The sequence below is a fragment of the Bos javanicus genome, chromosome 14 (genome assembly GCF_032452875.1).
Source record: "Bos javanicus breed banteng chromosome 14, ARS-OSU_banteng_1.0, whole genome shotgun sequence".
NCBI classification, from domain to species: domain Eukaryota; kingdom Metazoa; phylum Chordata; class Mammalia; order Artiodactyla; family Bovidae; genus Bos; species Bos javanicus.
This window is the reverse complement of record NC_083881.1, coordinates 39,834,221-39,978,399: the sequence shown is the minus strand read 5'-3', so window position 1 is coordinate 39,978,399 and position 144,179 is coordinate 39,834,221. Positions and strand designations below refer to the sequence as shown.

Here is a 144,179-nt window from a genome sequence, read left to right as displayed (position 1 = left end):
TTGCACTTCCTTCATTGACAGGCAGATTCCTTCCCACTAGTGCCACCTGGAAAGCCCATTTCAAATATTCTTGCCTGTAAATTAGGAAATTTGGCCTTGTACACCATTCAGTAACCTGTTATACCCCTCTGGACCCATAAGGGACTGAATTCACACATAAAAATGGAGAGGCTTCGACTGGAATGATCAATAAAATCCTTTTCAGTTCTAAACTTCTACAAGGTCTAGAATATTTGGCATACATAGCATTATTCAATGAACTAGATATTTATTTAGACACTTTACTTTTCTTAATGGCTTATATCAAAAAGGCCAAATCTATTGAGATTTCAACTTAATTTTAATGCATTTTTGAATGTCTACTCTAAACAGGTCATGGGAAGTAGTAAAAATAATGATTAAGAAGATAAGCTTAAGATTTAGATGCTTGAGTTCAAATCCTCGGTTCTTCCTCTCATCCACTGAGTGACATTGGGCAAAATATTTAATCTCTCCTCATTGATAACATGAAATGATAATACTACCTAACTTATAATATTGTCACCTCACAAATATTAATTATTATACTTCATAATATTAGCTGTTATAGATTTTATTATAATTACAATATGATGTGTCATTCATGTTAGGCAAGGAAAATAAATGCCAGGTGAATAATAAAGTTTGTCTGCCTTGAAGGAATGCACAGAAATGGTCCTTTATTGAAATATTTTCTATTCTAGGTAGAATTTTGCTGTTACATAGTTGCTAAGTCCTGTCCAACTCTTTGCAACCCCATGGACTGTAGCCCACCAAGCTCCTCTGTCCGTGAGTTTCTCAGTCTGGAGGAAATTGGAGTGGGTTGCTATTTCCTTCTCCAAGGGGATCTTCCTGACCCAGGGATCGAACCTGTGTCTCCCGCATTGGCAGGTGGATTCTTTACCACTGAGCCACCAGGAAGCCCTGGTAGGAAATGTCATGATAAAAATATTTTATTTCCCTTGAGATTTATCAGAAAATAGTTAAAATTCTTGTTTAATATGTTAAGTATGACTATATTAATAATTGAGTAATATCTGTTGGATTTTATCCAACCTTCTCAGAAAGAATTAACTAGGGCAAGATTTTTTTTAGTATAAAAATACTATCTGCATTATGAAATGTTCATTTTGATTCCATATATTCTGTTCTTTTGTGAGCAAGTTTCTAGGTACAACACTTCATGGTTATTAATAAATGGGCCATACATAAATTATGCATTAAGAAAAAGTGAAAGGCAAAAGCACTGAGCATCCCTTTTGCTAGTTAGGGGAAACAGTTTTACTATCTGACATTGAAGACAAGACAGTCAGTGTAATTTATTAGAATTACAAGCAGCCAGATTCATACCCCACCTCATCTTTCAAATTCTCTTTTGTTCTCTACACAGAAAAATCACATGGAGTGAGAAATAACCATGAAGGGATAGCTATTTTGATCTGCAAGAGAATCCTTAACTACACACATTTTCTGAAAGTATTTTTATCACCTGGTCTTGGGTTTTCAGTCTTTGAACTTCTCCTATGACATAGGGACAAACTCAAAAGACCAAAAACTGCAATTCAGATACTTAAAAACTCCAGTGAAAGTGAACATCTTTGCTATTTCATGAACACATTATATGAATGGAATGAAGCAAGGCAAATATTGATGTGTTTTATGGATATGTGGATGCCTTTTGAGGGAATTGACTAATGAGGGATGGTTAAAAGGCAGAGCTACTGATAAATCGCTCTTTACTTTTTTTTCTTTTGGCCATATAGCACAGCCTGTGAGATCCTAGTTCCCCAAGCAGAAACTGGACTGGACCAAGGACTGAACTCTCGCCCTCTGCAGTGAAAGTGCATAGTCTTGACTACTGGACTGCCAGGGAATTCCCTTTGTTTGTTTTAACTATAAGGAGAGATCAAAGGAGTTGAGAAGAGAAATCCTAGCGAATAGCTGCATTCTCAGTTGGTAAAAGTCATGCCAAGTCTTTTTGCATATGATCCACAATCTGAAATTGTCTTTTTTCTTTATTTCCTTCTTTGTTTTATCTCCCTATTTAGAATATTGGATCCATGATGGCTAGGATCTTGTATGTTCTTTTCATCACTTGAATCCATTTCCTACAACTGTGTAAGACCATGGTAGATACTCAATAAAAACTTGCTCAATGAATGCATGAGGAATCGATATTTGGATTCTAGTTTTCCGTGCAACAAAGTGGTTGAGAGGCCTTACGATGATCATTTACCTCTTGCAGGATCAATTTCTTTACCTTTAAAATGATGAAGTAGACTGGATGGCTAATGTTTCTTGTGGCACTAATGGTCACTGATGGCATGCATGTTCAAGGGTTTGTATGAAAACCAAGTCATATTTTTACAGGAAACTTCACTTATGTAACAGATTGCATTTGACAGATCTTTTTTTTTTAATTCTGAAACTTGAATCCAAGATGAAATTATTTATGTGTTAGTTATCTGTGCTTTCATTAATGTCTGCTTTTTTTTCCTGATTAAGCAAGGTTATTTTGGTCTGATAAATCCATTTTTTGTCATTTGGATACCCAAATAGAGTTAAAAAAAAAAAAAAGATTCTTACAGCTTACAGTGAGGGTTCTCTTAAAAACTTTTTAATGTTAATGCTTTAAATGGTGAATTTCTAGAAAATTCTAAATCCAGATAGATCTATTTGAGGAGGAAAGAGAGAGTTTAGAGATATCTAGTTGTTTCCAGATTTTATAGTGCTATGAACATTTTGAATAAGTGGACATTAAGAAATCTTCATTTGTCTCTTTTATTTTGTATGGCAAATATAAATTTAATATTATACTAAAGTCTTTTGAGTGGGTTTGCTAGCTGATCATAACTTCACCACGTTGTCAGGAGATTGAATCCATAATCGTGTAAAGATATTGCTTGAAAAGAACATTTAGGTTCCTTTTGCTGCTCATGAGGATGCTTTTTAATTGTCCATGTGTTTCTTTTTCATCAGTACCTAAGTGTGTTAAATAATTTAATAAGAATAATATATAAAATTCCAAATACATTTCATTTCAAATATGAACTTACATGTAGTAATACAAAGATACTTAATTTCACATTTATTAAACTGAAATTACTTTAAAAATTTTGATTTTGCTATTGTAATGTGAAAATGTGAAATGAATGTGAAAAATGAATAAGTGCTAGTGGATAAATAATCCTACAGTATTCATGTTCAAAGAATACTATTATATTCCTGTCTGAAAGCTATGTTCTTTATTTAGAGAAATTTACTTGCTAATTGAAACTCAAATGCTATTGAAGCATTGTTTGCAGATTTCTAACTTCTGGCTTAATGCAGAGAAAATGTGGTCTTATAAAACTTGGAAAACATTTATGTTAATCATTTTTATTGACATGTCTTCCCTCTAGACCGTTAGAAAGTAAAGGTAGTCAAAACTGAAGTTCCGAAGAGGAAAAATGAAACTAGTAAACTCTATTGACATCTCACTTCCTAAGAATTTCAGCATACAGTTTGCCCATACAAGTTCCATTAAAGTTAATGGGAGTCGTGTGACTAATTCTCTCTGTAGGGTACTAAAAATGTACCCTGCAGTATTAAAAAGTCTGAACCTAATTTTTACTTTCTCTTAACCTTGATCATGTTACACTAAAGATAGATATTTTCATTATCACACACATATATTGTAATCTTTGTATAAAGATTTGAAAATAATCTGTTTGGTGGAGAAGCTGAATTTATGTGGGTCAGAGCCGAATTTTAATTAGTATTGCAAATATGAGTACTGGTTTCATTACAATGATAAAACAAGCCTAAGTATCTGTAATTTACCCTCTAGCAATACAAATGAGAACTTAAACCTCAATGAATTCAATAAATGAAACATTTTCAGAACACTTACTTAAAATCAGGTCTACTTTTTAATCAGTCATGTTTTAAGTGAATGCTTATTAATAGAGTATTAATAAAACATGCTTATGGAATGAGATTTCAAGAAAGCGGTGAAATGAATAAAAGACAAAGAAAGTGAAAAGAGCTAATGCATAATTTTTAACTTTCAAAAAACAACTTAGTTTTAGTTACATATTTATTTCAAATTAAACAGTAGATTTTAAATCTTTTTTTACAGTTATATATAAAGAAAAAACACTACAAGATAATATTGCCTGTGAATTCATGACCCTTTTACACGGCCCAAGTTCCCTCTGCTTTTGACATTCAAACTAAAATATTAATCTCATTTTTTTCCTTTAAATAATTTCTGCCTGACTTCTATCACTACCTAGGGGGATGAAGCTATAAGGTTTTATTTTTAAAGAATGCAAAAAGGAAAGGAAAACTCTGTGTGTGAATAAATACCTCACTATCCATTTTTCACTGAAACCAGCAGCTATGCTGCAAAAAAGAGACATACACAAAATATTTCCTAAGCACAAAGGACACTAGGAAATGGCAGGTAAAATTACAGAGCAATAAATACAGGAGAACACTCTCCAAGGGTCCAGAATTTGGTTTGGATAACCTTCGGGAAGTCAGAATTCTTACCCAACACCGACATAAACTTCAATTAGCATGGATCATTTCATGTTATATATTTATTTTCTTTTCTGGATTTTTATTTCAGTATTCTCTGTGTCTAAATTCCAGTAGAATCCCATGAGTGTGGGTGGGGCTGAGGAGCATAGTCACTATTCAAGTCAATTCACAGTTTCCAATTTCTCGAACTTGATGTCAGATATTTAGCTATTGAATTTGGTCAGATTTCTAGAGCACCCCCGGCTCAAGATCCCATTACTCAGAATTCCCTTTGAAGCTTGAAGTCTTCACTTTTTGCTGCAACTTGCTTTCTTGATCTGTAGGCTTACCACTGAAAAGCTGTAAGCATCCAAATCGTGAGGAACTCTTTGGACCCACTGGGTTCTGGTTTTCCAAGCTGATGTGTGGCATTGACCCCAAAGTGGCAAGACGAAGAAGACTTTGCTTAACCTTCATTGCTCAGTTGCTCAGTTGTGTCTGACTCTTTTGGGGCCATGGATTGTAGCCTGCCAGGCTCCTCAATTTTCCAGGCAAGAACACTGGAGTGGGTTACCATTTCCCACTCCATTAACCTTCATGCTTACAAGTTTATTCTTTGAAAGACATTAAAAAACATTAATGCAGCTCCTTGGGAGTGTGCCAGGTGGCGCTAGTGGTAAAGAACCCACCTGCAATGCAGGAGACATAAGAGATGTGGGTTCAATCTCTGGGTTGGGAAGATCCCCTGGAGAAGAGCATGGCAATCCACTCTAGTATTCTTGCTTGAAGAATCCTCATGGACAGAGGAGCCTGGTGGGCTACAGTCCATAGGTCGCAAAAAGTCGGACATAACCAAAGCAACTTAGCACCTATGCATGCTTCCTAGTCTGGGCTATAGAGTAACCAAGCCACATGGCTCTCATAGGTTTAGCACAATTCTAACCTGAATTGTTCTGATCCTTGGGCTATCTTGAGAGGGCACCACTCTGCCTTCCCTTTGAAAGACATAATAGGGTATTCTTGGATTATTAATAATTTTCCCATACAAATACCTGATTTTTTAATTTTGAAAAGAATGAAAATCGTATTTAAGATTTTGCAATGCCCTTTGAGATATTAGAAATACCCTAGCATTTCTAGAATATTTCTGGAATGATTCGTTACTACTTAAAAAAAAAAAAGTACTATTGGTATACTTTGTGACTTGATAAGAAAAAGAGCAAGAGGAGTTGCAAAGACTGCAGCTCAGACTCTGAGTTAAGTACAAGGTACCAAGAATATGTGGAGAAGGAAATGGCAACCCACTCCAGCATACTTGCCTGAGAAATCCCGTGGACAGAGGAGCCTGATGGGCTGCAGTCCAGTAGAGATGCAAAGAGTCAGACATGACTGAGTGACTGAACAACCACCAAGAATATGCAGCAGATGAAATGTTACAGAAAACAGCATGTGTGTTGGTGTTTAGCAGAAGGACAAATTCTCTCTCATTCGGAAGAACAGTGTGTCTACTGTAGAGTCTGGGTCTGATACTCTTCCTTTCATCACTTGAAATCTGTGACTCCACTTCTGTCTCTCACTTTGATGCACATCCATATAAGCCCATCTTGATTCATGATTATCTGGCCCTTCCTTCATTTGTATCAGGCTGGAAAAGTGCTCTTCTGTTTCTCCTGAAGCACTCCAATTATACTAAAATTATTTTAAGAGCCTGTCTTTTTCCTTAAAATATAAGTACCCTAAGGACGGGGACCATATTTTGCCAAACGATTACAGTCTGTCTTACAATGGCTGCTCAGATTTTACTAAGTGGAATAGTACGGGATACACGCTTTCAAAAGTACTCAGTCTTTCTATCTATAATTGCTACATATTGAAAGTAAAAAAAAAACTTATTTTGTATTGGGGTATAGCTGATTAACAATGTTATGGTAGTTTCAGGTGAACAGGGAAGGAACTCAGCCATATATACGCATGTATCCGTTCTCCCCCAAACTCCCCTCCCATCCAGTCTGCCACATGACATTGGGCAGAGTTCCATGTGCTACAGAGTAGGTCCTTGTTGGTTATCCATTTCAAATATAGCAGTTACACATCGACTTTTTAAATAGAGAGACCTAATTTGCATGACAAAGCCTCTATCAAGGCTATTTCTTTCACTTTAGCTCTTTCTGCCCCAATTTGCTCTTCCTTCATTATGCACTAGGTTTAAAGGTTAGGTTCCTTTTATGCCCCTGTTACATGGAAAGGTGCTCTGCTAAAAAGGCTTCTGCACAACATGTCCTACAAGATGCCAGCTGATGGTGATCAGCACTGGATTCCCCTACCTTTGATGTATGGTCCAAACATGTTATGGGAGTGGAAGCCAGACCCTGGCACAAAGGACTGCCTTTACAGCCTTCCCTGTGGCAGGGACGGCTAGGTCTGCATCACCATGTGTTATGTGATGATTCACTTCACCCCAATTTGCCCTTTGGGAGCTGCTGTGAAAACTTCTTTTGTACAGTAAATCATGACAGCATTTGGCCTTCATTTGGGGGTGAATGCATGGTTTATATATTAAAGTCATTTCTTTTTTTCCCTTTAGAAATACCATGTGGCATCAATTTGTTTGTAAGCACAAATCAAATGGCAGTTTGGGATACTCCAGATGATGTAGAATATGCTGTTCTAAGTTTTTAAAGGTTATCCGAGGAACAAAAACCTAACCTAACTGAGAAAAATTAAGAGACGACTTGCATCTCCAAGAATACCTTCCTGTAACCACAGATTTCCTCAGATGCTTGGAGAAAATCTGCTTTGAAACTTTAAAATTAGGGCATTAATAATATAAGTCACAAATTAATATCCTATTTAAAAATATGTACATTTTCTGTGTGTGTGTGTGTGTATCTGCAGGACTGAAGTCTACTTTTTCAACCCAACAAAGGTATATTTTGATTGATTGATTTGACTGCATTGGATCTTAGTTGTGGCACATGAGATCTTTGCTGTGTCATGAGGGATTTTTCGTTGGGGCACACAGATTCTCTGGGTACACGGACTCAGTGGTTGTGGAGCACAGGCTTAGTTGCTTCATGGCATGTGGGATCTTAGCTCCCCCACCAGGGATTGAACCCATGTCGCCTGCTTTGCAAGGTGGATTCTTAACCACTGGATCTCCAGGGAAATTCCTATACTACTGTACTGATCTTCAACCGCAGGTGAGATTAGGGTATAAAACAAGAAACAGTGTCATTATTATAACTTCAACTTTTCAGATGTGTCAGAAATCGACAAATATGGTGATTCTCTGAGTAACAGTTCACTGATCTGCCTCCAGCCCCCCAGGGAAATCCCACTATGGGTTTCGAAATTCATCCATCCAGCCATACTTGTGGGGCTTGTAGTTGGTCTGTGGCCTGAAGCTTAACTTGCCCAGCAGTTCTATCTCCCAAAATAGGCTCGGGAAGTTTGTGACCATGTTTGTTTTATTCCAAAGGGGCTGCCATATATTTAATGAGGTTGTGAACATACATTAAGATTTGTATATGGCTCATCAAATAAAATACATCTTCCACCCTCTTTTCACTTCAGTACGTGGTTTGGAGTGGGCTGTTTTACAAGCACATGTGTTTATCATATGACTTTACTTGGGGACAAACATGACTTGTTACATTTAGGATTCAGTTTCTGAGTAGCTGAATGCTCTGTCTCCTTCCTCTCCATTCAAGAAAAAAAATGTTAAGCTGGATAGTCCTTTCCTCTTACTCTTGGCAGCTTTCTTTGGATGTGGAGGTGTTTTAATTAATTCAAACATGCCCTTCTTGCATGGTAGGGGAAGAAAAAAAGCCCTGTGGCTTAAAGTCCCTTTTCACCCAAAAAGGTGTATAATGAACGTCTGCCTATGTGCAAGTGGGAATAGGGAATCTCATCAATTACATGCATTGATGAGAGCAATGTGTTTCCCTGGTTTGTGTGCCAGACTAGGAGCTAGAGACCTTGATCTCCCTCTGCTGCTCAACCTCCCTAGGACATTAGGCAAATCATTTACCTTCTAGGTCACTAGCTTCTTGTATTTTTCTACAAAATATCTGTCCCTCGCATAATAAAAGAAAGAATTGTGACTAATATTGATAATGGCTAAAAGTGCATTTTGCTTTTTCTGAGTCTCTGTGATAACATATAGAGTAACAGAGGTGGTCCTGTACTAAATGAACCTTGACAAGTGGTTAAATGACTCACCCAGCATCTTCCGGTTTACTATATAATGTAATAAACCACATTCTATGAATAAGCCAAATAGATAAAACATCCTTCGTTTGATGATTCAGACCCAATCCAATAAAGGAGAATATTTCACAGAGTTTATTTCCTGTAATTGCAGGAGGTAAAATTGATTTCCCCATTTTCCCCCTCACTTTTTTTTTTCTCCAAGTGTTTGCTACAGTTACTGATTATGAAAGACTTGAAATAGAATTTGTAAAAAATGAAATTTAAAACTTCACAAGCCTGACGGTGCTTCCTTTGGAAAAAAATGTAGAGTTGTTAATCTATATGAAATTATGATGGGGTCTCTCCTTTAGAAATTTACAAGAAAAGGGGAAATGTGTGAAAAGGAGATTGCACAATCCTGTCTTGAAGCAGAAGACTCATCTGGAAGCTCCTGGCATTCCTCAGGAAAATTCAAATGATATTGACAAGTTAATGTGGTCCCTTTGGCTCTTCCTGCGCTCAGGGGGTGGGGCCGAGGATTTGGCTGGTGTTGCTGGTGGGGTGGGCAGGTAATTTATAGGAGCAAGGAAGTGTGCTGAGGACAATGAGAGCCAGGTACTATTCTTGATACTTTTTTTGTAAAATTGTATGTATTTCAAAATGAAAAGTAAAATAAATTTAATGTGATTAAGTATCTTAGTTTTACTAGAACAGCTTCCCTTGCATTTATCTCATGTAGAACATTGTATATATGTGTGTGTATGTTTGTGTGTGTACGTATATAATATATGTGTGTGTGCGTACTATGTCACTTCAGTCTTGTCTGACTCTTTTTCGGCTCCATGGACTGTAGGCTGCTAGGCTCCTCTGTCCATAGGATTTTCCCAGGAAAGAATACGGGAGCAGGTTGCCATTTCCCTCTCCAGAGGATCTTCCCAACCCAGGGATCGAACCTGCATCTCCTGTGTTTCCTGCATTTGAGGCAGATTCTTCACCATTGAAGAAGCCCGACGCCGAGCTTCCCTGGTGGCTCAGAGGTTAAAGCGTCTACCTGCAATGTGGGAGACCTGGGTTCGATCCCTGGGTTGGGAAGATCCCCTGGCAAAAGAAATGGCAACCCACTCCAGTATTCCTGCCTGGAGAATCCCATGGATGGAGGAGCCTGGTGGGCTACAGTCCACGGGGTCGCAAAGAGTCAGACACGACTGAGCGACTTAACTAACTTAACTTCACCAATGAACCACCGGGGAAGCCTATATATATACACACACATGTCCGTACATATATATGCTCTGTATTTCCTTCATGTATTTTAGATGTGCAAACATTCATAAGAATATTCTTATTGTTCCAATTATTCTAAGATTCTGATACATTTCAGAACAAAAGAAAATACAAAGAACTTCAGCAAGACAATAAAAAGAAAGACTTGGATGTGTAAAAGATTTATTTCAAGTCTTAATAATTATATTTTATTGAAATGAACTATCAAGATGGATCTGAGTACTAAATTAGGATTAAGTGAAAAGAGAAATACATTTAAGTTTGTTCTGATTTTTGAAATATCATTCAATTAAACCTTTCTCTAATAAATATGCATTATATGCGTCTGCCTAAGAAAACGTCTGATTTGTTTCCTGGCTGTTAATGAATGCTTTATGTGACTATTTGCTCTTCTATGAAATAAAAATAGGCATTCGCCCAGAAACCCCACCTGTAGATGTTGATACTTTTCTCTTGTTTTCCTGACTGAGGGTTTAATGCACACTCTATTTTTCTCTTTTAAGTGATTAGAAACAGATTTTGGAAACTTTGTAGGGAATATATTTTGGTTCACATTTTCCCCTCAAATTGATTTCATCTATTTAGAAACATAGCTAAAGTACTGCATCTAAGCTAGTTTTCCTTCTTAAAATTCAATTTTAAATAAACAAAGTGGTACCTAACAGGTTTCTCACGTGGTTCATGATACATGATGCTCTTCACTTGGATTTAAAATAAAGTATTGCTGCCATTGGCTTGAAGCTTCTATTTTGAGAAGGAGGAAGGATGTTCTATTTTTTTTTAAATAGATAGAATGATCCTTAAAAACAGCACAACCTGTTTTTTTTGCGAGATGTAAGCTCTGAACTGGAGCATCGCCTGAACACCGTGCTTAGCAGTCAGCAAAGATGCTACCGCTCTGCAAAACAGATAAAACCCTTCCATATAAGGAAGTTGAAAGAGTTTTTAAGGTACAGTTGTTTAAAGGGTTGTTTTTCTCCGATGGCAAATTAATGACACGGTGAAAGCAGTGTTAGTATGAGGTATACACTCCAAAATATTCACGTTGGCATGGCATTGTGTGCAAAAGCAACTCTTAAGGAAAAAACACCTTTTGAAAACCCACTCTACGCCTTCCAACCTCATCTTCAATGACAATGTGGTTACTACAAAATAAAGGACTGTTATCTTCTCTTCATTCAGACCTATATAGCCTCTGAACACCCAGCCCCATAAGCCCATCAAAGCCTAAAGTAGTTAGTAGATTCAGTGGGAGGGAAGGTAACAGGAGTGGCATAAAGCTAACTGGAAACATTTTATCAGACTACCCAGAAATATATTTTAAATCTGAAGACCAACTGAATTCTTTAGTTTGGATGTCAGACTAATTTATTTGTGCTTTTATAGTTTGAATAAAATAGGAATAGCTTTATTTCCCGTATTACCTACTTACTTTGTCCTTTTTAAAATCTTACTATGGCTACTATCAAAAACCCTAAAAATAACAAATTTTGGAGAGGATGTGGAGAAAAGGGAGCCCTTCTTACACGGTTAGTGGGAATGTAAATTGGGACAACCACTCTGGAGAACAGTATGGAATTTTCTCAAGAAACTAAGAGGAGAACTACCAATGACCCAGAAATTCCACTCCTGAAAAAAATGAAAACACTAATGTGAAAGGATACATGCATCCCAGTGTTCATAGCAGCACTATGTACAATAGCCAAGATATGAAAGTGTCTGTCAAGAGATGAAAGGATAAAGATATGATATACAATAGAATATTTCCTCAGCCATAAAACAGAAAATGAACTTCTACCATTTGCAGCAATGGGGAAGGACCTAGAGATTATTATGCCTAGTGAAATAAGTCCGATAAAGACAAATATTATATGATACCACTTAAACGTGAAATCTAAAAAACGCAAACAGATGTGCACGCAAAATAGAAATAGACTCACAGACATAGAAAATAAATGTGGCTACCAATGCGGAGAGGGAACAGGGGAGGGGTGAGATGGGGGTATGGGATTAAGAGACACAAACTGTTATGTATCAAATAGATAAACAACAAGGACATATTGAACACCACAGGGAATGATAGCATTATCTTTGTGATAACTTTGAATGGAGTATAATCTGTAAAATACATAATCATTGTGCTGTACACCTAAAACTAATATGATATTATAAATCAACTATACTTAAGTAAAAATCTGCTCAATGGCAAAAAAATTGAATAACAAAATTTTTGGTTTCAGAGCTATTAGAAAATTTCTTTTGCAGGGTAGTCTCTCTATAATAGTTCTATGTAAAAAAAGACACACACATATGAATATAGTTCTCTATGTGTATATATAAAACAATATAAATTATAATACTCTGTAATGCAAATAAAAATATGACCAGTTTATTATGAACTACTCTAATAGCAAGGAGTGATCTAATGATCTCTACGCTAAATGTGCTCCCATATACTATTTTGTCAGTAGGTTTGTTATTGTTACTATATACACGACTCTTATTTTGTAAGTATTTATTGAATGTAACTCAAGGGATTTTATTTATTTTTTTTGAAGACTAAGAGCTTTCGTGCAGGATCTTTATACACGTCCAAGGTCAGGAGTGGCAGCCGTGAGGAGATACCCCATGTCCAAGGTAAGGAGCAGCGGCTGTGCTTTGCTGGAGCAGCCATGAAGAGATCACCCATGTCCAGGGTAAGAGAAACCCAAGTAAGACAGTAGGTGCCGAGAGAGGGCATCAGAGGGCAGACAGACTGAAACCACAATCACAGAAGACTAGCCAATCTGATCACATGGACCCAGCCTTGTCTAACTCAGTGAAACTAGGCCATGCCGTGTGGGGCCACCCAAGATGGATGGGTCATGATGGGGAGGTCTGACAGAATGTGGTCCACTGGAGAAGGGAATGGCAAACCACTTCAGTATTCTTGCCTTGAGAACCCCATGAACAGTATGAAAAGGCAAAAAGATAGGACACCGAACTGAACTGAAGAGTTTTCATGCAGGGTCTTTATAAAGCTATTCTTTAAGTCTCCCTCAAGGGATTAAGGGATTATTTCAGGTCACTCAAATGCCTAGTGAGATCAGGCCACAGCATGATTTTTGTAGAAAATTCCACTCAATCGATCACCTACTTAGGAATTTCTGGAAAGGAATCCCATAGGATTTCTGTCAGGTTAGATTCCCTTACACAAAACATGGTCTTCCAATGGAGAACTCGGCAGGGCAGCTGGGCCTTCCAGTCTGGAGAATGGAAAAGGATGAGGAGCAAAATGGCGTTGATTTTCTTCATGGTAATAATGGCTTCTGCTGGCTTGACTCAGAGCCAAAGAGCCACACAGATACAGTAAGTCCCCTATGTACGAATAAGTTCCATTCCGAGAGGGTGTTTGTAAGTCCATTTTTTCCTAAGTCCAACAACTTTAACCTAAGTACCCAGCTAACACAATGAGCTATGTAGTACCATACAGTAACAGGTTTATAATACTTTTCACACAAATAATACACAAAAAATGAACACACAAAAAAATAAACATTTTTAATCTTACAGTACAGACCTTAAAATGTATAGTAATACCAACTACATCACCACTGCTTTTACACTTGCTTCTGGACATCCTGGGCTTGAAGTAAAGATACTGCAGTTCTGTACTCCATACAATGTGTGTATGCTCAGCCACTCAGTCATGTCTGACTCTTTGATACCCCATTGATTATAGCCCACTAACTTTCAAGTCCATGAAATTTTCCGGGCAAGAATACCAGAGTGGGTTGCCATTTCCTCCTCCAAGGGATTTTCCTGACCCAGGGATCAAACCCACATCTCTTGTGTCTCCTGCACTGGCAGGCAGATTCTTTATCACTGATCAACCTAGGAAGCCCCACTTTGTGAGTAGTGTCTAGTAAAGTACACAGGAGCACAACCCCTTGTAGAAGATGAACACATGTGACAATGTAAAGAGTTGTGTCTGACTCATTTTTGACCCCATGGACTGTAGCCAGTCAGGCTCCTCTGTCCATGGAATTCTCCAGGCAAAAATATTGGAGTGGGTTGCCATTCCCTTGTCCAGGGGATCTTCCCAAATCAGGGATTGAACCCAGGTCTCCCACATTGCAGGTGGATTCTTTACCATCTGAACCACCAGGGAAGCCCAGGAACACTGGAGTGGGTAGCCTATCCCTTCTCCAGGGGATCTTCCAGGCCCAGGAATGGAATCAGGGTCTTCTGCATTGCCAGCAGATTCTTTACCAGCTGAGATACCAGGGAAGCCCCACTCTATACAGTAGTGTACAGTCAAGTACACAGGAACACAACCCCTTGTAGAGGATGTGTGCATCTGACAGTGTACACAAGACATATGAGCTAACTTATGTGATTGGACATGCAAACGTATGTTCCTGTCTTTAAATACCCACAGCTTGAAGGTTTGTATGTAAGAGACTTACTGTATTCAAAGGAGTTGTGAACAATAGCAGAGGTCCTATATTTAGAGGAATCTCATTAAGATGGGAGAGAAGCATGTGAGAAGCAGGTGGCTCAGTCAACACTCTAAGTATGTAAGCCAGGGTGGTGTATAAAGATAAAATCCCCAAGGTCATATCAGTCCAGGTGGCATGCTGCCAAATGATATGAAGGCAACTGGAACCAATCACTTTCCTTGATGAACCTGTGTGCAAATAATGTGTCATCAAGGCAGTAAAAACTAAGCAAGCAGATAATAATTACAAGCAACAAGAGAAAAACTTTTAAAGAAAGGTGGTGAATGTGGATGTTGGGCATTTGGTCAAGTGTATGTATGTATGTGTTAGTCACTCAGTTGTGTCCGACTCTTTGCGACCCTGTGGACTATAGCCCCTCAGGCTCCTCCATCCATGGGATTTTCCAGGCAAGAATATTGGAGTGGGTTGCCATTTCTTTCTCCAGGGGATCTTCCAGAGATCCTGGATCTTCGAGACCCAGGGATTGAATCTGGGCTCCTGCATTGTAGGCAGACTCTTTACTAAGTGAACCACCAGGGAAACCTATTTGGTTAAGCAGATATTAGGAAAGCTGCAGAGCTGCTATTGGGCTTCCCTGGTTGCTCAGAGGTAAAGAATCCGCCTGCAATGCAGGAAATGTGGGTTTGTTTCTTGGGTTGAGAAGATCCTCTGGAGAAGGAAATGACGACCTCTCCAGTATTCTTGTCTGGAAAACCCAATGGACAGAGAAGCCTGGTGGACTATAGTTCATGGGGTCGTAAAAAGTTGGACACTACTTAACGACTAAACAGCAACAACACAGCTGCTATTGAGATTTATCATGCACATTAATATATTAATGAAATTGAGAATGCTCTTTCAATTTGCCCTGCATATTCCAAACTTCTTTTACCACATAACCTTTTCTTTTTATATGAAGAGGAGTACCCAATAGGACCATAATATATTAGGCAACACTGATATAAAATCATACAAAAAGCACTATATAACAAATACTAGGTGAATCCATAAAGCCTGAAGGGATAAAGTCTGAAGTAAGCAAATAATAAGAATGGCCTAAATTCTAATTTTTTGATTATATACTGTGTGTCAGGCATGCTGAATATTTTTGTAAATAATAAGTAACATATATTGAGCACTTACTATATGTCAGACATTGTTATAAGCAATTCATATTCATTATTTGATTCATATATATTAATCCCTATGAGGTGAGGGCCATTAATATCTCCACATTCTGTATAAGAAAGCGAAACTTAAAGAGGATAAATAAGAAAATGAAGCTTAAGGAAGATAAATAGCATACCCTTAGTGAAAAAATAGCAACTTGATCCCAATGTATCAACCATATTTATAACTAACAATTATACAAGGTGTTAAGACCAATAATAATATTATGAACAAAGATGAAAAAAGTGAAGTTTTTCATTTAACTAATGGGAGGATTGTGTTACAGAGTTAACAGCTATAATTATACACAATGGAGAAAGGATGACAGAAATACCATCATATCTTCTGGAAGCAATTCATGGGAGAATTTGGGAAGGTTGCTTCCTTATTCATTTGGGAAGATTGCTATTATTCTTCAACTTGTAAGACAAACAAAACTAAACTAAACAGCTTTTGCTGTTATCATCTGAAAAAAATAGACTATATTCAAAGTAACTATTGCCCGAACATGTCAAAATGATTGCATGCTTTTTTCAAATGTTGGCTCCTAATACAAAGATTGTAAGGATTCAGTCCATTGGATGAGATGTTGTTTTTAGAAATGATCTGCCTCCTCTGTTCATTCATATCCAATTCGAGGAGGAAATTATTCTGGAATCTTTTTTCTCATTATGGTCTTGATGTGAAACTCATTTCGTGGTTGCTAAGCATCTTGAAAATACAGTGGATGGTTGCAACTACATATTCTTCTCCGATGGCTTCACTACAACTGCTCAAATAACAAATGATAAAATGTTTTAGATTGCCTGTTATTTATTTTGCTCATCCTAATATTGAATTTATTTAGAGTTTCCAGCAGAAATTGTGTTTTTTAGAGTATAAAAATAGTATTCTAAGATATTATAAAATGTGGCTAATTCAGAAATAAAACATAATCTATTAAATTTATAAACATGGCTTGAATGTATAATAATAAAAATACATAAACATTATTTTTATAATATCTTTCTCCTCTATTTAATCTTTTCTGTCTCTATTAAATAACATACCTTGAGGTAGGTAGAAATAAATTAACTATGTTTAGGTTACAATTTTAAAGAGGCCAGGATATAGTAGAAAATAATATTTGAGCAGGAAATAGAACTGTGACTTCCAGATTTCCATTTTGAGGCCTTAGAGGCTAGGAAGTAGCTAAAATTAATGATTAGAATAACAGTGATAAATCAAATCCATTCCAAAGAGAAGTTGATTTTTTTTTTTCTGATTTAAGCAGCATTTCTTCCGAAGTTTAAAGGGTTTTAAAAGCTACTTTACCTGGAAAAATATTATTATTAGATGGCAACAATTTTACTCATAATTTTATAGCTTTCCATATCCAAATTGTGATTCGTCTTAAAGCAGAATTTAAAAGATAGGTCTTAGGGCATTATTTTCATTTTTATTGATATAAGAACATTTCTAGAATAATTTACTTCAGGCCTGTCTAGCATTAGCTTGGGTCTAGAGATCAGAGGTAAGATGGATGAGATGCTCCAGGTAAAGCTAGTCCTAAAAAACAATGGATCCTGAAATATTTCTCACTAGTTTTCAATTAAAACACTAAAGTACACGGTCCTGGGTAAATATATGCACTTTCAAACTCATGGTAAGCTAATTGCTCCTCATACAGAAAATGTAACAATATTAGCAGCTGCCTGATAATGCAGTGACTTGCATTCCCACAGAAAAGAAGATTTTGGCAATATTGGGCTGGAACATCATGGTGTATGCAAATTCTCCTGGCAAGGTTTCAAGCTGCAGACTGCCCAGCCCTCACTTTATCATCGTCTAGTCTGTTCAACACAAACAGTGAAGGTGTGACTTTCCGATTTACAGATGACCCCAGACTGAGAGACACGAAGATAAAGACGGAGGGAAGGAGAATGAGAGTGCACATGGTAATGCTGTTGGAAAGCCGAATGAGGACTAAGAATTATCACAACTATTTTCTGAGTTAAATATAAAGGCTTGAGTGGAAGTTTGAAAAGGAAGTGTACATTAGAAGGATGTAGGAAATTTACATAGAAGAGCATCACGGTAGAATGAATGAGGGGTTTTGTTGGCAGCAAATTCAATAAACCAGCAATAAAACGAGGGGATCCAGTTGCTTGTTTTTTCTGTTGCTGTTAATGTTTCATTTGTTTTGTTAATGCTGTTAATATCAATAGGAGTAGCATGCCAAGAGGAAAGAAGATGATGATCTCTTGGGAAAACACATTTAGTGTGTGGTATGTGGTTCTTGTCAGCACATGTTTATAGCAAGAAGTACACACTGGAGTCTATCAGGGAGAGATTACTGGCTTGGGGGAGGGTTCTAGAATCAATATTCTGTCAGTTTAAAAAGGCCAGATTTTGTTTAAGAAAGTGAAAACTGGGACTTCCGTAGCAGTCCAGCAGTTAAAAGACCGCCTTCCAGTGCAGGAGTTGCGGGTTCAATTTCTGGTCAGGGAACTAAGATCCTACATGCGTCCCAGCCCAAAAAAACCCAAATGGAAACAATATTGTAACATATACAATAAAGACTTTAAATGGCCCATATAAAATAATTTTTGATACATAAATAAAACTGAAAAAGCAAAAACTGTGGATGTAATTGTCTCCAAATATATAAAAAAGATTCTTCCTAGAGACGAGGGTAAGCACATTTCTTATAGTGCTTTAAAAATCAGTAGGAATAATAGCCAACATTATAGAGAAGGACATTTCACACACTCCCTAGTTTTTTCCCTAATTATCATTGCTAGTCATCAACGGAAGAGTTTGCCTTACAAGAAGGATATAGACTTTGTATTACTAGACATATTCAATATAAACTTTACAATTTTGTTCCATTGCTTAAAAACTGAACTCCTTTCTAAGATGATGTAGTTTGAAAGTGGCTCCCCAGGTGACTCACTGGTAAAGTATCCACCTGCCAATGCAGGAGACGCAAGAGATGTAGATTTGATCCCTGAGTCAGGAGGATCCCCTGGAGTAGGAAATGACATTCCACTCCAGTATTCTTGGAAAATCCCATGGACAGAGGACCCTGGCAGGCTACAGTCCATAGGGTTGCAAAGAGTCAGACACGACTGAGCATACACACACTCATGCACACAGTTTGAAAGTAGAGAGCCACATATAACATAACTGAAGTAGGGCTAAAGAGAGGCAGGCTACAGTGTTGCTCTGCTTTTCATTATGTGGATATAACGACAGTCTTGAGAGGAGAGGAAAGATACAACAGTCTAGTCTCAGGGAGGTTCTGCATGATGAAATGCCTGAAGTTGGATTCTCTGCTTTGGTTACATAAAGTAAGATTTAATAAATCTTAATCATCTGGGAGGCTGCCCCTGTTATCATAAACTAGGGAAGGCTATGTATCTCACTCTCTAGGTAGAACTTTCTGTTAAAAGTATCTGACATGGAAACTCTCTCAAACATCATTATTGGCTGTATTTTTAAAATTTATTTTTGTTCTATTTTATAAAGTCTGTGGTCTTACTTTTAGTGAAAAAGCAGCTTTTGAAGGGGTTATCAGGAATATCTTATATTTACAGCATTCCAAGGCCATTATTGTCACTGGATTTTCATACTCATTGATTATTGCCTCTTCCTTCATTTCATATTAGCTTGATGACTGTATTCTAAGTCTTCACAGCGATGTAAATTTTAGCAGTAAATGCAATGTCTTATCTTACTGGATTCCACTAATGTTAGGTTGAAAAACCCTGGGAATTTTGTTTCAATCGTGTCATGTCTAATGATGACCTACTCAGCCTTTGAAAACATCATTCAATTACTCATTGCAGCATTGATTTTTCTCGTGTTTCTCCTCATGGCATTTAAATGGCTCTCACATCTTTTCTTTTACTACTGCAGAGGAGTATTGTATGATGGCAGAAATGTTTTGCTTCCCAGATTCATAATGCTACACTCTGCTTTAAATCCTTTTGGAAACAAATTAGGGTATCCGTATATAAATGATGCCACATTTATTATTAATGGAAATTACTGTCTTCATAAAATTAGTATATGAAAAGAATTTTTGTTGAAAAATATTTCAAATACCTTTGTACAATAAAAAAAGATTACCAATGCTCTGATTCAAGAATACAATGTTCCTCAAACAACTTTTCTGCAGAAGTATAATGATTAATGGGAGAATAATAAATCCAAGTCATCTCAATATCTAACCTTAAAAATAAAAATGATGTATCAGTTTCTTAAGACTAAATTTTATTCATGCACACTGTATGTATTAAAGCCATTTTGGAATAAAAATTCTTTGTAACTAAGAGCAAATTCATTTACTCACAACAACTACATATTTTTCACCTGAATGTTGTATTATACTCTTCTAAAATCTGGTTTTTCTTCACTTAAGTAGAGGCAAATCTGTTTTTTTCCCAGAGCATTATCAATTTTCTCCTACCCCTCTTTAGCACACCTCCATTTTACATGAGACATGCACATAAATATTTTCTGTTCTGCATTACAAAAACTTCCAGAAAGGGCATTTAAAAAATTATACTGGCCCATTTAACTTCATTTCCACCAATTGTAAGAAATTACACAAAAAGCTATAGCTGTTCCCCTGGAAAAAGGTGAAACACTTAACTCACTAGATCTGGTTTCATAAATATTAAAAACTTTTAAAAACACTTTAAAAAATACTTTTAAAAACATTGCTAGAACATTTATTCCATCTCCTTTGTAATATATTTTTTTCTCCCTTTCTAAACTAGGTTTTATATCATTTTTAATGTCTCAGTTGAAGGAGCTTTCATAAGACTTTAAAAGACATCCTGATTTGAATTACTCTTGCCCAGAAAATTATTTCTGATGTTTAACTTATATTCTCTTTTATTCAATTGTAGCTCTTCAGACTATTTTAGAAAATTAATTTTTCTCATAATTCCCCCCTTAAATCATTCTAGGTAATCTCAATATATCATCTTTCTTAACATCACACAGTGCTCTTTAAATTTGCAGACTATCTGAAGGTGACTATGATTTCCTTTAATTTTTCATTTTTGATGAAATGATGCAGATGTTCTCATTTAACTTATATCTTAATCTCATAAAAAGGAAAGAAGAATCGCTTAGGACCTTTAGAATTTGTAAATTTCCTTGATTATTTAATGTTTCTATTTGGTGTCTAAAACATCTTAGAATATTGTGCTTAAAACCAAGTGGTGGAGCTTCTCTAAGCTTGATCCAAAAATAGAAAATCCAACAACACCCTTTAACCTTCCCCTTTTCTCCGCCACCTCACACTCTCATTCTCACATGAATCCTGGTGTTTGTAACTCCAAAATGTAATCTGAATCCACTCATATCTTTTCATCTTGACTGACACCACTGGTGCAGGCCACTGCTGTTTCTTGTTTGAATTTTCACATTAGTTTCCTATCTGGTCTCATTGTTTTCGTTCTCACACTCTTTCTAATTTATTTTTGTAACTCATGAATCAGGTTATGTCACTACCCATGTTAAATCACCCCAAGACCTTCCCTTTGCACCTAGAATAAAACCTAAATTGCTTGGTTTACCAGCTCATGCCTATCTCTCCAACCTCATTCAACATCACACTCACATTCTCCCCGGCATCCCCTTGCCCACAACTCATCCACCAAGAACAGTGTATAGTGTTCTTCTCCAGCCAAACACTTTCCACACCAGTGTCTTTTTCTTTCTGTTCTTCATGCCTAGAATTCTTTCCCTACCATCTTTACACAGCTGACCTTTTCTTCTTCTTTGGGTCTCAGCTTAAAGGTACTTACTAGGGAGTCCTTCCTTATCCACCATAACGAAAGTTAACCTCTCTCTCTTATTATCACACCCTTATTTCATTATAACACCTCTCACAATCTAGAATTATCTAGTGTAATTTCATTATCGCATATCTTTTTGCCACTCTCAGTAGAATATAAGTTTCAGTGTCAAAACCAGCCATTTGTTAAAAATCACTGGCTCCTTTTAGTAGGAAATTAAATTTAGAGACCAAGATCTGTGTGCTGGGTGTGCACATTGTTATTGGAGTATCATCATTTCCAGTCCTTCTCAGGGGCTACAGCCATTGTATATATTCTTTGTTGGACTTTGCTGGTAGCTCAGATGGTAAAGAGTCTGCCTATAATGTGGGAGACCCAGGTTGGATCCCTGTGTCGGGAAGATCCCCTGGAGAAGGAAATGGCAACCCACTCCAGTGTCCTTGTCTGGAAAATCCCATGCACCAAGGAGCCTGGCATGGTACAGTACATGGGTGTCAAACAGTCAGACATGACTGAGCGACTAACACTTTCATTTTCATTTGTTGTTAAAAACCATGGCCAGTATTCTTCAAAAGTGTCAAGATCATCTATGACAAATAATGACTAAGGAAATATTCCAGATTAAAGGAGATGAAAAAGACATCATTTCTAAAGGTAGTGTGTTCTTTTAAAATGGATCCTGTACAAAAGCTTATAGTTTTCATACAAAGGTTTTTTTCCCCCCAGAATTGATACAGAATGTGGACTGTGGATTAGATAACAATGTTGTCAGTCAGTTCAGTTCAGTCACTCAGTCATGTCTGACTCTTTGTGACCGAATGGACTGCAGCATGCCAGGCTTCCCTGTCCTTCACCATCTCCCGGAATTTACTCAAACTCATGTCCATTGAGTCGGTGATGCCATCCAACCATCTCATCCCCTGTCATCCCTTTCTCCTCCCGTCTTCAATCTTTCCCAGCACCAGGGTCTTTTCCAATGAGTCAGTTCTTCGCATCAGGTGGCCAAAGTACTGGAGCTGCAGCTTCAAAATAAGTCCTTCCAATGAATATTCAGGACTGATTTCCTTTAGAATGAACTGGTTGGATCTCCTTGCAGTCCAAGGGACCCTCAAGAGTGTTCTCCAACACCACAGTTCAAAGGCATCAATTCTTTGGCGCTCAGTTTTCTTTATAGTCCAACTCTCAGACCCACACATGACATCCACACAAAACCATAGCTTTGACTACACGGACCTCTGTTGGTATACATGTTAAATATCTTGATTTTGTACCATGGCTATGCATGAGAATGTCCATGTTCTTGGGAAATACACATGGAAACATTAGGGATAAAATATCATCACGTCTGCTTCTCACTCAAAGAAAATGTGCCCACATCTCACTCCTCTTTCTTCCCCCTGCATCTCTCATTTATTAATTGAGAGAATTAGAGAAAGGGAATAAATTACTAACAAATGGGGAAAGTTGTAAATAATTACATTTGAATAAAGGGTATATGAGAGCTCTTGGTTTTACCTCCTTTTCAATAAGTTTATATGAAAATAGAGCTTCCCAGGTGATGCTAGTTGTAAAGAACACACCTGCCAATGTAGGAGACATAAAAGACTTGGGTTCGATTCCTGGGTTGGGCAGATCCCATAGAGGAGGCCATGGTAACCCACTCCAGTATCCTTCTCTGGAGAATCCCATGGACAGAGGAGCCTGGTGGGCTACAGTCCATAGGGGCGCAAAGAGTAGGACATGACCTAAGCAACTTAGCATGTACATGTGAAAATAAAAATTTACAAAAAATTTTTTAAATACTCCATATGGTTGCATATTTTTTATTTTTTCTATTTACATTGCCTGGAATGACTGAGGTTTGAGACTGCATCTTTGTCCTTTATGAAGTAAAAGTTAAATCAGGTAAATAGCAGCATGTACAACATGCAAAAAACTTTTCTCTGAGGACAAGTGAAAATAAGATTTGCTAATGTTATGTTTTAATAATTAAATAGATTTTATGAATGCTTTACTCAACTATTAGTAACTCGTCAGGTACAAAACCACACAGAAGAATACTGATGCTTAGTTTTATTTCTTCTCTTTTACAAAGAGAAAATCTTCCAAACAGCTTAAACTTGCCTAAAGCAATTTCAAGATGACCCAGCTCTCCCCAAGTGACTTCTCAAATTCTTAAGCTATTATCCTTTTGTTCAAACCCCTTTTCTAACTTTTCCCCAATTATAACAGCCATATAATTGCCAAGCTAAGATTCCTATAGACTATCTCTATCAAAGGATCAGGATAGGGAATGATAAACCTCTTAACAAAAACTTAATTCTGATTCTTTCCCCAGATTAAGGTTTCTTAGCAACCCACGAAACATTTTATCTGCTGATTCTATCATTTTGAGCACTTTGTTGAACCCTTGAATTGACCTTATACCTGTGTGTTTCCCCTCTTGTTGGTTTTGTTGGGCCAGGTTACATAAAATGAGGTTGGCAAACAAAAAGCCGTGTGACCACACATGTCTAAATGTATTTAGCCTTTAACACGACAATGGATTGTTTACAAACTTATGAACCAGAATCTTTATTTCTATTCTTTGTCTTCTGGGAATTACAGATGCAGCTCTGCTCAATGGGTGGCAGCGATGAGGAACAGAAGCCTGGTTTTAGCTAAAACAAGGATTTGAGATGAAAGAAGGGTCAAAGATGAATACAGCCTGAGTTGCTCTAGCTGGGGCAGCCTGAGCAGTGAAGCATGCATTTCAGTCTAACTTTCAAGAGAATGTTCCTACGCCAAGATGAGAATGTTACACTATGCCAAGATGGGTGACTAATTCTCAGAGCATCCAACTTCTCTAAACAAATTCAATTCTGGATTTGAGTGCTGGGAATACTGACTGATGGCATCAAAGCAGCACTGCCAATATTAAGAAATTGCTTGTGAAAAAAAAGAAGAAAGAAATTGCTTGTCATACAAACAGCCTCATTCACATTACTTTCTTCCTATTGACTTTTATTTGTGAGCGAGAGTGGGAGTTTTGCATCCTCTTTCTCTCTATCTCTTCTCATTCAAAGTGACTCCATCTACTCCTGTGGTCTTTAAGTAGCCATTCATCCTGTGGGCAGTCTCAGTTTTTTTTGTTGTTATTGTTGTTGTTTTTTCCCCTGTATCCCAGACCTCTCCAGACTTGAATTCCGAACTCTGATGCGGAAAACTTCTCATAGTTTCCAGGTGGATATATGTAAAATACATTCAAAACTCAGTATGTCTAAAACAAACTCCTGATTTTAACTCTGTTTCCTTGCACAGGTTCCCAGCTTTAGTAATGGGTAACTCCACTCTTCCTGTTACCCAGGACAAACTCATTCTTGTCGATTTTCTTTTCCTTACATCCCACATGTAATACCATTGCAAACTGAATTCAACAATACAGTTGTAATTATCCTCCCCTTTGTGTGTTGCTTACCCAAAAGAGTAGGCCTTTAAAAAATCTCTGTCCCTCCTATCCACCTTGTAGAATGTGAACTCAGGATCTTTCTGCTCCATCATCTTGGCCACATCTCCCTAAATTAATTTTTTTTAAATGCTCAACATCTGAAGAAAGTTTTTTGTCAAACCCAATACTCCAAGACTAAATAGAGAGAAGTAAAATAAAATGTAATGATCTGGCAGTAAACAGGTCTTGTTTCATTCTTATTTCAACTTGACTGGCTGTGCCACTTTGAGTAGGTTTCTTAACTTCTCTGATTTTCAATTTTCTTATCTCAAAGTGTGATTAAGAATGTTGTGTTTCTAATGGTGTTGTCTGGGTTAAATTAAAAACACATGTAGAATACTTAGCATACTCCTTGTCACGTCAGTGTTCCATAAGTGTTAACCACCATCACTAATAAAGTTTCCTCATTCAAAAACCTTTTTTCAATTTTAAAAGCTCAATGAAAATTTCAAAGTCCATTGAAAATTTAGCTTGAAAGACTCTGAAGAGTGTACTAAGGATATTTACCACCAATATTTTTTCTTCTGCCTATCATTTGCCAAACTGTCACTAAGATTTCTCAAAAATACACTTCAATGGTTTCTATATTGAAGGCAATTTATTTGACTGGCAGCATGATAGAGGAACTATTAGTAAAATACATTTTACCAATTTTACAACTCTCTCTGGTAGCATGATATCAAGATTTGATACTGTGATCTTAAATAACAGAGCCAACCTTTGGAAAACTGTAAATTAGAAATTGTTTAATTTACTTTCTTTTCACTAAATCCCTATTCCAGCCTTAGACAGAGCTGCAGTCTTCTGGTGTTGGATATGATACCCACTATCACATGTGGCTTATATAGGCTCAAATTAAAATTAAAAAAAATTTTTTTAATTAAAATTCAGTCACTCAGTTGGACTCACCACATTTCAAGTGCTTAAAAGTCATGGGACTTGTGGCTACTGTACTGGAGAATGTGGAAATTAAGCATTCTTATAACTGAAGAATGTTCTATTGGCCAGTGCTGTCCAAAACTCAAATAACTTGTATCCTTCCTTGGACTGGCACCATCAAAACTGCTTCCTATTCAATGTCATCACTCTAATGCCTTTTTTCTCTAGATTTCTCTGTCCTTTGTCTTGTACTATCAGCTAATGGAAAGTCAGGTGCTGAAGTGCTAACAGGGAGAGAACTCTGGGATCATTTCCAGGTTAAGGACCGGCTAACCTTTCATCTTCTGTTTTTCAGAGTGAGGTTCTAGGATAACTGCTGTCATAATTAACTGGGATGACTATTTAAATTTTGTATTCTTGGGCCCCTCGTAAGATCTTCTGAATCTGCCTTTTAATCCAGCTTCCTCATTCTCTATTATGAAATGTTGAAATTTGAGAACTTTTGCTGAGAAGAACAACCACTATTGGTATCCAGTTACCAAGAACCTCATAGCTAGATGGTAATCTGCATAGGTATAGGGAGCAATGGCAAGTTCAAAGTATCAAGAGAGCTATTTTTGAAGAAGGATTGTTTTGTTGCTCTTCAAACCATACAGTAAAAAGCCATCTGCACATAGGCTCATTGTGGACTTATTGACTGACATGACTCAGTGTAATAAAGCCCACTTAACTACTCAGAGAACTTTCAAAACATTGCTCTTGACATGAAACATTTTCTTTATTAATGTTTTGCAATCATGTTTACTTTTTTGCTTTCATTTTATTTTATAATTATTTTATTGTGATATAATTGATAAAATCATAACATTTAAAGTGGACAATGTAGCAATTTGGTATATGTATATATTGTGAAAGGGGAAAACATGTTCACTTTTGTAATTTGGTTTTCTTTTTTTGTTTTATAATTTTGTTTTATAATTTAATTTTAAGTTATTTAAAAATATCCCCTAAGAAGGAGGGATTGCATTTATAAAAGAATTTTTTAAAGTAAAATTAATGAAAATGGAAAAAACTGAGAAAAACAAACAAAAATAGACATTAAATAAAATTGAAAAGTGTTTTATTAACTAGACAAAAAAGTCAAGACCAGAAGCAAAACTAAACAGTGGAAAATCTTCTCTGGCAAGTCTCATCAAAGTAAAAAGAGTGTGTTATTAAATAATACTAAAAATAAGGAGGAAAAATATGTACATGGATACAGACAATATTTAGATGACTAAAAATAAGACAATCTAGTAGGAAAATGAAAGTTTCATTTTATAATTTATGTATAAAAATATTAAGCAGAGTTTTGTTTTACCAATTATGAAACTTATAATGAAGTTATAATGATAAAAGTGCAATCTGCCACAAATAGACTAGAAGAATTGAATAGATAACTTAGAAATAAGCCGTCAAAGATAAGAGAGCTTCCACTAGGACAAAGGTGGTATTGCTAAGCATTGGGCTTCCCTGGTGGCGCAGACGGTAAAGCGTCTGCCTGCAATGCAGGAGACCTGGGTTCGATTCCTGGGTTGGGAAGATCCCCTGGAGAAGGAAATGGCAATCCACTCCAGCACTCTTGCCTGGAAAATCCCATGGATGGAGGAGCCTGATAGGCTACTCGCAAAGAGTCGGACAGGACTGAGCGACTTCACTTTCACTTTCAGGGAAAATATGGTGTGGAAACAGGTGACTATCTACCTGGAAAAATGTAACATGTGATCCCTAACTTGAACTATAATATAATTCCAGATGAATTAAAACCTTAAGTATGAAAAATCAAGTCGGTAAAACAAAAAAGAAACTAGAAGCTGTTAGAAGAACTACTGTATTTTCTCTTCACCAAATCTACCAATCAACTTGTCTACCTCTGAATCCTATATTCTGGCCATGTGGATAAAGTTGTCTTTCTTCAAAGTCCAAGTTAATTGTTCACTGGATCCCCCTCCTCCTGCTACTCAAGTCTGACTCTCCTTTTTCTTTCCTATCACACTAATTTCTCACCACTGTGATGACCCACAACATGCATGTTGCAGTCAATGCGGTCGCAGAGTCGGACGAGACTGAACAGCAAGAAAAAGAAAACTGTCCTAGATCTCCTGCTCCCCTCCAGTTTTTTTTTTTTTTTCTTTAAAGCAAAATCCATCCAGCATTGTCTCCACTTACTCCCCTCCCATTCTCTCCCCAAACTCTCCACTCAGATATTTATTCCCATTTCTTTGGAAGCTGCTCTTGACAAGATCGCCAGAGACTTCCATCTTGTCTAGTTCAAGGGCACTCAGACCGTTTTCTCTGTTCTCTCAGCAGGATTTGACATAAATGGATCACTTTTTACATCGTGTAACACTTCCTCCACCTGGCTCCAGAAGTGGATTTACCTTGGAAGAATAAAGCTTAGACTGTAAAGAACTACGCATTTATAACTGTTTTTTTAAAAAAAGAGTTAAACACACAAGTCAATAGATTTCTGATAATCCATGAGTAAACAATAAGAAAAGGTAATTAAAATAATGAAAAAAAATAAAATACATTGAAAATGCTAAATCTATACGTATTAAAACTGTCGTTGTTGAAAGATAAAAGGAAAAACCCTTAATAAATGAACAGTCATACCCCATTCTTAAAAGGTAAAACATAATAGTGTAGAAATGCTCATTCTTCTGAATGTTATTGCCCCGTAAATTCTAACTAGTGAGTTGAGTCTCAGTTTATCTTGAAAGAAAGTCAAGGAAATTTTGTAATATAATAATAATGAAAAGAAATTTGCTTTGTCAGACATCAAAATATATTCTAAGGTGAAAGAAAGTGAAATCGCTCAGTTGTGTCTGACTCTTTGCGACTCCGTGGACTGTAGCTCACCAGGCTCCTCCACCCATGGGATTCTCCAGACAAGATTACTGGAGTGGGTTGCCATTTCCTTTTCCAGGGGATCTTCCCGACCGAGGGATCAAACCTAAGTCTCCCTCATTGCAGGCAGATGCTTTAACCTCTGAGCCACCAGGGAAGCCCAAACTATATTCTAAGTAACAGTAATTAAAGGCAAAAGAGACCCAGAAACACATGCACTTCTACATGAAAATTCACTATCTAATAAAAGTGGTGCTTTGAATTAGAGGAAGGGAAAAATCTTTGCAAAAATAGTATGATGATAATTAGCTACTTATTTGGGAACAGATAGAATTAGGATATTATGTTACATCACATTTTTTAAAAGTCTGTAAGAAGTAAAATTACAAAAATACTTAAAAATTAGGGAATGAGAACTGTCTGAGTATAATGTGAATGTCAGGAAAGCAGAAGAGAAAACAATATTGACAAATTGTTAAAACTGAAAAGTATCCACTCTGCAAAATATTCTATAAATAAAATATAAAAAGGAAATTACAAAAATTTGTCTTAGATGCATAACTATCCATATATTAATTATTATGTTTATTTAAATATTTAATACACATTTAATTTTAATATTTATAGGTTTGTAAAATAATGAGCTAGATAATATCAATTATAAATTTTAAGTTGATAAAGTATATTGTATATATATTTGATAAATTGAGTTACTATCTCTTATATAGAAATAGCTCCTATCTACAGATTAACAACATATATAAAGATGAGGAAAATAGAAGCAATTCACTACAGAGAGATAGCAAAGGTTGAAAAAACATGAAAAAACCTTTTAAGTCATTAATGACAGATATATCTTAATAAAACAATAGTAAGATAACTTTAATGTACATTAAATTGACAAGAAATTAAAATACTTAAAATATAGAATGTTAAGAATAAAAGCATGTTTAATAATAAAGACCATTAAGAGACTCTCAAAACTACAACCATTTAAAGTACTCAATCCATTGGTATAATAATTTCACTTTTAGAAATCCTACAGGTATAAATACACAATGCAACCATTCCTGCAAAAGCAAAAAATAGAGACAATCTAAATGTTTATCAATAAGGGAATGGATACATAAATAACTGTGGGTTCATCATGAAATACTGTATAACTATGAAAAAGAATATACTATCATGAAAAGTCTCCATAATGGTTGTTTGAAAAACCAATGTATAGAAAAAAAAAAAAAAGGCATGGAGTAATCACATTTCCATTATTAAAACTGAGCATAACAAAATGAAACACATCCCCTCACTCTACTTCAATATTTGGAGATTATCCTAGTGGGCATCTTAGATACACTGGAAATATTCAGTTATTTGTGTCTATTTAAATCAGATTCAAGACCCATCCTATTTGTTTTTATAAAGAATTCAACTGCAGCTGTGTTGATTGAGTCCATTCCATACTCTCTGGTTACTGTTTGATGTTGGGCAGAAGATCTACTCTTCAGTCCATCATCCTCAACACCGACCATCTATTTTCCAACTCAGGAATGAACATTTGAAATCTGATTTCTTCTGCTTACCTGGCACATGTAGAGTAGAGAAATTCTTATAGAATTACAAGCATGGAGTCCTTGTTTAAAGCCCTGCTTTCTTATGAAAGTCATGCAATTAAGTTGAGAAACCTTGGCACTGAGGGTGGTTAATTTGAACACTAATAGTCTCCCTCTTCACTCTCACAAATTCCCTGATTTTCATTCTTTAGTTTGGGGTAAAGTTGTCCTCTCTCCTTTAATGGACCTCAAAATGTCTCCCCTTTCCTCTAGCCTTTTTCAAAGGTATCTAGATAACCTATTTTCTTTCTTTTTTTAGCCACATCTCTGACATGTGGGATCTAATGTTCCCCTACCAGGGATCAAACCATGCCCCCTGCAGAGGAAGTGCAGAGTCTAAACCCCCAGACTGCCAGATAAGTCCCTATGTGTGTATGTGCTGAGTTGCTCAGTCGTGTCCAACTCTTATGTGATCCCATAAGCCCAACAGGCTCCTCTGTCCATGGGATTTTCCAGGCAAGAATACCAGAGCAGGTTGCCATTTCCTTCTCCAGGGGTTATTCCCAACCCAAGGATCAAACCCGTCTTTTGCATCTCCTGCATCGGCAAGTAGATTCTTTACCACCGTGCCACCTGAGAAGCCAGAGAAGTCCCTGTATAACCTTTTATATGACTTAAAATTACTATAAAGGACTGAAGGAAATGGTTTTGGAGCCACTTCTGCTTTTATGTTTGCCCCTTCACGCTCAACAAAAAAGAAATCCTGAACAAAAAGCATGTAACATATGCATCACTCAGTTCAGTCACTCAGTCGTATCCAACTCTTTGCAACCCTATGGACTGCAGCATGCCAGGCTTCCCTGTCTATCACCAACTCCCAGAGCTTGCTCAAACTCATGTCCATCGAGTTGGTGATGCCATCCAACCATCTCATCCTCTGTTGTCTTCTTCTCCTGCATTCAATCTTGCCCAGCATCAGGGTCTTTTCAAATGAGTCAGTTCTTCCCATCACGTGGCCAAAGTATTGAAGTTTCAGCTTCAGCATCAGTCCTTCCAATGAATATTCACGACTGATTTCCTTTAGGATTATCTGGTTGGATCTCCTTGCAGTCCAAGGGACTCTCAAGAGTCTTCTCCAACACCACAGTTAAAAAGGTTCAATTCTTCAGTGCTCAGCTATCTTTATAATCCAACTCTCACATCCATATTTGACCACTGGAAAAACCATAGCCTTAACTAGAAGGACCTTTGTTGGCACAGTAATGTCTCTGCTTTTTAATATGCTGTCTAGGTTTGTCATAACTTTACTTCCAAGGAGCAAGAATCTTTTAATTTCATGACTGCAGTCACCATCTGCAGTGATTTTGGAGACCCCCAAAATAAAGTCTTTCACTGTTTCCATTGTTTCCCCATCTATTTGTCATGAAATAATGGGACCAGATGCCATGATCTTAGTTTTCAAATGTTGAGTTTTAAGCCAGCTTTTTCACTCTCCTCTTTCACTTTCATCAACAGGCTCTTTAGTTCTTCTTCACTTTCTGCCATAAGGGTGGTATCATCTGCATATCTGAGGTTATTGATATTTCTCCCAGCAATCTTGATTCCAGCTTGTGCTTCCTCCAGCCCAGTGTTTCTCATGATGTACTCTGCATATAAATTAAATAAGCAGGGTGACAATATAGAGCCTTGACATACTCCTTTCCCTATTTGGAACCAGTCTGTTGTTCCATGTCCAGTTCTAACTGTTGCTTCCTGACCTGCATACAGATTTCTTGGGAGGCAGATAAGGTGGCCTGGTATTCCCATCTCTTGAAGAATTTTCCACAGTTTGTTGTGATCCACGCAGTCAAAGGCTTTGGTGTAGTCAATAAAGCAGAAGTAGATGTTTTTCCGGAACTCCCTTGCTTTTTCAGTGACCCAGCAGATGTTGGCAATTTGATCTCTGGTTCCTCTGCCTTTTCTAAAACCAGCTTGAACATCTGGAAGTTCACGGTTCATGTACTGTTGAAGTCTGGCTTGGATAATTTTGAGCATTACTTTGCTAGTGTGTCAGATGAGTGCAGTTGTGCAGTAGTTTGAACATTCTTTGGCATCACCTTTCTTTGGGACTGAAATTAAAATTGAACCTTTCCAATCCTGTGGCCACTGCTGGGTTTTCCAAATTTGCTGGCATACTGAGTGCAGCACTTTCACAGCATCATCTTCTAGGATTTGAAATAGCTCAACTGGAATTCCATCACCTCCACTTTGTTCCTAGTGATGTTTCCTAAGGCCCACTTGACTTCACATTCTAGTATGTCTGGCTCTAGGTGAGTGATCACACCATCGTGCTTATCTGGGTCATGCAGATATTTTTTGTACAGTTCTTCTGTGTATTCTTGCCACCTGTTCTTAATATCTTCTCCTTCTGTTAGGTCCATACAATTTCTGTCCTTTATCGTGCCCATCTTTGCATGAAATGTTCCCTTAGAAACATTTAGGAAATTTAGGTATCTCTAATTTTCTTAAAGAGATCACTAGTCTTTCCCATTCTATTGTTTTCTTTTATTTCTTTGCATTGATCACTGAGGAAGGCTTTCTTATCTGTCCTTGCTATTCTTTGGAACTCTGCATTCAAATGGGTACATCTTTCCTTTTCTCCTTTGCCTTTTGCTACTCTTCTTTTCTCAGCTATTTGCAAGGCCTCCTCAGATAACCATTTTGCCTTTTTGCATTCCTTTTCCTTAGGGCTGGTCTTGATCACCACTTTCTGTACAATGTTATGAACTTCCATCCATAGTTCTTCAGGCACTCTGTCTAGCAGATCTAATCCCTTAAATCTATTTGTCACTTCCACTGTATAATTGTTGACCATCTAGTTATGTCCATGTGTAGTCTTCTTTTGTATTGTTGGAAGAGGGTGTTTGCTATGACCAGTGTGTTCTCTTAGCAGAACTCTATTAGCCTTTGCCCTGCTTCATTCTGTACTCCAAGGCCAAATTTGCTTATTACTCCAGGTGTTTCTTGACTTCCAACTTTTGCATTATAGTTCCCTATAATGAAAAGGACATCCTTTTTGGGTGTTAATTCTAGAAGGTCTTGTAGGTCTTCATAGAACTGTTCAACTTTAGCTTCTTCAGCATTACTGGTCGAGGCATAGACTTGGATTACCATGATATTGAATGGTTTGCCTTGGAAACTAACAGAGATCATTCTACATTTTTGAGATTGCATCCAAGTACTGCATTTTGGACTCTTTTGTTGACCATGATGGCTACTCCACTTCTTCTAAGGGATTCCTGCCCACAGTAGTAGATATAATGGTCATCTGAGTTAAATTCACCCAGTTCAGTCCATTTTAGTTCGCTGATTCCTAGAATGTTGATGTCTACTCTTGTTTGACCACTTCCAATTTGCCTTGATTCATGGACCTAACATTCCAGGTTCCTATGCAATATTGCTCTTTACAGCATCAAACATTGCTTCTATCACCAGTCCCATCCACAACTGGGTGTTGTTTTTGCTTTGGCTCCATCCCTTCATTCTTTGTGGAGTTATTTCTCCACTGATCACCAGTAGCATATTGGGCACCTACTGACCTGGGGAGTTCATCTTTAAGTGTCCTATCTTTTTTTCTTTTTCATGCTGTTCATGGGGTTCTCAAGGAAAGAGTGCTGAAGTGGTTTGCCATTCTCTTCTCCAGTGGACCACATTCTGTCAGACCTCTCCATCATGACCCATCTGTCTTGGGTGGCCCCACAAGGCATGGCTTAGTTTCATTGAATTAGACAAGGTTGTGGTCCATGTGATCAGATTGGCTAGTTGTCTGTGATTGTGGTTTCCCTCTGTCGGCCCTCTGATGCTGTCTCTCAGTGCCTACTGTCTTACTTGGATTTCTCTTACCTTGGACGTGGGCTATCTCTTCACGGCTGCTCTAGCAAAGCACAGCCTGCTCCTTATCTTGGACATGGGGTAGCTCCTCCCAGCCACCCGCCCGTGACCTCAGATGTGGGGTAGCTCCTCCGGGCCGCCACCCCTGACCTTGTACATGGGGTAGCTCCTCCTGGCAGCTGCCCCTGACCTTGGACGTGGGGTAGTTCCTCTTGGCCATGCTTTTGCACTGTCCGTCGCAGCCGCCAAGCCAGACATCCTGGAAGTGAAGTCAAGTGGGCCTTAGGAAGAATCATTAGGAACAAAGCTAGTGGAGGTGATGGAATTCCAGTGGAGCTATTTCAAATCTTGAATATGATGCTGTGAAAGTGCTGCACTCAATATGCCAGCAAATTTGGAAAACTCAGCAGTGGCCACAGGACTGGAAAATGTCAGTTTTCATTCCAATCCCAAAGAAAGACAATAACAAAGAATGCTCAAACTTCCACACAATTGCACTCATCTCACATGCTAGTTAAGTAATGCTCAAAATTCTCCAAGCCAGGCTTCAGCAATACATGAACCGTGAACTTCCAAATGTTCAAGCTGGTTTTAGAAAAGGAAGAGGAACCAGAGACCAAATTGCCAACATCTGCTGGATCGTCGAAAAAGCAAGAGAGTTCCAGAAAAACATCTATTTCTGCTTTATTGACTATGCTAAAGCCTTTGACTGTGTGGATCACAATAAACTGTGGAAAATTCTGAAAGAGATGGGAATACCAGACCACCTGACCTGCCTCTTGAGAAACCTGTACACAGGTGAGGAAGCAACAGTTAGAACTGGACATGGAACAACAGACTGGTTCCAAATAGGAAAAGGAGTATGTCAAGGCGGTATATTGTCACCCTGCTTATTTAACTTATATGCAGAGTGCATCATGAGAAATGCTGGGCTGGAGGAAGCACAAACTGGAATCAAGATTGCCGGGAGAAATATCAATAACCTCAGATATGCAGATGATACCACCCATATGGCAGAAAGTGAAGAAGAACTAAAGAGCCTCTTGATGAAAGTGAAAGAGGAGAGTGAAAATTTTGGCTTAAAGCTCAACATTCAGAAAACTAAGATCATGGCATCCTGTCCCATCACTTCATGGCAAATAGATGGGAAAACAGCGGAAACAGTGGCTGACTTTATTTTTCTGGACTCCAAAATCACTGTAGATGGTGATTGCAGCCATGAAATTAAGATACTTGCTCCTTGGAAGTAAAGGTATGACAAACCTAGACAGCTTATTAAAAAGCAGAGACATTACTTTGTCAACAAAGGTCCTTCTAGTTAAGGCTATGGTTTTTCCAGTGGTCATGTATGGATGTGAGAGTTGGACTGTCAAGAAAGCTGAGTGCCAAAGAATTGATGCTTTGAACTGTGGTGTTGGAGAAGACTCTTGAGAGTCCTTTGGACTGCCAGGAGGTCCAACCAGTCCATCCTAAAGGAGATCAGTCCTGGGTGTTCATTGGTAGGACTGATTTTGAAGCTGAAACTCCAATACTTTGGCCACCTGATGCGAAGAGCTGACTCATTTGAAAAGACCCCAATGCTGGGAAAGATTGAGGGCAGGAGGAAAAGGGGATGACAAAGGATGAGATGGTTGGATGGCATCACTGACACAATGAACATGGGTTTGCGTGGGCTCTGGGAGTTGGTGATGGACAGGGAGGCCTGGTGTGCTGCAGTTCATGGGCTCACAAAGAGTCAGATATGACTGAGCAACTGAACTGAACTGTATAATTGTAAGGGATTTGATTTAGGTCACACCTTAATAGTCTAGTGGTTTTCCCTACTTTCTTCAATTTAAGTCTGAATTTGGCAATAAGGAGTTCATGATCTGAGCCACAGTCAGCTCCTGGACTTGTTTTTGCTGACTGTACAGAGCTTCTCCATCTTTGGCTGCAGAGACTATAATCAATCTGATTTCAGTATTGACCATCTGTTGATGTCCATGTGTAGAGTCTTCTCTTGTATTGTTGGAAGAGGGTGTTTGCTATGACCAGTGTGTTCTCTTGGCAAAATTCTGTTAGTCTTTGCCCTGCTTCATTTTTACTCCACGGACAAATTTGCGTGTCACTCTAGGTATCTCTTGACTTCCTACTTTTGCATTCCAGTCTCCTATGATGAAAGGGTCATCATTTTGGGGTTCTAGAAGTTCCTGTAGGTCTTCATAGAACCATTCAAGTTCAGCTTCTTCAGCATTACTGGTCAGGGCATAGACTTGGATTACTGTGATACAGAATGTTTTGCCTTAGAAACAAACAGAGATCATTCTGTTGTTTTTGAGATTGCACCCATAAATTGCATTTTGGACTCTTTTGTTGACTAAGGTGGTTACTCCATATCTTCTAAAGTATTCTTACCTACAGTAGTATATATAATGTTCATCTGAGTTAAATTCACCCATTCCATTCCATTTTAGTTCACTGATTCCCAAAATGTTGGTGTTCACTCTTACCATCTCCTATTTGACTACTTTCAATATACCTTGATTCATGGACCTAACATTCTGGGTACCTATGCAATATTGTTCTTTACAGCATCGGGCTTTACTTCCACCAGTCACATTCACAACTGTGTGTTGTTTTTGCTTTTGCTCTGTCTCTTCATTCTTTCTGGAGTTATTTCTCCACTCTTCTGCAGTAGCATACTGGGCACCTACCGACCTGGGGAGTTCATCTTTCAGTGTCCTATCTTTTTGCCTTTTCATATTGTTCTTGGGTATGCATATGCATAACTGGCTGAATTGGTTGGCAGGGGATAGGAATGGGATATAGGAAGGACAAATAGGAAAGATAAACACATTTGTAATGAACATATCCTTATATTCTGATTATGTGCACAGATAAAGATCTGTAACAATACCAAGTAATTTTTAAAAGAGTTATGTCTGAGCTGTGAGATTGGTGGTGAGGAAAATGTCTCTACTTTTAACCTTATATATAACTGTGAAATATTTACAAGAATTTTCTTTTTTGTTAATTAGAAAAGAAAGATTAATTCAGGAAGCTAAATAGATCGAGCAAGAGCTTATATAAAAATTCAGTTTAGGATACTTAGAGTTATCATTAAGTTAAAGACATTGCCTAAACTTTAAGATACTGTGCTCACTTGGGTGATGGAGATATAGAACAAAAGTTTGGTTGTTTATTTAAAACAAATTTTTTATTATTGTTTGAGCTATTTGAAAACTAAACTCCAGTTATGAAGAAAGAGCAATATAACATATATACTTCCAAAGGGTACATTTTTTGGAGCTTTTGAAGATGTGGGCTAGGGGAAAAAAACTCAGGCAAAGGTCTAGTTTTTCAACAACAACAAGAAATTAACGTGCTTCAAGCTACTGAGAAACATATTGAGCCATCTGCATGCTGATTGTTAGTCTGGAGGCCATTAGAAACACAACCAGGCAGGATTCTGACAAGCCAGTCTTGGTTTAATTTAGAACAATTTCTTCTTGTGTAGTAAAATAACAGACTTAGAAGTTGAGAGCTGGACAAAAGGACACATGTTTGCCTGTGAATCACAGAGTTCTTTGTTCTAGGAAACAGGAGGGGTGAGAACCAAGTAACCAGAGACATTCTCATAGAAAGAGTTGCTCCAGTGGAGGGTAGAGATTTTATAGGTCTTAAACCAAGGAACTGGAACCTCCATGACACTTAGGAACCTGAATCTTAGAGATTTAGTTTGAGGAAAGACATTTTGTCTCTTACCCACAGGCAAGTTCTTGCTATCCAGTTGAACCATAAGAAGATAAAACTAAGAATTGAAACCTTTTTTTAAAAAGGTTAAAAAAAAGGATTCTACTAACAACTGTTAATAGTTGAGCAACTGAGTCACCAGCAGCAACAAAGGAGAAAAGAGGTTCATGACTGTGCCTGCTAAGTCACTTCAGTTATGTCCGACTCTTTGTGACCCCATGGACTGTAGCCCACCAGGTTCCTCTGTCCATGGGATTCTCCAGGCAGAATACTGGAGTGGGTTGCCATGCCCTCCTCCTGGGGATCTTCCCCATCCAAGGACTGAACCTGCATCTCTTATTTCTCCTGCACTGGCAGGCAGATTCTTTACCAATAGCACCATCTAAGTCCATGAGTTAACTCAAGTGAAGTATTGTCATCAAAATTACATCAGAGAATTTTATCATTTTAAAAGAAACAGAATAGTAGGATAGTGTAGTGGTATTAACAAAACTCTATCAGGTTCATGCTTTCCCAAATACCTCATTTGCTCCCTAAACTAAACAAAATAAAATTGTTGGCTCTGGGCTCTGCCTCCCTGTCTGACCACATCCCTGCTGTGACTATATCTTCCCCTTTTGTTCTGTTCAAACCAACTTGTCCTCCATGCTCTTCTTTGAACAAGTCACAATTTACCTATGAAATGTTTCTTACTAAAGCAACATTAAAATTCAAGTGTCACCACGTATTTGGATATTTGCATTTTGAAAATTATTTCATAATTTAAAAAACCCAATTTTCTGCCTCTTCTTGTGAGCATTAACACTAATTGAGCGTGTCACTGTGCTAAGTCCTTTCTCACCCAACATCTCAGAAGGAAGATGCGATTTCTTTTTGATGTTTATCATTTTTGCAGTCTTTATTGAATTTGTTATAATATTGCTTCTGTTGTGTGTTTTGGATTTTTGGCCACAACGTTTGTGGGATCTTAGCTCTCTGACCAGGGATTAAATCCACGACCCTTGCATTGGAAGGTGAATTCTTAACCACTTTACCTCCAGCGAGGTCCCAAGGTGTGATTTTTATCCCTGTAATACAGATGAGAAAACTGAGGAAAACTAGGAGAATGTCAGAGAAAACAGTAAAACTCTGTCTTTTTAACCAACATTTTATACTAATTCCTCTGAGGTAATATAAGACTTGGGCTGATATGTATATTTGTGAAGAACCTTTGAAAATCTTTATAATTAAAAAAAAAACTTTTAGGGTTTTCTTTCAGTGGTTGACATAAGATTTTGCTCATCCTCAATATAGAAGAATTCTTTGTCTATGTACACACACACACACGCACACGCACACACTGGAGTACTATCCATGTTTTCCCCAAAGCTATAAAAAGGTTACTTGATCTAAAAAAAGATATTCAGCTTCACATCTTATGAGATCCTATATAGTTTTAATATCTGTCCTGCCCTGCAGCTATCTCCTAACAATAAACTATACATAGGAATTATAGTGTAAGGAAAAAATAAAGATATATAGTGACACCACTATGTGAAAGCAAACACCTGGAAATTCAGTGAAAATATTAATAAACTCAATGAAAAATTCAGTCAAACTTTTGCCATTATGTAGATAAGAAAGAAATGAAGAGTTAGTTCAATTGAACAGATGTTTTGGTATTATTTGAAAATAAAGTGACTTAAAATGTTTTCTCTCTTGTTTCCAGATTATTCTTTTGTGAGTCTGACCATTTAATTTTAGTCTTAGGTCAGTTCACAAATGCAAGTGAAAGTGTTAGTGGCTCAGTTGTGTCTGACTCTTTGCGACCCCATGGACTGTAGCCTTCCAGGCTCCTCTGTCCATGGGATTATCCAGGCAAGAATACTGGAGTGGGCAGCCATTCCCTACTCCAGAGGATCTTCCTGACCCAGGGATCAAACTCTGGTCTCTTACATCAAACTCTGGTCTCCTGCATTGCAGGTAAATTCTTTACTGTCTGAGCCATAAATAAATGTTGAGGTTTTTGCTCAGTGGATTGTATTCTTCTCAGAGAAACAATCAATTACCTCTGTATTACCAAGGTTTTCATTCAGAGAAGTATATTTTAGAATACTGGTCTGGGAATGATGTAATATTTGTAAGATATTCTTGTAGAGTGGTCAATAACTCCAATCACCTGATTATTTTAAACAAGTAGATTCCTCTCAAGATACTTTCTTCTACTCCTGTAGGTGAAATAGAACCAGCTCAGGAAAATCTGAGCATGTGGGCTCAAGGTAAAGAAGTTGGTCAGAGAACGAAGGAGATCCCAGGGATAGATCCTCAGGATGGAAACTGTGGTGGCCTTGAAAAGAAGCAACTGTGGAGGTTTGTCTGGAGGATCCTGTGGACAGGGTGGCAAGTTCCCACTGAAAGGAAAGAAAAACATGTGCTTCCATTCTTTTTTTGATTTTGGTAAAATACACATAATATAAATGTACTATTTCAACCATTTTTAGATGTTCAATTCAGTGGCATTAAGTATATTCACATTATTGTGCAAACATCACCACTACCAGTCTCCAGAACCTCCTTATCATTTCATATCCAATCCCCATGTCTCAACAGTAATTCCCATTCCTCTCCCCTTAGCCGCTGGTCAACACTATTCTCTTTTCTATGTCTATGAATTTTCCAACGATATGTACCTTATATACTATAGACTGGATTTTTGTGCCCCACCCTGCATTCATATGTTGAGATTCTCATCCCTAATGTGGTAATATTAAGAAGTGGGACTTTAGGTGATTAGGTTATGAGGGCAAAGTCTCATGGATTGGGTTAGTGTCCTCATTAAAATAAAAGACTGTGAGAGATTAGCACTGAAATAGGGCTTCCCTGGTGGCTCAGACGGTAAAGCGTCTGCCTGCAATGCCGGAAACCCGGATAGGACTCCTGGGTCGGGAAAATCCCCTGGAGAAGGAAATGGCAACCCACTCCAGTACTCTTGCCTGCAAAATCCCACGGACGGAGGAGCCTGGTAGGCTGCAGCCCATGAGGTCGCAAAAAATCAGACACGACCGAAAGACTTCACTTTCACTATATACATTGCCAGGTGTAAGTGAGATAGTAGGAAGTTGCCGTATAACACAGGGAGCTCAGACCGGTGCTCTGTGATGACCCAAAGGGGTAGGATAGGGGTGGGTGGGAGAGCGGCTCAAGAAGGAGGGGACATACCTGTACTTATAGCTGATTCACATTGTAGTGTGGCAGAAACCAACACAACATTGTAAGTAATTATCCTGCAATTAATATATATATATGTGTGTATATATATATATATATATATTTTTTTTTTTTTAAGGATGGACTCCAGAGACCTCCCTTGTCCCTTCTGCCATTTGTAGACATAGCAGGAAGAAGACTGTCTTATGAACATCAGACACTGGATCTTCCAGCATTTTGACACTGAACTTCCTAGCCTCTAGAAATGTAAGAAATTAATGCTTGTTGTTTATAAGCCACCAAGTCCATGGAATTTTGTTGTAGAAGTCAGAATTGACTAAAACAAAATAAAAATGGAAACCTACATGTTCTTTTGCATCTGATATTTCACTTAGTGTAACATTTTCAAGTTTCTTCCTTGGTGTAGCATGTATCAGAATGTTATTCCTTTTTAAGGGTGAATAATATTCCCTCCTATGGAAATACCACATTTGTTTTTTCATTAATCTGTTGATGTACATTTAAGTGTTTTCCATCTTTGGTTATTGTGAATAACGCTGATATAAACACAGGCTGTACTAATATCTATTTGAACCCCTGCTTTGAACCCTTTTCAGTATATACCCAGAGTGGTGTTTTTAAATTTTAGAATTTTAATTGAACTACAACAAATAGAATGGCGCAGGAATCATATATGAACAATTTAATAAATTGTCCTTAAGCAAACACACCTGTGAGATAGGAAGGCAGATCAAAACACAAAACCTTACCAGAACCACAAATCTTACCTGTTTCCTGTCCCTCTCCAGGGGTGCCTAACCTCCTGACTTTTAACCCCTTAGATCAGTCTTGTCTGACTTGAACTTTATACAAATGGAATCATACAACATGTACTCACTTTTGTCACTCAACATTATGTTTGTGAGACTATGAATATTATGTTTCTGAAGTTAGCAAGACCTCAAGAAAATCCATATTGCTACAATGTAGTTTTAGTTTGTCCATTCTCACTGATACATCAGTTCAGTTCAGTTCAGTTCAGTTGCTCAGTCGTGTCCGACTCTTTGTGACCCCATGAATCGCAGCACGCCAGGCCTCCCTGTCCATCACCAACTCCTGGAGTTCACTCAGACTCATGTCCATCGAGTCAGTGATGCCATCCAGCCATCTCATCCTCTGTCGTCCCCTTCTCCTCCTGCCCCCAATCCCTCCCAGCATCAGAGTCTTTTCCAATGAGTCAACTCTTCTCATGAGATGGCCAAAGTACTGGAGTTTCAGCTTCAGCATCATTCCCTCCAAAGAAATCCCAGGGCTGATTTCTTTTAGAATGGACTGGTTGGATCTCCTTGCAGTCCAAGGGACTCTCAAGAGTCTTCTCCAACACCACAGTTCAAAAGCATCAATTTTTCGGCGTTCAGCCTTCTTCACAGTCCAACTCTCACATCCATACATGACCACAGGAAAAACCATAGCCTTGACTAGACGGACCTTTGTTGGCAAAGTAATGTCTCTGCTTTTTAATATGCTGTCTAAGTTGGTCACAACTATCCTTCCAAGGAGTAAGTGTCTTTTAATTTCATGGCTACAGTCACCATCTGCAGTGATTTTGAAGCCCCCCAAAAATAAAGTCTGACACTGTTTCCCCATCTATTTCCCATGAAGTGAGGGGACCAGATACCATGATCTTCGTTTTCTGAATGTTGAGCTTTAAGCCAACTTTTTCACTCTCCTCTTTCACTTTCATCAAGAGGCTTTTTAGTTCCTCTTCACTTTCTGCCATAAGGGTGGTGTCATCTGCATATCTGAGGTTATTGATATTTCTCCTGGCAATCTTGATTCCAGCTTGTGCTTCATCCAGCCCAGCGTTTCTCATGATGTACTCTGCATATAAGTTAAATAAGCAGGGTGATAATATACAGCCTTGATGTACTCCTTTTCCTATTTGGAACCAGTCTGTTGTTCCATGTCCAGTTCTAACTGTTGCTTCCTGACCTGCATACAGGTTTCTCAAGAGGCAGGTCAGATGATCTGGTATTCCCATCTCTTTCAGAATTTTCCACAGTTTATTGGAATGTCCACAGTGAATGTCCCATTATGTGAATATTGCACAATCTATATGCTCATCCATGATCAGTGACAATTATGCTTCCATTTAAACCTCTTTGAGTCTCACAGAAAGCATAGGTGGTTGAAAGTCCTTGTACAGGAATCTGCCTGCAATGCAGGAGACCCTGGTTCAATCCTTGGGTCCGGAACATCCCCTGGAGGAGGAAATGGCAACCCATTGCAGTATTCTTGTCTGGAGAATCCCGTGGACAGAGGAGCTCGGTAGGTTACAGTCCATGGGGTGGCAAAGAGTAAGACAAAACTGAGTAGCTAACACACACACACATTCTCACAAAAAGCATAGGTGGTTGAGAGTACCTGTAGAGGAACTCAGGGAGTTGGATGATTCTGCTATCTCTTGTACTGTAAGGGAATAAATTAACAAGGCAACTATGTACTTTGTCTTGGAAAAAAAGCCATCAATTAAACAATTTGACTTTCAATCCATATTTGGGGTTCTCTTTGATCTGTTGGTACTTCATTCAGCTGGGGCTTCCTGATGACAAGAAGAATACTCTTCCCTTTTTTATCCTTTCCTTTATTTTTTCCTTTTCCTTAAAATCCATGGGTGGAGGAGCTTGGTAGGCTGCAGTCCATGGAGTCGCTAAGAGTCGGACACAACTGAGCGACTTCACTTTCACTTTTCACTTTCCTGCATTGGAGAAGGAAATGGCAACCCACTCCAGTGTTCTTGCCTGGAGAATCCCAGGGACGGGGGAGCCTGGTGGGCTGCCGTCTATGGGGTCGCACAGAGTTGGACACGACTGAAGTGACTTAGCAGTAGCAGTAGGGATACTTACCTAGACAATCTGGGAATTGTCCTTTCCCCTCAATATTAAAGGGTGGTCCAACATTAGTCATTCTATATTTTAATGTCAGTATGGTTTAGAGGCCTTGCCCCTGAAGTCATATTCTAAGGAATGGAGATCGGGTGGCAGTAAGATGTAGGAGGAAGAGTGAGCACCCAGCCTGAGTGGGTGTCTCTTGCTCATTCTGTCACAGTCACAGGATCTGCAATTCTTGGAACATTCAGTGTGTTCCTTTTGACTCAACTTTCCCTTCATTCCCTTCAAACCTCCTCTCCATTCTACCAGCACCAGACCAGAACATTCCAGGGTGATTCCCCACTTTTTCCTACACAGTCTCCTCAGAGCTATTCTAGTCTGTTACTCTAGTTTCTGCTGTCCCTTCTTCCTACCCCTACTCCTACCACCATGACTATGTTGAAGAACTGTTTTCAAACTCATGCTCCAGAATGTTTTCAGCCTTAAATTATTTGTCACTTAGAGGTATTCCTTTTAGGTGAGTAGCACATGACATGGGCTTATTGTTTGCTTTGCTAAAAGTTATATTATGGAATATCAAGAAACTCTAGTAGTAGGAGATGGAATAAAGAGATAATGGCTAAAATGCCTCAAGCTTTAGGGCAAACAGGATCCAGATCTTCTTGCCTTTAAGGACTTTAGCAGTGGACTCTGTTCATGTTGGTTCATCTTGTGTTAATGGCAGTGAGACTTAGCACAAAGAACATGAGAGCTATGGACTAAATTGTATCCCCCCCTCAAATTCATTTGTCAATGCCCTATACCCAATGTGACCGTATTTGAAGATAAGACTTTTAGGAGGTAAGTAATAATGCTTCCGTGGTGGTTCAGATGGTAAAGTATCCACCTGCAATGCAGGAGACCTGGGTTCGATCCCTGGGTCAGGAAGATCCCCTGGAGAAGGGAACGGTTACCTACTTCAGTGTTATTGCCTGGAGAATTCCATGGACATAGAAACCTGGCAGGCTATATTCCATGGGGTTGCAAAGAGTCAGATACAGCTGAGTGACTAACACTTTCACTTTCACTAAGGTTAAATAAAATCATAAGATGATAAGAATGGGGCTTTAGTATTGGTGGCTTTATAAAAAGAGGAAGACAGAGATTCTTTTGTCACCACATGAAGGCATAGCCAGAAAGGTAACGATCCACAAGCCAAGAAGAAGGCTGTCACAGGAATCAAATGCAGCAGCGCCTTAATCTTGGACTTCCCAGCCTCCAGAATGGTGACAAGTAAGTTTTTGTGTTTAAGCCACCCAATCTATGTCATTTTGTTTTGGCAGCTGGAAATGACTAATACAATGTGTCTCAAAGCTAAGCTCTGTGCCTTTGAATGAGTCACTTAGGCTCTTTGAGTGGTTTTCTAATTTGTCAATAGACAAATAAACACTTATTCCACACAAGTGGCTGGAGTATCAGTGAGATAGCACACCTAAAGTATGATGAATGTAGAGTGAATTCTTAAAAGGTTACTTCCTTTTCCTCTTTCCATCATTTGTTTCTTATCCCCTGACCACAGCTGTAGATTGTGAAGGGGCCCATAATGCCACCAGTACTTTCAGTCGGACATAATAATAAAAACAGCTAAAAATTATTAAGTGCTTCATATAGATGAGACAGTATACCTGACAGTTGCTCTTGTTCAATCACAAAGTTATATTTGACTCTTTGTGACCCCGTGAACTACAACACGCCAGGCTTCCCCGTCCCTCATTATCTCCTGGAGTTTACTCAAACTCATGTCCATTGAGTCAGTGATGCCATTATCTTATTTAATTGTCTTATTTGCATTCTTCTTATTATTTGCATATTATTACACATGAACAATTTGAAATAAACGTGGTTATTCCTCTTAATGGGTAAGGAAACTGAGGCTTGGAGGAGGCAGGTAAATTCTCAAGACTACATAGTTATTGTACAGTGGAGCTGAGATTCATATCCATGGCTGTCTGAGTCCCTGGGCTGTGTTCTTAATCATTTTCTTATTCCCAAGTATATGATTATTGCTCATTCAACCCGAAGGGCACAGGAGATTCAATCACTGCTCTCATGCACCTCACTATCTAGCAGGAAAGGCAGAAGTGAAAATCAATAATTAGTAAGTAGTGTGATAAATGTTAAATTTGCACAGGATGTTACTCAGTACAGCAGACAGCCAAGTGTCTGAGGAGGCCAAAGAATAGTTCCAGAATCAGTCCGCTGGAGTGACAAGGTTGAGAAGGACATTTCAGGCTGAGGGAATAAAAGCATAAGGGCAAGGCTCTTTGAAGAGCCCCATGGAGTTCTGGGTGCTTGGACACACACTAGGGAAATGCAGTCAATGAAGCAGGAGAGGTTTGTTGAGACCAGATTATGAAGAACATTTAGATGACAAACAAAGGCATTTAAATTCACTGCTGCAGAACATAAGCCATTCTTGAATGTGTTCCCCCTTGAGACAGTGTTTCTTCATAAAAAGGTCTGTGTCCCTTTTGCCTCTGAGTATCCAAAGCCCAGCAGGGGCAGTTACTCAACCAATATCTGTTGAATGAAAAAGTGAATGAATAAGGAAAAGGAAAGCACATCACAATATATACTTTGACTGCAGAGGTACAGGGTTAGCTTTTGCCAAGATGAAGGTAATAGATGACAGTGGAGTTGTGTAGCAAAGGTGTAATGAGGCGGCTATTGAAAAGTCATCCAGGAGAGTGACTGTAATTAAACAATACAGAAAATTTAGTGGGTTAATTGAGGGCAGTGCAACTTGAGGTGGAGGAGGGGAGAAGCAGATTTGAAGAGCATGCAGTTGGGTTTTGGATATGTTGTGCGGGAATGGTTGGAACCTGCCAAGTTAAAATTTCTAGCTGCCACTAGGGTTTGAAAGTTCAAGCTAAGAGGGATTCTGTTAAAACCATGGCAATATCTGTTGACTTTGAGAGACAGTACGTACAGAGAGACTAGAAGGAGTTGTGGAGCAAAACCTTAAGGATGAGCAAGTACTTTCCAGAGATTAATACATGGTATGGAATCTTACTTTGTCATCAGGGATAGAGATAGAGGAGCCTAGAATGTGAGCTTCAGAAGAGTAAGGAATAAGCTGAATCTTGTGGCTTGAAATTAAAGGATAATTCAAAAGGGCATGTATTCAACAGGATTAAATTCTGCAGAGAGAAGTAAATTTAGCACTACTTGCTATGTATTGTTTAGCATTATATTTATTGGGGAAATTATATGCTATCTATGGAATTAATTCTAAAACAATTTTGAGGGTCTGTTTGGTTTGGTTCTATATTTTTTTCATGACTTGGATGTATTTTATATTCAGCAGTAGAAACTGAGCATTTTTAAAAAGTAAATCATACCCACAGATGACATTTTCATGAAAAAAAAAATGAAGGATGTTAATATAGTGTAATACCAGGAGGATACAGTAAACGCAATTGCTTGTTTGCTCAAGACATCATTAAGTAAGCTCTTGGTAGGTGAATAAAATGAAACCCGAGTGGGAATTTCAGGGCAACTAGTATGATAACTTTTCTGGTGGAAAGCACTCTTCAGGATGACAAGGTGAATATAATATCTCTTGAATATGTGGGAATAGTCTGAGAGGCTTTGGACAGAATGATCTTATTACAAATAGAAGCATAACTGAAGATTCAGCATAAAGATTCATTTGCAAAAACACGAATTGTTTTCATGGTTGGGAAAGGAGTTAAGACATTTTGTTGTTCAGTCGCTAAGCCACGTTCGACTCTTTTGGATCCCATGAACTGCAGCGCACCAGGCTTCCCTGTCCTTCATCGTCTCCCAGAGTTTGCTCAAAGTCATGTCCATTGTGTTGATGATGCTATCCAACCGTCTCGTCCTCTGTTAGTCCCTTCTCCTGCCGTCAATCTTTCCCAGCTCAGGGTCTTTCCAATGAGTTTGCTCTTCACATCAGGTGGCCAAAGTACTGGAGTTTCAGCTTCAGCAACAGTCCTTCCAATGAAGATTCAGGGTTGATTTCCTCTAGGATTGACTGGTTTGATCTCCTTTCTGTCCAAGAGACTCTCAAGAGTCTTTTCAAGCACAACAATTCAAAAGCATCAATTCTTTGGCACTCAGCCATTTTTGTCTATCTCTTACATCCATACATGGCTACTGAAAAACCAAAGCTTTGACTGTATGGACCTTTGTCAGCAAAGTGATTTCTGCTTTTTAATGTGCCATCTAGGTTTGTCATAGCTTTTCTTCCAAGGAGCAAATGTCTTTTAATTTTGTGGCTGCAGTCACTGTCTGAAGTGACTTTAGAATCCAAGAAAATAAAATCTGTCACTGTTTCCACTTTGTCCCCAACTATTTGCCGTGAATAGATGGGACCACCTGCCATGATCTTGGTTTTTTGAATGTTGAGTTTTAAGCCAGCTGTTTCACTCTACTCTTTCAACCTCACCAAGAGGCTCTTTAGTTTCTCTTTGCTTTCTGCCATTAGAGTGCTATCATTTGCATATCTGAGGTTGTTGGTACTTCTTCCGACAATCTTAATTACAGCTTATAATTCATCCAGGCCAGCATTTTGCATGATGTATTCTGCATATAAGTTAAATAAGCAGGATGATAATATACAGCCTTGATGAGCTCCTTTTTCAATTTTGAACTAGTCCATTGTTCCACGTCCAGTTCTAACCTTTGCTTTTTGACCTGCATACAGGTTTTTCAGGAGACGGGTGGGTGGGCTGGTATTCCCATCTCTTTAAGAATTTTCAACAGTTTGTTGTGATACACACAGTCAAAGGTTTTAGTGTAGTCAGTGAATCAGAAGCTGTTTTTCTCTTGCTTTCTCTATGATCCAGTGTATATTGGCAATTTAATCTCTGTTTCCTCTGCCTTTTCTAAATCCAGCTTGTATGTCTGGAAGTTCTCAGTTCACAGATGGGGCTTCCTCAAAGACTCAGTCTGTAAAGAATCTGCCTGCAATTCGGGAGATGTGGGTTTGATTCCTGTGTCAGGAAAATCCCCTGGATGAGGGTATGGCAACACACTTCAGTATTCTTGCCTGAAGAATTCCATAGACAGAGGAGCCTGGCAAACTACAGTTCATGGGGTTGCAAAGAGTCAGACATGACAGAGTAACTAACACTTTCACTGAAACTTTTTAGTTTTTAATTATTTATAAATTTATGTTATAATACAGTTTTTAAAATATTTATTAAATCTATAGAATGTGTGCCTAGTCTATGTAAAATATCTGTTCTATGCAAAGGAAAAAGAAATCTATGTATCATTTAAAAATTTTTAACAGAAGCATAATATATATGGATGGAGAAGGCAATGGCACCCCACTCCAGTACTCTTGCCTGACAAATCCCATGGAGAGAGGAGCCTGGTGGGCTGCAGTCCATGGGGTCGCTAGGAGTCGGACACAACTGAGCGACTTCCCTTCAATGTATATGGAAAAAGTGCAGATAAAAGTGTGCAACTCAATTATTATTATTATTATTATTTTTTGGCTGTGTTGAGTCTTCTTTGCTGCCTGGGCTTTTCTCTAGTTGTGGCAAGTGGAGGCTACTCTCGAGTTGCTGTGTGTAGCCTTCTCTGCATTGCAGTGGCTTCTCTTGTTTCCAAGCACAGGCTCTAGGATGAGCAGGCTTTAGACGTGTGGCACTTGGGCTCAGCAGTTGTGGCTCCTGGGCTCTACAGCACAGGCTTGATAGTTGTAACACACAGGCTTACTTGCAGCACAGAAAGTGGGATCTTCCCAGTCCAGGGACTGAACACATGTCTCCTGCATTGGCAGGCAGATTCTTTACCACTGAGCCACCAGCGAAGCCCCAAATGAAGGACTTTTTCATAAACTGAATGCAACTGTGAAATCTATTCCCAGACCAAGAAACATAACATCAGCAACAACCAAGACATTTTCTCTAAGCCCCTCTCTGGTCATCTGCCTTCTACAACATAAAATCTTCAACTTTAAACACTAGATTCCATCAGATTCTCTACCATGTGAACAGATAACAGTTCCTTGAAGGTGAAGCATTTATTGATTCATTTATTTTCTTCTTTATTTTGGCTCTAGACTCATCCATGGCTGACTTTGTTGATGTTTACCTGAAGGCCTCATGTAGGGTTTGGAACATGGTAGGCTTTCAATAATTAGATTGACTAATAAGAATAGAAAGCAATGGAAGCAAAGAAAAAGTGAGGACATGAGCCAGAAATTATTATTTGTGATAAAGGGGTTTGGTCTTGGTGATACTGAAGTACCAACCTACAGCTGAGCCAATTTTCATTCTTAGTATAACTCAGAATAGGGTGGAAAGAGAACAGTAATTCTCTGGGGCTGCTTAGATCTTCTATGATAGGATCTGAGAAAGGAGGGTTGATAACTTCACCATTTCTGATTCTGTTATGACACCAGAATGATTGTCTAATACAGTCTGACAAAATTCTGGCAGAGAATGTGAGCAAATGTTTCTCTTTCATTCCTTGGGGAAGTTAAAATAGTCACTTTCTGGAGACCACAAGGAAGTCACATTTGAAGGAAATGAATTTCACTAGTAGTATTTTATCATTGCTCTTCTTTCTATGTATTAGAATTTTCTTCCAATCTATTTACTGATTAAATATTAGAGACATGTAAATTGACTACAAGAATAGTCAATGATATCTAATGCTGCATTTGGTTGCCTAAATATTGTCAATAACCTTGATTTTCTTAACCTTCCATTATCCAAATGGAATTTAATTCAATGATACTAATAAAAATTAAGATGAAGTGAATGCTTATTACAAACCAGCCCTGTCATTTAAATAAATGAACTCATTAATGCCTCAGTTTTTCACACTTTACATTATATGTTATTCTCATTTTAAGAAAAGGAGGCTTACAGAAGATGATCAGCCACTGGTCAAAGCCACAGATCAAGGGGGTCTTTGATTAGAGGCTCAAATCCAGGACTATCTGGATTCAGAACCTGGGCTTTTACCTGTTCTAAGATTCTTAGTATCTCATCAGTTCTGATACTTTGGGTTTTTAACCCACTATTAGATCCAAAATACTGGCTTCCCAGGTGATTCAGTGGTAAAGAATCTGCCTGCCAATGCAGGAGATCAAAGGTTCGATCCCTGGGTGGGGAAGATCCCCTGGAGGAGGAAATGGCAAACCTACTCCAGTCTTCTTGCCTGGGAAATCCCATGGGCAGAGAAGCCTGGTGGGCTACAGTCCATTGAGCCACAAAAGACTAGGACACAACTTAGCCACTCAACAGCAGCCGTTTACCTAAGGTCTCTTTAAAACTCAATGATCAAGCAGATATTCTTTTAACTAGAAAAAGAATGTGTATGTCTGTGTTTGCTATATTTCCAAAACTACTAAAGTTCCATGAAACATGGTTTCAGCTGCTATAATCTACAACTCTCTTAGGTAACTAACACAATCGGCTGTATAGCAGTGTACTGTAAAAGGTTCATGATACTTATCACAGAAAAATACATACAAAACAAACAGAAGCAAAGAAGATATTTTTAGCCTAATAGTACAGTACCTTGAAAAGTACAGTAGCACAGTGCAGCAGCTGGCATACAGGAGCTGGCATCGAGAGAACAAGCAAGAAGAGCTACTGACTGGAGGAGGGAGTGGTGGTGGGAGATGGTAGAGCTGAAGGGTTGTCAACAGTAAAAGACGGAAAACAGTTTCACTCATGCCTGATGTTGATGGAATACATGTTCACAGCTTTGTAAGTTCACAACTTGAAGGTTTGTATGTAGGGGACTTCCTGTAACTATCCAAGAAGAGAGTTGAGAACTAAGATTAGGCTCTCTTCCATATAAAACCTTTCCAGACTTCCTTTAGGTCAAGTCAACTTCTCTGGCTTGTCACATGGAGCCCTTGATGACCTGTTCTCCAGCTTTGTTTCACACTTTGCTCCCGCTGTGGATTTTCCCACCTCTCTGAACTTCTCAATGTACCTTAGACATTTATTTCTTCAAAGTCCTTGAGAACTATCTTGGAAACCAAAAACATGCATGCATCTATGTTTACTAAATTTCTGAAATTACTAAAGTTCAATGAAACAGGGTTTCAGCTACTGTAGTCTACAACTCTTGTATGTGTAACTTTTAACACAGCAAGACATCACATAGGTGACAAAGAGACAGGTAGCAATAAAAATAAAATAATGTTATTTTTTGTCTTTTAAAAATGAATCACACAAATGAAGAAATAAATCTCTTTAAAACCTTGTAGATTCCTTTAGGCCATGTAAAGAGAGAAATGGAATGTGTCCAATTAAAAATGATTGAGAAATGTTATTCTTTACTTGGAAACAGCCATCACTTTAATTATAATTTTTTATTCTCAGCTCAAGAGTAAAAAGACAAATTTTATATAACTGGATAGCTATTATAAAGCTAACCAGATACCTTTGTCTTTCTTCTTGCTTTTATATTAAGCCCTATAGACTAAGAGCCTGGCTATAAATAAAACTATTGATGTTAAAAGGTCATGGCTGCGACCTTTCACATGTTTCTTTTCCACTGTATCTATATACACTGTATACTTTACCCAGAGAAGAGATTCTTTATTTAAGAGAGCTTAAACTGTTCAAATTTGTAATGTACTGGGGATTTTGGAATGTCTAGGGGACTTAGTGGATAAAGAACTGACCTTTCATCTCTGAACCCAGACACAGCCCAACCTCAGATAAGTGAAAAAGTTTTGTGTCAGTTGCCTGTATGATAAACTGGTACTATCCACTATCTTCCAACCCAATTAAGCATTTACTGGCAGATCTGGCCTCAAGAGGCACATGAAGTACAGAAATGGAATTACTTCTACTCCTAAAGTGGGTGTCTGAACCTTCAAGATAGGATTTCAAGGTTTTAAGTGGAAAGCTTTGACCAAAGTAGTATCTACAGCTGGAAAACCATAGACCCCTGTGAAAACTGCCCCTCCCTCCCACAGTCACATGCAAATTTGAGATACTGGAATACTTTTCAATATTCATACTTTTGTTTGGTATGTCATCAAATACAATTTGTAAGATTTTTAAAATTCTATTTCTTTACAGAAAAAAATAACTTGAATGTAGTAGGGAGTAGCAGTTGTATGAAGTCATTAGGAGCATGCAATACAATTTGCTGTTAATAGAGCCAATTTAACATTCACAGAATCATAGAAGAGTGTGGACTAGAATTTCTAAAATATTAAATAAAATACCCATTTCTGCATTTTATTTCATAGTAGGTGATATGAAGTTTTGACATTTTCATTTTATTTTTTAGATTTTACTTGGTTCCTTGGTATCTCAGATGCTAAAGAGTCTGCCTGCAATGCAGGACACCTGAGTTTAATCCCTGAGTCAGGAAGATCCCCTGGAGAAGGAAATGTCAACCCACTCCAGTATTCTTGCCTGGAAAAATCCCATGGACAGAGGAGCCTGGTGGGTTACAGTCCACGGGATCGCAAAGAGTAGGACATAACTGAGTGACTAATACAATATTAAAATGAATTTTTTTATCAGTGAAATATTGGAAATAATTAAAGGACCACATAAGCTTCTTGAGGATATGATCACTGTTTTTTGCTTCTTTGATTTTTCAAATATACAACCCAATAATGCACAGTAGATGTGCATGCTCTCCTTTACAACGAATGAATGACCAGAGGTGTTATTCCATGTCAGGAAGTCATTGTAAGTTTTTTTTTTTTTTAATGCTAAATGTTTCAGTTTTGCAGAAATAATGACGGCGGGGGGAGGTTGAGCAATTCCTACCAAAATATTCAAATACTTAAAAATTTCAGCAATGAAAAGCATCAGGTTAAACTTGTAAAAGCTTTACTGTAATGGGAGGTAACAGAATGATTAGAGAGAAGACAATGGCCAGTGTCATTTAAGTAAATTTTTATTTACATTCTACTAAGAACTTTGTAACATGCAATTCTACATCAACTATTTTAAAATTAACAAAAGAAAAATAAACAATGTTTTTTCCCCCAGTATATATGCCATATGATAGGGAAAATTAAAGTGGTAAAAACTATTAATTTGATCACTTTTGTTGGATTGCAGGTTATTTTCACTTTTTTATATTTTTCCATATTTTGGCAACTATTAGACAATAAATATATATTATTCTTTTTTACCAGAAAAAATAACCTCTGAAATAAATACCACTCCCTAAATTCAACCTCATTACACCTTTCTCTTTAGTCATCACTCATGTTTGAAAAACTAAGTATAGTACTAACTCTGTAAATGTTGGATGTTACACGGGAGAATACCTGGAAATTTTTCAGTTATGAGTAATTTGACTTGAAAGTTGAGTGAAGGTGAACTCAGTTAAGGTGAAGGACTTACATTTAAGAGCAGAGGTAAGAATGGCTGGAATGGAACAAAAATTTGAAAGTACTTAAAGGGTCTGTGAGCCTGTTTTTGTTTTGTAAATAAGTTCATTTGTATCATTTTTTTAGATTCCACATATAAATGGTATCATATGATATTTGTCTTTCTCTGTCAAAAAGAAATTTATGGTTACCAAAGGGGAAAGGTGGAATATAAAAGTGAAAGTTGCTCAGTTGTGTCTGACTCTTTGGGACCCCATGGAGTATACAGTCCATGGAATTCTCCAGGCCAGAACACTGGAGTGGGTAGCCTTTCCTTTCTCCAGGGGATCTTCCCAACCCAGGGACGGAACCCAGGTCTCCTGCATTGCAGGCAGATTCTCTACCAGCTGAGCCACAAGGGAAGCCCAAAGTGGAGTGTGGCTAGGGATAAATTAGGAGTTTGGGATTAACATACACACACTAGTATATATAAAATAGATAACCAACTGTATAATACAGGGAACTCTACTCAATATTAGTAACCTATATGGGAAAAGACTTTGAAAAATAATAGATATATGTATATGTATAACTGAATCGTTTTGCTTACACTTAAAACTAACACATTGTATAACAATTATATCTCAGTATAAAATAAAAATTAAATTAAAAAATAAAGGGAACTGGGTTGAGTGGTTCAAACAAAAAGCAAGCAAGCCTCTTTTGATCTATGTAGACAGATGATCTGTATACTTTATATTATTGGGTTTCACCAAAGTTAATCAAATAAAACAAATCATTACCTAATTGTACTTTAGTGAAGGCATGAAAAATAAGTAGCAAAAATATTAGCTAAATAAATAGTAACAACATAAAGAAAAGAAGTAAAATCCAGAGGGTAAAAGATTGAAAAGATAGGAAATACCCAATCTATTATCAAATTGAAGGTGAGAAAATGATGCTACACTCTGCCTACAAAGAGTAGATTAGAAATGTGGGTTGAATATCTGAGAAAGATTGGAGTAGATTATTGATGTGTGGAAAAATCAAAAGTTAGAATTCAGGTTTTGTGACTAAGGATTTTTGGCTTGATATTTTAAGATGATCTATTTTCTCCATATGGCTTTTCAAAGGGAGAATGGATGTAATCAGTTAGAACCATTTAGAAATGGCTTATTCTGGAAATAATATCTTCTTTCACTCACTATTTTTCCTACCTAACAGAGAAACTAAATATGAAACCCAGAATTCTGACATCATCACACAAAGATTTCAGCCTTTCCAAATCTTTTGTTTAAAGTTTTTTTGTGTGTTTTTAGAAACTATAGAAATAAAGCTTTCAGTTACTTTGAAGAAAAAGTGAACGTGTTAATCATTCAGTCGTGTCAGGCTCTTTTCAACCCCATGGACTGTAGCTTGCCAGGCTCCTCTGTCCATGGAATTCTTCAAGCAAGAATAGTAGAGTGGGTAGCCATTTCCTGCTCCCGGGGATTTTCCTGACCCAGGGATAGAACACGGGTCTCCTGCATTGCAGGCAGATTCTTTACCACTGAGCCACCAGGGAACCCCTTCAGTTGCATTACTTGGGGTAAATCATTGTATTCTCATGGCCAAGCTATAAAACCACAGATGTCTACAAGCATCACATTCCCACGAATTCCGTATCTCCACCATTCTTTTCTATGCAACGCCTTTGCAGCGTGTGTAACCATTGTAGTTGAAATAGCTACTTGCTTATTAATTTAACATAGGTGTACTTCACTAGACATGAGGACAAAATTATGTCTATTTTTGCACTATTGCATCTGAAGTGCCTGACTGCATGGTACTTAGTAGGTGCTTAGTAACCTTTGAATTGAATCAATGAATAAATAAAGTACTTTTTTGAACTTTCATTTTGATTTAACTCACATGAAAGGAAACAGATGCCTGGAACTAAATGACTTTCTATTGTTCTGGAATGATTTTTTTTCACTATTTTGAAGGAAAAATAATACTTTTAAATTTCATTGATTTGGAAATCAGTGTTTTTCTCAAAAATAAGCAATAAGCGCATATATGATACCAAAAACTCCACAAAATATTTAATGAACAAAATACCAGTTTAACTAAGAAAATGCAAGTCACTGATGATCCTTATGCATTTTTTTCTTTAAAATTTATATTTCTCATCTATAAAGGGTTGTTTACAGAGGTCATAAATTATCATTTAAAACCATGTCCACTTCTTCAAAGTTTGCAAATACTCAATGCATAGTAAAAAGCCAAGAGAAGACCACTTGCTTTAAAGATGATAATACTTTTGGAATGTTAATAGTGTAAAACTCTCTACAGGAAAATTACTTCTTTACTGAACTAGGAAATAGTCAGCTTGGCTTAGTCCATTTTGCACCTTTGTGCTGGGGTATCTCTAGGTTTAAATGACAGCAGCTTCAGTCTTTTCAATCCCTTAATCCTTAAGGAGCATAGGTTTCAGTTCAAGACAGCTTCACACAGAACATAAGAAAAGACCCTGTGAGCCTACCTCACATACGATGATCTGTTTTTCAGCTGTGATTTTTCACTTGCATCCCATAGTAAAAAATGACTTTGAGGCAAACCAGTGTCAAATAATTAATGCATTTTCAATGGAGGGCTGCTTTTTTTTTTTTTTCCACTCTGCTATAATGCAATGCATGGAAAGCCATAAATGCTTTCATGTAAGCCACTGGTACCTGTGGTTTTCATCACTGTTTCACTGGGATCCCTCCCATTAGAGAAACTTTGTGAGGTACCTGAGCTGAAATGGAAAAAAAAAAGCTGGCCTGGGAGGGTTTACATCTGGTAGCCTACCCCATTACTTAAACAGGCTACATCTTAAAAAAGAAAAAGTTATACAGGTTGAATTGGGGCAATTATATTCTGATCTAAGACATATATATTTGTTGATTATTTCCAGGTGTTTTTAAAAAAGCATGTTTTCTTGATCTGTAATTAATATTTTGCTAATAGAGCTCTAGAAAAATGCCGCAAAACCACTCATGATTTCTCCATGCCATAAATGATAAGAACTAATAGCAACCATATTGAGATTCGTAGGTTTTTAAGCATTATCCTAGTTTGTGTCATAACTATTATTTAAAATTATAATATCCAGGTGCTGTATGTGGTACTTGATCAAAGGGAATGGAAATGTAATGAGTTAAAAGTTTTCTCCCTGAGGACTCAAACTGTACATAATGGGAGAGGGTGTGATTTATTTTCTGAGTCATTCTGGAAACAGTTATGAAAACCTTTAGTTAAATGTTGGTAACTGGGGTTATTGAATCTGCTGCTATTTACCACTTATGGGGGACAGTATATGAGTGCATTTTTTTGAGGGGAACCAAACTAAAATGTCTTTTAAAAACTCTATATATCAGTGGGCATTACTATCACCTGCTGATTTTTTAATGAATATTTCCAGACTCCCTATAACATGTCCATAGAATAAAAAAAAAAAAAATCAAGACTTCAAAATTGACCTTTACAGATAACAAAAAATGACACTTGATTTTTTTTTGTGATGGTGATGAATCCATCATCTAAATTACAATGAGCAGGAGAGCTATAATTTTATGGGAACATTTCTAATTTTTCCCACATTAACCTTGTGTTAAGAAATGCTGACAACTTTGAATTACAGGACTAGATCCACTTCCCATTCTTTGCCGTCAGTGAAAATGATCAGTCCTTCCCCTTTAAGTAAATGCAATAAGGAAGCAGCAGTAGAGGGCTGAACACTTTCTTTTTTTTTATTTTTGATCTTCCTCAAATATTGTTTGACCTTAATCACTGTCTTCCAACAAGCTTAATGTGACATCACCTTGAAACAAAAACACACAGCTCTCAAGTCTGGCTCGGGAATGAAAAAGCCCTGATTATTAGTCCTCTGTGTGATCTTTTCAGATTGCACTGATGAGATGAAGTTTAATCTCGTTTCTCCCCTCTCCAGTACCACAAACCACAGGCAGTTTAAGGCAGCCTGAAAATCTCTTACATCTGGAAGAGCAATAATTCATGGGATTTCGCCTGACAGCCATGACAGGCAGCGGGGCAGCCAGAAACAACGTCTCTTATGTTGTGCTATTTGCAAAAAATCAGAAGAGGAGGAGCCGGCACAGGATCACATCCTTTAGCATATGTTCGTGGAGAAAACCCTTTTATTTCCTGCCAGATGCCTCATGAATAGGTCCTAAATATTACATAGACAGTAGCTATCACTTCCAAACAGAATTCCTGGGTGTCTGCTAAGCTGCAAGGCATATGAAGGCCTATTGTCTGGGCAAAGGGTCATGGTTAAATTTGCACAGATTTTTTAAAATAGATATTTCAGATTCTACATGTGATTTATAGGCATTTGCACACCCTGCTGTGCATGAATATGATACCATCTTCTGAGTAGGATTATTTCGTGAAATGTATATGGGATTTAGCTACAGTAACTTTTACTGGGCAGCTTAGAATGGCCAGCCAAAGTACTAGAATTTACTGCGGCACAGCTTGCGCTGTCAGGCTTGGGGTTGGTGTTTATGATTTCTGCAGAAGCAGAAATAAACAACTTCTCCTTAATGGCCTTCTTTATGTGGAGGCAGCAGTGGTCCTACGTGGTCTCACAACAGTAGCTGGTGCAGCCGTCTGTCCTGTTTCGTGTGGAACCAGTGTCTGAAAATTTGCATTTCTGCTTTTGAGTTTTCTGCGACAGTAGCCAGAAATGGGGGAAGAGGGGGAGCCTGCAAACATTTGAATGGGTTAGCATTTCCACTCTACTGTTTTCAGCACTATAAATATATTGTGGATAGAATGACTCAATTTTAAGACTCCGATGGAGAGACGAGAAGGAAATGGCCAGATTTACTTTCAGGTTGTACATTGTCAGTATATCCTGTAAAAATACTCATCAAAGAAAATTTAAATGACTTCTATGAGAGGATTATATTTCCAAAGAATGCTATATAGTTCAATCACCATTCAATATGCATTTCAAGGTATATTTTAGCCATGTTCAGAATTATATGAGGCATAAGTACAAGTGTATGAAGGTGTTAAATATATTTTTTCCTATTTGGACAAAACTTAAAAAAAAGTAATTATCTAAAACTTTCCTGATGTAACAACCGTTTGTAAAGTTCCAGAGAATGTTGACATACGGTGTATATAGGAGCAGGCAGAAAATACATTTTTAAAAAACGAGACAACCGTTTCATGCCAAAGAAAAACAATTCCTTTGCCAAACTACACATTGTTAACTTAAAATGTGTTCCATGTGGAAATAGGAAGACTGATTTTAAGGAAAGGCTAGTGATCTGAAGTCAACTGGCTCTGTGCCTGTCAACTACACATTTTGGCTTCTAGTTTTACAGCTAGAATTGGAAATATTTATTTCCCCTATTTAAGACTAGTTCTTTTCCTTTGCCTAGTAAACCAGTGCATTTGCCTGTAAACATGCATACAGAAAAAAAAAAAAAAAGATTTCCAAGTGATACGCAAGGGAAGAATAATTTAAAATCTCTTGTAGGCAGCATATTATAGCTTGGAAAGACAATTTTTTTCTGCTTTCATTTGGTCCAGCCCTTTTGCCAGCATTTTTGTGTACTCATCACATTTTCTGGAAAGAAATTAAATTACCAAAGCCTTTGGTTCTTGAAAGCTTATGACCACAAGATAGACACATCGTTGGAAGACATATCTCGACTGATGACAATATTTACCTATCACCACTATTTAGAATTACCAACATCAACAAGCCTTCATATAGCCTGTTATTGGTTTCTTTGATTTCTGGTCATAACATCATGGTCTTAGGCAGGTTACAGATGAATTCTGAAAGGCAGCATGAATATACAGTGATGAGCGGTCATTGGAAAGACCTTATAAAGGGAAAGAATCTTGATTTTTTTTAAGCCTAAAATTCATTTGATAGTCATATCAAACTTACATTGGATCACTTAATGTATCATACCTTTTCTAGCATTTGGTCTTTGGAATAAGGAATCTAGGAAAAAATGATGCCTTTCAAAGCATTTTTAGGTTGTTTTATGTAATAGGAAGTAGTGGGAATTGGAACTTCAAAAATATGTGGCATTGTAGCATTGATTTCAGTATCACTCTCTAAAAGACAAATCCAGAGGCTTTTGGCAGTCAGATCTTAGTAAGTCTGAGTGGGCAAGAGCTATTTATTGCAATTCTGAGAGCGTAAAGCTCCTCCTTTTCACATATATCCCTTTGCTGGAATACCCAAGTTTTATTTATGATTTTGGATTTTATTTCACAGCATTCCAGTTTAGCTTAGCATGATGTATTTAATAACCATGTCGACTGTCTTAATTACCCTATAAAGCAGGGTTCCATTGCCATCTGACCCTCCACGGCATTCCAGAGAAACTGCGGGACCATGATAATTACCAACCGCCTGTGAGAAAATTAAACAAAAAGGCCCAACTTTTAAACCACCATTTTAAACGACCTATTACATCTCAGGAATAAATCATTGATGAAATAGCCTGCTTAACAGGAAAATAGCTATTCCATAGCAAAGAATTTCCCCTTGCATGATCATGAAGAGAATCTCAAGTATTCTTCAGCTGCAAAGGTTAGATTTTATGTCTGTCCAATGCCTTTTAATGACACATTTTTGTGTAATTTTACTGTAATCAAAGCCTTTTCCAATAGAGGTTACAGGCTGTGGCTGTTTTGTCAGTCTGAAACATTTTACTATCCATAGAGTATTAAATGCACTTAGATCTGGCCAGAGGAAAAAAAAATCTGTTTATAATTGGAGAGAATTCAAATTAAAAGAAGATCTATGAATAGTTTTATTTCCTTTGATTAGACAGTCATTTGCTATACATTTTGTGAAAAGTGCTAATCAATCACTCTGTGGGATAAGATTGATTTATTAATTGCTGCTGTAGTCCAAAAAATAGTGACCCGCTTTGAAGGTCTAAATGTCTGGATTAATTTGAGAGTGGTGCCAATCTGTCATAACTAATCATGATATATTGTTATGTTTATTTCTATGTAATAGTTCTATCAGTCTGAAGTTCAACAAACATAAAGCTTAAATTCTCTCCTACCCACCCCTTGCTCCCCACGGATAAATATTTGTTTTGAGAAAATTGATATTTTACATACGTTTCCTATTATGGTTCCCAGTGTTAAGTTGGAGATATACTAGATAATTCTTTTCTGATCTCAATATAAGCCAGTGATTAAAATCACCACTTAAAAAATTTATTTTTTGAGTACAGCCCAAGTGAGAACATAGGAAAATTGCAAGCTTTTGTTCTTGCAATAATTTTGACTTTTTTCTTAGCACAAAGCAAGATAAGCACATGTGTTTTGAGGTCACATAAGGTCCATTCCCAGGTTTCTAACACTGGTCTTTTTTTTTTCTATTGGCATATTGCCTGGGGTCCAGGGAAGCTGGCCAATGGGTACTAGAAATAATTGGGTGAACAAGTGTGCTTTTCTGGCAAGACTCTACAAGGGAAAAGACAAGTACTAGATTTGTTATGAGGCATTCCTTACTCACTCTGTTGCTCACCAGCTGTGTGATCTTCAATAAATTACTCGCCTTCTCTGAGTCGCAGTTTTCTCACTTGTAAAATGGAAACAATGGTAGCTGTTTCACAAGGTTTGAGAGAGGATTAAATAAGATAATATATATAAGATGTCTTCCGTAAGGTTTGACTCATAATAGTTTGTGTTGGATTTGATTTTTTGGCTCTGTCTCCAACTGAGTTCACAGTAGTCTGACTAATGCTTTACTAAATGTTTTCTTATTGAAATCCACTCGAAAGCTCCAAGGTTTAACACTGAAAAGAGATCGCCAATTAGCAAGGAGTGGCTGATCAAGGGGCTTTAATCTATTTCCTGAACCACTTATGACACATAAATTATGATGGCTGCCAGTGCCAGTTTCCACTGCCTCATTCCTCACTACTCTTCAAAAGTTTTGTCCCATCATAGATAATTCCCTTGGTAGTTTTTAGCACAGCCGAAGAAGCCTGAAGTCTTAAAATAATTTTAAAATACTCTGAAAGAAAGAAAAGATAAATAGGCAAAAAAATTAAAAATCATTAGCTTCTTGAAGTAGAGATTTTGACTCGTCATAGTTAGTTCTCACCAAGGTCTGCTGGTGCTAGAGGTAAACCTAAGGACTTTTCAAAGTATGGTTTTCTGCAGATGTATGCCCAGGAGTGGGACTGCTGGATCATATGGCAAGTCTGTTTTTAGTTTTTTAAGGAACCTCCAGACTGTTCTCTGTAGTGGCTGTAGCAATTTACATTCCCACTCACAGTGTAAGAGGGTTCCCTTTTCTCCACACCTTCTTCAGTATTTATTGCTTGTAGACATGTTGATGATGATCAGATGGCCATTCTGATCCCTGAGAGGTGATACCTCATTGTACTTTTGATTTGCACTTCTAGATAATTAACGAAGTTGAGCATCTTTTCATGTGCCTTTCGGCCATCTGGATGTCTTCTTTAGAGAAATATCTATTTAGATCTTCTGCCCATTTTTTGAGGTTTTTTTTTTTTTTTTTTAATTTTATATTGAGCTGTATGAGCTGCTTGTATATTTTGGAATTAATCCTTAAATATTTTCTCCCATTCAATAGGTTGCCCTTCGTTTTATTTATGGCTTCTTTTGCCATGAAAAAGAGATTATCATACTAAATGAAGTGAGTCAGACAGAGAAAGACAAATATAAACATGATATCACTTATATGTGGAATCTAAAAAAAAAAAAGGATTCAAATGAACTTATTTCCAAAGCAAAACTCACAGATCTAGAAAACAAATTTATGGTTACCAAAGGGGAAAAGGGGAACAGGGAGGGATAAATTAGGAGTTTGGGACTAAAACATACAGACTGCTGCTGTTGTCGCTAAGTCGCTTCAGTCGTATCCGACTCTGTGTGACCCCAGAGACGGCAGCCCACCAGGCTCCCCCGTCCCTGGGATTCTCCAGGCAAGAACACTGGAGTGGGTTTCCATTTCCTTCTCCGATGTATGAAAGTGAAAAGTGAAAGTGAAGTCGCTCAGTGGTGTCCGACTCTTAGCGACCCCATGGACTGCAGCCTACCAGGCTCCTCCATCCATGGGACTTTACAGGCAAGAGTACTGGAGTGGGGCGCCATTGCCTTCTCCGAAACATACAGACTACTATGTATAAAATAAGCAACCAACAAGGACCTATTGTGCAACACAAGGAACTATACTCAGTATCTTGCAATAACCTATATTGGAAAAGAATCTAAAAAATAATATATATATACATGTGTGTGTGTGTGTGTATTTATAAGTGAATCACTTTGCAGTACACCTGAAACTAACACAACATTATAAATCAACTATATTGCAATAAAAATTTACAGAAATAATCTTATGGACTTTGTTCATGTGTCTCTGGTCTGTGTTTCCATACTCTAGGTTGGCCATTGAAACATGGAGAATGCCTCATCTTCCACTGGAAAATAACTGTTCTTTTTAACACATTAAGTTCTGGTATTCAGGCTTAGTGCTAAACATGAGCCGAGCTACCCACTTAGGAATTTTCAACTCAAATCAAAGTGTAGGTGTGAAAAACAACCTATTCTCAATAGAGTGACATCACAAATTATCTCACTTTTAAGGTGAGACACACAGGGAATAACTAGGTCAGTGAAAGCAACCAGCCCAATGTAATTCCCCAGCTGCAGTTACTATAACATTAGTGAAACTGCATTTCTTATGAGAACAAATCTCAGCATGGGCCCTGGTATAAAATTGTCCAGGTGAAGATGGATAACCCTGATCCAGTAGCTCCTAATATCCCCTCTTAATTAAGCTTCTTTCAAACTATTGCCTCACTCACCCTCTAGTGTGGCAGCTTCAGTGATTCTGAATAGGATTTAGAGGGAGTGATAACTTGGGTGGGAAAATTATCACTTTATTTTCACTAACTCCAAACTCAAATTTTTAATTTTGTTCAAATTTGAATGCATACAATAAATCACATGTAATATTAGCATAATAAATCACAGATATTTTCATATTTATATGAAGTGGTAGTTAGGTCTGTTACTATATATTATTATTTAATGCATTCATAATGAAGCATATATTTTACTTATCATAATTTGTTTTTAAAACATTTCAATAACTGCATTTAAATATCATAGCTTTCTTTTCCTATATGTTAAATTTTCTGGTGTAGATGCACTCTTCTTAGATGGAGTTTTTGGACTTCCCCAGACTTCTAGTGAAGTCTATGACTCAAGAAGTTTGAGAAATGATGCTGTCGACTTCATCATTTCACAGCAAACTGCTCTGCTTCTGATAGTAGACTATGCTTTTAAGAGAGAAAAAAGTGAATCAAGCTCGTCAAAAATTTTGCCCAGATTTTCAGACTAGAAATGACAATAAAATGTCCTTTTTTTAATTTAAAAACATTTCAATTTATTCTTATTTTTGTTGAAGTATAGTTAATTTACAATGTTGGGTTAGTTTTTGTTGTACAACAAAGTGATCCAATTATATATATATATATTTACATACACACACACACATATATATATGTATATACATATATATTCTTTTTCATGTTCTTTTCCATTAAGGTTTATTTCAGGATACTGAATATAGTTCCCTGTGTTATACAATAGAATCTTATTGCTTAATTGTCTTATATGTAGCAGCTTGTATCTGCTAATCCCAAACTCCTAAATTATCCCTCCTCCACCTCCGTTTCCCCTTTGGTAATCCCTTTGGTTTGTTTTCTAGATCTATGAGTTTGTTTCTGTTTTGTAAATAAGTCCATTTGTATCGTATTTTAGATTCCACGTATAAGTGATATCATGACATTTGTCTTTCTCTTACTTCACTTATGATAATTTCCATGTCCATTCATATTGCTACAAATGGCATTATTTCATTCTTTTTTATGACTGAGCAATATTCCATTGTGTATATATGTATATATGTGTGTGTGTGCTGTTGTTGTTCAGTTGCTAAGTTTTGTCTGATTCTTTGTGACCCCCATGGACTGTAACCCACCAAGCTCCTCTGTTCTTGGGATTTCCAGGCAAGAATACTGGAGTGGGTTGCCATTTCCTCCTCCAGGGGATCTTCCCTACCCAGAGATTGAACCCTCATCTTCTACATGGACAGGCAGATTCTTTACCACTGAACCAACAGGGAAGTTATGAACATTAGAGTGCATGTATCTTTTTGAATTAGAGTTTTCATCTTTTTCAGATATATCCCCAGGAGTGAGATAGTGGGGTTTCTGAGTCATACGATAACTCTATTTTTAGGTTTTTAAGGAAACTGCATACCATTCTTCGTAGTGGCTACAACAATTTACATTCCCAGAAATAGTGTAGGAAGGTCCTCGTTTCCCCCTTGCTGGCATTTGTCTTTTGTAGTCTTTTTAATGATGGCCATCCTGACCAGGGTAAGATGACATCTTATTTTAGTTTTGATTAGCAAAACACCTTTTTCTTTTTGATGAAACTGTGGAGCAATGGATCCAGGGAACCATGTTTACCATTAGGTGAAAAAAGTTCAGTGGTAGAAGAAAGTAAAACCAACAGGCGAGATAAGGGAAGGAGGTGGAGAGTAGAAAGTCCTGATAATTGTTCTTATCCCTAGATCCAGTCCCTGAGACCAGCCCAGTCTTCCATGTATGATTTACATAAGGCAATGGATTTCCTTTTTAACTTAGTTTGTGATGGATTTCTGGATCTTCTAACAACTATGACGACAACAAAAACATTCCAACTAATACAGAGAAATATCTTGACCTCTTTCATCTCTGACTCAGGCAAAATCTCTTTCCTTAAAACACCAATATTATGGATGTCTATTCCTTCTATTCAGAATCCTCCCCTCTTCATTCATACAGTGTTAGTCCCTCAATTGTGTCTGATTCTTTGCTACTCTGTGGACTGTAACTCACCAGGCTCCTCTGTCCATGGGATTTCCCAAGCAAGAATACTGGAGTGGGTAGCCATGCCTTTCTCCAGGGGATCTTCCTGACCCAGGGATCAAACCTGGGTCTCCCATATAAAAGTAACCCACTTTTCCTTGGGATACTGCCTCTCCATATTCTCAATCTTCTCCATACCGTGGATGAGGTTGACATATCTTAAGTGGAAAGAGTAAGGATGTAATGCAGGACTCAGCCACTCAGCATGTTTCCTGATCCTGGCCAGGTTCAATATAGGTATAATTTGGAACATTGGGAGTCAAGTGCTTTTATGAAACTTGAGAAAAGACATAGCTCTTTCCACTGGGACTGCTGACAGCAAGAAGTGATGCTGGAGGTACCAGATCTCTCTCTGTGGAATGCTGAGCAGAGACTTTGAAATGGACCAGATCCTAATGACATCATTTGAGCCCCTACAACCAGTCATACCAATGATCGATTCTTATGTACTCAGCAGTCTTCAAAACAATAAATAGCCTTCACATTTTTTATCATCTTAAGTCACTTTGAGTTTGGCTTGTGTCTTGAAGCCAAAAAGAGTCCTGAATAATACACCCTTAGTACCCAAGCCAGATCAAAGTCCTCTAAAATCTTTTTTTTTGGCTAAATGTTGCCATTTGGGGTCCAGTTGTGTGGCTGGGGTTTCATCCTTCTCCAGGAACACATGTGATGTCAGTAGTCACTAGATCAATAAACTGCCTTCTCTTAAAAAAGGAGGTTTGTGAATACCTTTTAATGCTTTGTTTGAATTAAGACCTTGCATGTTTCAAGGTATACTGTACAACAGTGATCCCTGATTTCTTGGTGGTCAGACCTGGGACTTTACACTTGTGTCACTGACTCCATACCATCTTAGAGAAGTGAAAGGTGCAGTCCAAGCCATTAAGAGTTAAGCCCAGTGCTTTTATGAAAACCGAGAAGAGATATACCTCTTTCCACAAGAATGTTTATGTCTAGAAGTGACATGGGAGGCACTGGGGAGAGGTGAAGAGACAAGCACAAACAGTCACATTTGTCCAAAACTAGAAACTGTTCATGCTTCTGTCTTGCTATGGGACAGAGTCCTCTGAATGACACAGCTCAATATCCTGATCCTCTCCCTTGAGCATTTTCAAAGTTATACTTCTTCTCTATTCTCCCATTTTGAATGAATGAGTGACTGAATAAATCAGCCTGTTTTGAATTTGGCCTGAATGTAGAATTGACCTGCCATATCTGGGCCATCTGCTGCCTCACCTGTTTGCCTTTATTAATTCTACTTTTTTTCTCACTTCTTGTACCTGTGCTCAGCAATTTTGGCTCCTAATATAGTTTGTGGCCAGGTTTGTAACACAAGAGTATAAACCTCAACCCCCAGATAGAGGATGAAGATGTCAAATAGGAAAATATAAAAATAGAAGTAAGCTTAGGGAAAGTAGTAAAAATAAACATGCCTCAGCTTCTACAGTCCTCAATAGCTTGCTTGATCATTTGTGGAGCATGCAGCATTTATCCAAATTATCAGCACCTTCCACCCCAATTGCTGACATTTTCTATTTTGATTTCCTAATTCTTGGTCTGTCTTTGAACAAAGGATATGGTCTTATAGACCAATGATGGTTTCCAACATTTTTGGCACAGGGATGAGTTTCATGGAAGATAATTTTTCCATGGACTGGGAGTTGGGGGGTGGGTGTTGGTTTGGGGATTATTCGAGCACATTACATTTATTATGCTGCTGATCTGACAGGAGGTGGAGCTCAGGTGTAATGCAAGTGCTGGAAAGTGGCTGTAAATACAGATGAAGCTTTCTTACCTGCTGCATACTTCCTGCTGTGCAGCCCAGTTCCAGAGGTTGGGGACCCCTGTTATAGACCGCTCTACAAAACATCTGTTCCTTTAAGATCAAGACCAAGAGAGTCATATTTCCACAGACCCCACTTGCTCTTTACCTTCTCATGTCTTATATTTTATCAGAGAAGCTCTTCTTATCCAGCTTATTGTCAGCATGAAAAACCTCGATTGTAGGTACCTTTTATACCTTCAAAGATTGTATGCAACCAAGATACTCCAGGTCTCTTCAGTCTGTGGGTAAAAAAATAATACATATGATTATTAATGCCAACATTTCAATTCCAGTTACATATAAATATGTATCAAGCACTTCTCAAGGGCTGGGCATGATGCCATGTGCTGAGGTTACAACTAGTTAAACGAGACACACTGTTACTATCTGTACATCATTACCCACCAAGAGAGGAAGGCTGGCTTCAGACAAATCATTAAAATGTGCAGAATATTAAAATGTTAGAGTGGGATCTAAGCTAATCTTGGAGGTCAGGAAAGGCTCATCAGATGATGTAACATTGAAGGATGAGTACTTAGTTAAACAAAGAAGCAAGAGAAAGCTTCCCAGACTTGACAAAGAGAATATTCAAAAGGGACAAGACATGAGGATCAAAAGTATCAGAGAGAAGAGCAAAGCTAGGGGGAGCACAGTGCTAGGGGAGAGCAGGGAGGTGGGAAGGAGCCAATTCTGGAGAGCCTAGTAAGCCATGTTAAGAATGTTTTTAATTAAAGTAGACTCGAGGAAAACTAAACAGATTTGGAACAGATGCTGGGAAATGGGAAAGAGCTGTCGAGAGAGGAGCAGAGGGATTGCTAGTGTTTGCGAAGGCCCGGCTGAGGTTGGGACATCATGACAATGTAATGAAAGCAATCAGCACAGCTATTTAATTTTCTCCAACAACACTTAGCAGCCTGGAAATAAGCATGATGAAAATAGGCAACTCGTTTGCCTCAGAATTAGGGATTGGCTTGGTATGTGCAAAAGTATAAAAGGAAAGGAAATAAAGGATGTTGGTTCGAGCGGTGGCACTAAGATTGGTCATGAGACCCGTGTCATGCAAGTAAGGGGTATTTAATTTGGCGGGAGGGTGCACTGGGCCTTCGTAGTGTGCACGGGCTCTTCATTAGGATGTGTGAGGGCCTCTCTGGTTGCCCCGCAGCATGTGGGAATCTTAGTTCCCTAACCAGGGATTGAACCCATGTCCCTTGCATTGTAAGGTAGATTCTTAACCATTGGACCAGGGAAAATTCCAAGGCCATAGCATTTAGAAAAGACATACAGCAGGATAAATACCCAACACAACCTCAGGAGTACTGATCACCTTATTCACTTCCAGGTTCCACCAGGCTCTATGAACTTGGGGAAATTTCTACAAACGTTTGAGCTAAAAAAGCAGAGTTCGCTAGTTTCTTACCTCTTAATTTTGGGGGGAGGAAAAACACAGAAGGAGTTTAGCCCAGGGTTAAGCACACAGTAGACACTCAACACACGCTATTTTATAAGGAAAAGGGGAAGGTAGATGAGTGCAGAGCCTAAGGGATGTGGAGAAGAACCGGTACAGGACAGCAGGTGCTGGAGCAGTTGAAGTTCCAGCATTGCAGGACTGAGGATGGAACAGAGGTAAAAGCATCTCAGAAAGTTAGAGGCTGACTCACTAAAGAGTGAGAATGAAAGCCATTCGAGTAGTGGAAATCCAAACACCATGAAAGCAGCATTTTATAGATCATCAACTTGTGACCCATGATGATGACCAAAGGAAACCTGTGGTCCAGGGACCCAAAGCCTTAATGAAGTGTCTGGTAGAAGGCATGAGGTAGAATCAACTATGGACATTTCAGAGGAACAAGATGTTCAATTTAAGATTTTCACACCCTTAATTATTCCTGTTTAATTCTTGAGTCTTCAAGTTCTCCTACTCTTCCGATTCTTTCCCTGAACTGACTGTTATATTTTTGCTCTTGTGATTAAAACTCTGGTCCTTGTATTTTCCGGCTGTGATCCTCATTGGCCCTCTGCTCAGAACCAAGGTCTGATACACACATTCGCCGGAAGCTTTCTTCTTTCTCTATTGCCTGAAGTGAAGTGAAATGAAGTCACTCAGTCGTGTCCGACTCTTTGCAACCTCATGGACTGTAGCCTACAACACTCCTCTGTTCATGGGATTATCCAGGCAAGAGTACTGGAGTGGGTGGCCATTTCCTTCTCCAGAGGATCTTCCCAACCCAGGGATTGAACCTGGGTCTCCCGCATTGTAGGCAGATGCTTTACCATCTGAGCCACCAGGGAAGTCCTCCATTGCCTGACCACATTTTAAACTGGGACATCATCAGGATTCTTGGAGCAAAGCCTGGATTCTCAAAACAGCCTGTTGTTGTTGTTCAGTCGCTAAGTCATGTCCGACTCTTGGCAACCCCCAAATGGACTGCTCTTCACTAAATGCCGTGCCCTTAAACGTAGCCTGCAGTCATTTTACCACAAACACTTAGGGTACCTGTCCCAGTCGGGGCTTGTGGCAGTGGCGGGGTCGGCATCATTAACTTTGTAGCTTGAAACATTGGGCTTCCTCCCTTTTGACGACACTTTGTGTCAACAATAGCCCTTTGTGACTATAAGCTGTAGAATTTTGCCCACTTCTCATCAGCACTACGTCCTTTAGTCCTGATTGTCCTCAATGAGTTTCCACAGAGTTCATAAGCTTAATGCACTGTCTGTGGTTCCCTGCTTCCCTCCTTATACTCTTACCTGAGAGATTTCTCTTAAATCCAATTTACTTAACTATCACTCTGCTACAGGTGACTCTCAAAGTGACAGTCCATTTCTGACCTGGCCCCCAAGCTACAGACCGCGTTCCTGATAACTCACCAAAGTGAAAATTAAAATAATAATAGGGACTAGTATTTGTTCAGTGCCGTAGAGTTTACAAATTACTCTTGTATAACTTTCCTTAAGGACACAATGGGATTTCTTTGTACACCCACTGATTTACATGTCCCTCCTGCCCTCTGTGGAGGTTCTAGAGGAAGAGGTTCTATTCTTTTCTCCTTTGTGATGTGCTGTTTCCTTTCAGTTTATTCTTGGTACAGTTCCCTCTTAGCTCACATGGGAAACGTTTGCCATCAATTATCTCTTTTCTCTCCTGGGTCTTCAATTTCAATATTCCTTCTGCCAACAGAAGTGTTCACCACACCCAACCTCCCCATTCTCCAGATGACCTCCCTTCAACCTTGACTCCCTTGACAAGATGGCCTCTTCCTTGAACTTGCTTTCTTCACTTCATTACACTCAATTCTCTCCTCATTACTATCAAGCGTCCACACCCACCACAATCCTGAAGCTTAGCTCTTAAAAGTTATGGAGCTTCAAGGCAGTGCCTGCAAATGTGGATTTACCCTTTCAAAACTGAACTATTCCTTCCAAATCAAAAAATGGGAGAGGACAACCTCTTCATCTCTACTCTAATCCCCTTTCAAACCAGGCTTTGGCCTCTTCCAATCGGGAAGAAAAGACACTACAGCCCAAATTCAAAGAGAAAAGGAACACAATTTAACTCTTTGCTGGGGAGTTTCCAGAGCCCAACTCCTCAAGATATAAGGGCAATTTCAGAGATTCCCTAGGGTAATTCTGATATGAGGTTATCACCCCAGGTACAGAGTTTAGAACTTTTTTAGGGCAATGTTCTATGCTAATGTATCTCTTAATTGTAAACATAAATAATCTTCTCAAATTTTAGTCTTATTTACTTCTCTGCAGCAGTCCACACACGAGTGCACTTTTTATAACATCTTTTTGCTGAGTACATTAAATATTACTTTTTCATGTTTCATTTCTCTCTCTCTAACCATTCTTATGAAGTTTATTTTACTCCATTTTTCTTCTTTCATATTTCCCTTAAAAATGAGTCTCCTCCAGATTTGTATCTTCAACCCCTTTCTTACCGGATGCAGTCTCTCAGGGGCCTCATATTGCCCATAAACCCATTCTGAACCCCAGGTCTACATATTCCACTGCCTAGCAGGCATTTCCATCTGAATGTACCAGAGATATCTTTAACAAATTTATCCAAATTTCAACATCTTGACTCTGTTCTTCCTCCAGTTCCAAAGTGGAATTTAAGTGCAAGCTCTGATATAAACGTAGTAGTAGGGTTCTCTGTCCTTTCTCATATAACAAAGTCACCTTCTTACAGTCACTCAAAAATCTCAATCATTTTTGACTCATTTATAACATTTCACAACCTATATTTCAGACTTCCTGGATATCTCAAAATCTTATTTCTACAACATCTTTTTAATTTGATCTATTATACTTTCTACTCATCCTGTCTTATCCATCTCTGGCAAATTTATTTTATTGTAAAGACCTTCCAAACACCAGTTTTACTTCAGTTTATGTTACATGGTCATCACAGGACACCTTTGGTTCTTAACTCTGGGACTGATTTCTGATATTGAGGCCCAGGAGGAAGAAAGAGAGAAGAAATATGTTACAAGCTTTTAAAAGTTTTGCACAGAAGGGGTTAATGTTCTTTTTGCTTACATTTCATTGGCTGAAGACAATCATAAGGTCCAGCTTTACATTAATGAATTAGGCATTATAATTTTCCCTCAGGGACAGACCCAGAAGGAATACATTGGGTAGACACGCAACCAGTAGGAAAGGGCAGTGAATATTTTGAACAAATACTACAATATACTTTATACTTTGAAAAGATTCTAATGATTCTGTTCTTTATTTACTTGTAATTCTATCTACCATTTTAGGTGATCTCATCCACACCTGTGTCTTCAACAATCACTTACACATTGAAGGGCAGTCAAGTCTATATCTCTAGGCCAGATACCTCATCGAAGTTTTGGACTTCTATCCAAATACTATCAGCATGGTCTATGTAGGTTTGCCACAGGCAATTCAATTTCAGCAAACCTCCACGTATACATTCTTTCTTCCAATCTGTTTTACATTTGTTCTTACATTTCTTATTTTGATCAACATTATATTGAAGCCCAAATCATATGATAGTTTAATTGTGTTGTTTATTAAACTATTTTCCCCCAGCCTACCCCCACCTCATCGGATAGTGAGCTTTGGGCTTCCCATGTGGCCCTAGTGGTAAAGAACCTGTCTGCCAATGCAGGAGACATAAGAGATATGGATTTGATCCCTGGGTTGGGAAGATACCCTGGAGAAAGGCATGGCAACCCACTCCAGTATTCTTGCCCCGAGAAGCCCATGGACAGAGGAGCCTGGCAGGCTATAGTCCATGGGGTCACAAAAAGACACGACCGAAACAAAGTAGCACTTCACCCCAGTACCCAACTTTATGTCTGGTTCCTAACAAACGCTTGGTAAATATTGCTTTGTTGAATAAAGATGAATGAACACCTTGTTATATGGTGTTTCTAGTTGCCCTCCCTCAGTTCATTCTCTACAACATCATTGTATTTCTTTTCTGAAATTCAGAATGCATTTAATGCTTCCTATTAAACGGTGAAGGGAGGACTCCTCAGCATGGCAAATGGTGCTCACAGCTAGGCACCTTGGGCTTCCCCTTTTGGCCTCATTTTCAATCACTTTTCTCCTCGACCCCAGCCCCTATGCACCCAATGGTATTTCCCCGGTATGCTATTTCTCTGCACCTTCCTATTGCCTTTATCCGAAATGACTTGACCTCATCTCTTCTCATCATCTTGGTTTTTACTTCCTGCTCAAATTCTAAGTACCTTCTGAGTCAAATGTCAAGTCACTGAAGAAAAAAATTCTTCCTGCAGGGTTTTTTTATGGCCCTGACAAAATTAATTTTAGTTTCTTCTTGTTGTTCCCATTTTATTATATGGTTTTACCTATTTTTAAGATTTGTTACATACTATCACACTTATTTAATTGCTAGTGTCTCTCAACACAGAATATATATCTATATATATATTTATACATACACACTTTTTTTTCTGTTAAGTCTCAGCGTTTTCAAATATCATCAATACTAAATGAACCAAGTATATCAATTAAGTTTCCAAATTGACACTCAGGATTTCTGGGAAATACACCCACCAGTTAATATGTGGTATCTGAGTAATTTTACTGTGTTCCAGTTAACCACGTCCAGTAGCAGTTGCACATGCGCAGTGTAGCTCCGTGTTGAAGCCGTGGGGTGGGGAGGGGGTCCGCAGGCTGTACACTCTGCCCTCGGGGCCCATTCATGTTCAGGTCTCCAGGAAGGCCAGTGCTCGGGGTTCTTCCTCACTCAAGGTAGGAGATTTTCAGAAGCCCTTGGCTGTGGAGATTCCGCCCCGATTTCCAGCAAGATCTGAGCCTCCGTCTGTGAAAACGCCTTTGCTGCTTTTGACCAGCTGCGACCCAGAGTCACCTCTGATCGCCAACATCTCCTCCATCTTCTCCAGCCTGAAGTTGGTCTCAGTCATGTCTGACTCTGAAACCCCATGGACTGCAGCACGCCAGGCTTCCCTGTCTTTCACCATCTCCCGAAGCTTGCTCAGACTCGTGTCCACTGAGTCGGTGATGCCATCCAACCCATCTTGTCGTCTGTCATCCCCTTCTCCTCCTGCCTTCGAGCTTTCCCATCACCAGGGTCTTTTCCAAAGAGTCAGCTAAATTGTACTAAAAAATTGATCAATTGATCAGTTAAAATTAGGTGTAAATTTAGGAGAAGGAATTAGAAAAGTCCCAATCCCCATGGTTCTGGACATTTTCAGTAATGCACTTCTGGCTGAACACAGATTAAAGAAATTAGATGGTAGTGATCAAGGTTTGGGCATTGGTAAAGTATGCATACCAGAGAACTAGTAAATCAAAGCTGGACCTCAAAAGAGCATTCAAGATAAGCCATGTACAGGACTTCTGTTGTGGTCCAGTGGTTAAGACTCTGCTCTTTCAATGCAGGGGGCCTGGGTTCCCTCCTTAGTCAGGGAACTAAGATTCCAAATACTGGGGAGCAACTAAGTCTATACCGCTGCAGCAAAGACCCCACCACAGCCAAATAAATAAATGAATTAAATATTAAAAAAAAAAAAAAAAGATGAGCCATGTGGCAACAGAATCAGGTGTGTCTTTCTGAAAGCCAATTGTGAGACTATGTCTAAAAATTTCCCTTCCAAATAGACTGTATTAATATGAAGTAAATCAGACCTGAGCATCATGACTGATATTCATTTGTAAAAGTCTCATTCATGCCAATAGGCATCAGGGCATTTTCTCCCATATCTTCATATAAATGTGTCTGAGTATAGAATTATACCATTTTGATCCCCTGAGGCAAACAAACCTTTGAAGTTTGCTTAAAATAATTTCTGTTATTGCTATAATTGTCCTTTTAATTCACATTCAGTAACTTATTTGCATATAAAAAATTGCAGATGTCTGACAACAGTCACAAACAGAGAATGTAATAATGAAGATCAATTTTAGATTTAAAAACAATCTAAATTCTGTGAATAGATTCGGGTAGCAATTATAATGTGAAATAGCATCAATTAAAATACTTAGCGTTGGTTAATAATCAATATGTATTATAATATGAAAATGCTGTAATTTCCCAGAGCAGCACTGACTTCAGATACAAGGCTAGTCCATTAAGCAATTATAATAAACACCATGGGACTTCAAATAATTCTATTATTGAACAAAATTTGTATACTGAGTACAGTGTTTGAAATTATACCTAGTTTGCAGTAATAGGAAACAAACAAAATCATGGTGGATCCCAGATTCCCTGATATGACATAGAAAGCTAAAACAAACAAAGCACCACACAGCTAGAATTTAATAGGATAAATGACAAAATTCTTACATATAATTTGGGAATGTATTTTGGGGGAGAGTTTTCTGGTGCTGTGATGAGGAAGGAAGAGAGGGTGATTATTTCAGATAAGTTAGTACAGGGAAGGTAGTCAGAAGTAGAGGTGGTTTGTGTCATAGTACCATATGCTCAGCCCATCTCCAGTCTCCTTTCTCTAAATCCTCATTCCTTTGAACTTATGGTTTCCAGGAGGGGAGGACAGGAGTTGGGGGCAGGGATAGTTAGGAAGCTTGGGATCGACATGTACACACTGTTATATTTAAAACAGATAACCATCAAGGACGTACTGTATAGTACAGGGAACTCTGCTCAATGTTATATGGCAGCCTGGATGGGAGGGGAGTTTGGGGGAGGATCAGTTCAGTTCAGTTCAGTCGCTCGGTCGTGTCCGACTCTTTGTGACCCCATGAATCGCAGCACGCCAGGCCTCCCTGTCCATCACCATCTCCTGGAGTTATGGATACATGTATAATGTATGGCTGAGCCCTTTTGTTGTCCACCTGAAACTGTCATAACACTGTTAATCAACTATTCTCCAATATTAAACAAAAAGTTAAAAAAAAAATCCCCCTTCCTTCATTCTGCCCAATATGAAGGAAGGACCCAACATTGCAGCATCAGTTATTTTCATAAAAAGGAGTTAATATTATATGACAATTAATACTTGTGCATTTGAATAGGATATGGCAGTGATTTTGACCTAACTAGATTAAAGAAGCATTAAAATTATGCTCACATTTTATCTGATAATAGGTTACTTCAAATACAGATTCTTGCAGATTCACTTAATTTTTCTCTTTTCTTTTTCTACACCTTTATTCTCAAAAAGATTATAAATTAAGAGGTCATATCAGATAAAGCTAAACTTGATAAGCCAGGTAAAACCTAAAGCTCTTGAAATTTAAAAAAATAATGAAATTATAAGTTTTTGTTAGTCTTGTATTAAAAACTTACAATTTGGAAAAATATAAACAAACAATTTATGAATGAACTAATTTTCTGCTGTGGATATTTGATATGGTCAGTCATCAGGCAGAGAAGGAACACACTTTACATACAAATGGATACACAGATCTAACTGCACATTCTTTTTCATTTAGATTTCAGCTAATGTTCTTTTCCTGATTTTTATAGTTTTTTGTTTTTTACTTGACATGAGCCTTCTGCTTTCAGGTTAAGGAAATATTCCTAAAAGTTTATGAATCAGCCCTCTGTCATGAGCATTTATAGGGAGATTAAGAAACATTCATGGCATAAGGCTTATACTCATCAATTGAAAACTTAGACTCAACAAATTTTGGGAAACCTGGTGAAAATTAGCATATCGCATGTGGTGTTATTTCAGGTCAGTAGGCCAGAGTGCCGGAGCAAATGTATACGAAATGGATAATGGCTCAGCTACAGTGAACTAACACACTGTCTTTCACAGAGCAGTGGGCACTGGGGCTCTTCTCTGCATGGTGAACCTAGGCCGGCTCTTTCCTCTGGTGCCTCTGCCATCACTTGAATTTCTGTCTCCATCTGCTTCCTGCTAGAGGCAGGAGGAAGAGAGTGTGGAAGCCAAACCTACTTGTTCTACACTGTTCAGTAGTAGGATGCAGCCCTGGATGGCATCACCGACTCAATGGACATGAGTCTGAGCAAACTCTAGAAGACGGTGAAGGACAGGGAGCCTGGCGTGCTGCAGTCCACGGGGTCGCAAAGAGTCAGACATGACTGAGCGACTGAACAACATTCACTTTCCAGTGGCTAGAAGGAAGTCATCTAAATATGCTTTGCTGCACAGGGCTTGAGGACTGTAGTCCCTGGTGAGGCAGCTGCTTTTCAGCCACAAGTGTTCATGTCCTGTGGGTGGAAGAACAGATTTGGGGGAACAGCTAGCATCCTGCCCTAAGTACCTACCTCTGCACTAAGCTTCTGCACTTAAAATATAATGATCTCACTTTGGCAAACTGTTTAATCGCAGTGCTTAAATTTCTATGGGTAAATTATACTTTCATCATTTGCAAATCTTTCATGCTTATAGTGGATGTTCTCCACAATAAATAACAAGTTGATTTGACATAGTTAATGACCACAATTGATTTCAATAAGTGATTACTTAATTTCTTCTTGGAGATAAAATAGTGATTTAGATTTTATATTTATATATTTTATAAAATAAATATATATTATATATTTTATAAAATAAATTTATATTTAGCACTTTTCTGGACATTGATATACAGTAGCAAATAAGACATAAAGCTTATATTCTGGTGGAGAGACCAACAATGAAACACATATAAAAATAAGTAAACATCAAGAAGCAATATACCCAGATAGTGATAATTGTTATGAAAAAGAGAGTGAATGGTTAAGGCAAGTAACATTAGGGAGTTGGTTAGAGAGATCCCCTGAAAAATGTGGCAGTTACATGATGATGCGAATGATAAAAAAGTGTCAGCCACACAAATATCCAAGTGGAAATTTTCAAGGTAATGAGGATGGCAACTGTAAGGAAGGCAATAGTGTTGAGCTGGGAGCATTTATCACAGGTGCCAGTGAACAGTGAATTGAAGCACAATGATCTGTGGGTAAAGAGGCGGACAGAAGGACTATTTAGCGTCCTTCTGAATAAATTCCATTTATTCTGTTTGGAATAAGAAACCACTGAAAGGCTTTAAGCAGGAGAGTGGAATACTCTGATACAACTTTAAGTTGTTGCTGCTTACAAACTTACAGGGAGATGTGAGATTAGATGTAACTGGAAGAATACATGGAGCTGTTAGAATGTACATCTAATCCATACTTGAGAAAGACTTGCTGGAGGAGGTAATATATCAGCTTGAGTTTTGAAGAATTCACTATTATTGGACAACTAAGGTGGGTAAACTGGTTGAAGAAGCAGACCAGGAGACAGCAGAGAGAATGTAAAAAATCATAAATCATGCTAGGGCAGAAGGTGAGGTCCAGGGGGGTAGCTGGAAGGACGATCATGAAGAGCTTTTGTATTACTCAAAAGTTCTTGGACTTTATCTTCAAAACAATAGAACGTTGGGAGGATTCAAGCAGAAGTGTAGCATAATTAAATTTTCCTTTTAATTTACTTCTTAAAATTGAAGCATAGTTGATTTGTAATGTTGTGTTAGTTTCTGTGGTACAGCAAACTGATTCAGATATACATGTATATCTATATTCTTTTTATGATTCTTTTCCATTATAATTTGTTATAAGATATTAAATATAATTCCCTGTGCTATACAGTAGGTCTTTGTTGGTTTTCTATTTTATATATAGTGGTTTGTATTTGTTAATCCTAAAGTCCTATCAGTTTGCCTTTTAGAATGAGCCCTCCTGATAGCCTGGGGAGTGTGTTTGGCACAGAGAGTGTTGTTGTTCAGCGGCTAAGTTGTGTCCAACTCTCTGTGACCCATGGACTGCAGGCTGCCAGGCTTCCCTGTCCTTCACTGTCTCCCAGAGTTTGCTCAAACTCATGTCTATTAAGTTGGTGATGCTATCCAACCCATCTCATTTTCTTTCATCCCCTTCTCTTCCTGCCCTCAATCTTTCCCAGAATCAGAGTCTTTTCCAACGAGTAGGCTCTTCTCATTAGGTGACCAAAGTATTGGAACTTCAGCTTTAGCAAGAGTCCATCCAATGAATATTCAGGGTTGATTTCCTTTAGGGTTGACTGGTTTGATCTCCTTGCAGTCCAAGGGACTCTCAAGAATCTTCTCCAGCACCACAATTTGAAAGCATCAATTCTTTGGTGTTCAGCTTTCTTTATGGTCCACATCTCATATTTACACATGACTACTGGAAAAACCATAGCTTTGACTATATGGGCCTTGGTTGGCAAAGTGATGTAAAGCGATAAGCTAAGATCATGATTGTAGAGATGGAAATATTAAACACCCATTATCTCATTTCTGGTCTTTTTCAGTGGAGAGAAAAAGGAGATGTCTAGAATATTTTCCAGTGTTGGGGTGGTTGTTGGCATTTACTAAGACAGAGAATACATGAAGAGAAGCAAACATGAGTTGGATCAGGAGAGAAAGAGGCTATAAAAGGGTAAAAGTCTTACAGTATAAAAGAGAAATCTCATTTGTATAAACATTTGATTTCTAAGAGTAAATAATATTGTGATAGTTGGAAAGTCATGCACAATAAAAGGTATTGAGTTGTTTCTATCAACTTGAAATCTAAGTATCTAAATAGTACAGTGTCAGGTACTTAAACTTATTGTCTTTATTAAAAATCAATTATATCTCATTAGCAACATTTACAGAGCTGTATATGAGGATATTATAATCCATTAACTAGTTGGCAAATATTATACCTATTTGTTCAATATTATATTATCAACTTATTTATGATCATATAGAAAATAGCTAATATTTACTGAGCACATTGTATTAAAATCCAAGTGAACATTTTGGCCAACCCACTATTATCCTCATTTATCATATAATGAAGCCAAAGTTCAGAGAGGTTGTGTAATTTGCCCTTGATCACCAGCTAGTAAGTGGCAGGGGCAGGAATCCTACCCTTCTTGTGAACTAGAGCACAACACAGCCTCTATCACATTTTTTTTTTCTTGTAGCATGATGATTCATTGAGCTGTCTTCTTGGGGGCTCTTACTGTATGACAGGATGATTTAAGGCAAGCTATTAGCTTTGGAGTTAAAAAAGAGTAAACTTGCTTTTTCATTTTAAGCAAACTTGACACTGTTTTTGTTAAAGACCCTAACAAAAGCAAAAGTCATCAGGGCTGGTTTCTCTGGCAGAAAAGACAAGAGTTTTGGAGTCTGTTGGTCTGAATTCAAATCTAGGCCAGCTCTTATGGACTATTTTATCTCAAGCAATTTTCTTTTCCTCTCAGAATTCATATCTGCAAAATGAGGGCTCTATCCCATGTCAGTGCTGGTCACAGAGTAGGCCTTTAATAAACATTGTCAAATGCTTTTATAGATTAAGTGCATTAACCATTGAGTTGGAAGCAGAAATATTCATTTAACACTTTTTTCATCAAAAATGAATCTAGCAGTCTGGTTGCAGAATTTTTCCTTTCCTCTCTGTCTAAATCAAGATAAAGCATTGTCTCTTTCCTGGTCTTGGTAAATTTGCCAGTCTTTCACTTGGCCCTCCCCTCACGCTGTGATACAAACTAAGTTAATCCAGAGATGACGAGCCCACACCTTGAGAGTCTTGGGCTGCCAGTGGCAGGGACTGGAGTCCGCCATGTGAGTGTGTTCGTCCCCAGCTCCTTCTCACTTTCCACTTGGCTTTTTGCCCTTCTTTCCCATATGTTGGCTGTTCTTCTCATTTCGAGATCAGAGTTGACCTTTTTTGTAAGGTTAAAAAAAGCGTTAAAAGCCTCTGCCTTTTTACTGTCATACATTATTAGCTTTCTCATCCCATCAAATAAAAAAGCTTCATTCTCCTTTACCCAGTTCTTATGACTGATGTATTTAAAGAAGGGATTTTTTTTTTCCTCCTCCATTTTCCTACAGTTTACAAAAAAAAAAAAAAAAAGAAAACTAACATCATGAATTAATTTAACAAATGCAGTGAAATAGCCCTCTATCTCCATACAGAGCCCCCACCCACCTACTACAATTAAAAATTAATACTGAGTTGGCTTTGAGTCAATTACCCTAAAAATGCCAACATAAACACAAGATTAGAGTAGGATCTCTTTCATTGTCAAGTACATATAATTTAAATACTTCAGTGTATGTCAATGCATTAAGCAACATACAGATGGCAAAAAAGATATTACCATTGGATAACACATACTTTTAAACTGTTTATTATGATATAACTGTTGGTTCACATGCGGTTTTGAGAGATAATAAGGAGAGATCCCATATACCCTTTATCTAATTTTCCACAAATATTTTCAAACAAAGTCATTTTTATTTGTGTGTGTCACTGCATGGTACTTTGATAGGTCCCATGTACTTGCTTTTGTTTGCAATCTGAAAAGAATTTCTTCAGTGTCAAATCAGTTTTTGCCTTCTTAGCAGTCAGCTGCTCACAAATATTAGTTTCTTTGTTCTCAGAGAATATTCTTGGAAAAAAGAATATTAAGAACTCTTACTATCAAAACATTTAAAGTATTTGCTATAAATTGAATATTTAAATATTCTAACAAAGTACTTTGCCCCCTCTAAAATATCCCTGTTACTTATTATGCAAAGCATATAGAAAGTTCTCATATATCGCTGTATTACCATTGATTCTTGTACTGTAGCTTATTGTATGCATGTGCTTACTTGCATGTGTGTGGGTGTATGTATTTGGTTATTTTAATTTGTAGATTGTAAATTGGGTGTGTATTTAATGTGGTTGTCTCCATTACTTTTATTGTGACATTTATTTTATTGAATTTTCTATAGGCTTAGAAATCTCTCCAAAGATTCAGACCTTTTGAGACCAACAAACTGAATGACACCCTTTTCAAAATAGAAGGGTTAAAAATCTCTTCAGAATTCTACAGTGTTTTCCATGATTTAATCATAAAACTAAATTATCATGGTGACAGCTTTCCATATCTGGTTCCTCTGAGTCTCTTTAAATTAATTCAACACCATTACAATTCTGGGAAGCTAGAGGCTGTGACTTAAGAGTCCAATTAAAAACATAAAATAATTTAACTATTGATAAAAAGATAATCTTAGGAAGTTCATTTTCATGGGAATTATTAAAAATTTGATATATTCCACATGGGAATAACAATTTTATCTTACCTCAGGTAAGGAAACTAAATGGAAATAAATTAAATTGTAAGTACAACTAAAAAAATTGCCACCAAAAATACAATTTTGGATACTTAGACTAGTGTTCTTGAGAATTGATGGAAACAATTCATGCTTTTCTTTCTAAGTTCAAAGTGGAAGAACAACCAAACAGTAAGCCCTGACATAACTTTTAGTTCAGTCAGTTCACTCGCTCAGTCGTGTCCGACTCTTTGCAACCCCATAAATCGCAGCACGCCAGGCCTCCCTGTCCATCACCAACTCCCGGAGTTCACTCAGACTCACATCCATCGAGTTGCTGATGCCATCCAGCCATCTCATCCTCTGTCGTCCCCTTCTCCTCCTGCCCCCAATCCCTCCCAGCATCAGAGTCTTTTCCAATGAGTCAACTCTTCGCATGAGGTGGCCAAAGTACTGGAGTTTCAGCATAACTTTAGCCTTCTGCTAAAGGCTAAACCAAAACCAAAACCACTGAATAGAAACTTCTCAGACTGGAAAAGGCTTCTAGATCAGTGAACAAAGTAGAGATGAATTTATAGACCACTGGAGTTCTTAGTGATATTAATAGTTTAATAGTATGTGTAATAATTTGGTCTAAGTATTAAAATGACAGCCTCACTAACTGTTGTTGCTTTAGGTGCTAAGTCACCTCAGACACTCTTGGGCCTCCATGGGCTGTAGCTTGCCAGGCTCCTCTCTCTGTTCATGGGATTTCCCAGACAAGAATACTGCAGTGGGTTGCCGTTTCCTTCTCCAGGGTATCTTCCCAACTCAGAGACTGAACCCATGTCTTCTGCATTAGCAGGTGGATTCTTTACCACTGAGCCACAGGGAAACCAAACAGAATTAATTAGATAGACAATAACTCACTTTCAGTTACAACCTTAGTGAAGCACTAGTTTATAATCTTCTTTGTTAACTATTTGATAAATCCTTAACTAGTGGGGTTACAGATTTCTGTATTTTGACAGTAGATGTTGTCAGGAAATCGAAACTCTGCTGTTTTCTCTGTTTGACATAGAGGAAGCTGACTGTCTCCTCTGGCTTGTGGCATGAATACAGAGAAATGGAGAAAAGGAGAAAACAGTCACAGAAAGACTGCCTGGGCTGAAGGGGAGAACTGTGCCAATGTTTCTTCTATTTAAAAAGTATAACTTTTTGAATATTTCATGAATAAATAAGCTATTTGTCCAAAAATAATGTGTAAACAAAAATAACAACTTGTTCAACATTCACAGTTTAACTTAGACATTGGCAATGACCAAGTTTCTTATTGTGATCAGGAAAAAGAGGGTTTGATAAGCAAATGAATTGTGCCAGCACCTGCAATAAGGTGTGTCTGCGTGACAGTTGCTCAGTGATGCCTGACTCTTTGCAACCCCATGGACTGTGGCCTGCCAAGCTCCTCTGTTCATGGAATTCTCCAGACAAGACTACTGGAGTGGGTTGCCATTTCCTTCTCCAGGGGATCTTCCAGACCCAGGGATCCTGCATTCTAAGAGAGTCTTTACCATCTGAGCCACCAGGGAAGCCTACTATTAAAAGACATTTCTAAGTATAAAGACAGGTCAACTTAAAAAGTATCAGCAGATACATGCTTGACTTTATCTTATAATATATAAACAATACATTAGAATATGTAATGAATCCATACACCTTTTCCAAAGGAATACCCAAGACGGAAGTAGCAATAAAGTTATAAATGACAGTCATCAATCAGATGAAATAATTTAGATGAAGCTTTTCTCTCTCGAAGAGATGGGGACTGGGCAAGTGGTCAGGAAGGAAATACAATGTGCTTTTAACTTTGTATGAAATATAATGTTCAGTTCCACATTGCTGAAAATAGTTCTGTTTTTGCCAAATAAATCCTCTACTTCAAGTTACTGTCCAAATGCTTTATTAAAACTCCGCTTCTGGCCTTTGTTTTGGAGTCTTACTTTTGTTGCCACCTCCTGATTGCTGTCCTCGGAAGCTTCTACTTCTTTCCCACTGTCCCCTGACACCTTTGTTGCCCTCGTGCTGTCCCCTGAAGCCTCGATTGCCTTCCCGCTGTCCTCGGAAGTTGTGATATCCTTCCCATGGACCTTCTAGCTCTGGTTGCTCCGTGGCCACAGAAAGCTGCCAGCGCTGTGAATCATGCCGCTTTTCCTGTACTTCTGTTACTGATGCAGTAGGGATATCAAAGCAAACACCCTGCTTTCCTTTGAGAAAGACCATTCCCTTCACTTTGGAATCAATATCCTCACCTAGCTGCTCTTTAAGTTCTTTCCAAGTATAACTAATGTTTGGCATTTCAAGTGAGCACCACAAGATCATGGTCACAAAGCCCGCTTCTGAGTTGATCAAGGAGCGCTGGGCTACCAATGTGGCACCGGAAATGTGGGCCAGGGCTGCTGCCAGGGCTTTGACAGCTCCCTTCTCCTCAATCAGCTTCTCGTCTGATTGCTTGAAGTGACTGATCACAGCGGGAGGCACAGAGTCCAAGAGCCTGATGGCATCTTTGCTAGAACCTTTTAGTATCTCGTTGCAGAAGGAACACCTATTCATTTAAATTTAATTCCCGCTTTTTGCTCCACTTGGACTAACTGATATTCTTCTTTGTGCTGGTAAAAGCAGATGCAAACCCCAGTTCTCCCAGCTCCACCTGTTCACCCAGAACGATGAATGTAGGATTCATCATCCTTTGGTGGAGAACTTTGAACAACCAGATCAACCTCGGGGATGTCTAATCCACATGCAGCAACATTGGTTGGAACCAAAACTCCAAAATCACCATTTCTAAAACCTTTCAGGGTGATTTCCCTTTGCTTCTGTGGAATGTCTCCGCGTAACTAGCAACATGTCTCCTAGTAACTAGATGTGTCTAGCAACATATATTTCCAAATATTCATTTTAAGCCTCTCCTCATTTTTACTTTGTCTGTACTGCACTTAAGCACCACCACCCTGATTTACCTCCCATTTTCCTTTTTAATTGTTAGCTCCAAGGCAGCCTGACTATTGAAGAAACTTATCTAGATTCTGAGGCCTCTTTGAGAGTCCAGGCTGGTGGCACAAGGGTGATGCCCTAAGGTTAACAAAGTTACTGGACTTCATCAGACAGTCTGTAACAGAGTGTTGTAGAACAGTGGTCAACAACCTGTTTTGGCACCAGGGACGGGTTCATGGAAGACAATTTCCATGGACCAGAGTGGCAGGGATGGTTTCAAGATGATTTAAGAGCATTACATTTATAGTGCATTTTAATTCTGTTATTACATTGTGCTATATAATGAAATAATTATACAACTGGCCATAATGCAAGATCAGATCATCAGACATTAGATTCTCATAAGGAGTGTGCAGCCTAGATCCCTCACATTTTTAGTTCACAGTAGGATTCACAGTCCTATGAGAATTTAATGCCACTACTGATCTGACAGGAGGAGGAATTCAGGCTGTAAATAGAGATGAAGCTTCATTAGCTTTCCCACCACTCACCTTCTGCTGTGCAACCTGGTTCCTAACAGGCAGTGGACCCCTACCAGCCCATGGTCTGAGGATTGGGAACCCTTATTGTGGAAGGAGGTTACAACAGAAACACAACAAGAAGCCCAGACAGGTAAGCAGTTAGCAGGAGAGAAAGTCACAAACAGTGAAGGGAGAGTCCAAACACTGGTCTAGGGTAGAGGCAGGGTTCCCACAGGTGAAATGGAATTTTGCAAGAATAAAGCTGTATCATTCAGAACCTAGACAGACAGTTGCAATCAATCTTTCAGTACTAAAGATGGATGCAGAAGCCTATCAAGTTATATGAGATAAGAATCTCTTATCCCAACAGTGTACCTTAGGATGAATACCTTAGAAAATACCCTAGAAGTCTGGAATGTTGCTCTAGGGCTTTTTTTCTGTTGATTTCAGGGTAAAGTCAGTGGGTAAAGAAGCTGAAACAATGAAAGAACTTTCTACCTCAAAATAGGATTGATCTAGAAAGTGGTGCAGAACATCTACCCTTGAGGGGAAGCAGATTTACGAGTGGAACACAGGATTTGGAAGACAATGATATTTATTTGTGTGGGAGGAGAGTGAGATGAGAGCTGAGGTTTGGGGTTTGCTATGGGAATCCAATGAGGTAGTATTTTAAAGTGCTTTGTCAATTATAAATAATCATTGTAATGAGCATTTATTAATACCTATTGCCTTATTTGGGCTTCCCTGGTGGCTCAGCTGGTAAAGAATCTGCTGCAATGCTGGAGACCTGGGTTCGATCCCTGGGTTGGGAAGATCCCCTGGAGAAGGAAAAGGCTATCCACTCTGGTATTCTGGCCTGGAGTATTCCATGGACTGTATAGTCCATGGGGTCACAAAGAGTTGGGCATGCCCTAATACTTCAACTAACCCTAGTTCCTTAAAGCAATAATTCTAATATACAAAGATGCACATATATTATTGTCAAAGGTACACAAATGTTATCAGTTTATCTCATCCTTTCCCCTTCTCACATACTAAGTAGAAAATGCCTTTACACCTTGTTGAAGCTTATGAAATATGAGTGCTCTGCAGTGCCTCAATATTTATTTTAGGGTTTTGCTAATCTTTCTGGAGATTCCCGACACTGCTTTTAATTCTCAGCACTCTTTTTATTTTTTCATGATGTTCTTTGACTTGTGGGACTTCCCTGGTGGTTCAGAAGATAAAGAATCTTCCTGCAATGCAGGAGACCGGGGTTTGATCCCTGGGTCAGAAAGATCCCTTGAAGAAAGGAATGGCAACCCATTCCAGTATTCTTGCCTGGAGAATTCCATGGACAGAGGAGCCTGGCAGGCTGCAGTCCATGGGTTCGAAAAGAGCCTTATACGACTGAATGACCAACACTTTCACTTTGATTTGTACCTCTCATAATACTGGGCTATTGCCTGTTTTTGCTTCTGTTCCAAAGTTTGTCTTTTCTGATTCTCTCCCTGCTCCTCCTGCTGTAGAGATTTTAAATCTTTGCCTGTATATTCCTCTCACTTCCTGCTCTCTCTCTGACCCCTTCTTCAGCTCTCACCTTAAAAGCAAATCCCATCCTCTCACTTTTAACAGTGTGTCTTTCACCTCCTTTAGCACTACTTCCTGATTCCAGATAAAACCACAGCCTTTTGTAGAGAATGGTTCTGAAATTCCTCTCCAATGTTTGCATGGTTCAGAGAGTTACTTCTCTTTTCTGCAAGCAGGGATATAGCAGAGAGAAAGCTAGGGTTACTGTGATATTTTGAGTCCCAGAATTCTTTGGGATCTATTTAAAATTGTTATGAATCTTCATACCAGGGTGGGTTGCCATTCCCTTCTCCAGGGGATCTTCCTGACCCAGGAATCAAACCTGGGTATCCTGCATTGCAGGCAGATTCTTTACTGTCTGAGCCCCTACAAGAAAGAAAGTACATATACATACATGCTATTTTTTCATGTAATTTTAGGTGATGTACCCCTTAAGCCATGTATGAATCTAGTATCTTTGCCCAAGGGCATTTCTACCTTACATTAAGAATTTTCTTATAGAAAAGAAAAATACTGTGGGCTTTGTAGGTACACCGGAGTACAAGTCTTAATTTTGACTGAGTGACTCTAAAATAAACATTTCACTGGACTGAAGTTTCCTATTCTGTAAAATAAGATGAACAATATTTATTTTCTGAGTTGTTGAGAAGTAGAGATAATTCAGTAATATCATGACATCAAGAAATCCTTCCATAAGCATTATATCATTATTTTAAAAAATTTATCCCAACACTTTCTGTGGGACTTTCTTGCTTCACATCAAGATAACAATATTGAGTGTTTAGTGAACTAAATTAATATTATATATAAGAAGCTGCTTTGCTGTCACCTTTTTCTCTAGATTTGTACTGTGTGCTTTTGCTAACTTTTATTCATCACTGCATTAATCATCAGTGCTCATGTGTGTTGGTTATGTAAATAATAAACAATGTTGACTCCAGTTTGTGAAAAAGTCTTAAGATCTTTCTTGCAAAAATGAAGGAGGATTTCTTAACTGAGTCTAAACAGAGAATCTCTGCATCTAAACTTTGTTCTTTTAGCTCTTTTTTTTTTTTTTTTTAAAGATTATTTCTTTGGCTGTGTCAGGTTTTAGCTGCAATATGCGGACTTCTCTCTAGTTGCAGTGTAAAGTCTTAGCTGCCCCATGGCATGTGGGATCTTAGTTCTCTGACCAGGGATCAAATCCTTGTACCCTGCATTGGAAAGCAGATTCTTAACCATTGGACCACCAGGGAAGTCCCTAGGCTTTTAACTCATAATTAAGATGTGGAGCATGACTTTTCACCTTTGTTTAATGGAAGGTCATAATAGTTAAGCATACATGCTTTATTCTCTGACAGACCTATGTTGATATTCTGTCTTGGAAACTTACTGTTATACACACTTAGCCAAATCACCAAACCCCTCAGAGGCTCAATGTCCTTAGTTTTAAAGTGTGGGGATCATCTCTAAATTGCAAGATTGTTGTAGGATTTAAGTAGAGGTACTAACTTATGTGGCATGCTTAGCCAAATGACTGGCACATACTAGTTGCTCAATAAACGATGATTATAATTATTGTATCTACATTACCTTAACTCCAATAACTGACATAGTTTTACAATGATGTAGCTTGCAGGGTATTATTTTCTTGCTAAATGAGTAGCTCAGGTATGGGCTGCCCTGCATCTGTTAATTGATAAATGCAATTCAATTCAGTTCAGTTCAGTCACTCAGTCATGTCCGACTCTTTACGATCCCATGAATCACAGCACGCCAGGCCTCCCTATCCATCACCAACTCCCGGAGTTTACTCAGACTCACGTCCATCAAGTCAGTGATGCCATCCAGCCGTCTCATCCTCTGTCATCCCCTTCTCTTCCTGCCCGCAATCCCTTCCAGCATCAGAGTCTTTTCCAATGAGTCAACTCTTTGCATGAGGTGGCCAGACTACTGCAGTTTCAGCTTTAGCATCATTTCTTCCAAAGAACACCCAGGGCTGATCTCCCTCAGAATGGACCGGTTGGATCTCCTTTCAGTCCAAGGGACTCTCAAGAGTTTTCTCCAACACCACAGTTCAAAAGCATCAATTCTTCGGTGCTCAGCCTTCTTCACAGTCCAACTCTCACATCCATACATGACCACAGGAAAAACCATAGCCTTGACTAGATGGACCTTTGATGGCAAAGTAATGTCTCTGCTTTTGAATATGCTATCTAGGTTGGTCACAACTTTCCTTCCAAGGAGTAAGTATCTTTTAATTTCATGGCTGCAGTCACCATCTGCACTGATTTTGGAGCCCAGAAAAATAAAGTCAGCCACTGTTTCCACTGTTTCCCCATCTATTTCCCATGAAGTGATGGGACTGGATGCCATGATCTTAGTTTTCTGAATGTTTAGCTTTAAGCCAACTTTTTCACTCTCCTCTTTCACTTTCATCAAGAGGCTCTTTAGTTCTTCTTCACTTTCGGCTATAAGGGTGGTGTCATCTGCATATCTGAGGTTATTGATATTTCTCCCGGCAATCTTGATTCCAGCTTGTGCTTCTTCCAGTCCAGTGTTTCTCATGATGTACTCTGCATATAAGTTAAATAAGCAGGGTGACAATATATAGCCTTGATGTACTCCTTTTCCTATTTGGAACCAGTCTGTTGTTCTATGTCCAGTTCTAACTGTTGCTTCCTGACCTGCATACAGATTTCTCAAGAGGCAGGTCAGGTGGTCTGGTATTCCCATCTCTTTCAGAATTTTCCACAGTTTATTGTGATCCACACAGTCAAAGGCTTTAGCATAGTCAATAAAGCAGAAATAGATGTTTTTCTGAAACTCTCTTGCTTTTTCGATGATCCAGTGGATGTTGGCAATTTGATCTCTGGTTCCTCTGCCTTTTCTAAAACCAGCTTGAACATCAGGAATTTCATGGTTCACGTATTGCTGAAGCCTGGCTTGGAGAATTTTGACCATTACTTTACTAGCCTGTGAGATGAGTGCAATTGTGTGGTAGTTTGAGCATTCTTTGGCATTGCCTTTCGTTGGGATTGGAATGAAAACTGACCTTTTCCAGTCCTGTGGCCACTGCTGAGTTTTCCAAATTTGCTGGCATATTGAGTGCAGCACTTTCACAGCATTATCTTTCAGGCTTTGAAATAGCTCCACTGGAATTCCATCACCTCCACTAGCTTTGTTCGTAATGATGCTTTCTAAGGCCCACTTGACTTCACATTCCAGGATGTCTGGCTCTAGGTGAGTGATCACACCATTGTGATTATCTGGGTCATGAAGATCTTTTTGTACAGTTCTTCTGTGTATTCTTGCCACCTGTTCTTAATATCTTCTGCTTCTTTTAGCTCCATACCATTTCTGTCCTTTATCGAGCCCATCTTTGCATGAAATGTTCCCTTGGTATCTCTAATTTTCTTGAAGAGATCTCTAGTCTTTCCCATTCTGTTGTTTTCCTCTATTTTTTTGCATTGATCGCTGAGGAAGGCTTTCTTATCTCTTCTTACTATTCTTTGGAACTCTGCATTCAGATGCTTATATCTTTCCTTTTCTCCTTTGCTTTTTGCTTCTCTTTTTTCACAGCTATTTGTAAGGCCTCCCCAGACAGCCATTTTGCTTTTTTGCATTTCTTTTCCATGGGGATGGTCTTGATCCCTGTCTCCTGTACAATGTCATGAACCTCAGTCAATAGTTCATCAGGCATTCTATCTATCAGATCTAGGCCCTTAAATCCATTTCTCACTTCCACTGTATAATCATAAGGGATTTGATTTAGGTCATACCTGAATAGTCTAGTGGTTTTCCCTACTTTCTTCAATTTCAGTCTGAATTGGGCAATAAGGAGTTCATGATCTGAGCCACAGTCAGCTCCCGGTCTTGTTTTTGTTGACTGTATAGAGATTCTCCATCTTTGGCTGCAAAGAACATAATCAATCTGATTTTGGTGTTGACCATCTGGTGATGTCCATGTGTAGAGTCTTCTCTTGTGTTGTTAGAAGAGGGTGTTTGCTATGACCAGTGCATTTTCTTGGCAAACCTCTATTAGTCTTTGCCCTGCTTCATTCCGTATTCCAAGAATGTTACTCCAGGTGTTTATTGACTTCCTACTTTTGCATTCCAGTCCCCTATAATGAAAAGGACATCTTTTTTGGGTGTTAGTTCTAAAAGGTCTTGTAGGTCTTCATAGAACCATTCAACTTCAGCTTCTTCCGCGTTACTGGTTGGGGCATAGACTTGGATTACTGTGATATTGAATGGTTTGCCTTGGAAACGAACAGAGATCATTCTGTCGTTTTTGAGATTGCATCCAAGTACTGCATTACGGACTCTTTTGTTGACCATGATGGCTATTCCATTTCTTCTGAAGGATTCCTGTCTGCAGTAGTAGATATAATGGTCATCTGAGTTAAATTCACCCATTCCAGTCCATTTGAGTTCGCTGATTCCTAGAATGTCGACGTTCACTCTTGCCATCTCTTGTTTCACCACTTCTAATTTGTCTTGATTCATGGACCTGACATTCCAGGTTCCTATGCAATATTGCTCTTTACAGCATTGGACCTTGCTTCTATCACCAGTCACATCCACAGCTGGGTATTCTTTTTGCTTTGGCTCCATCCCTTCATTCTTTCTGGAGTTATTTCTCCACTGATCTCCAGTAGCATATTGGGCACCTACTGACCTGGGGAGTTTCTCTTTCAGTATCCTATCATTTTGCCTTTTCATGGGTTCTCAAGGCAAGAACACTGAAGTGGTTTGCCATTCCCTTCTCCAGTGGACCACATTCTGTCAGATCTCTCCACCATGACCTGCCCGTCTTAGGTTGCCCCAGTGAGCTTAGGTTCATTGAGTTAGACAAGGCTGTGGTCCTAGTGTGGTTAGATTGACTAGTTGTCTGTGAGTATGGTTTCAGTGTGTCTGCCCTCTGATGCCCTCTTGCAACACCTATCGTCTTACTTGGGTTTCTCTTACCTCGGGCGTGGGATATCTCTTCACGGCTCCTCCAGCAAAGTGCAGCCGCTGCTCCTTACCTTGGATGAGGGGTATCTGCTCACGGCCGCCCTTCCTGACCTTCAACGTGGGATAGCTCCTCTAGGCACTCCTGAGCCCGCACAGCCACAGCTCCTTGGATGTGGGGTTGGTCCTCCCGGCCACCGCCCCTGGCCTCTGGCGTGGGGTTGATCCTCCCAGTCGCGGCCCCTGGCCTTGGTTGTGGGGTAGCTCCTCCTGGCCTCTGCCCCTGACCTTGGACGCAGGGTAGCTCCTCTCGGCTGCCACCCCTAACCTCGGACTTGGGTAGCTCTTCTCGGCCATTCCTGCACCGTCACAGCCTGGCACTCTCGGCTGCTGCCCCTGACCTCGGACATGGGGTAGCTCCTCTCGGCCGCGCTTAGTGCGGCCATTAAAAATGCCATTAAAAACAAGCAAACTAATTATGTCAATTAAATGATCAGTTGCTAACAAAGGATCTCATCAGGCATGCTTTCTAGATATTTTCTGACAGTAATCTAGGGCTGAAACATTTCAACTAGAAGGATCCATTTTTTTTTCTTTTTTCAAGTCCTATATCAAGAATAGGTACTACACAGAGAAAACTCAAAATTAATTTTAAATAAATTTTGCACAAGTGTTTCATTATAATAAGCTCTAGAGCAAATCTAAAATTTTAGAGGAACTAAAAAGCCTCTTGATGCAAGTGAAAGAGGAGAGTGAAAAAGTTGGCTTAAAGCTCAACATTCAGAAAACTAAGATCATGGCATCAGTTCCATCACTTCATGGGAAATAGATGGGGAAACAGTGTCAGACTTTATTTTTGGGGCTCCAAAATCACTGCAGATGGTGACTGCAGCCATGAAATTAAAAGATGCTTACTCCTTGGAAGGAAAGTTATGACCAACCTAGATAGCGTATTCAAAAGCAGAGACATTACTTTGCCAACAAAGGTCCATCTAGTCAAGGCTATGGTTTTTCCTGTGGTCATGTATGGATGTGAGAGTTGGACTGTGAAGAAAACTGAGTGCCAAGGAACTGATGCTTTTGAAGTGTGGTGTTGGAGAAGACTCTTGAGAGTCCCTTGGACTGCAAGGAGATCTAACCAGTCCATCCTAAAGGAGATCAGTCCTGGGGGTTCATTGGAAGGACTGATGCTGAAGCTGAAACTCCAATACTTCGACCACCTGCTGTGAAGAGTTGACTCTTTGGAAAAGACCCTGATGCTGGGAGGGACGGGGGGCAGGAGAAGAAGGGGATGACAGAGGATGAGACGGCTGGATGGCATCACCAACTTGATGGACGTGAGTTTGAGTGAACTCCGGGAGATAGTGATGGACAGGGAGGCCTGGCATGCTGTGATTCATGGGGTCACGAAGAGTCAGACACTACTGAGCGACTGAACTGAACTGACCTGAGAGCAAATCTACAGTCAACATTTTATTTGTATAATGCATCCAACAGTTTCTGTTTCACAAAATTAATGATTTATACTTTTATATAAATATACATTGGAGAAGGAAATGGCAACCCACTCCAGCATTCTTGACTGGGAAATCCCATGGACAGAGGAGCCTGGTGGGCTACAGTCCTTGGGTTGCAAAGAGTCAGACACAACTGAAGTGACTTAGCAAGCACCCATGCACATACATGCATATTCACATACATAGGTATTTATATATCAATCAAGTGCTAAAAAAATCTCAAAAAGATGTCTTATTAAGGAGTATATCATTTTCTCAGCTAGACATTACAGAGCTATGGGGAAACTGCATAATGTCTGCAAGTTTTTTCTCACTGTAGACTTTCTAATTATGCTGAATGAACACAAAATAGTCCAAAACTCAATTTGAAAATACTTACTTCCGTTACCTGTCAGGAGTAATAGATCTGAAATGAAAACTCCTGATTTCACCAAATTGTTATCAAAAATAAATTGTCCTATTTTCTGCTGTATTATCTTAATTAAATAATGTTATAAAATATTGCTCCATGACTCAAGGGGCATTATATAAAAATATGTAAAATTTTAGTGACCAATTCTCTGTTGAAATATTAACATATGTGCACTTTGATATGATTCCTTGTCCAATAAACTCTTAAATTCTGGAGTGCATTTGTGGACACAATTCCACTTTTTATACATGCAATGTGATTTTTCAAAAAATTATTGTTATAAAACCACAGTGCTTTGCCTTCTTCTGCTGTCAACTCTAAAGTTATTAGTAAGTTCTTGAATATTTCCATGACACCTGACAGATATGTCTATTTCCATAATGTCTATTGGAGTGAGATCTAGATGCTCTGGAAGAAGTATTAGACAGAAACTGTGGTGAGTGGAGGGGAGAGCAAAGTTCATTTGTTTCCATAACTCTGTTGGAGCTGTTCAAGTAGTTATGAGTTAGGAAAAACTGTATGGGGTCAGTGCTTTCAGGTGGTAATTGCCATTTGGCTAGAAAAGCAAGAGTGCAGCTACTTCACTGTGTTGGTTCTAGAACTTAGAAGGAGTTTTCGCATTTGTGAATATTTTAATCAGTAGTTTAAAATTTGATTTTTTAATTTCGGAAAGTTCTAACATTTCTCATTCCCAGGTCTATGTTCTGATACATGGGGTTTGCTAATAGAATGATGGTGATGAAGGTAGGATTCATAATTAAAATAAAATTATGTTAATGAAGAAAGTTTAATAAACTCAGATTGTTTAGTCTAGGCATACAGATAATAAAAATTTTAAAAACTAAAAATAGTAGTTAAGCATATGAATGTTTATTCATTTAAAATTGTTCCCAGGTGGTGCTAGTGGTAAATAACCCTCCTGCCAATGCAGGAGATGCAAGAGATGCAGTTGCCATCCCTGGTTAGGGAAGATACCCTGGCGTAGGAAATCACACCCCAATTCAGTATTCTTGTCTGGAGAATCCCATGGACAGAGGAGCCTCATGGCCTATAGTCCATAGGGTCTCCAATAGTCAAACACATTGAAGTGACTCAGCAAGAATGCAGGCATGCTTAAGCTACACTTGAGTTTGTCTAAGCCCCCTCTGCAGCAGGCTCACCATGGTATGACAGAGGGAAAAAAAATCAAGTAAAATTGGACTTACAGTTGACATCAGCAAGAGGAAGCTGAGTTTGATATAAAACAGATCTTCTAATTGTGAAGTTTATTAAGAATTTAAAAGTCTTGGCAAAGGATATGAGAAAGTTCAGGGCTCAGCAGGTAGGAACTTAGTGTTTAAGATTGGGAAGAGAAAGAGCTGGTGAAGGAGACCAAAGAATTGCTTATGAGGGTGGTAAAAACCAGGAGTTTATGGGGCTTATGGGAGCCAAGAGAAGAAAGTATTTTTTAAATGAGGGAAAAATCAGTTTAGTCAGATGGAATAAGATGAGAACCAATAAGTTATTGGATTTGACAATTTGAAAGTGTTGGAAGATCTTGATAAATGTTATTTCATGAAGATACAGTAAGTAAAAATAGATAAGATATAGATATGGCAAGATAATAGATGAGGCACATAAGTTAGATAGATATAATACATAAGAAGAGAAAGAAGAGAAAATGGGAGGAAAAGAAATGGAGACATTATATTTAGTTAAATACTTCCAGAAATGTTCATGAAGAGAGCAATGATACATTTGAGCATTGGCTGGAAAGAGATACGGTGTTAAGGGGATGTTGATTTTTAAAGGAAAATCCTAAAGCATGGTGGCATATGGATGTGAACCCAGTAGAAATGGAGAAAATTGTAATAACTGCATGATCAAAATTATAAATAAGGCTAATGGGCATGAGCTTGAGTAAACTCCAGGAGTTGGTGATGGACAGGGAGGCCTGGCGTGCTGCCATCCATGGGGTCGCAAAGAGTCAGACACGACTGAGTGACTGAGCTGAGCTGCTGAATTTGCAGCAACATGGGAAGAGGGCATAGCAACCTACTCCAGTATTCTTGCCTGAAGAATCCCATGAAAAAGGAGCCTGGTGGGACACTCCCTAGGGTTACAAAAAGTTGGACATGACTGAAGCAACTTAGCATGCACACACACAGCAACGTGGGTGAACCTTAAGATTGTCATACTGAATGAATTAAGTCAGACAGAAAAAAAGAAATATGATAGCCCTTATGTGAGGAATCTAAGAAGAAATGATACAAATGAACTTATTTACAAAACAGATTCACAGCCTTAGAGAACAAACTTTGGCTTCAAGAGGGGAAGGGTGGGAGGAAGGGATAGTTACAGAGTTTGGGATGGTCATGTACGCACTGCTATGTTTAAAACGGAAAACCAACAAGAACCTACTGTATAGCACAAGAACTCTTGCTTAAGGTCATGTGGCAGCCTGGATGGGAGGGGAATTTGGGGAAGAATGGATACATGTATATGTATGGTTGAGTCATTCTGCTGTCCAACTGAAACTATCACAACCTTGTTAACTGGCTATTCTTCAATATAAAATAAAAAATTAAAGATAGATGAAAAATTATGAATAAGGCTAAAGGGTTAATCAGAAAGATACAGAGTACAGATGAACACTGATTTGTAGCTTTGATGCAGGAGAGTGAGGGATTTGGAGTTGCTTCTATTTTCTCAAAGAAATATGAGATGATGTCAGTAGTTTGGGGGTGTATGAATTTATATGAGGTTTGAGGGAAAAAAAGATAAGGTATAAAGAATCATGGGGAGTTTAAAATTAGCCATGTGGAGAAACCCAATATGATTGTGTAGAAGAACTGAGCATCCCATTGAGGTTCTGATAATGAATCTACAGTAAATAGTCAGTTTGGGTATTATTCCAAAGACATTCAACTACTCTGTTGCCAGCTCTCAGAAAAAGGGTAGGGTTCATCTAGTGTTGGGATCTGTGCCTGGGGGAACAAAGAGAGGGGGAAAAGAATTGAAGATCTTTAAAGGGGAACTTCCCTCTTGGTCCAGTGGTTAAGACTTTTGCCTTTCAATGCACGGGGGTGTGGGTTCAAGTCCCTGGTTGGGGAGCTAGGATCCCACATGGCTTGTGGGCAAAAACCAGAACATAAAGCAGAAACAATATTATAACAAATTCAATAAAGACCCCCAAAATGGTTCACACAGAAAAAATATTAAAAAAAAAGATGTTTTGAAGGAATGATTAAATGACAGAGCATGAAATCTATATCAGACAATGAGGGGAGTAAAGACTAATGTGGATTTCTAGGTGAACTAGAGCTAGGGTAAACAAGTTGGAGTTAAAAAAATAAAACACTAGGGTCTTCAGAATATGTTAATATGTGATTATGTGCAGCCACAGAGTGAAACTTTTGATAATGAGGTTTCAACAGAGTGACGATTTCCAGTGATGATAACACCTAAATATGACCATGGCAGTGAGTGACTGAGATGGGGGAGAAAATGTCACTGACGAGGAGGTCAAGAACTCAGATGCCAGAATATAAGGATGGTAGATAACATGGAGGTTAGGATGCTGGGTCAACACTGTGTTGTGATTGCTCTTCCTGAATGCTCATGTGATCTTGTTTAGTCACTAAGTCATGTCTCACTCTTTTCAACCGCATGGACTCTAGACCACCAGGCTTCCCTGTCCATGGGATTTCCCAGGCAAGCATACTGGAGTGGGTTGCCATTTCCATCTCCAAGTGATCTTTCCTGACCCAGGAATTGAACCTGTGGCTCCTGCATCGCAGGCAGATTCTTTACTGCCGAGCCACTGTTGAGTTCAGTTCAGTTCATTTGCTCAGTCGTGTCCGACTCTTTGCGACCCCGTGAATCGCAGCACGCCAGACCTCCCTGTCCATCACCAACTCTTGGAGTTCACTCAGACTCACTTCCATTGAGTCAGTGATGCCATCCAGCCATCTCATCCTCTGTCATCCCCTTTTCCTCCTGCCCCCAATCCCTCCCAGCATCAGAGTCTTTTCCAATGAGTCAACTCTTCGCATGAGGTGTCTGAAGTATTGGAGTTTCAGCTTTAGCATCAGTCCTTCCAATGAACATCCAGGACTGATCTCCTTTAGGATGGACCGGTTGGATCTCCTTGCAGTCCAAGGGACTCTTAAGAGTCTTCTCCAACACCACAGTTCAAAAGCATCAGTTCTTTGGCTCTCAGCTTTCTTCACAGTCCAACTCTCACATCCATACATGACCACTGGAAAAGCCATAGCCTTGACTAGACAGACCTTTGTTGGCAAAGTAATGTCTCTGCTTTTGAATATGCTATCTAGGTTGATCATAATGCATTAATGAAGGTATAGTGAATAGAAGAAGGGAAGTGATAGTTATGGTCTGTGGAGCACACAAGCTTTTACTTTAGTATTATATTCAATTTTGTGTGCCACACTTTAAAATAGATAATGCCAAACAGGGAAAGAATCCAGGGCAAAAGAAAAGAATAGTGAAGAAAATGTACCATAAGAGGAAAAGCTGAGAAGTTTGGGGACAAATAGACTGGAAAAGAAAAAACCTGAGGAAAAACATGTGAGTCTTTTTCAAACATTTAAAGTACTATCAGGTGAGGAAAAAAACCTAGATTCATTCTTGTTTTGAGGAAGAACCAATCAAAGATTGGATATTACAGGAAGGTATATTTCCACACAATGTAAAAAAATAAAATAAGAAAGAACTTTCTTAAACTCAAAGTTTTTCCAAAGGGAAAATATGTTTTCTTGGAATACAATGAAGTCATCACTTTAGATGTTCGCTTTGGTTGGCACATTGGCAAGGACCTTCAGGGATCAGAGATTGGTGTTATTTGTCCATAGTCTATAAGGGCATCAAATTCTAGGATATGCTAGCATTCAGAAATTACAACTGTAAATATGGTAATGAATTCTTCCTGGTATGATACCCTTTTACTTTTTTAATTTAACTCTTTGAAATATCAGTAACAAAGTGATTGTGGTAGTGTCTAAAATGGTCAGACCTACAATTCAAAGTGCTATATTCAAACTCCAGCTATTCTGTTTATTAATTGCTTAATTTCACTTAGAGGCTTCCTTGGGAGACCTGGCTTCAAATCCTATGTCGGGAAGATCCCTTGGAGAAAGGAATGACAACCCACTCCAGTATTCTTGCCTGGAGAGTCCCATGGACAGAGAAGCCTGGCAAGCTACAGGCCATGGGGTCACAAAGAGTTGGACAGAACTGAGCAACTTTCACTTTCAATTTCACTTTACTTTTACACACTAACATGAAAATAGCTGCTCGGTTAAGGAGGCTATGAAAATATTTTTGTGAGGGAAGCAAGCTAAAAAATGTTTTTAAGGCCGAGAGAAAGTTATTAAGGTTTATACAGATTAGAGAATTCTCAAAAACTGGTTGGTGCATACCAGATTTTCAGTATGCCATATTGAGGTTCTAGAATCTTGTAAAAGTACTCCAGGTTTTTCTGATATTCCAACTGGTAAAGATAAAAGATGGAAAAAAAAAAAAGATTGTAGTCAAATAACCCTATCCTCCAACTTATAAGTAATTGATTCTTTTAATATTCCCAGTATCTGTCATAATTATTTTTTAACTCAAAAGTTCTAGCCTGAGAATGTATTGGTTTTATGACAATTTGCAAGATATGAAGCACCAAAGCTAGAGCAAGAGCATGGTTACATTTTCAGATTCAGAGCCATAAGGGAGCTTTAAATATATGGAAGATGGTAGAACACTGACTAATAGCCAGCCTACCACCCTGGAGACTTTATATAGTAGTATGCAACTTTCTATACCAATCTTTTATACTTTTTGATTTTATCTCTATTAGAATCTTTTTTACTGGTCTTGAGAAAACAGATTTAAAGAATTAGATTCACTTTATCAGTGATCCAAACTAACTAAGATAAAGGATATTTTACATAATTTTGTTTCAGGTATGTAACATTGACAGCTTGGCTGGACAGTGCTTTGCGATGAAGAGCCTTTGACTTGGAGTTAGAAAGCTGGAGTCTGAGTCCTTGTCTGTTGGCATCTTTGGATAAACCCTTTAGTGTTCTTGAGTCCCGTTCTCTGGCCCGTGGTAATAATTCCAGTCTCACCCACCTCCTGGTTTTGTTCTGAGGATCAACATAGAAGAGGCTACACTTAGTGGAGGGGACTACAGGTAGACACATACACATATGGTATTTCTTTTTATTCCTCAGATATTCTTCAAGGGAGTTATTAATTTGCACTCCCCCACCAGAATAAATGCTGAGGTTCAGAAATCTAAATAACTTATCAAAGATCACAAGCAATAACACACTCAACTTTGAATGCTACTTTATTAATTTCAAGTGTCAAGACTTTTCCACTGCTCCAAAATGAAGCAATGTGTGCCAGCGATTGCAAACAGGGATAGTCCCTCAGTCATGTCCAACTCTCAGAGACCCCATGGAATGTAACCCACCAGGCTCCTCTATCCATGGAATTTTCCAGGCAAGAATGCTGGAGTGAATTGCCATTCCCTTCTCCAAAGGATCTTCCCCTCCAGGGATTGAATCCAGGTCTCCCAAATTGCAGGTGATTCTTTACGCTCTGAGCCGCCATGGTTTTTGTAAATAGCAAAGTATTTATTTATTCCAGGAAAAGCAAAATGTTATCCTAGAAAGGAGACTTATTCATAGTATAATACTTGGCTCTGAAGTGAATGAAATTGATATAATTATAATAATGAAAACCCTTGCTACTTATTTAACTAAAAATAAGTATATTGGGAGGATGGGATTTTAGAGGATAATGACCAAAATGAATAAACCAAGAAGCAATAGTAGTAACATATAATTTAAAATTCATATTTAATTCTTTTTGAAAAAACATTTTTTAAAGTGTTTATTGAATGTGTTACAATGTTGCTTCTGTATTATGTTTTGTTTTTTTGGCCATGAGGAATGTAGGATCTCAGCTCCCCGACCAGGGACCAAACCCACAACCACTGCGGTGGGGTGCAAAGTCTTAACCACTAGACCACCAGGGAAATTCCATAGTTAACGCTTAAAGGAATAAGCTAAAACTGGAAAATGGAAGTAAGCAGCTATACTAGGAGTGGAGAGCAAAGGAATAGGTACTATTGGTTTCTATTTTAAGTCTTTTAGTGCTCCGTGATTTTTAAACTGTGCCCATGTGTTGCATAGATAAGCAAACAAGATGAAAAATAGAGTAAACATTGAAGAATTTAATAAGGCCACTTTGCAGGTATGCTGCAATTATGTGAGGGTTTTGGGAGCTTTATGAATTGATCTTGCTCTTGATGATTTCATATTATGACAGTTTTTAATATTTGGTATCTATTGAGATTTTTTTTTAAAGTGAGGAGTTATTATGTCCCAGTGTAGAGTATGCTTATGTTTGCTAAGTTTAAAAAGCTGAATTCTTAAGTCTGTGGCCAGTGTTTAATTATTGAGTATCATTAAAAAAAACAGCATGCTGTATTTGCTGCTGCAGAATTTGGGGTTAAGGTAAAAAGTCAGAGAAGGATGAATGTGGAAACCTAGAGCAGGGCTGCAAGAAACTTTGGGTTATGATATATCTGGAAATATTCCCGTAATCTTACTTCCTTCGATTAAGTTTCCCAACTTCACTGGGTATTCCTGGAGTTTAGGTACAACTAATGATGAAATGATGAGTGAATTCCTTGAGGGCTGAAGTTATATGACCAGGAAAAGACAAGCCTTTCCTGAATCATGATATGAATGTGACAGGTAACGCACCAGGTCTTATGCCTGACCATACTTACAAAGCACGGGGAAAAAGGGTTTCTTTAGCTAAAGGCATCTCTCTATTTTTAGTTGACAGATTGATAAAATGAAAATATGTGACAATGAAGTTTATATTTCCTAACTTTTACAGAGGTTTTCCTCCATACATATGTGTACCTATATATAATCATGCCCATACATATGTATGATATATTTATATATACACTTACATTTAAAAAAGGAATATGTAAAAAGTTATAACTGATTTTTTAAGCTCACATACTAAAGTTGTGTATCTAACTACATATTGCCCTTTGGAAGGATAGTTTCTTGGAAAGCTTTATACTTGTCTTAATATTCTCCCTAAATTTAGAAGTCAATTTTTTTCAAAAAATTTCTCCTTTGATTATACCTTTTACCAAGCACCATTAAAGACAGATTTTGGAGAATCAGTGATTCCTGGGAACAGCCCAAAGAATGTGGAATGAAGTCTTAGGAAGGTGAGTGAGTAACCTGAGTCACGGGGTTATGAGTTTGATGATCAAAGGTAAGATTACATTTCTTGTTGGTCAAGCTAAAATCCCCTAAGGAAATCCAGAAGCCTTTAAAAATGTTTGCATCATTAGGCGATGTCTTGAGTCTTGAAAGCTGATCTTCTTCAGTTGCAAATTGTAATTTTGCTAAGCACAGCATAAAAAAAATTCATTTTATAGTCACACCCTACACATGAATTCAAAAATGTTGGCAAGAAATAAATGTTACCAACATGAAAGATGAGTTAAAGAGAGAAATAGATAAGTTAGGAGACAGGCAGAAAGGGAAAATTAGGCTGACAGCATGCAGTGAGCCCTTCTGGACCCTTTTACCAACAGCTCCGGAGGACCTCCTAAGAAATCAAGATGACACAGAGTTAAGAGAGGGTACAAGAGCCTGCTTGAAGACCTTGTCTGCCTTCTTTGATCCACCTACTCCTGAAGAGACAGATCCCTGGACTTTACAATTGTCTGAGCCTACTAATGCACCTTTTTGTATGATAATGATGGTGATTGGTGGTCATAGCAGAGGAAGAGGAGAAGGAGAAAGAAAGCAAGGAGGATTAGGATAAATAGGAATAAATGAAAAGCCAGAATCTGGGCTTCCCTGGTGGTTCAGTGGTTAGGAATCCCCCTCGCAGCATGGGGAATGCTGGTTTGATCTCTATTCCATCCCTGTTCTGGGAGGATCCCACATGCCTTGGCGCAGCTGCAACTGCTGAGCCCTCACACATAGAGCCAGTGCTGCACAACCAGAGGAGCTACCACAGTGAGAAGCCTGTGCACCCCAACTAGAGAGTAGCCCCCGTTCTCTGCAACTAGAGAAAGCCCAGTGCAGCAACAAAGACTTAGCACAGACAAAAAAAATGAAAAGAAAAGGCAGAATCTACCCAGGGGAAATCATTGATACCTTTGAGAAGGATGAGAAAGTTGGAAAAGCCAACAAGTTTGAGGAATTGGAGAAATGATTTATCCAATGTTTTCAAAAGTTTCATTTTAAGAGGAAGAATTTTTTTTTCAAAGAGCTTGTGTTGGTTACTTATGCTTCTGCTTCCAGTGTTACCTGAATTCAAAAAGTTGCAAACTGACTCAGTCAGTTCAGTTCAGTTCAGTCGCTCAGTTGTGCCTGACTCTTTGCGACCCCATGAATTGCAGCTCGCCAGGCCTCCCTGTCTATCACCAACTCCTGAAGTTTACCCAAACTCACATCCATCGAGTCGGTGATGCCATCCAGCCATCTCATCCTCTGTCATCCCCTTCTACTCCTGCCCCCAATCCCTCCCAGCATCAGGGTCTTTCCGATGAGTCAACTCTTCGCATGAGGTGGCCAAAGTATTGAAGTTTCAGCTTCAACATCAAACTAGTCTCTGCCTTAACATCAAACATATATTTTACATTTCCACACTCCTTTTAAAATATGAAGTCTTATTAAGTTTTGTTTTCTAGATGGGAAATCTGAGGATGAGTGAATTTAGACTTGCTCAGTCAGTTCCATAGGTAGGATTTGACCCTGTTCTTCTTGATTTCAGAATCTAAATCCTGAACAACTGTTACAAGTACAGTTTCCAGATTTCTCGTTTTGTTTTTTTTTTTTAATGTAAGCTTAATTATGTATTTTCCATATTTATTATAATGTAAAATACACTAGAGGGCAAATCTAAAGCAGTTTTTAAGACTATTAATTTCAACTTAAAAAACTCGATAAAACTAATAATGAGCTATTCATAATGTCTTGAAATGAAATAATTTAATGTTTCATATTTATTTATAAAGCCCAAACTCATAATACTTATAATTGTCATCAGCAAAATATTTCTGTAAATAAGAAGACATTCTATCAACACTAGTTTAAGATGAATAGCTAGAAATTATATCAGAAAAGTCTGTATCCCTTCAAGACACTCTAAATACTATGTATTGTTACTGATCTGTGTACCAAATGAAATCTTAATGTTATTGCTTTTGCTTATCACTTTTACCCATAGCATCTCTTTCAACTAAGCTAATAGTACTATCTGCATGGTGCTCTCTACTTATTAAACACTTGAATTATTAAAGTCTTTCTTTATCTTTCTCAGTACCACTGGTGGCAATGTCAGCGCTAATCTTTCTTTATCCCAGGAAATATTTACTTCTTTTGTGTTCCTAAAACAAAAACCATTTTGCACAGAATGAGTTAGGTAGAATGCATAAAATGTCACGAAATAGGTTAAGGGTTCTATACCCACTCTTATGGGAAGATCTTACTTTCATGCATAGCCTGGATGAAAGATCTCAGAATCATGGAACTGTACAGCTAGAAGAAAACTGATGGATCATCTTTTCAATATTAGACTAACACAGGAAGCCCATTTTTAGCAATCTTGAAATGAGTTCAGCAAGAACATTTGGACTTGGAAACTCTTTTCTTTCAAATAGCAGCATAAAGTTGAAAGATTAATATTCATTTGAATATAATTCTTATGTGATTGGAAATTAGTTTCATTGATGCTTAACTTTTTATAATAATAAGCTAAACTGAAAAAGAAGTGAAGTTGCTCAGTCGTGTGCGACTCTTTGAGACTCCATGGACTTTAGGGTACCCAGGCTCCTCCACGTGGAATTTTCAGGCAAAAGTACAGGAGTGGGTTGCCATTTCATTCTCCAGGGGATCTTCATGACCCGGGGATTGAACCCAGGTGTCCTGGATTGCAGGCAGACACTTTACCCTCTGAGCCACCAGGGAAGCCCAGACTAAAAAAGTGAATGCAATAGTCTTTTTGCCTTTTTTCTTTTAGGGAAGACATTTTTAAAGAGATATTAATTATAGCTTGAGAAAAATCTTAAAAATTGTTCAAAGCAACTATTGGGAATTTCACCTGCTCATCACCTTATATTTCTAAGACCAATGGGATCCTATTTTAGAACTATATCCAAATGCTGGATTTTAAAAAGGGCTAAGGGTGTACCAAATCTGATCTTTCATGGTAAAGCTGTCAGAATTTCAGAGCTTTGTTATATGTTTAATGAATTCCTCACATGGTGTGTAAACATTTTTCACCCTTTTAACAAGACATCACAGATATTATGAAATTGACATGATCTGTTAAGAATTAACATAGCAATTTTACATACTTTTGAAATTTAAAGCATAGTCTAATTATTAAGCAAGTAAGAAAAAAATCCTGAAGATTATGCAAAACTATCCCTAAATCTGAAAAGGGAGATTCTTAAGTATTATTTCAATGTGCTAGTTTTCATTTCCATAAGCCTGAAGAAAAGCATTGTCATTGTCCACTAATTGGTGGATGTTTCCATTCACCTGGATAGTGGGCTACAGAATGAATTAGCTGCTCTGTGAACTTTCCAAGGTGGTTTTAAGATAAGTGTGGATCATTTGAAAGATCAGGGAATTATAGATACATTTTTTGTTCACTTCACATGTGTGTGTGCTTAAATAAGAAGTAGCAGCTTCAGGATGCAATGGGAAAAATTGGGAATGATAAAGCTAATTGGATCAAGAAGGCAATGGCACCCCACTCCAGTACTCTTGCCTGGAAAATCCCGTGGACCGAGGGGCCTGGGGTGTTGCAGTCCATGGGGTCGCTAGGAGTCAGACACGACTGAGCGACTTCACTTTCACTTTTCACTTTCATGCATTGGAGAAGGAAATGGCAACCCACTCCAGTGTTCTTGCCTGGAGAATCCCAGGGACGGGGGAGCCTGGTGGCTGCCGTCTCTGGGGTCGCACAGAGTCGGACACGACTGCAAAGTGACAATCAATCAGGATCATAGTCTCCTGTAAGCATTTCTTGCCCTGAATAATCTGGCCTGTCTGTCTGATGACTAGCTATTCTTTACACACTTTGCCTCTGGTATAATATGTCATTTCAGTCATGTCTAGCCTTGTGACCCTATGGTCTGTAGACAACCAGGTTCCTTAGTCCACGGGATTCTCCAGGCAAGAACACTGGAGTGGGTTGCCATGCCCTTCTCCAGTGATTCTTTTTAACCCAGGGATTGAACCATGTGTCTTATGTCTCCTGCATTGCCAGGAAGGTTTTTGCTCCTAGACCCAGCCAGATTCACCACACAGTAGGAGCTTTGCCTCAAAATACTGCTTCAGCCATGGTAGTTTGGTGAGCGCTGAGAGGTTTTGTGGGACACTGAGCTTGCAGTTCTAAAACTGGGATCGTCCTGGAAAAACTGGGAGAGTTGTCATCCTAGTTGGGGACACCATCAGAGGCCAAGCACATTGGCTGCCTTTTTATGGTACTGTGTCAGATCTGATGTTCTGAATTACATAATTTCAGTGGCAGTCAATGCTTTATTTTACTGAAAAATATATTAGCTCACACGAAGAATAAATGAGTACATTCCTGAAGAAGTTGTGATACATACGTACAATGGGATACTACTTAGCCATAAAAAGGAACACATTTGAGTCATTTCTAATGAGGTGGATGAACCTAGAGCCTATTATAAAAAATAAAGTAAATCAGAAAGAGGAAAAAGAAATATCTTATATTAATGCATATATATATGGAATCTAGAAAGATGGTACTGATGAACGTATCCACAGGGCAGCAATAGAGACACAGACACAGAGAACAGACTTATGGACGAGGGGAGGGGAGAAGAAAGAGGGTGAGATGAATGGAGAGAGTGGCATGGAAACATATACACTAATATATGTAAATAATAGACAATGGACATTTGCTATGTGACTCAGGGAACTCAAATAGGGACTCTATAACAACCTAGAGGAGTGGAAAAGGGTGGGAGGTGGGAGGCAGATTCAAGAGGGAGGGGACATAGGCACACCTATAGCTGATTCATGTTGATGCATGACAGAAATCAAATCAACCTTGTAAAGCAATCATCGATCAATTAAAAACAACTGCATATAATTATTAAAAAAAAAGAACGAATGAGTACATTCTCTATCTAAAAGGAGACAGAAAAAGGGGGAAGCTGAGGAAGAATCTGTGTTTCACCTAGCAATCCTTCTTCCCTTGGAAAACTGGACGATTATGAGGCAGCAGTCATTATTCTATTTTCCTGATACAGAGCTGGACTAAACAAATAAGGCTCAGGGTAGGTTGTGAATCCAGTAAAATTGCAGAGCAGACCCAACACATTTAACAGCATCGTGAAGTGCACGTCCAATCTCAATTATCCCATTCCCAGCCCAATATTCTAGTTTCTGCTCTGGCAGGCAGCCTGTAAATAAACAAAAGGATGCAGTTGTCATAGGTGAGAAAACTAAAACACACAAAAATTCCTAATAGAGGGTTTTTGTTTTCTTCTTTTCTTCCCTCCTTTAAATAGACACTTTATTTGATTTTAATGGTCCTGTCTTGGATCCAGCAGGAAACCTTTCTTACTGATGGGGTCTCTCCTTAACTGGTGTCTCTGTCATCAGCCTGACCTTGTAGCTTTCTCTAGTGCCTTTATACCCTGGGCGCTGGCTTATTTTCATACAGCAGCTCCCTTGGCTTGATCCCACTTCATCTACTTCACGGACACAGACATTTGTTGGGCTTATTAGCTCAGCAGGAGCCTTATCATATTTTGTATCTGAGGCTGTTGGAGATGTCAGGAGATGGAAATGCTGTGTAGCTTTTTATCCTCCTTTCTCTCACTTTCTCCTCGAGTCCAACCCTGCATCTGGATTCAGCGATCTCTTACTACTAGCTGCTGAGATCACTTTAAATATGTCGAGCTTTGCCATCTGTACCAATAACACAGCAAAGGCTTAGCCATGATTAGGCTGTCAAGATTTATTAAGTTAAAAAGTATCAAAGTTTCTAGCTGCAACCCCAGACCTTTTAAGAGTCTACCTTCTTTGGAATCCCTTCCCCCTTCCTCTCTAACGTTAGAGTCACTGTGCTTTGCGTGACCTTGACCAACATCTGCACCCAGGGAACAACTAATGAATTTGGGCCAGTTCATCTCCAAACTCCAAATTTAATCAAGCTGACATGCCGGGGAAAGCAGACTATAATTAACTTCTAGTATTTTAGGTAATCTGTAAATTTTCATAAATTTTATCTGATAGGTCATGCTTAATATATGTTTTCTTTAAAAAGACACACTGTTAAACCAATACATGCATATTTAGTAGCTAATTTTCAATGTTAAAGATTATGTGTATATGTGTCTTTAATTGTGGAAACACAGTGAAATTAAATATAAGTCTTTACTGTGTCATAAAACCCCACACAAACTTCAAAGCTGTTGCAGATTTATTTCATTGTTTTGTTTGTTTTGGAAGTAAGTGACCATTGTAATCATTTTAATAAATTTACATGTTAATGATTGTGCTGATGGTAAATAAGTTCTAAAAGCCTGTACTTAATCACTCTATTAGAGAATGGGAGTACCATTCCTGTAAAATGATTTTTTTTGGTTGCTACCTAAACAGAAAAATCTCTAATTGGACAGAAACTCCCCATGTCCCCAGATGAATTGAACAGTTTCTATGTACTCATTTGTAAATGTCATTAATTATTGTCAGCTCAAATCATAATCCAATTTGTCCTTAATAAACCTATAAATGATATCTGTGCAAGTTTGTTAGAAAAAGTAAGCCTGCGTGTGTCACTAAGCTGAATGATGCAGTCTTTGAAAAGGTTGTCGTTACTTCACTGCTAACCTTCCTATGCTGGTGTTATGTTTGAAATCGAGAACCAGTAGTATATAAAACAAAATCTTCAGTTTCCAAGGTTCTTTTTGTTGCCAAAAAAAGTATAACAACATTATTTTAGTGTTATTTAATGTTACATTTCCTATAAGCAAATGCAAAATTTGTGTACTTTATTATGAATGAGAGATGGTAAGTACTTAAGTATTTAAACATATCTGGTGCTATGATCAACATAAAGAAAAATTTGGGCAAACTTTCCAATGACTGGTTTGAAAAAATAAAGGAAATTAAAACTGAACTGAATTCAAGGAAAATGTTTATAAATATCCCATTCTTCAGTGAAGAAATTTCCAATGTGTATTTTAAAAACTCCATTAATCTCACACTTTAAAGCATGATACACATAAAGGCCAATCTCCCATGTTTATACTGGTTCAGTAGAGTTAAAATTTTAATTCAATATTTCCATTATAATATCAACTGAAATGCATTCCATCCTTAGTAACGTGTGCTTTTAACGTGGTGGAAAACTCTTTTAGTACTTACCTGAGAACCATAGCATGTATAACTATTAACTTTGTATGACAAAATTTGGGTCATTTGAAAATATTTGGAAGAAATACAAGTTTAAATGTTGCTAATTAGATAACATATCCCAATAAAAATTGTTTTTGAAAAAGATACTTTTTGGAGATAAAACTAATTATGACTTTAATAAAAAGCTGTTTTTTTTTTTTTAATAGTTTTAGCAACCACTAAGTTCCTCTCAATTTTATTTCCAAGGGTCAACATTTGTTCTCTTTTAAAAAATATTATTTTTCTTTAGTTTTAAAAAATGTATGCCAAAAAAATGAATTTCTTACCTACCATTCATCCTTAAATCTTTAATGAGTTTCTTTGATCAAGATCCAAGTAATCAAACTTTATATTGTGTCAGTGGATATCAAATAACATTTAAAAAACTATCATGCAATTTACTTTATTCCTTTTAACTAGTTATGTTGTTACTGTAGAAATAAAAATTCCCTTCATTGAATGTTCTTCATATAAAGAGCTCCAGGTAATTGCATTTACTAACTGTATGTGAGAAATCGAAAAATGAGACCCCAAATTTTGACAAACTGACAAACCTTCCTTCCAATTGAATAATCAATTTGTGTTGTATTAAATGTGTATAAAATCACATTGTTCTATTAAAGGTACACAAGAATACAAATGGTAGAAATGGTGTAAAGAAGGCAAAGCTGAGAGATGGAGGGCTTTTTGTGTTCATTTGTTTTCATTTGGTTTCCTTAACCTTTTATGTTTCAGTTTTAAAGCCCTGGTTTGGGATAAAAATATAAAAATTGTGTGTTTGATGAAAATTCAGTGTTATATGGCATCAATATTCTGGTTGAGTTTTAAAGAATTTTACATTTATAAGGTCTGCAGGTGCTATACTAATGCCATTATTTTTGCTTAATTGGTGAATAACCCTAAGATACATTAAAAAATTAATAAGATGTTCCAGGTCTAATGTAAACAGTAGACGTGTGCTTTCCAGAAATTTTCATATGTAGGAAAATGTCTTACTTGGGTTTGTATTTGTTTAATATTCACTGAGGAGCCACATACAACTGGCTTAGAAACACTGATAGGGAATCCCCCATGGTGTTTTTGTTAATATAGTTAGAATTTTCTTTTTTGTATGTGGGTGCCATTTACCTGGGATGGTCCAAATGATCTGAATGAGTATTATCAAGACAAAGTAATGGAGCAAAAATCTTTGTTATTTCCATGTTAACAGTAATATCAATATATATTTGCATAGTACATTGAGGTTAAGAACACTTTATGTCACATCACTTTCCTCGTTTGACCCTCACTAAAATCTTGTAAAATGTTAAAAGAAAAATTTCTTCAAGATTCTCCACAAAATCTTGAGCAGCAAATTCAGCATCAGATGGACCTGTGTTCAGGTCTTGTCTCTCTCGAGTTTATTTAATCATTTTAAGGTTTGGTATCATCCTTCAAACTCAGGATAAATGCTCCCAGGATTAAACCTGATAAATATTGGGTAGTAGAAAGCATTTACATAGTGCCTGGTGTACATACTAGCTGCTTTCATTGTTTGAAGATGAGGCCCATGTGTTTCTAACTTGTAACCCCTCAGCTCACTATTTAGTATCTAGTGGTGTGAATAGGAGTCCAGTTGATGTTTGTTGAGTAAATGGATGGGGAAAAAAAAGTTAGAATTGAGAGTGATAGAGTCAAATGATTTGTTTAAGTTTATGTGCCTGGGAAGGAACAGAGCTGAGGATCAAGTCCATGTTTCCTGACTCTAAAGTCCAAGGTTTTCCCGGAGGCCTCTCATGCAGAGGATTGTAACCACTGCCCTGTCTTCTTATCGCAGGGGATGGGCTTACTCTTTACCTACCAATCCACTGATGGCTGCACTCACCTTTTCACTGCCCTAGCATCTTCACCATGGACATCTAGTAGCTATTTTCTGTTTTAAATCTTCAGTAAAGAACAAAATCTGTCAGGATATTATAAACATTCAAGTAATCAGCCCAAAGAAACTGCTCAAACTTACGCCATGTTGATGCACACAGCACCAGCTTTTCTGCCATGAACAATATCAGCTGATCAGATATGTTTTATACGGATTTTTCAAAGTCATCACTTTCATGTAGCATATCATGCTCTTAAGTAACAAGAGAACAGAGTCTCTGCTGCTGCTAAGTCACTTCAGTCGTGTACGACTCTGTGCGACCCCATAGACGGCAGCCCACCAGGCTCCCCCGTCCCTGGGATTCTCCAGGCAAGAACACTGGAGTGGGTTGCCATTGCCTTCTCCAATGCATGAAAGTGAAAAGTGAAAGTGAAGTCGCTCAGTCGTGTCTGACTCTTAGCGACCCCATGGACTATAGCCCACCAGGCTCCTCCGTCCATGGGATTTTCCAGGCAAGAGTACTGGAGTGGGGTGCCATCGCCTTCTCCGAGCAGAGTCTCTATTTGGTTGTAAAACTGCAAGAACATGCATGCTATTTCACCCTGTGTGAACAGTTGAAGATTCACAGTGCACTGATGCTTGGAACCCCACATTTCAGAAACCAGAACCTTAAGGAGGATGTGGAGAGCCACAATTCTATAAACATAAACATAGCATCAAGATATTAGCTACTTTAAAGGCAGCCTCCCTCAGGAGAGGCATACTACAAAAGTCAGCAACTGCATTAATGACACAGAACAGTGCCATCAACAGCAACAAAGTCAAAAAATAAAACAAAACCACACAACAAGAAAGAAAATAGAAGCAAGGAGGCTTAAACTTTTAGTCACTGCAATCTTTCATCGTCTTCTGATTTATTTAGGAAAAAGAATTATATTCCTAATCCATTTCAGAATATATTTAAAGCTAAACCTCATAAGATCAAGGAAATCAGAAAATAATCATTGTGTAGGGATGACTAGTTCTTAAGGAATTCTCAATATTTGACATAATTTTTTTAACTGTAGTCCTAACATTCCTAGCAAAGCACCTATGATTAAATCAATCAGGGATTAAAGTATACAGAAGAAATATCTACTTTTAATATATAGCATGAATATAACTGCTAGATTTGAAACTCTTATTGGAAGAAAGGCAAAGGCATATCTTTATGGTTACTACATCTTTTCTTCAAAGATAGGAGGCAGCAAGAGAGTGAGAGAGGAAGAAAGAAAGAATTGACTCCATGCTATGTGTTCAGTAAGAAGTGAGTTGGATAAAAAATAATAATAAAAGGTCACAGTTCAAATTAAACTGCCAGGCAGTCTCTACGTGACCTGCTCATTATATATTTATTGTTTCTTGACTATGGAAACATGATCATTATCACCATGGTTTTCACCTGAGTTTCAAAAATGAATGCACATTATCTTTTGCATTATCTAAATAGAATAGGCTATGTTCTGTGCAGTTGCTAAACTTAAAATGATATAATGTTCATTTAGCCCGTCTGTCTTCCTCATCTCATCTCCCCTTTCTTCGGTGAGAGTGCAGGGAGAGAAGACAGTCTTTTGCTTTGGCAGGAGGGTAAGCAGGCCGTTGTTTCTGCATTCAATGCCAGTGTCATCTTATGAATCAGCAGGGCACGTTTCACACTGTCTTGCATATGGGCTCACGCCATAATTCCCCAGGGCTGTCATCTCCTCTGGTCCAGCGCCAAAGGAGTTGGAGCAGGGCCCCAAACCTCAAGCTAGGGTCCCATCTCAAGATTCTGCAGTGAGCCTCCTGCAGGGTCTACATTTGTTTAGAGGGTTAAAAAGTGGTCGCTCATTTCCCACTTCCAGCCAATGCTGAAAAAAAGCATTTTTAAAAAGAAACTTCTAATTTCCCAAGCACATGCTGAAAAGGAAAGCAGCACATTAAGTATGACTTTAAGCTACTTCATTGTACACTCGTGTCTATTGTCTTCCATCTAGACTGAAAAAAACACAGGTGTTTTGCCATGTGCGGCTGAGATCTGACATCTAGTTTTTGATGTTCAGGGTTAAATTTAAATCCACATGGCCTGGTTACCAATCTCCACAGTTGCACCCAGGCAGGACTAGGAAAGATTGATGATTTTGATTGCGAGATTAATCCTGTAATGTTTACAAGACTCCTGAGCTGAAACCTGGTTGGTCGTATCATGCTACCCAGAGAAGGCCGCTTGGCTTGCCAGGGTAATTTCTTCTGATGCAGTAAATAACTAGGCATAATGAAAATACTCTGATGTATTCCACTGGCTGATTGATGCTCTGTGTGTGATTCGGTAAAAGCAGTGCACTTCCTATCACAAATTTACATATACAAACCAGCAGAAGACGCATGATAATGTCAGCATCCTACAGTAGTCCTGGGATGCAACACAATTTTATAGCAGTTATGAATTACTGTTGACCTTTCTGGCCTCTTATACCAGTATGCTAGACTTGAGCATATTGAAAGTCATCAGTCTGAAGCAGTCATTCTTTACATAATTATGGCTATTTGTGTGGGGGGAGGGCAGTGTTTCTTTTATTGTTAAGAATTAGCATTAAGGGATAACACTGCTGTGACCTAGGACAGTCTCTGCTGCTTTATATACATTTTAATAAAAGCAGGGAAAAGGACACTAAAAATACTCCAGCAGATTTCTCAAAGTACCATGGCATGGAAACAGAAATGCTAACCGCTTTTCAGTATTTTTTTAAACATAAGAAAAACAGGATTCTGGAGGCTTGCACTCATTTTTTTTTTTTTAGAAATGTGGTGGTTTAAAATTATGTTTTAGTATTTCTCTGATAGTAGCCAAGTTAAATTTTCTTGATTAATTTTATATATCTGATGACTGGAAAAACAGAGTTGGAATGACCAAAGGAGACTTTGGGGTCCGTATATGGATTAAATTTTTGAATTCATGTGGATACATTACTGAACGGAGCTCTATACTTCATACTAAATATCTGAATAATCAAGCTTTCTGAACATCACTAAACACAGCTCCTTATTATCATTTGCATTTTAATGTCCTTAAAATTATTACACTAAGGGAAATGTTTTTGATACATTACAGCATTTCCTCTAAATGTGTGATTATGTTAATGAGTTTTCAATCAGTATCCTAGCCTGACACCATAAGAAAATTTATGCAAAGTTCATACCCTGTCAGGGCCTTTAATCAGGACCATTTATTAGAGCCCTGCCTTCTTTGATGGTTGCTGCTGCCTTTATTAAATATACTGACTTGGCCATCTGAAGAAAAGGACAATAAAAGGTTACTGGGGATGAAAGCATGAATGCTATTTGCTCATGTTTCCTTTACAGACACCTCTTCAATAATTAAGGAAGGGCTTTCTTTGGCCTTTTAGGCTTTTGAAGTGCGTATCAAACATAACAGTTCTTGTTTTTATGGAATGCTTAATACTTACATTTAGTCTTAAACACAAGTAAACTAACTGAGATGTTGTAAGCACAGGAATACACACACAGACCACATAATTTTTTTTTCTCTACCAGGAACAAAAATCACAGCCTGGTCAAATATGTGACATTACATCACTGGATTTTTCTCTAAGGAGACCAGTTATGCTTTAAATCACATAGAAAATAATTAAGTTAAAAATGCTCCCCCGCCTTTCATTATTAAAAGTAGATCTTTTTCCTGATTCTTCCATATGGGGAGTTAGACTGGGCTGTGGCTCTGGTATATTAATGAATTTGACAAAACAGCCTTTAGTGAAAGAGGTGTTTTTTTTCAGCTTCTGCCATTAGCACCAGGGCCTTTAAACAATTAATTAATACACTGCCTATAAATTTCTACAAGGGTTGAAACTGGCATGAACGACACCATTTTTCTGGATTACATGCAGAGAAAAACAAAACTAACAGAAGCCCCAGCTAAGCAGTATTGACAACCTGGGGTTTGGATACAAATTCAATATGAGAAAACAGACTCACTTCAATGAAATACAAATAAACAACAAATTCTGTTTTAACATGCCTAAATAGGAAATAGGTGACTGACAGGCTTGGGTCTCCTAGGAAAGCCATTAGTTGAGAACTTGATAGAAAACGTTTGATTTGAATGCACGTGGCGTTTCCCCTCAGGGGGTGAGCTGAGTGGTACAGGGGGATTCAGAGGCACCCCTTTCACTGAACATGCCTGCTGGGCTAAGACCTTAGAAAATGAAATCTGTAGGGTCCCCTAACACTAACAAGTATATAACTCTATCATCAATTTAGAAGGCATAGTAATTACAGTCATCCTCTGATGGCTCTTTTGCTTATCTTCCTTAAATCACACTCTTTTTGCCTTCTATCCAAATTCTAAGGGCAATTTTATAGCTAGAATTTTGTCCTTTCTCAAGTCAAAATTAGTTTTTAGGTTCATTTTATTTGTGATGGTAAAAATTATTCATGCCCCTCCTAAGATAGCTTCTAAAAAGTTTATCTAAAGGAAGGTAGCTTGTTGTCTAAGATTTGATAAATGAATTAATCACCACCTACTTGCCAAATTTTTTCTCTCCCCAGTTAGCATGATGCTGCTGCTGCTGCTGCTGCTGCTGCTATAGGTCTCTTCACAGCAAGTGCTAAACTTATAATATCATGCTTTGAGTTCCTCTGATTTTTCTTTTTTTTTTTATTAGTGATTCCTATTATATTTTCCTTTGAAGAAATAACCATTATAGAGACAGGGTATTAATTTGCTTATTTGGATTTCTAAAAATGCAAAAAAAAAAAAATAAATCATTGGGTATATTGAAGATGTTTTGGACCCAGAAATTTATAGTAACAAAAGTTATAACATGAGTCATGTTATAAATTTAAGCATTGGTGCACAAAAGAATTGACATTTAAAGAAGCTCTAAGTTAATCACATTTATGTAGTTAAAAAAAAATCGTCGTAAATGAACTCTTTGACTTGAGCATTGTGTTTAATCTTATGCCTGTGTTTCTGATATACTGCATCATGTAAGTCATTTTCTCTGATTGCTGGTCCATCTTTAGCTCATTCCCCCCATACCTTCAGTCTGACAGCCCATGCATGTGCACACACACACGCACACACACACACCCGCACACAAAACCACATCAGGCAGAAATGAATCAAGCAGTGTCTACTAGACTGAAGAAAGAAATATATAGAACGCATATCTAAGCGTATCAAAGCAGCCTATAGCAGGCCTTTGTTATTATCTTCAATAAATTATTAGAGTACTGAATTATCATTTCACGCTTTTTGGAGTTAGGAATATATATATATATATATCTTTGGTTTTATCAAATAAAAAGGAATATGGTAATCAATTCACAGGAAAGAGTGCAGAAAGCATACATGAATATTAAAACTAATAAACCTTGCTGACAAGAGTTATATTTTTGGCATTAGATATTTATTCCTACCACTCTATATATCTGGGCAAATGTTCAGAATATTCCCGAATATGTATATATATATATATATAGAGAGAGAGAGAGAGAGAGAGAATGCATGTTCGCATAGTTACTCTCTCTCTCCCCTTCCCCTCCCATATGTTGGCGTCTTATGAGATGAACAATAAGAATGAAAATCAGCTTCTGCAAAAGGCAGCTGCAATCCCATGATTCCATCGGAGCCAATCACTTAACATATCATTCATAATGCTAGCCTGCTCCCATCATCCTTCCTTGTCAGTAGTATCTTTCTTCATTTTCTTCCACTACTCAGTTCCAAGAAAGTGGAACCACTGTATCATTTACTGTCCACAACCTAAGCTGCTGATTTAAGGGTTGATTTGTTATTTTCCATAATGTCCTGTACAATTCTTTTTTATTTCAATGCAAAGTTTAAGTTGGAGAAAAAGCTTTAGATAATTTTGACAGTGGAAGGTTTGGATAAGATCAAATTTATCTATCCCTTTGAATGGCTCTATATAGTTTTAAGCATTTTAAAAGACTGAAATAAGTGTTTTATGGTAAGTGCTCCTCTTTTTTTTTTTCTTTCAAGACTCTTCTACACTAAATGGACAAAACAAATGACCTAGGATATCTTTAGGATGAGTTAAAGAAAGTGTTTCTTATCACTGAAAATTGGTGATTCAAAAATGTCTATAATGAGAAGGAAAAACATTTATTCACAGTCTCCTGAAATAGTTATGGTCCCATTATGTCTAACAAGGCCTCCTGAAGGCAAATTCGTTATAATTTGTATTTTTTCTTATTATTTTTTTACAGTGGACAGTGATGACTCTCTGACTTAAAGCCTAATCACCGGTGCCTATTAAATTTGGGTTTATATGTTGCTGAAGGTAGAACTGATTATCATAGCGAATGAAATACTTGTTTGGCTTGTTCCCAGGGGGCAAAAAGTCATTCTTCAAGGTGATGCATCTCATTTGAGGAATACATTAACAATTGAAGGCAGTTAAAAATACATGTGAACTCCCAGTGAGGCAAATCTGAGGTTGACCACATATATTTACTGGCTGACTCTTGCCTCATTCGTGGAGGAAAACTATGATATGGAAGGCTGATTTCTGCAACACAGCAGCCCTTAATTTACAGTCCTAATGTAGCACATGGATCATGAATGCTTAGAAAATATTTATTTTTCTAACATTCTATATAGGCTTTGTATGATTTTGGATATTACGAAAGTTTTAGGGGAAAAATGTATTAGAAAAGATAAGTTCCAACAGCACCAAAGATGCAAAATTTTTAGTTAAAATCAACCTCTCATTTCCAAGACATACTATGACTTTAATATCACTGACACTGTAAAGGCACGGATCCAAAAACTTACCAGAAAATGTACCAGGTCTACATTCTTTAAAAGACAGAATTATTGGTAACATAGAACAAGTTAGATAATGACTTTCTAATTAGATTCACTTCCAAAGACAGATAAGATACAGAATGATTAAAAACTACTGTCTGTTAACATGTGTTTGCATTTTTGCTTTGCTTTTTTTCCCTCTGCCCAGATTATCTGTAGTATTTAAAAGTGAAATTATAATTCATTGAAGAAAAATGAAGACATGATTCAAGCCTAAGCATATACTTTGCAATATTTATCACTCCTGAAATATAATATGTCTGGAAGAAACTCCAAAAATCTTTATCCTTTTAGATAAACATATTGTTTTAAATGGTAATAAACTACAAAGAAATACCAGGAATGAACAAATGCATCTGTAAGTAAATTCAGGAAAAGTAAAGATTTGTAGATATGTACAGTAAAAACAGTAAAGCTGTTTATTTATTTATTTGTACAGTTCTTAGCTTCCATCACAAAGATTTCTCTTACGTATAACAATTTTTCAGAATGCATTCTCATGAGTTAGCTCAGTACGTTACCACAAGGACTGTGGGACACGGACCGAGCTGTCTCGTTGGAGTGAAAATAGAATCGCAGAGAGGAGATGCGACTCACCCAACATCCGGAATCCAGAAAGTGGCAGGGCTGGGACTCAAGTTCAAATCTTTGGGCTGCTGATTCAGAGCTCACTCTTCTAAACCACACTGCTCCTTTTTTTTCGTCAAGTAAAGAGACCGTGAACATATTTCACTCTGCATGATGTATAGGTTTATTGGGAGAGTGACACAACAGAGCAGTGAAGTGCAAACCATAGAAATGAAATCATGCATAAAACTGCATAAGAAATATGTATATTGAAGTCCTAGTTCATGAAGGTGCTGGGGCCATGTGGCTTCCTGTATTATTTATGGACACACTGTTATTTCTGTATTATTATTATTGTTTACCTTCTCTGGTATACCTTATTGTTAAAATAAATGGTGCGGCAGGCAGTATGTAGCATGAATGGTGCACTTTAATTAAAAAGAAAAAAAAACAAAACAGAGGGGAGTTGGTGATGGACAGGGAGGCCTGGCGTGCTGCGATTCATGGGGTCACAAAGAGTCGGACACGACTGAGCCACTGATCTGATCTGATCTGATCTAGGTTCAAGTGCTAAACTCCTTCCTTGCCACAACCTGAGGGCATTTCAGGTTCATCATGGAGGGAATGCCTCTCTGTCTCTGAGAAGAGCTTCCTTCAGCTGTGTCATGAATGCTGAGACCAGAAATGGCAGTGATTGAGGATTTTCAAAAGTGAGGGAGAAAGTGGAAACTGCCAAAGGAGCTACCATGGCCCTGAATGAAACCTACTGGTTTGACATTCTGTTTGAATTGATTTAAAAAAGCCTGACATTTGGTAATTTATTGCAAAGTCACTAAAAAATATAAAAATTTTAAAACAAAAGGGAAACTGTTAGAAAGGGTATGTAAATTAGCTTCCAATATAATATCATTTACCATTTCTGTTTTTCAATGTGCATTCAAATCTGATTCTTACAATATTTCAATTTACTTTTAATAGCCAGATGTTGGATATTTCACCATTTCGCCTGTATTAATTTATAATATTAAACTGTTTTATTTAATAATTAATTTTTCGTTTAAAAGGCCATTAGGAAAATGAATCATTCTGTTTTACTTCCTAAGTTAATTTCTAAAGCAATCTTACAGTAATAACATGACCTTATTATTTTTAAAAATAAAATTAGAAGTACTTAGACAGGATTCTCCTTGAAACAATTTAACCAAAGATGATGTTTAAAGATAAAGGAAAGCAATGTGGCTCACTACTTAATAATATGGGCTCTGGACTCAAATGTCTGCATTCAAATCCTTGCATCTCTGTGCTTCAGTTTTCTGATCTATAAAATGGGGAAAAGCATAAAATCTTCTTTCACAGAGTAGATGTGAGGATGACATGCATATGCCAGTGCCTCCAAATATAAAATATTCAATATGTGTTAGCTATGTTTTCAAGAAAGATGTATCTAAATGGTGGTATTATAATTCAGCCTAAAGTAGTCATGGCTCATGAAAGAGTAGGAGTTTCAGGGATTCCAGGGAAAAAAGTACAGTTCAGGCAGCATCTAGTGAAAGAAGTAGGGAAATGATTATCACTCTGAAGTCAGGCAAATATTGTCAATACTTGCCTTGTTAGAGATGTGTAACTTTGAGTTCACCTCTTCTTAAGACTACTTCTTCATCTGTAAAATAAATACACTCATACGGGGCTTTTTTTTACTAGATTAGAGCGAGATTAATATCAATAATTAGTCAGTGCCTAGTGATAGGAGCCCTTCAAGATGTGGCTATGGGACTGTTATTTGTGGTACCAAGGAGGGATGTGGTACCCATGGGGAAAAGGGAGAAGGTGGTAGAGATCCAGGGCCCAGAACACAGGACAATCATTGCAGAGTTGAAACAAGGGCTTTGGTCAGCTCCAGCGGCTCCACCAGCTGAGATGTCATCTACCGCAGGCCATTAGTGAACTCTTGCTGGGGACAAACAACCCAAAATTGGTGTTAAGAGGCGTTGATTCTGGGCCAGCACCAGGGATAGCTCCCAGGAGCCCTTCGAAAAGCAGACCACTTGTTTCTTCTCCCAGTCTTTGCTCAGGTTTTCAAAGGTCAAGTTCCTTCCAACTCTTCTTTTTTTATTATTAATTTTTATTAGGGTACGGATTGTTTACAGTGTTGTGTTAGTTTCTGCTGTACAGCAAAGTGAATGAGTTATATATATATATATATATGTATGTATATATATATCTTCACTCTTTTTAAGAACCTTTTTCCATATAGCTTGTTACAGAATATCAGGGAGAATTGCTTGTGCTATACAGTAGGCTCTTTTTAGTTAACTATTTTATATATAGCAGTGCATATACGTCAACCCCAATCTCCCAATTTATCCCTCCTCCCCCTTTTCCCCTGATAACCACGCTTGTTTTCTACATCTGTGACTCTACTTCTGTTTTGTAAATAGGTTCATTTGCACCATTTTTTTTAGATTCCATGTATAAGCAATACCACATGACATTTGCTTTTCTCTGTCTGACTTACGCGCTCAGTATGACAATCTCTAGGTCTATCCGTGTTGTTGCAAATGGTATTATTTCATTCTTTTTTACGGCTGAGTAATATTCCGTTATAATATAATGGTGTATATGCATGTACCACATCTTCTTATCTTCTTTATCCATTCCTCTGTCAATGGGCATTCAGGGTGCTTCCACGCCTTGGCTATTGTAAATAGTGTGGAGGTGAACACTGGGTACATGTATCTTTTTGAACTTTGACTTTTTTCACACTTCTGTTTCTTTTCCCAGTCTCTGCTCAGACTTTCAAAGGTCAGATTCCTTTCGAGACAGTTTCCAACACTTCTTGATGAAGACTAAGTTGAATCCTTCATCCCCCTGTCCCCAGGAGACTTAGTAATGACAAGATGACCAGGCTGCAGAATGTATTAGGTCGGGAATAAGATGAGTAGCTTTTTCTCTGACTGGATGAGAATTGTTTTTTTAAGCATGATCATAATTCTTTTGATAGTCATATTCCTTCAGGCTGATGAGTTCTCAAGTTCAATGTCACTGTGTTTAGTTTTGTCTAGGTTTGTTTTGAGGTATTTTGCAAGTAATATGTCACCAATAATAAAATTATCCAATGCTGAAGTTGGCCAATGACTTACATTTTAAAATAAATAAAACGTTTTTGAATTTGAAAAGCAACAGAGAAAACAGTCTATATTATGATTTAATTGGGCAAAACTAATACAATATTGTAAAGTTTAAAAATTAAATAAAAAAAATAAAAATAAAAACACAATTCAGAAAAAGAACAATAAAGTAACACATGGTTTAGGAATACATACCTATGTGGTATGAGTATAAAAAGGCAAGAGAATGAATAACACAGAATTCAAGGTAGAAGTCTCTCTATTTGATGGCAGGCAGATCAAATCAGGGAGGAAGTTACTGGAAGTTTCAACTGCATCAATAATATTTTATTTCCAAAGTTAGGTTATACATTTATTAGATGGAGAAATTTCCAAAATTACTGAAGTTATATCATGCACTGCCTTCTTCCTTTCCTGATCATAAGTTGAAACTTACTTACCCCAATCACTCCATGTGACTAGGTACTCAGCCATGGAGGTAGAAATCTTTCCACTGAAATTACATCAAGCTGGCTCTAGTGCATCAGTTTGCTCTCAGTAATTCAGTGCTTCAGAAAGATTATGCTAAGAGTTGAAAGGCTTGCATTATTTAACTTTATTTACTGTATAAGAAACTCATCAGCACATCGGCCTGAGACTAATGCTCTGGGTGCCTGCAATTTGAGCTTGCTGCCTTTAGAGAGGAATTAACTTCTATTGTTATTATTCAGCAGCTTTGGTGACATAACATTTAGGTGCCATTTAACCAGGTTCAACCATGATTTCTTTTAGAGGTGATCATGGGGCAAAAGGGTTCTCTGCTTTCCTTTTTCTCTTTGTTTTGTTTTCTTCTCATTTTTGAATGCTGTGTGGCTGTGGCCTTGCCTTTCTTTGCTTTGAAGTTCCTGCCAAATTGATTGGGCTCCCTGCCCAGAGAGATTAGAATTGAGAGGTGAGTAGATAAATTGGTACCCAGTTGTGATCCAAGGGCCTTTTCAGGGACTAGCTTCTCATAAAAGGACAGATGGGTGGATTTCCAATAGAAAGCATCCTGAATTTGAAGAGAGAATTTCTGAGTTCAAGTACAAGCTCCAAATAATAATAGGTGCATAAGACCCTGGTTAAGTCACTTACCTTCTTTTAGTCTCTGTTTATTCCTCTGTAAGCTTGAGAATAATAACAATTGTCATGTTTTCCCTGTAGTAGCAAGATCAAGTGAAATAAATAGAAAATGTCTTGTGAATACTACAATATGTATTATTATCCTCAACTTCTCCCTGTTCCTATTCCCCTTATCTAATCTCTCACAAAGTTCTGTCAGTTTTACTTCTGAGATAATTTTAGTTTGTGTCCATTTCTCTGCTTTCCCTACAGCCTAATTGAAGCCATCTTTTTCTCCCTTTCTTATCTGTCCTTTCCTATTCTTATTGTCATGCAACCCATTGTCCTAACTGGAGCCAGACAGATCTTTTAAGGGATGCAACCCTAATTATCCTACTCTTCTGCTTACAGCCTTTCACTGGCATCTCATTATTATCAGGATGAAGACCAAAACCTGAAGCTGGTCTGAAACTTCTGTGTGATCTGGTCCAAGTTACTGTTCCTGTTTCAGCTGACTCCTTATTCCTCTTTAGCTTTTGAGTCACAATACCATAACTACATAGAGAAGTTTTTTTTTTTTTTTTTTTTTTACCCTACTGGCTTGAGTATTATATAGTTTGATGCATTAACCACACCCTACGCATCACACACCTGAAGTCAGGGAGGCAAGGTTTAAAAATGAAACATAAAACACAGAAACAGAAAGACGAGAGTATGCTTAGTGGGAACACTGATGGGTCTCTAAATGTTGTTATTTTATTATTGCTTTATTTTCTCAAATTCAAAAACATTTCAAAGATCATTCATAAGGTAATATATTTGGGGGAAGTATTTGAGAGTGAAGTGAAGGCTCACTGATGGATGGGGTTGGGAAACCTTCATAAGCTCACGGATATTGACAGAATGACATTTTACTCTTCCAAGTAGTACTTACTTCTAGGTAATGGGTAGGGAAATTTAGTATGTTGCCTGTCTTTTCTAAAACATTTTTTTATGCTTTGACATGTTGAGTTGGATTGATTCACCTGTGTAATTGAAAAGTATAATTTGGTCTTCGTGTAATTGGTCTTCTCCTGGAATGCTTATCTGACAGGACAGATCAATTATTAGGTTGGTTCTGCTTCTACCTACACACAGATCAGAACACATGTAAATTTTTCTTGGAAGTTCATTTATTAATGATATCCATATTTAAACACACATGCAAAGCTTACATTATATCTACCTACTATTTTTTCTCTCTCTGTACATATGTATAAATACATATACATCATTTTCATTCATATTTATTACTTCTATTAATTATTTTAATATATTTCATAAGGGTTTTATTAATATTTTTAATATATAAATACAGAATAAGAATGAAAGATGGTTAAGATCAGTTTTCTTGTACATACTTAATAATTAATCAGCCAATATGAAAAATGTATGCCTTCTTGTTCAAGTTACACACTCTCCATGAAGTTAAAATTAGCCTTGCTCTCACACATCTCTTCCTCCTCCAATCCATCTATCTTTCAAATTGCCATCAGAGTTGGAAGTTGGCAACTTCCTAAGAAACAAATCTGATGGTGTCACTCTACTGTTTATGAATCTTGCTGGTTCCCCATTACCTAAAGGAAAAAAAAACCTAATTTATTTGGCATTAGAATTTCACCCAACTTAGTATCTGTTGCCATTCTTCCCTTGTATACCTCAAATGTCAGTCACAATGAGCTTTTCAATACTTTCAATGCAAGAGATGTCTTGTCACAAATTGGGAATTTTTATATTTGATTTCCCTTTCCAGGAATATTCTTACCTTCTTTTATATCTAGGAAAATACTATTTATCTGTTAAGACAATTAAAATCTTTTTTTTTTCCTGTAAATATTTTCTTGATTAATCAGTGTTACTAGTTCCTTCTTCCCTGGAATACTAAATATATACTGTAACTAAAGGACTTGTCAATAATATTATAATCATCTATAAGCCTGTTTCTCTCTCTCTGATTATGACTTCCTTGGGTACAGGGAACCCTTTATTACTTAAGACACAATTAAGCTGCTGTAACAAAAAAAAAAAGAAAAAAATAAAGTAGTTTAAACAAGATACGTTTTCTCTCATCCTTCTGATCTTAAGCAGCTCATGATGGACATGGCACCTCCACAATGCTGGGACACACGCTTTACTCTGTGCAGCTTTCAAATATCACTTCCACCCTGTTATCTAAGAAGTTGATCTAGTTTCTGCAATTACATCTACATTTCAGAGGGCTTCCCTGGTAGCTCAGGTGGTAAAGAATCCACCTGCAATGCAGGAGACCTGGGTTCCACCCCTGGGTTGGGAAGATCCCGGAGAAGGGAAAGGCTTCTCCTTTCCTTACTGAAGGTCACTTCAGTATTGTGACCTGGAGAAGTCCATGGACTGTATAGCCCATGGGGTCGCAAAGAGACAAACACGACTGAGTGGCTTTCACCTCACTTCAGACAGAATGCAAAGGAGAAAGGTGAAGAGGAGATTTAAGACCCAGAATTTGACTCCCTATTACTGCCAGTAACATTAGTGTGGAGGCTTGGAGCTGGCATCTTAGATTGACTATCAACTTTACCCACTCAAATTATGACAAAATCACAAAATAAAGAGCTGGTCAGAAGCTAACTAGCAAAAATTCTTTTTAAAGCAGTAAAACTACCCTGATTATTCTAAAGGATCTTTAATAGAAGAGTACACTTTTAAAAGGAAGATTACATCTCAGTTATATTGCACTGAAAGCCTTTCTGTAATATGTCTTCATCTTAAAAGAAACCAGTGGGAAATCAGCACAAAATTAAGCAAGTTTGGGCTGAATCTCCATAATGACATATTAAAAATTAATTTTTAAATATTTTGAAAAAGCTAGTAATTTTTTCTTAAATGTAACATGAGTATGAGGCAAAATTAATAAGTTACAAAATCATAAATGTTCTTCCTTCTGCATCTATCCAGTTTCCTTCCTTGGGGGAACCAGTGTTACCAATTTCTTATGTATCATTCCAGAATATTCTATACATGTAAAGATGGATGATGGCATGCAGTTTTGCATCTTGCTGTATTCAACCTTCATTTACTTTGGAGATCTGATAAGGCTTGTCAAAATATGGTCTCACTTTTTGTAACAAAATCCTTCTTAAATTCAAAAGACAATATTCAAAATATACTACCTATTCTTCAAACAGCCTTGAGGTTTATCTTTCCATCTGTTATCACCTCAATTTTTTTTTTTTGGTCTGTGCTCTTGATATGTTCTGCTGGTTCCAAGAGCAAGCCAGGCCCTTCACAATTTTCTTCTTTCCTATTTCTGTGTCTCTACCTTGAACTCATGCCCCTGGCAGTTTGCATGGGAGGGTGCTCATTTCTCAGGCTTCAGTTTAAATATTGAGTCTTCAGAAAGGCCTTCTAGACCCTTCTTTCTAGAGTTCACCATTCACCCTGGGCCCCTTGCTGGCATTTTTGTGAGCACATTGGATATATACTTCATTGTACACACCCAATCTGTAATTGTATTGTTTACTTGTTTGCTGTCTCAGTGCTCCTCTGAGACATAATCTCTACTGAGGCAGGAACATTGTCTTGTTCATCTTGTATATGCATCTAGCACTTTGCTTGGCACCTGGTAAGGATCGATAAGTGTTTGGTAAATGAAAAAAACTCAAATGAACAATCAGCAAATTTCTTCTTGAAGCCTGTTAATCAACTAATCTGCCCTGCTTTTATTTCACTGAGTGATTCTCAACTGCTTACACACAAAGATATGCAAACTATGCTGCTGCTGCTGCTGCTGCTAAGTCACTTCAGTCGTGTCCGACTCTGTGCGACCCCATAGATGGCAGCCCACCAGGCTCCCCCATCCCTGGGATTCTCCAAGCAAGAACACTGGAGTGGGTTGCCATTTCCTTCTCCAATGCATGAAAGTGAAAAGTGAAAGTGAAGTCCCTCAGTCGTGTCCGACTCTTAGTGACCCCATGGACTGCAGCCCACCAGGCTCCTCCGTCCATGCAAGCTATAAAATATGTCAAAATATGTCAAAAATATGTCAAAATATGTCAAAATATGTCAAAATATGTCAAAATATTTGTGAGAAAAGAGGTAAAGTCTCTTTCCTTTTGTCCTGATAAATAACTACACACATTTCATCTATGAAACCCTTCCACTTCATTGTGATTTTTCACAGCATCATACATTTTTAAAAGGCTCTATGAATATAAAAGCTATATTTGCACTGTCCTGTAATCTATCGTGTGCAATAGCATTATGTCTGAAAAAACAATGAAGGTATATGCTTTAATTTAAAAAAATACCTTATTGCTAAAAAATGCTAACCATCATTTGAGCCATCAGTTAATCATAATTGTTTTACAGGTGGAGAGTTGAACTATTTCTTTCCTTTCATCCTCCAACAAACATTAATTCGGCACTTGGAATGTATCAGGTGCTGTGGGGACATGGTATGTGGGGTGTGGTAAGAACACCTAAAGGAGTAAAGTCACTTTTCTTCTCTCTTGCTCAGATCCATGAAAGGAATTTCAAATCTTCATTTTCCTGCCAAGCTGAGTCAAAAATATTTCTTGCCACATGCAAAGTAACTTGTAAAAGATACTTATTTGAATTATCATTTTAAAATTAGATGCAGTAATACAGGATCAAGGGAGGAAATTTTACAGTTACAGATAAGGAAAAAAGTCACATAAAATGTGAATAATTAGTAATATACCTCTCCCTTGCTCTATCATTCCACTTATTTTCCTAAAGGGTACATGAATATATATAATGTAACTGTTTACAAAATGATTTTATAGTATATATGTAGTTTTTAGCTATTTTTAACATAATCATCTACTGTGAACGTAATTGAATAAATAAGTGAACGTGTTTATTAGGGACATATATTATTACCTCATTTAGTGCCATCATTTATTTAGCCAATCCTTTTTGTGTATTTTGATTGTTCCTTTTTTTCAATATATTATACAAATCACTATGGCCAATATGTATGTGCATAGATCTTTAATTACATCTTAGACTAAGTTTTCTGACAATATAATGGCAAAATGATAATAGTTTACAATGCTTTAAATGTATTTATTCAATGCCTACTTTGTACATTTTTGCTCATCTGATCTTCAGAACAATTCTCTGAGGGAGTTACCCAGAATACTGATGCATAAAATGTTAAGATCACATTTGATTCAATAGCCATCAACTGTAGGAAACACCACTATTATATGCAATTTAAAAAGAAACCAAATGTTGCCAATTAATTTCTAAGAAATATTTAAATATGCACACTAGAATTAAATAGTCTCCTGAATTGCTCAAGATAAGATAGTTCATAAATGCAGAGCTGACATTTAAACCTGTGACAAGTGGCTGCAGAGGCTACACTCTTAGACGTATAGCTCTATTTTCTTGCCAGATTGAACTCACATTTATAAGGCTTTTAATACAAGAGTGCCTTCCAGAAAGGTTGTAGCAATTTGCATTTCCACCAATAGGGTTAACAAATTTAAAAACAAAACTTGTTTCTGCAAGTTTTTGCCAATATGGTGGCTATCTTTATACTTTTTATCAATGTGAAAGATCAAAAAATATAATTTCATTTGCATCTATTTGACTACTCATGAGGTAAATAATTTGTCAGATACTTATTTACTAATTGTATTTCCTGGATGGCTTAACAGTGAAGAATCTACCTGCCAATGCAGGAGACAGGCTCGACCCTTGAGTCAGAAAGATCCCCTGGAGATGAAAATTGCAACCCATTCCCGTATTCTTGCCTGGGAAAGGAGCTTGGGGTCGTAAAATAGCAGGACACCATTTAGCAATTAAACATCAACAACAATTATATCTCATCATTTAAAAATTGTAGTTATGTATACATTTATCTCTTTTTATATTAAGGATGAAAATGAAAAGTGAAAGTGTTAGTCTCTCAGTCAAATCTGACTCTACCACCCCATGGACTGTAGCCCTCCAGACTTCTCTGTCCATAGAATTCTCCAGGAAAGACTATTGGAATGGGTAGCCATTCCCTTCTCCAGGGGATCTTCCCAACCCGGTGATTAAACTCAGGTCTCCTGCATTGCAGGAAGATTCTTTACCATTTGAGCCACCCAGGAAACACATATTAAGGATAGTAATGAACAGTTTGTTCATTGTAGATATTTTCTGTTGTTTTCTTTTTAGCTTTGTTTACAATATGTTTTTAATTACAAAGTCAAATCTACCAAAATTTTTCTTCATAATTATTGCTGTTACTGTAACATATCCACATTTAAATATTCTGTTAAACTTTCACAAAACGCGGTTGAAACACCAGATACCAGTGAGAATACAGCAGAACTGAGACGTGAAGAACATAATTAATTTTTGACTTAAATGAATTATATTTATACTGCAACTCAAAAGTGGTAAAACATATACGTTCTTTTTTTGAATGCAGATTAAGCATAAAACAAAAATTTTAAAAACTGAAATAATTCAAAGTATGTTTTCTGAACACAGTTAAAGCAAATAAGAAATAAAAAGGAATTTGTAACAAAAGTTTTTTTTAAATCAAAAAGTCTGCCAATGTTTGTAAATCACCACTATACTTCACAGGTCAAATAAGAAATCATAATAAAATTTCAGAAGATTTTGAACCCATTGTCAACAAATATGTTACATATCAAATCTTGTAAGATTTAGCTAAAGCAATACTTAGAAGAATATTTTGTAGTATTAAATGTCTATATTTTAAAAAGTAAGACTAAAAATCAGTGATCCATGGTACCATATCAAGAAACTAGAGAAGTAAATGAAACCTAAAGAAAGTAGAAGTAAGAGCACAATATGGAGCAGGAAAATAAAATACAAAAGAAATACACAGAAGAGAAAAATTAACAAACTGAAAATTTTGTTCTTTGAAATGATTAACAAAATTGATGATCTGTAGAAAGATCATTTCTCCTGAGAGTGTGCATTTTTAAAAAATGTTTATTTGGAGGATAATTGCTTTATGACGTTGTGTTAGTTTTTGCTGTACGACAGCATGAATCAGCTACATGTATACACATATTTCCTCCCTCTTGAGCCTTCTTCCTGTTCCCCCCACCCCACCCCTCTAGGTCATCACAGTCACCTAGTTGAGCTCCCTGTGTTACATAGCAGCTTCCCACTAGCTATCTATTTTACATATGGTAATATTTATATTTGGAGAAGGAAATGGCAACCAACTCCAGTATTCTTGCCTGGAAAATTCCATGCACATAGGAACCTGATGGGCTATAGTCCATGGGGTAGCAAAGAGTCAGACGCAACTGAACACACACACAACGTGAAATTATAACATGGTGTCCTAGCAGCATGACAGATGAGCAGCTAACAAAATGATTGCTTACTAGATATAATTGAATTAAGGAAAGAACAAGCAGAAGGCCGAGATTAATTACTCCAATGGCTATTCATGAATCCTTGTCTAGTTTCCAAACCTGAGTCAATTCTCAGATTCAAAGATTTAGCTATTTACTTAAGTAATCATATACTAAAGGAAGGCAACTGTGTATATCTTTCAAGGGATGTTGGATTCTGGGTTCAAAGTGTTTCTGGTATCTGGGGACTTATGGTACCAATGTAGCAATATTGACCTCTGTTAGAGTAGGTCACGTGTGAATCAGGTAACAAATGGAGTTCTCATTCAGGTACAGTTCACAGTAGGAAATTTGGTGGCTGTTTCCAACTTCCCAATGCATCACTGAAATAGACATACTTAGCAATGTCAAAATTTTCATATTGGTTCTTTGGCTCAGGAGTAAGAAATATACAATAGAGTAAAAGCTGTTATGGTAGGAAAGGCTGTATAAAAGTCACTGAAACTTCTCTAACTTTCCTAGGCAAAAAGGTAAGTCAAAGAAAATATCATACCCTGGGGGAAATGACAGAGTTTAATGCTGCCCTCAAAGATACAAGAATGTTCCTTCTCATCTTTTAATTTACCAGTTTGGCTCCTGCAAAAATAAGATGAATCACTTCATATGACAATACTATCCACTTAATGAATGATTAGCTTTCAGCTTAATCATTTCAGCTACTGTGCTGAATACTGTCTCTTTACTAAAGAAGAACACAGCATGTGATATGGTATGTAAGTACCATATATGTACTTACAGATATGTGGTATGTAAGTACAATCATATGAATGTGTTCTTTTAATACACATCAAGAATTTATCAGAAACAGTTCATATTCACAGAATTTCTTCATGGTCATACCCAAAGAGACTTGGAATATGTTTAAACATTCTACAGAGCAAAACATTGGTGTCCTTGATGACATTTACATCAACTGGAGAAAATGAGCAAGATTTGCCAAGTACTCTATATGCTTGCCATCTAGAGTATTTCAAATCCTAAAAATTGATGCTATGGAAGTGCTGCACTCATTATGCCAGCAAATTTGGAAAACTCAACAGTGGCCACAGGACTGGAAAAGGTCAGCTTTCATTCCAATCCCAAAGAAAGGCAATGCCAAAGAATGCTCAAACTACCGCACAATTGCACTCATCTCACATGCTGGTAAAGTAATGTTCAAAATTCTCCAAGCCAGGCTTCAACAGTACATGAACCATGAACTTCCAGATGTTCAATCTGGATTTAGAAAAGTCAGAGGAATCAGATATCAAATTGCTAATATCCATTGGATCATTGAAAAAGCAAGAGAGTTCCAGAAAAGCATTTACTTCTGCTTTATTGACTACTCCAACCAGATCACCTTACCTGCCTCCTGAGAAATCTGTATGCACATCAAGAAGCAACAGTTAGAACTGGACATGGAACAATAGACTGGTTCCAATTCGGGAAAGGAGTACATCAAAGCTGTGTACTGTCACCCTGCTTATTTAACTTATATGTAGAGTGCTGCTGCTAAGTTGCTTCAGTCGTGTCCGACTCTGTGTGACCCCATAGCGGGCAGCCCACCAGGCTCCCCGTCCCTGGGATTCTCCAGGGAAGAACACTGGAGTGGGTTGCCATTTCCTTCTCCAATGCATGAAAGTGAAAAGTGAAAGTGAAGTCGCTCAGTCGTGTCCGACTCTTAGCGACCCCATGGACTGCAGCCTACCAGGCTCTTCTGTCCATGGATTTTCCAGGCAAGAGTACTGTAGTGGACACCATGCGAAATGCCAGGCTGGATAAAGCACAAGCTGGAATTCAGGATTGTCAGGAGAAATATCAATAATCTCAGATATGCAGATGACACCACCCTTATGGCAGAAAGTGAAGAAGAACTAAAGAGCCTCTTGATGAAAGTGAAAGAGGAGAGTGAAAAAGTTGACTTAAAACTCAACATTCAGAAAACTAAGATCATGGCATCTGGTCCCATCACTTCATGGCAAATAGATGGGGAAACAATGGAAACAGTGACAGACTTTTTTTTTTTTTTTTTCCGGGGGCTGCCAAATCACTGCAGATGGTGATTGCAGCCATGAAATTAAAAGATGCTTGCTCCTTGAAAGAAAAGCTATGACCAACCTAGAGAGCATATTAAAAACCAGAGACTACTTTGCCAACAAAGGTCTGTCTAGTCAAAGTTATGGTTTTTCCAGTAGTCATGTATGGATGTTAGAGTTGGACTATAAAGAAAGTTGAGTGCCAAAGAATTGATGTTTTTGAAATGTGGTGTTGGAAAAGACTCTTGAGAGTCTCTTGGACTGCAACGAGATCCAACCAGTTCATCCTAAAGGAAGTCAGTCCTGAATATTTATTGGAAGGACTGATGCTGAAGCTGAAACTCCAATATTTTGACCACCTGATGAGAAGAATTGACTCATTGGAAAAGGCCCTGATGCTGGGAAAGATTGAAGGTGGGAGGAGAAAGGGTCTACAGAGGAGGAGATGGTTGGATGGCATCACTGACTCAATGGGCATGAGTTTGAGTAAATTCCGGGAGTTGGTGATGGACAGGGAAGCCTGGTGTGCTGCAGTCCATGGGTCACAAGGAGTCAGATATGATGAGTGACTGAACTGAACTTAACTCGATGATAGGGCTTCCCTGGTGGCTCACATGGTAAAGAATCTGCTTGCAATGCAGGAGACCAGGGTTCAGTCCTGGGTTGGGAAGATACCCTCAGGAGGGCATGGCAACCAACTTCAGTATTCTTGTCTGGAGAATTCCCATGGCAGAAGAGCCTGGCAGGCTACAATCCAGGGGTTGCGAAGAGTCCTACATGACTAAGTGAACACAACTCAGTCAGACTGAGCACAGGACAGCACTAGATGTTACACTGCAATTAGTTGTGTGGCTGGGAGAGAAGTGGGTAGTGGAAATCTTGTCAGTGTGTTAAATTGCAGATGGACCATCTACTTTATGTAAAGAGAGAAGTGGCCTGAGGTAAGGATATTCATAGACTCATGCATACGTCTCTTTGCGACCCTATGGACTGTAGCCCACCGGGCTTCTCTCTCCATGGGATTCTCCAGGAAAAGAATATGGGAATGGATTGTCATGTGTTTCTTTCTCCAGGGGATCTTCCTGACCCAGGGATTGTATCCACATCTCACATCTCCTGCAAAGGCAGGCAGGTTCTTGACCACTAGCGCCACCTGGGAAGCAAGAGCAAATAACTTAGCTAGTCAGTCAGGGGCCTTGATGAAGATGCAAGGAAGTCTGGGAAAATGGTATCTAAGTAGACTTATGGGAATGAGCAGACTGTGTTTTGTTTTTTATTACAGCAGAGAGAATCCACTGTGGAAGAGACACTAACAGCCAAGTGATCAGGATGAAAAGGACCGTTGATGTCAACCCACCAGTCACGGCCAACCAGAGCAATGGTAGCTGGATTTTGCCCAACTAACCCTTCTCTCATAAATCTCCCCCCAATTTTGACCAGTTAGAAATTATAATTCCATCTTATAAATCATACAAATGTGTTAAGTGCATACAAAATTCCTCTGATATATATATATATATATATATATATATATATATATATACACATATATATATATATATATTTTCATTCAGGTTATATGCTGAATACAATAGACATGACATGATTACTGAAATGGTCAATCATTTTGTTTACCTTCTTGAATTTTATTTGCATTCAGAGGGAAAATTTACAGGCTTGGTATTTAAAAATCAGACAACTAATTTTCAAATACAGTATGAGGCAGCTTTATAAAATAAAAACATGCATAGAAGATATTTGAAATAACGATAAAAGAGAGCTTCCAAATAATAAAGTATAACGGAAATGTGAAGCAACTATTTCATTGTCCACTACATTTTTTTCTGAAAGTGTGAAACTCCTGACCATTAGGCCCTGAAGGGAAATAAAATGATGAGAAAGTTTTATGATACCAGAAATCATGAATTTGTTTGAAATTTTTAAAATGTATTTCTTAAACATATTCTTTAGGAAGAGGTTATTATGCTAATTTCATAGTGAACGTTAAACAAACATAATGGAGTTTGTCTTAAACTGCAGATTTAGGAGGGAAAGGATAGAACTAATTTTTACTGACTGAATAATTTGTATTTTTAAGAGTTTACTTATTGGAAAAGACCCTGATGCTGGGAGGGATTGGGGGCAGGAGGAGAAGGGGATGACAGAGGATGAGATGGCTGGATGGTGTCACCGACTCTATGGATATGAGTTTGAGTAAACTCCAGGAGTTGGTGATAGACAGGGAGGCCTGGCATGCTGCGATTCATGGGGTCGCAAGAGTTGGACACGACTGAGTGACTGAACTGAACTGAACTGAAGCATGTTTTATAAATAATCCTACAGAGATTTAGAAAGGTTGCAAAATTTTTCCAAGGTTATTTAAGTAATATGCTATATGTGTGTCAGTTGATCAGTAGTGTCCAGCTCTTTATGACCCCATGGACTTTAGCCTGCCAGGCTCCTCTGTCTATGGAATTTTCCAGGCAAGAACACTGGAGTGGGTTGCCATTCCCTTCTCCAGTGGATCTTCCCGACCCAGGGTCTGTCGTCCACAGCTCACATGTGTTCTTTCTACTATGTTAGGCTATAGAATATAGATCATGTTCTTGATAGAACCCTACTGTATACTTATTCTTTATTAAAAAAGCCATCCTTAGTTTAAATTTTATAATATAACAAAGACTTCATGTATTTTAAGCTAACATAGGCTAAGTATAACATCCTTTTGATCTAAGTTGATGTAGGTGGAACTATATGAAATTGTCAATATCAATCATTTTTGATGCACATAAATGGTTATACTATGGTTCAAGTTAATAGAAGGATAGAACTCCGAGAAAGGAGAAAAGCAATCTCTAATAGCCAGACTTAATATTTGTACCTTGAGGTTGCTAGGAGATGGCCTGGCTCTTACAGTTTGGCTACAGAATATAAACTATCTTAAAGATTACCATCATCAGACAAGGGTGCTCTGGGAACATGATGACGTGAGACAAAAAAAAAGTCCTCTTTTGTGTTAACAAATACCAAGTCACTACGCAAACCTCAAAAATTACCAAATATCCCCCTCTACCAGCAAACAGGACAGAATGTTGCTTTTTTACTAACCACAGCTTCATTCCTGCTTTATTCCTCTCCCTTCTTGATAAAAATTATTAAGATACCTAATCACAGTAATGTCCGCTTTCTGAGAGCATCCAATTGAGAACAAACTTTGCTTCCTTGAACAGTCCCCCAAAACCACCTGATGTGAACCCAAACCCTTGAGTCCTTTCCAACTCATTCTTACAGAGATATCCCACAGTCCCCTCTGATACGTTCTTTGTTCAGACACAGGAATACATCTAACTTTGTTTGACTTGCTTGTGTTGTTAGCAGTCTTTGGTTGCTGGATGTTGTCAGAAGCAAAGGTTCCTGAGATTTGCCACCTAGAGCCAGGTGTCTGATTAAGCAATAGGTGTGTGTTTGAACACCTCTCTGTTCCTGATGATTTCACCTTGATTGCTGGTCATCATTAGCCCAGAGAATCTGGGAAAGTTGCTCTCTCAAATAAGCTGCAAGGAGACCTGGTGTGCTGCAGTCCGTGGGGTCACAGTCGGACACAACTTAACAACTGAAACAACAACAAATAAGCTATTTACGTTATGCTTCTGCTGTATGTGTGTGTGTGTGTCCTTAGTCACGTCCTATTCTTTGTGACCCCATGGACCGTAGCCCACTAGTCTCCTCTGTCCATGGCAATTCTCCAGGCAAACATACTTGATTAGGTTGCCGTGCCCTCCTCCAGGGGATCTTCCCAACCCAGGGATTGAACTCAGGTCTCTCGCATTGCAGGCAGATTCTTTACCATCTGAGCCACCAGGGAAGTTCTTTGCTGGGTATAGATTAGGTCAAAGCTGACCCCTTTGATAAATACCTTAAATAACCATGCTTTAGAATTGAATACAGAGAGATCCTATACTTTAAACTAAGGTAGATAGGTTCCAAGATGACATTCAGCGCTAAAATTAGGGCACCTGAGATATTCAAGATGAGGCCAAGGCTTACCCCACTTCCATAGGAATATAGGCTGTGGTTATATATATGGACAGAACCAAACTGAGGAAGTACGATTTTCTTATCTATAGGGACACATATATGAATAAAATATTGATATACTACCTTAAAAAGTATGAGGTATTTTATTTTGGCTTACACATAATTTAAAGATGGATATTATGAACTAGTCATTTGACTATAAGACGATTTTATTTTGAAATATTTAAAACATTGGATTTGCAATGTATGTCCTCAGTGGCTGAGGAAGCAGTGATTTCTTATGACTTCTTTAGCACCTGATGATAATTCAAAATATTCTAAAATGAGGACCTTATTTTTTATAAGTTATTATAAAACATCTCAAACATACCACAGAAGTAGGAAGAATGGCATATTGAACCCCCTAAAATTGGTGGCTGTCACTCAGCTTCAGTATTTTGCATCTTGTTTTATCTATTCTCCCATCCTTTTCCCCCTCTTTGATGAAATAATTAAATGCAAATGCAAGGCATAAGTTTAGCACTTTACTTCTAAGGTGGACTATGTGAAGATGCCTGAAGATAATTAGCTAAATGTCTCCATGTATGTTTTAGTTGCCTATTGCTATATGTTACTATTAATAAAACAGTTTCATCAGTCTAGAAAAGGCTTTTGTATTCTTCCTTACGCCTCTCTGTTAGGGCAGGTGGGAAGATAGTCAAGTTGCATGTTTGTGTTGTGTGTTAATCACTCAGTCGTGTCTGACTCTTTGTGACCCCATGGAGTGTCAGGCTCTTCTGTCCCTGGGATTCTCCAGACAAGAATACTGGAGTGGGTTGCCATTCCCTTCTCCAGGGGATCTTCCTGACCCAGGGATTGAACATTGGAGGCAGATTCTTTACCATCTGAGCCACCAGGGAAGCCCAGTCAAGTTATTTAGGTATAAACTTTAGAAGGTAATGATACAATTTTTCCGATTTTTATTATATCTTAATTTAGAGAAAAAGCATGTTTCTTATCTGGGCCAGTAGCAATATGACACAGAATTTGAAGAAAAAAAATAAAACTCTTGAATTGATTCCCTAATATATAGCCTGGCCCCATAAATATTATCAGATTAAATAATCAAAGACTGATGATAGATCAATAATCAGTGAATCACAACCTTTTCTTTTCCTAAAAATTGTACATGTTCATTTAAAATTATTTGGTAAATAAATAATTTTTTTTATTTATTCAAGCAGTTTATATATAGACTTTTCGGAATATTTCCATTCATGATAAATCTACTTTGGGAACCTCTTTAAAATTTCACCACACATATTCTCTCATCCTCCCACCCCTTGCTGACATGTCCAATTCCTTGACTGTGCTTTTCTATCCCTCAGTATTTCTCTCTTTTAACTGACTTTTATAATCTTCTCACCTAACCACCTCCAGCTCTGGACTTAAAGCTGCAATGGGGCAGAGAATTTGTAGATTATTTCTATATCTTATTCTATCATTTCAGTAATAATCATAAAATAAAATCAATAATAATGATCATCAGAATAAAAGCAAACAAGAAAAAGTAGCAGAGCCACTAGGGAAGCCACTGGGCTGCTGCAATGCGGAAGGCCTGGGTTCAATCTCTGGGTCTGGAAGATCCCCTGGAGAAGGAAATGGCAACCCACGCTAGTATTCTTGCCTGGAGAATTACATCGACAGAGACTGTAGGGGCTACAGTCCATGGGGTAGCAAAGAGTCGGACAAGACTGAGCGACTAACACTTTCACTTTGCAAGGCCTGCCTTGCTTCTGGGGTAGAAGATGAAATCTAACACTCCCACCAGGCATTTCATACCATTTGAGCACTCTACCTTAACCTTTATTCTCTAAGAAACAAAAAACAGCACAATGTCTGATCGCAAGCCATTTGCAAAACAAAAGTTTATCTACACAAACAGGTTTTTTGCTTCAAAAGAATGGTGACTGGTCTCTTTTAGTAACTACCAGTAAATAATCCTATGGCAGGGCTTCCCTAGTGGCTCAGTGGTAAAGAATGTGCTTGCAATGCAGGAGTTGCAGGAGATGCAGGTTTGATTCCTGAATCTGGAAGATTCCCTGGAGGAGAGAATGGCAACCCACTTCAGTATTCTTTCCTGGAGAATCCCATGGACAGAGGAGCCTGGTGGGCTACAGTCCATAGGTTTGCAAAGAATCTGACATGACTAAAGCGACTTGGTATGCACGAATGCAATTCTATGGTAATCCTTAAAATGCAGACAGTGACTTTACCACAAAAGAACATTCATAACAAAAAGCACAATAAAATTGAGAAGTCATGAAAAATAATTGGCATATATTTTAATTATCATTCAAGTCCAGAAGACAATAATAGAATTCTTCCTTTTCTTAGTTCTCAAGTTGCATGCTAGGTACATGACATTCCAGGCAGTCACGTTCACCCTAGAAAGTGATGGTGACCTCAAAAATGTGTGTGCCTTTCAAGAAGATCTCTAAAGACCAGCACAATGCCCACTGTGAGCAACCTGCAGATTCTCAGTATGGTCTGCATTAGAGGATGTCAGTTAGTAGTTAAAGTTACTTGTAAAGAACAGGCTTAGCTAATTAGGTTAAAGGTATTCTAAGATAAGCTTTCACTAAAGGAAAGGTTTCATCCTAGATCTTCATTTGGTTGTTTTAATATCCCATCTATTTGTTTAGGTATATACAGGAAGAATAAGATGTGTGGTGACTGTCACATTGCTTTTTGAAAAATGAAAGGATTTATTGAACATTAATTTTGCCCTGAATTTCCCCTGGACAAAGGGATACACTCACTGATTATTAATATTTGCTATCATTCTCTTCCACATAAGACGATCATTTATGTTCATACGCAGGGTGATTAGTGATCATTTCTTTTAAAGTTACTTTGGAAGCCCAGGTGGCTCACTGGTAAAGAATTGGCCTGCAATGAAGGAGACGCAGGAGACATGAGTTCTATTCCTGGGTTGGGAAGATCCCCTGGAGAAGGATATGGCAACCTACTCCAGTATTCTTGCCTGGAGAATCCCATGGACAGAGGAGCCTGCTGTGCTAGAGTCTATGGGGTTGCAAAGAATTAGACATAATTGAGCATGCATGCATGCATGTATACTAGTTATAGTCCTCATGGCCTCTAGTGAAAATTTCTAACAGGTTAAGGAAAGAATTTGTAAATTTTGGGTTCAGTTTAATTTAGGCTCATGATTTTTAAAGAAAGTATAAACCACTATTTTAAGAGGTCAAAAATTACAGAATTTTTCTTTTTAAGAAAAAATGAATAAAATTATAATTATGTTAGAGGAAAATTTATATCTTGTTGAGTCCATAAAAGAAGGAAGTTGATAGTTGGTAATCTCAAAATTACATAAATGAGCTTGGAGTACAGCACTATAGAAGTGGGTTAGATATAAAGATTGATATTATATTCCCATATTTGTTTTGATAGTGAATGAATGAGCTAAAGTTTTCTGGAAAAGGAGGTATTAATAACCCTGTTTTGGCTAAGACTTCTTAGGAATTTGAAATAGTATGTGTAATATTTTGTGCATTCAGTAAAATGTAGTCTGTTATTAGTACTATTTTTTGAAATATTGAAATGAGAAAAATGACAATCAAGTGAAAGTCTTCTTCATTTATTCTTTGAGATATATTAGAGGAGGTGAGATTAACTGCCTAAATATTGTGCATACAATCTACTAATAACAAATGTTATTTATTAAAGTTATTATTTTATTTATTTTAATAAATGAATATTTAATATTTAAAATATAAATGAAATATTTATATGTATATTAATTTGCAGTTCATATGTGTATATTAGTGGATTTGGACCATGGTAGATGTTGATACTAGTATATTATTCTATGTTCATGTTTGTTTAGTATTTCTTGCCTACCCTTGGATCAATTTCATGGTTATAAAACATACCTGTGTAAAAAGTTAAAATCATGCTTTTGTTGATATTTAAAGCAATAAATATGAGTGTAAAACTCATGCAAGTAAAGAATTTTTGATAACTCATTTAAACAATACACCAAAAATGATAGAATAAAGAGGGGGAAACACTTCTAGCTTTAATGGAACCAACATTTTATATCTGTCAGAAAGTATAGATCAAGTTTGTAAGAAGTCATATTTGATATTTTTATTGTGGGAGCATAATTTTATTAACATAAACATTATACTACTTTTCTATATCCAAAATAAATTTACATTTTCTGTAGATTTGCTAAGCAACTTGATGAGTGAAAAAATTATGTAGTTTCAAAATAAGAAATTGCTTCTTCAAAATATTTTATTTCTTTATAAAATAAGAAGATGATCTGATATTCATGCATATCAGCCTGAAGATGGATTTATTTTGTCACCAACATAGGACTAAGCAATTTTTTAAATTAATACATGTTCAAAGTCCTAGAATTTAATTTTCTACACACTGGAAAGTGCTGATTTTAGAAGGTACTTAAGCTTAATACCTTTGACACATTAAGGCAATTTTGTCCATAACTTAAAGTTTCAGGTCTCTTGATTGTTAGTCTCTCCCATAGATCAAAGATACATGAGTTCCAAGAATGAAAACACATGAAAATTATCTCCTTCTTCTCTGTAGCCTTGGCAATTTTAGGTGAAATTTCTTAACATTTGGTTGGTTTCCAATAAAAATCAAAAGGAGGCAGACTAGGGTAGTTGGCTGTCTGATCTTTCTGAAGCACCTTGAAGGGTCATGAAGGGCTTCCCTGTTAGCTCAGCTGGTAAAGAATCCTCCTACAATGTGGGAGACCTGGGTTCGATCCCTGGGTTGGGAAGATCCCCTGGAGAAGGGAACAGCTAACCACTTCAGTACTGGGGCCTGGAGAATTCCATGGACCACGAGAAGTCCATGGGGTTGCAAAGAATTGGACGTGACTGAGCAGCTTTCACTTTGAACAGTCTGAGATTTCACTCTGCTTGCAGACTAATATGTAAACCTGCCACAGTTTTGTGCATGCAGGCAGAAGACCCAAGTCTCCTGGGTTAGAGACAAATGAGTTTATTATTAGCAGCAGTCACAGTGGTCAGACTCACAGTCAATGTCAGTTCTGTGAGCCCTGTTTCCCAGTGTCAAGTGGCACCTGGCCATACAGTGGGTTGTGTTACAAGAGATGAGCATGGTCTTGGGGAACCCAGACCTTTTGTAATGAGCAGTAAACCTGCCTAATTTTTGTTTATTTAATAAACTATGTTTATTACAATGGACAGTAGGCAGAGCAGCCCTTTCCTGCTGAGAGAGACACTGAATGTGAATGCATGCGTGCTAAGTCATATCAGACTCTTTGAGATGCCAATGGATAGTAGCCCCAGTAGATTATTAAGTTAATTTTAAACCACATGGAAAGAAGCATTTTGGGAAAGTGAAAAGTAAATTAATGCACTTAGAAAAAAGAGCAAGTAAGGATGAAGACCACAAAGTCTGAATTTGAGGGTACTCAGTATTTATATGTCCTATTTCTCTTTTTCTGCCACATCAGACTTGCCTTGCTGATAGTGTGGTTGAAAAGACCAGAGCTGAGGTTCTAGTAAGATAACTTGCAGACAGAGGATGCCCTAGGCCAATCATAAACACTTCCTCTATCAGAGATGGAAGGACAAGCCTGCATGGTCAGGTATACATCACCAATTAGTTTGGTGAGCATCCATAAATTGTACATGTTTCTTGGTCCAGAGTAACATGGGCCCAGAATGGGTTTCATTAATGGGTGGCTCAATTAAATCTTGAATATTAGGGATTTACTATTAGTATTATGGAGAAGGAAATGACAACCCATTTTAGTATTTTTTGCTTGAGAAATCCCACAGACATAGGAAGCTGGTGGGTTACAGTCTGTGGAGTCACAGTCAGACACGACTTAGCGGCTGAGCGTGCACACATTAGTACTGGTGTGTCCTATGCACTGTAGTGCCTCTGGCATATTTAGTCTCAGGTGCCTTAGGAATATTCAGTATCTCATGGTCCTTCCTTGCCTTTCTATATTTAACACATACATGCTTTACTTGCTATTTATTTTATGCTGTGCACATTGCTACCTTATATTTAATACATTCTGCCAATTCTTCCTGAGTTTTACAAACTTTTGGTTTAGTAGCTAATGTTTAGTTATCATATCTTTAAAAGTTGTGCACATGTTTTATATATGACATTTAAATTGTGATATTACTTGTATATCACAATGTGTCAATCAAGATTCTTATTTTTTGCAGTTAGGAAACCAGGCAGTTAGAAGTCAGCAGTGTAGTTTCAGTAGCGCAGTGAGGAGTTATGTTGCATTACCCTAAATAGAGAATGGGAAGTAAGAAAGCTTGAGTAAAGAAAGAATGAATTTGGATTGGAGCTGGAAAGTAGAAAAGGTTTGAATATTTACAGAGAGATGCTTAGGAAAATCCCTATATAAGCAAATACTGTATTGTGTACACAATACTGCTTCCCCCCCATTTGAAGCTCCTTCACATTGAGGATACACATATCTCTAACTAGGCTTCAATAGGCTATAACCTAAAATTCCTCCACTCCTGGACTTCCTGTTGCTACAAGGCCAGTCAACCCTAACCTGTTCTCTTTCTCTCTGTCCTTAGGCTTTTCTCCAAAGATATAAGGTCAATCTAATTCAATTTAACTGATTTGACCTGTTGGTGTTTATTGATTGCTCGGCTACTGATTAAGCACTTCACCATCCTACCTGCTCTATTTCTTAATCATCTGTGGCTTCTTCTTCTCTTTGAGTTGGAAAGAATCACTCTCTGGCTGTTCAGGTCTCTAGGTCAGTAGGGAGACCCCCTCCTTTGACGGAACTGTGTGTGAACATCATTGTTCAGCTGCCTTTACGAAGGGAAGCCCAGTTCACCGTTTTCCATGTATGGATCTTGCAGGGACATCCAGTCAGTGGTGTCAAGTTGAAACTGATTTCAGTGTATTATTGGCCAATGAAAGATAAAGCTTTGTTAAAGGCAATCAACGTTAGCCTCAATTTTATTTCGTGGAGGGGGACAGATCTAAACATCCTGTTGAACCGTAGCATCATTTCTTCACTTTTAATTTAGATGAGGCTATTTATTCATTTTCTGCTTGAGATTTTACGCATTTATTGAAATTCTATGGCTTCAGGTCTTCCAGATCTGTGGAGGGGAAGGGCACGTCTTATCTC

General features: G+C 38.0%; 1 non-coding gene across 1 annotated transcript; it reads right to left on the bottom strand.

Annotated features, from left to right (window-relative positions):
- Nucleotides 1–70,288: 70,288 nt before the first annotated feature.
- Nucleotides 70,289–70,360, bottom strand: TRNAC-ACA (transfer RNA cysteine (anticodon ACA)). The gene has a single exon. It is a non-coding gene; the product is annotated as a tRNA-Cys (tRNA).
- Nucleotides 70,361–144,179: the final 73,819 nt, after the last annotated feature.